Source organism: Punica granatum, chromosome 7, assembly GCF_007655135.1.
Source record: "Punica granatum isolate Tunisia-2019 chromosome 7, ASM765513v2, whole genome shotgun sequence".
In the NCBI taxonomy this organism is placed as follows: domain Eukaryota; kingdom Viridiplantae; phylum Streptophyta; class Magnoliopsida; order Myrtales; family Lythraceae; genus Punica; species Punica granatum.
In genome coordinates this window covers 670378-804513 of record NC_045133.1, presented here as the reverse complement: position 1 = coordinate 804513, position 134136 = coordinate 670378, and the positions used below count along the sequence as shown (strand labels likewise).

Sequence of the window (134136 nt, the reverse complement as noted above, 5' to 3'; positions counted from 1 at the left end):
CAGCCATTCCTTCTTCAGCAATCCATTTTCTTCTCATCATACTTCTCTGCTCTTGAGCCTACAAAGCACTAAGAACTTCAGCAAGTTTGATGTCTGAAAGTTCCTTAGTGTTCTCCAATGAAGCAATAGTTGCCTCGAACCTTTCTGGTACAGAAACCAAAATTTTTTGCACTAGCCTATCATCCTTCATATCAGTTCCCAACACTTTAATCTTGTTAGCAATCTCCACAAGCTTATCAACAAAATCCTTCACGGTCTCTCTCTCTTTCATCTGAAGCCTTTCAAATTCTCTCAACAAATTTAACACTTTCATACCTCTAATCTTCTCATCTCCTTCATATTCTTCCTTCAAGTAATCCCAAATAGCTTTTGCTGACTCAAGCCTCATGATTCTGGTGAAAACGGTGGGTGATACAGCACCTCATGGCACGAAGCCGCCTTACACACCCAGGATTATAACCATGGGCTCTGATACCAGTTGGATAAATTTTCAAAAAAAATGGGCCTAAATTCGGACTCGAGCCCATATGCAACCCAAAAGCTTAAGCCAATGGGTTACTGGGCCTTTGTCTTTTATAAAGTTTTCACATATTTTCTTTTCAACCGATGTGGGACATTGTATCCTCTCACATCACCATTTTTTCTCCAACATCCCGCCCTCACGTGGTATCGTGTCGTCTTACACGAGACACGTGACCTTAATCAATCGACGAGACCGCACGACTTAATCACACCCGCCCTCACTTCGATGTTGGAGAAAAAATGGTGATGTGAGAGGATACAATGTCCCACATCGGTTGAAAAGAAAATATGTGAAAACTTTATAAAAGACAAAGGCCCAGTAACCCATTGGCTTAAGCTTTTGGGTTGCATATGGGCTCGAGTCCGAATTTAGGCCCATTTTTAGATTTAAAAATTTATCCAACTAAACCAAAGATTGGAGCATGGAAACAGGAATCTTTAGAATGGAGGCTGGTATAGCGTAAGCCCAGGCAGGGTAAAAGCAAAGCTCTTTCTGCTTGTAAAACACCGTGAGGCGAGAAACGGTCATGGACAGCTCCGGAAGTCCGTTGACGAGCTGATTCACAAGGGTGTAGGAGAGTGCTCCCATGTCGTAGTTTGCATGATAGAAATCTATGGTCATTCGGGGTCCAAAGGAACACGGTCATCATGACTGATGGTAGAAGTCGCGTACGCCAGTATGATGATTGTATCGGAGCTCGCCTTGGATTCGGGGCTGAAGCCTTTTGTTCTCGTCACGTATAGACAGATCGTCGCAACCATTGCCACATTCCCTTTTGCTTTCTTCCTCGAAAGGTAAATTTCCATTTCTCAAACCAAACCATTACTCAGATCACCAGCGAATTATTATTATTATTAGTATTATTATTAAATATTGTGAACCTTGAACATGCATGCTCTGTACGTAGTGTATGTAGTTTGTACTCAGTGGGCCTGTGAGCCTTTGTTCTTTGTGGCTGTGGGCCACTTTTTCAGGTCTCTGGACCTTCCTTGGGTGAGTGAGCCGATCTGTGTATTTGAGTGTTCTGTCATTTGTGTATATTCTCATTGCTATTGGGTTTGCAGAAAATAACCCGAGCAGTCCTGTTCCAAATTTTCCTGTGTTCTGTTACAGGGTAATATTCTTTCAGCTCCCCACCCATTTAATATCGTGTATTCTTTTTTTTCTTTTTTTGAAATACGGTGCTTAGCCCAATTTATTTTTTAAAAAAAAATTACACAATACAATAGTAGGCATGATGGCCCTTATAGGATCCTCAAATAGTAATCGGTCAAGTTTCGATGGGCAAATGCTAAGTCTATGAACTCCTAATGAGAGTGAAAGAGCATGATTTGCTAATCAGTTTGTACATCTATAGCAATATTGTGTACATTTCATTTCATCACATAATCTATAGCAATATTGTGTACATTTCATTTCTTCACATATCTCGAACATCGAATCGTGAGTATATTTGATGTTGTGTGCAGGATATTAGGGAATCAAGATTTTTATTTCATTGAGTTAAAAAATTCCACCCCAACAATTGCCACCGCATTGCTCAATACTCTCCCCGCTGCGACTTTTCTATTCGCTCTCCTTTTCAGGTACCAACCCTACGAAGCTAACAAGTTAAACAACCGGGAGGTTTATTTTTTTTATTTTTTTTTCTGGGAAATGAAATAGTGCTGCTCTTTATTATTATTAGTATTATTGCTCTGTTGTGCATGCATCTACTACTTCAGCAACTGTTGCTTGTTGTTGTAAGTTCAACCCCTCTCTTACATTCAAAGGACACCAAGGCCACTAATTATCATATAGGGGGGGAAAAAAAAAAAGAGTACTATTCCCACTTCGAATTTTCATAGTAATTAGAGGATAAACACGCTCTCTCAGTTCTAGTATTCTGAATTCTAAACATTTGATCAAATTGACATGCAATCGCCAAGGAGCTTCACGATGCAGAGAATTCTTATTTCAAACATTGATCAAATTAACAATAACCAGCGAGAGAATCGCATATATATGATTTGTGAACCGATCATGTGTGGCGGAGGGCTAGTGTTACAATGTCATTAATAATTGTAGACAAGAGACAGCTGGGGTTGAACACTATAGCGGGCCAGGCGACGGTGGTTGGGACAATAGTGTGCGTGGGGGGAGCTATGCTTCTTTCCTTCTACCGCAGCCCGGACGTCGAAGGCAACTCCCCCATCTACTGGAAATTCACAGAGAAGATGACCGGCACTAAGACAAAGGACGACTCAAGCAACATCTCAGGGCCTTTCTTCTGCCTGGCTAGCTCTGCAGCCTGATCTCTCTGGTTCGTCATCCAGGTAAACTGATTCAGCTTCTCTCCACAATAATTAGATGCAAAATTCATTCTTCGGCATGCATTGATATTGAAGAATTTTTAATTACTTGATTGATAGTCTTCTTCTGACATAATTATGTTCGGATTTCCTTATACAAATATATCTAACTCTCTAGGCCAGATTGAACACCAAGTTCGCTGCTCCATACGCAAACACAACGCTCATGTGCCTCATGACTAGTGTCGAGTGTGTGGTTGTCGGGGTATGCATAGAAAATGACATCTCAACCCAGTCCCTCAACTCCGGTATTAGGATCATCGCGATTCTTTACTCGGTAAGCTTCTGTGTACATATTGCATGTTAAATACTTTAAGTCAAGTGATCATCAACTCGATCGATGTTCATGTAGGGGGTTTAAAATTTACAGGGTATTGTATGTTCTGCACTGGCGTTGTGTATAATGACTCGGAGTATCAGAAGGAAGGGCGCTCTCTTTGTCTCAATGTTTGTCCCTCTGATGCTCATGATAACCGCTATCTTGAGCTGGGCCCACCTTTGTGAGAAAGTTAATCTCGGCAAGTACGTACTTATAATGATCTTCTTATTTGATCAATACTTTTTAACTAACTTTTTTTTTTGTCCCGTGTGCTGTACGGCTTAATTTTGTAAAATCTGGATTAAAAAAACTATATATTCCTGAACAAAGTGAGATAAAAATTAATAGCAAATAAGAAAAAAATGACTCTATCTAACGATAATAATAAACAAATTTGATATCATTAAGACGTATTTCCATGTTTTCTGTTAATTAAAATATTATCTAAGCAAATCGTGATCTAAGAGTTTCGGTAAATTTATGAGGGAAGGAGTGTAGATGAAGAGGGTGTTGTAAGATATTAAGAGAATGAAAAGTGGGCTATGTATTTTGAGATCCTTATAATAGGAAAAGTGTTGTGATATTTCTTGCTATAAAGGCATCATAAGATTTAATAAATTTAATTGATTTTAATGAGTTATCTAATCAACCTTTAATTTCTCATTTCTGTTATTATATTATTACTCATAATAATAAATTATTGTTATGAATTACTAAGACATTTATTATTTTGTCCCTATTTATTAGGTTTGAGTAAGTTCATATATTATATTATATTGATATAGATTAACCAAAATTCACATTCATTTAATAATGCATGGCTGCTACCGTTTGATGATCAATTCGTATATTTTAATTTATTCAGATGTTTGGGATCGATTCTGATAATTGAGGGGATATACGTGGTTCTATGGGGGAATCGCAAGGAGGCCAAGCAGAGAAGCAATGTAAACGAGGACGAGATCGAGCCAGACCTAGAGTTGCAAGCTGATGCACCGTCAGATGGCGGACATCATGTCCATGCTCAAGTCTAAAATAACTAAATCAATCAGGATACTCAAGGACATATATCGACTAGTCCTGCCATATATGTTAGGTGTACTCTAGGATATTCCGAGTCATGCCTAAAAGCTCGTTACGAGCAAGTGATCTGAAGGGATAAGACTCGATGAGTGGTCATATCCACTTCCTTCCTCGAATTACATGTACAGAAGAATCATGTTTGCCTATTCCTCCCTCATAAACGGGAAAAAATGGTCATCAACTAATTTAATGGGTTACATGTACAAGAATATGCTCATGCTTATGACACTGCCTCCACCTAGCTTAGAATCTATCAGTCTACGTGTTCAAGTCTCATTCTTCGCTGTGAACGGATCCGTGATAACCTCTTTACAAAGAGGTTAAAAGTCCGATCACGATCCAACATGCTAATTCTCACATACGAGGGGCTAACCCCAAAATACCTCCCACTCCTCGTCCAAATCTTATGCCCTCTCAGAAAGCTCTCGCAGTCTTCTATCCCATCTCCGCACTTCAGCCACGCGAAAGCTGCACCAGGAGAGTACACTATAAAGAAGCTCGAGTGAGAGAAAACTGAGTTTCTTAATAAATATTGGACTGCCTGAAAGTAACTACCGGGGAGAGGCTCGAAAACCCGATTCCAGAAGTTGCAAAACCCAGGGGTGAACTCGGGCAAGCTGAAAATCCCACTCCTGTTGACAGCCTCTCTCAGTAACATCCACCTTGATTCCATGCTGTGATGGCTAAAACCAAAGAAGGTTTCCTCTTTGAAAGGGTGGGCCACTCCACAGCTGTCAGAAACGGCTCTGAGAACCTTTGCTGCACGGAGCTGTGAATCCTTGGACACACCTATGGTGCTGAGCTCAATGTACTTGACAATCTTTCTTGCAATAATCTCGTCCTTCACAAGAGCCCATCTAAGGAGAAGACAATGCCGATTTGCAATCGTTAAAAAATAAGTTCTAATATTTTCCTTCCAGGTACACATGCCGAAAGCAAAAGAAATTAGTCAAACTTACCCAATCCGCATCCCAGCATGGCCCGTGGTCTTTGAGACAGTGAAGAGCATTAGGTCGTGATCTGCGGGGGTTGTAATCGGAGTATACTGTGGCCAGTAGTAAGCCAAATCGTGGACCAGTATACCTCCGCTTCGATTAACCACCGATTGCCTTACGAAGCCATCCGGGTTGTTCGGAGAGGTTACAAGCTCAATGTAGGGCCCCGATTTATCGAAAGCCTGAGCATCTCCCTCCCACTTGTACAGCCCAGACTTGAGACAGTCGGTGATTACAGGGTAGGACTGCAAGTATACGAAGCAATATCAATGTACAGATAATTGGAAGGGGTACCAAAACCAGCCAAGACATAGATTTATGGATAATTGGGGCCTGCTTGATCTAACCGAATGGTTCAAAATTATTAAATGCAAAGAGAAGCCTGGCAAGGGTATTATTTATCAACGTAATGCAAATAACGGCCAGTCCATGGGGTTAAAATGTACATTATTTTTCTATAACAAAAGTGGATTAAGCAGAGGATAAACTTACTGATATAAGCCCTAGGCCCCAACTCTAAAGACACAAATATTAGCATTATCTGATGATTTTACATCACACAAATAGCGCAGATCTCGTACATATATAGCACTTACAGAATAATAAGGAGCAGCGGAAACAACGCTCATAGGTTCGGAGGCATCAGAAGAGAGCGCATAGAGGGCAGCCTGAAAGAGCTGTGAAGAGCCTGTTCCGACCACAATGTGGTAATCCTTGGTGATTGCATTACCCACCACTCTGTGTAGCCGAACAACCTCCTCGGCAAGCTCAGGTTCCAAGAACCAGCAGAGATTCTTGGGATCTGAGAAATAACTGGTAAACTGCCACCCCGAGATCACTACCGTAGTTTTGTCTCCCATCCGTTGCCAATATTTTTCGTACATCGTGGGGTCACCGCTTATAGAATGGACAACCAAATCAAGATCACATGGATCATCTTTAAGAACAAGAAAGTACTAGTGGCTCTCTCAGCCAGACCCGGGGAGGGATCAGTTCCAGTCAAATTCAAGACAGCTAGATCATTAGGGGAAAAAGAAACAGTATATACGGTATAAATCCATGCAAGTATATTTCATGACAAAACCCATCTTTTCATAATACCCGAGTATATCAATGACAAAACCCATCACTTATAAAAAGAAAAATGAGAAAACCCATTTTTTTCTTAAAATCTATGTGAGGTTGAAAATTTCCAATGTTGTAAGATTGTGACCTGCCATTAATTCAAACATGACGAAAAGCTTTATTCTCTCTTTATTTCTCCTAGGCATGAAAGAGGATTACTAGGACCGCTGGCCTTTTAGAGTAGCTCTAGGCAACATCCCAGTAAAGAATTCTAATGACAGTGATTACTATCTCACATGGCGATATTAGCAGCCACAGCAATTACTGGTGATAAATGGGCCATAAAATTCCAACTCTAATCTCCTTTTTACTAGCAATTCCTGAGTTGAATCTTGTGAATTGCAGTTGGAAATTATTGTTTTGGTTTTGTTACTGGCTTGCTGCCAATATCATTTGTATTTCTGCAAACATCAAGCATAGACAATAGTTTTTGTATTTGTCACATTGCAAATCGATAAGCTATGGAAAAGATGGAGCTTTCTGCAACTCACTGATCGAGGTTGATAATAGCTTCCCCATTGTCTGTTGTCTCTCCATCTCCAGTAGACGGCGATACTGTTGCCAGCTGCAGCTTCGTGGAGAACATGTTAAGGATCTCCTCCACCTTCACCCTCTCTCGAATAACTGTGAGCATTAAGCTCACATTGATAGCAAGAGAAAGCACAAGCAAGTGTCTTACTGAAAATACAGGCCCGAGCTTGACCATCACTCTCGAAAACTGAGAACTGAAAAATGACATCGTTGAAGTGAAATGTTAAGAGTCATAGCAATTATTAAATTTTAAATAGCTGCAGAATGCAACTTTAGTAATCTCTTATAAGCGAAATATTAGTAGCTAGAAATATGAGGAAGCAAAGCTTTCAAAAACAAAATTTCTGGATGAGAAGGAAAATTGAAAGATGCTTCACTTGTATGTCTATATGTAAGGATCATATCTAACTCATATTATTGAGTTGAGTTTTGGTTTTAATTGGTTTGTAATGATTGTATTGTTGAATTATGAGAAAAAGTGTGAAAAAGTAATAAATAATTAAGAGAAAGTAATGATTAAGTAATGATTGTGTTGTTGAATTGTGAAAAAGTAATGAATAGTTGAGAGAATTTAATATTAAAAATTGAATTGAATGGTTAAAAAAATTTTAAAAATGAAAAAAAGTAATGATTGTGATGTTAAATTGAAGATAAGTGGAGTTGAGTTGAGTTAAAAAATTTTCAAAAAACAAACACACCAAGCTTTCCAGCAACAATGGCTTATCTTCGGATTTCTGTCCAAAATATACAGCACATAAAAAAACACTACACTTAACAAGAACCTTCAATGTCAATTCACGTGATCAGTGCCGTGAGTCAAACTGATTTCGTAATGCACACAAAATAACTTTAAATAGGTGAAAATAATTTAAAAAATCAAAATGAAAACTATAGGACCCAAGTTCCAATAGGAGTCCTCATCATGCCTATGATGCTCATTGACTCTCAGTCTCACTTGCAAGTTCCTCACGCTTCAGTTAGTAGCTAATTTTGCAAGTTTGAACATTAAAAATGTTGATATTGAAAACAAATCATACCCAGCCTGCGCTGCGACAGATTTTACAAACAAAAATAGCTCCATTTATAGCCCTAGAGACATAAACAAGGACGGGACTTAAACCTATCAAAGCCCATAACCTATTCATGAAAGAAGAAGACAGCCAACTTATGAGGGTCAGCTCCAGATACACAAGCAGCATATCAAAATCAATTTCACATATGGTCTTTGAAGAGAGATTAAAGACAGAGAGAGCAACCCCCAAAATAATAATAATAATAATAATAATGAGCACTTGAACCTGCGCAGATGAAGCATTTGGACATTCTGTAGTAAACACGTTGCTCAAGATTCAACTTAGCTTGGGACAGCTGGTAATCTTTACAACATGGAATTTCTCCCCAAAAAGGAAAAGAAAGAAAGAAACTGGGGACTTTTACTGAGTAGTTAACAGAAAAGCAACTCCTAATTCGACTAGTCAGGATGCAGGGATCCTACAAGGAGATGCTTTTTCAGTGAGATTGATTTCGCAAGTAGCCAAATGCAGATCCTAGACAGAAAGAAAACGCCAAGCCTATCAAAATCATGCCACGGTGTCCTCCTAGTTTCAAATTGAGTGAAATTAACTAAATAACATTTCCTCGATATTGCTTTGAAACTGGTTATGTAAGAACATTGTATTTCGGTATAATATGGTAGAGGTAGACCGTATCTACGAGATTAAGATCTGTTTTTCCCAGATTTCTTGCTCCTGATGCTCTGCAGCAATAATCACAGGAAAGCAAAACTAACAAAAGGAGCGAGTCGGAGGGATAAGGAGAAATCTTCGAGAATTAACAATGTAAATGCTCGGTTAGGAAACAGTTTTGTCCTTTTGCTCACTTGGGACAACTTCCAATCAGAACATCTGAGGTGAGCTTATAAACTACAAGCCTACTACAAACCTATCACATGAATATTCAATTAGAAAAGATCTCAAACAACTCATTCAACCCACAATAAATAACACCCAAAAAGTTAAAAATGGAAATAAAAACATTCTCAGCCCATAAAACAAGACAAGAGGACCCAAGGAGCTATCAATCTTCCATAAAAATCCAGACTTTCAGTAAAAACTGAAGTAAGCAAAATGAGTAAGACCCTGAGTAGCCTAATAATGCTCTTGTCCCAAGGAAAAAGACTAGCTCCAACCTCGTCAAAATGCAACCTTTCAAAAGCTAGACGAACAAGCAATAATAAGGGGGTGGAGAATGGCCAAAAACTCAAGATTCGGTCGCCCTTTGCGGGTCACATTCCAAGATTAACAGCTCCGGAACCAAACCGGAGCTTCTCAGTACTGATGAAACAAGACGACAGCCCAGTTGCGAGACTGACCTGAAGAAGGAGAAGGGCCCAGTTGCTGTTTGGTTTGGCCGTGAGTGAGGGAAGTAAGAGAAAGTCGAGAACTTTACAAGTGAATACAGCTGACCAAGCTGCCCCACCAACACCCTTTTAATGGAGACTACGGAGTAATCATTAAAAAAACAAGACGGGACCCAGAAGTTGGAGAGAATCGATCTAGACCGACAGCCGATTCCAGCAGTGCTCTTCTCTTTCTCTTCAGCTAAAGCATCGAATCTTTCATCCGTGCAGGGAAAAGTTTTCTCTTTTTCTTCCGTGGGAATGGGATGGGAGGGATGGTTTTTGGGGGCAATAATGTGGGGGGTGGTGAGCGATCTTTTTCTTCTTTATGGCAGGGAAGGGGAGGGGAGGGGAGGGGAGGGGGGGGCTGAGGGTGGAAAGGCTGAAAGGCTTACAAAAGCTATAATAGCTGCTCGTGCAGTGCTCTGCGGGTTGCCACAAAAGTGCCCATATTACGAGATGTTCTTCGCATACAAATAAATAAATAAAGCTGGTCGTTTGATATAGGGGAAGGGAGAAGAACGTGATGTTGGATGGATATGACAATTTTCTTTTATTGTTATTTTTTTTTTTAAAAGGTTATATATGATTCATTTCATTCCTATTCAGCCCAGAAAAGAAAAAAAAGTTATATGTCCATCCCTGTAAATTCACAGTCTACCCTCCACCACCTACTAACTGAGATTAATTATTATTAGAGAGTAAGCTTATCAAGGTGCTGCATTTTATTCAAAAAGAAAAAACAAATCAACCTGCTAATGCTCATATTTACTGACTGAAATTAAAAGTTTGGACTTTTTTTTGTCTGCCAGAAGTGCTGCTGCAAATCCTGCAAGTGGGTCTCCTACAAGTTCAAAAATCCCAATCCAATCCAGTCCCTGTGTTTTTCTCTTCCTTTCTAAGTTAACCTATTTTAAATGCGTGTGCGTGTACGCGCGCGTATATATATATATATATATAATAAATTATATCGACTCTACTCAGGGCAAATGATGAATCGGATCATCACATCTTATTTTTTTGGTTATTTCTAGTATGCACCACCCAATATTTGAAGAGCTCCTTAGAATCCGACTAATTTAAATTTAAGCAGAGTCGATCATTATGAATAAAGCTTTTTTAATTATAAATTTTCTTCATTTAGAAACTCAAATTTAAAAACTCTATCAAAAGAAAATAAAAAATATGAAATCGTATCATTCTCGGTCTTTGCGGATCAGAAGAATCTTGCTTTTGAGAAGTCATGAAGACCTTTGGGATGGGCAGTGATAAGAACAATTCAGTTGGCCTGAGATTTTTTTGGTACTGCAATTTCGATAGGGCTGAAACTGCCTTTATGGATAAACTCGTACTAAAGCTAGAGTATGCCAATTGCCAAGCTTCCATATTCCCACTAACGACAATTACATTTCAAGATTGGCTATTCGTCAAACTACCATAATCTTTTTCTTTTACCACTCAAACTACCATAATCCGAAACTTCATAAATCTAGGTTATTAGAATCAGATAATTCCGGCCTCCCCAAACTATGATCACTGTTCTTAATTTCCAAATTAGAAGCTAATAAGAAATTTCCAGTCATGGGTGATGATTGGATCGTCACCTCACCACTGATGCATGCTGGGTGTTGACTATTTATTGAAGCTTGGAGTGGAAAAGGAGAAAAAGGGAAAGAGGGGAGAACTTTGATTGCTGACCGTCGAATGTAAAATAGATTTATATTATATATATATATATATATATAAGAGTTAAAAAAGAGAAGTTGACTTGTGTAAGAGAAAAGGAACACCAACCCATTCATTGAACTTTCAACTCAAACATTCATCAAAAAAAAAAAAACTTTCAACTCAAACTCAAACTGCATTTAATTAATTAATTGAGATAAACCTTGAGATTTCATTCTCCTCCTTTAATTTGTTTAATGATTAACTAATGGAGAAACTATTCGTTTATGGCCGTGAGTTGCATGGCTATCATTTCTCTCATATGTTAGTCTATTGGTTTGTGCATTACGTGGTCTAGTGAGCACTTTGTGTTTTATATAAATAAATGTATGTCATATGCCACTATATAATTCGTAATAGAGTAATACAAAATTGCAGCAAGTCAACAATTCATTCGAATAACGATAATGTTATCTCGAAATGATATTTTCTTTGAATGATGTTTGCCGTGAAAGTGGAGAGCTCCATTTTTCTTAAATTAATGCATGATTTGTGATCGTTGGATATCACGAACCATTTAGGAGATGAACAATTAACCAAATCCACCCATCTCCTAATCTCATGAATTTTTGGATCATAACTCAAAAGGATATTAAGGTAATATCAACCTCATCATGAGTTTCGAATTGTGACCCATACAGGAGGGTATCGAGAAGGGACATGAAAGAACATTGAACATCAATGCATGGAAAACTCGATATATATATATATATATATGTATATGTATATGTATATAGAACCATGTAAGAAGCTTTTGATTAGAAGTTTTACTCCATCTAGACGATGCAATGCGAATTTTTATGTTGTTTCTCCGATGATATTCGCGTGATGAATACTACTCGAATATATTTGTGCAGCACTAGAAAGTCAATGGTCTCTTGAAATGAAAATTTAAACACTAAAAGGATGGACGGTATATAAGGAAGAATAAAGAAACTCAATCTAAATGTGCAATTAAATGTACGCGCAACTAAAAGTTCTTCTGTTATTGGTGAATGTGTGAAAAAGTCCTACTTGTGGCATGAAAGACTTTAATTTATTTTTATTGATTGTTGAATATATTAAAGGGGTAATTACACTGGTGGTCCAAAAAGTTTCACTAATGTATCAAGTTGATCAAAAAAGTTATTTTTGCTACTTGATGGTACAAAATGTTTCAAAAGTGTAACATGATAGTACAAATCGTTATCTCACCATTGACACCGTCAAGCGAAGCTGACGTGGCCGAATCGTAGCCAACACGTGGCTCTGATATGTTTTTAGGAGTTGGTGGAACGTTACATGATGGTTCAAACTCTTTTGAAGTTGTCACTTAATTGTCCAAAATGTTTTACAGATGTAACATAATAGTACAAAATAATTCTTTAATTAACTTAAAGGTCCACCTATGTCAATGGCGAGATAACGGTTTGTACTATCATGTTACAATTTTGAAACATTTTGTACCATCAAGTAGCAAAAAAAACTTTTAGGACCAACTTGATACATTAGTGAAACTTTTTGGACCACCAGTGTAATTACCCTTATATTAAATTGTAAAAGAACATGTGATTATTGGCATTAGTTACAAATATTATCTAGTTGAACATTTTCTCTTTATTTGTCTTTCAATACACTAATTAGGCCTCAGGTCTCCTTATAATATATATATATATATATATATATCTAGATAAAATGGTCCAGGTAATCTAACTGTTGTAGATTAACCAACGAGATGTTGAATTCGCTGGTAAACTGACAACAAACAGTAGGTTAAGTCCAGAATTCGATTCTCTCGGGGGTCGGCACTGAGGTTTAATTGGCGAGCCTTAGGCCGTACAATACACCGCCCGATGGACTAGTCAGTTTCTATGACGACGGATACCATCGATAGCAAAAAAAAAAAAACTGTTGTAGATTATAAAACGGATTTATCAGTCTCAAAAAGACTAATCTGCGCCCATACGGTCAGAATATGTGTTCTCCAGTGATTGGGCTTGGCCATCATTAATGGGCGTGTGATATGTACGTGTAGATGCATTTAAGTGATGGGGGGTCCAATAAGTAAGTGAGGAGCATGAGAGAAGGTGTTGTATCCATCAAATGGGAAGAATGAAATTAAAGATTGAAAGGGATGAAACATCTAATATTCTCGATGCAGGAGGATGTTGCATGGGACTGTCTTAATTTTTGTTTAAAGATATATATATATAATTAGAAGGGAAAAAAAATAAATTTGGCCCGTGAATTTATTAGGGTCCACAAAATCAGCCTCATCTGGACCTTCCATAGATTATGGGACCAGATCGTGATGTCCTCGAAGACTCAGTCATAGTGATCCCCTCCTCATGATCAAATCTACCACCACCCCCCACCCCCAATATGTATCCCAAGATTCGTCAAACAGAAGATATGAACATTGATTGTATCCATTATATATACATATTATATCGCGCGTCATCAAAAATGTTGTTGCGGATTGTTTTTGGCCCACGTAACCACGCCATCGTCACATCGGAGATTGATTCAATAGTCTTGTGGAAGCTGCACAAAAGAAGCCTAACTTTGCAAAGTGCCACATGGTCTTCACATGGCGAGAGAGAGAGGCGATCAATGGCGTTGAACGATCGATGGACCCACACTTACTTGCATCGCGGAATCACACATTAATTTCTCCAGGCACATCAGTTGAGCTTGACCCGTAACAAAGAACTATCAAGGGTTCGAGTCCCTCTCGTATAGCACAGGTCGGAGGTGAACCGTGAGACTGTCAACAATGACTCGACACTCGACATACATATACATACCTAATAAATAATACTCATTTCATTCATACCCTCTCTCCCTCTCTTCTTGTTCTCTTCCAATTATCTCATTCAAGTGCAATAAATATAGGGGGTCACTGTCTGGCCGAGCCGATATGTATGCAGCAGATGGTCCTGAGTCTAAGGGAAATGAATATGCGTGTGTTTGTATATATATATATATGTTTGTATGTATGTATGTTTAGTGCAATCATCCAATGAGGAGCATTCCCCGAGTTTGAAATTCTCTCACCTTCAGTTCCCCCACCACTTACCATCACCATATACACATCCCTTCAGTCGGTGTGACAGTTACCAGTTTTTGGGCATGCCGAATTTAACTGAGGCCTCGCACCATCGGTTTAGCTGCCAGGACTCAAAAGTATGTGCACGTGTCGTTCGCTGCCGATAAATATAAAAACAGGTCCTAGTCCATGGACCGGTCACGAGTCTACATACGAAGTCGCGTATGCTCCCCTTAGAATATTTCCTTTTAGGACTCAACCTAAGACGAAAAGCAAAATTTTGTGATGATACTTATTCTCAATGTCTCATGTGATTTTGCATCACCACCAACATTATTAATGGCCGAAAAACTAAAGATTCTGGTAGGAATATGAATGGGCCTGGATCATACGTGAATGAGGCAACAGATGGCATCATTAAGGGCCAAGCAGATGGCCTCTTCAACTCCAAGGCAGGCCCCCACATAGACGCCTTCGCTTGGGAAGGCCGCCTCGCCACGCTGCCAATCATCCCTAACCAACCAGGAATAGAAACCAATTCCTACTTTCAGGTTTGACTTGATTCTAATTCGGGTGTAGTTCCAAGAGACCTCCCAGTCGCAGTGAACAGTTAGTTTCCAGCTGCACGTTGCCTGCCCATACCGACAGGGCAGGAGGAAGAGGAACTCAAATCAAATATCATCGTGCAAAAAATGGAACACCCTAAACCATTCTAAGAGGGATAACTGATCATACCACTTCAGGCTTCAAAGAGCTCGAGATTGATAGAAAGAGCAAAATTCGAATGATCAGCCGAACAAGAATTTAATGTACAGACAACAAAACAAGCTGCAGAGAAGAGAAAAAAAAAAAAGAATATTAAATCCGGCCATCTTTGCTCTCAACTCCTCTCAGTTTCTATTTTCGGGGATACCGTTGCCTCATCAATCTCTCTCTTAGCACAAACTACATCATTTTTCTCCTCCAGCAGTCTTTTCTGCTGTAACTCACTCTTCAATCTACTCAGCTCCTGATCTTTCTCTTCTAGCTTTTCTTGCAATATCAACACCTACAATTCATATCGAATATAGCTTAAAACTCATCAATTCCATGAGGACGAGAAATCATGAATCAGCAACATTTTGTAGGTTTATGAAAAGAGATGAATACCATTTCATTTGATTTTTCAACATCACTTGTCAGCCCTTCCATGTGTTTGTATAATCCTGCAAGAAACGCGGAGGAAGTCATATGAGAGATGCACTAGAAGGTGCAAGGGGGAAAATTGAAAAAATAAAAATGGAAGTCACATACTCTCAATCCATAAGATACATCTTTTGGGTCATTAAGATCATAAGAAATAATTAATCCACCTTTGGAGGCTAATACTCATTCTCACCCGACAAAGAGATCTTAACAATAGAAATTTCAGTAAGAGCTAGGGTTCTAACAACAGAAGAAATGTACGCATGCAATCACAGCAACAGATGCAGCTCGTACCTTCAAATTGACTTCGGAGTTCAGCATTCTGAGATTTCTGTAAAGCAAGTTTCATAGCCAATTCATGTATCTGCAAAACCAAAACAAAGGAAAAAGAACGAGTGTGAAACAAGTGTAACCAAACCTAAGCACGTGCATGGGATTAATCAAGTCGTATATAAAAAAACATGAACCAATATCCCTCTCTTTCTAGATCTTCAAATTCCTGCAACCCCCTCTGTTGGGTTCTCATTGATTACAGGAACATAATTAGTCGTCAAGTAGAGCTTTGATTTAAAGGGGTACTTTCGGAAAAGTAAGAGAGAGCAATAGAAATTATGTTTACACCTGTCCACGCAGCAGGTAACAAATCACTAATGCAGCATTTAGAGGTGGTATTACAATCAAGAAGGGTTTGGTCAAAGCAATCCACTATTCGTCCCAGATATTGATGTCAAGATAACAGCAGATATGTCGACAAACCTTGCCCTCGGCAGCTTGGTTTCCAATCTCCTCATTTTCCTCTTGCAGCGTCCGACACTTTGCCATGAGCATCTTACCCATCTTGCTTTGCGGAGTGAAATTAACAGCGGCAATGTTATCCTGCAACTCTTTCACTTTTTTGTCCTTCTCCTCGACCAAGTTCTGCCATTGTACAAAAAAGTCATCATTAGACGACAGTAAATGCAAAATAAAGATCATCCACCATTTGCCATTTGAATCATATTAAGAAAGAACTAGCAGATATAGCAATTATATGCCCACAGGAAGATAGAGCAGATCCATATGTGAAAAGGCACTGGAAATATTTAGTCAGAAAAAGAAGATGAATGGACTCTAAAACACCGGACAGTATGGAAAAGGGGGGGGAGGGGGAAAATGATCAAGCTTCCAGCATATGCATATATTTGGTTCCCAGTTTTCTACTAAAAGGCGTCTCCTTTGTAATTTCCTTTTCCCTTTCCATAAAGTTTATCTATAACCACGCTAATAATCATCAAGCTACTTTGCTACTATCATTGGCCATTAAAAGAACGGAAAAAAAAGAAGAAGAAGAAGATGAAACTGGAAAAGGGGTGCTTTAGTTAGACGATTGATTCTTAGTCACAAGAGTCAGGAGAGCAAACAAGCAAACTTGATCCAAGATAAACAGAAATTTGAGGAATATGATAAATGGGTACCGGTAAGTAAAATACATTATTAACCATAAGTTAACAAGAAACTAACCTTTAACCGTGTGAACTCTTCATGAATTGCTGGATCCAGTAATAACCTCCTCGCCTGCCAGATAAAACAAAGAGAACTTGTATTAGTCCCAACAGTGCTGGAGAAAATTTCAGTAGAAGAGAAAATATAGTTACAACTGGAAATAGTTTTCCAACTTATGCTGAACAAATACTTTATCCAATACTTTATCCATTCAGTTAAACAAGTCCTTTCATCATTTGCAAAAAATTTCACAGTGGATGTCAGCCAGTTTAGTCCAAGACCAGCTTGAGCTGTTTGCAGACGAACTATCCAGTGAGTAGATGTGCCAAGATTCATATGCTAACAGAAGGCTATGCACTGTTTCACAGGCCTTTACAGCTCCTTCAACGAAAATTAACATGCATCTCTCTTGACAATTTGCTAATGTTTGCTTCAGGAAGGTCTTGGCTTCTTCTTCCTACTGAAGAGGGAAGCATATGAAATTTGGGCCCAAGTCGCATAATCTAGAAACATAAGAAGTTCTATACCTGCATTGATGGTGGCTTGAGTTGGGCTTTCAAGTCTCTCACTGCAGACTGAAATTCAAAGATAATATTGTGTTAGACAATTAATATGGCCAAAAGAAAATATGACGGGAGATAGATTATAAATCTGACCCCAACCATTCTACATAATATTCATCTGAAAATCAATGACAAAGAATCTTCACCTTCAGCTCAGCTATCTCCTGCTCCCGTTTGGCAAATGTGACAATAAAGGCTGCTTCTTTTTTCTTTGCCTTTTCCAACTGTTGAGAGAAATATACATACATTAATGAAAGTGATTATAGAACAGAAACTTCATAGATAAGTAGAGGGGGCAAAAGAAACAATGTCAAAGAACAACCTGTTCTCTGAGTGATTCCTCTGAAGATTTCAGTGTCTGCAGATAGTTGATTACCAATTTGGGTTCTGCAAGAGGGGAAAAATCTCCATGATGCTGTAAACCTCAGAACTAATTTGATGGAAATACATTATAAACCCAACATGAAACATCTGAAAGAATCAGATGCTAACCAGGAGATGCACCGGAAGGTATAAAGGACTCGTTCTGAAAGGAAGAATGCCATTTCTGAATCTCAGACTTTGCAGCTTCAAGTTCAGTCTGATAACAAAAGGACTCAAACTTCAACTAATATTCACATGCAACAAAAATCTGGGAAAGATTGTGCATCAGAAGTAGCCACATTAGTCACTTTACAGGGGTTACCCTACACTATTTTAATCTTTCTTACAATAGAAAGGCAATTTCAGAAGTTTAACAATTTCAAGAGATAGTTGTGAAGTACAAAACAGGAATAAAGAGAAAACACATAAAGCATTTGAAGGCAAGGACCGTAAGGTAAAAGTGCTAGGACATGGACTAAATCAAAAGTGAAGAAATAAGATAAACATGACAACCAGCAGATACGTACTTGGCAAGTTGTGAGGGTGTCCTTACAGTTTTGGAGACTGCGGAAGACAATCATGACATAAGACTCCAAAAAACAAAGGTCAATGATATTGGAAAACACAACAAATATAGACTAGATGAAAACTAAAGTGAGTTCTAATCCTCAAGTACCTCTCACGAAGTGCCAAAATCATCCCCGTTGCTGCACCGGGGGCAGTTTCTTCAACTTTTAAGTTAGCCTGCATAGGTAAACAATCATCAAACTCAAAGCATCACTACATATGAGAGGGAGCAAAAGAGTATCACAAGACAAATATTTAAGGCAGAAAAAGGTACTTATGAGAAAATAAAACATTCTCTAAAGAGAGAAGATACTGAATCTAAGATTGGCATCGTTAAGACCAGCATTAGCATAGCAACATTAAAAGTCGAACAACATATTTAGCCAATCTACCAGCTCAAATCATTTACTTAATAAACCAAAGCAAATTTACCAGATCATATTCTCTTAAAAAAAAACACAAGTCAAACTGGCCTGCTACTGTTAGCATGAGATCCTTGCTTACCACACCCTAGTAAACAGAAGGCTGGCTCAAGCTATTGCTAATAAAGCTTTTGCATTTAGAATACCTCATTACCATCTTTGGAAACAATGAAATTTCTCAGCTTTACATGTTCCAATCTTCGCACATATGACGGTAGCAGATACTAGTCACCAAACTCATAAACATTCGGAACTTCGGCCTTGCAGAAAAACTTGAATTTACACCATTGCAGCATATTATGCACACAATGCGTTACCTTTGCTTCAGTTTCTTAAAAAACTATAGACATATGAAACAAAGGGAAAAGGAAGAAAAGAACGAACCTTCTTTGAGCCGAAGAAGTCATCCTCATCGTCCTCCATATCCCCAAAGCTTCTCTTATTTCCTGCAACATTTCCACACAAAAATTGAAGCCAACTCGAGCACAGGACAGAAAGAACCGAACTTCAATGACCCAACCGTACTCCTCAAATTACAGAAGGAAACCTGAGCGCCGAGCACTGTTGGCCCCCGAGAAGTCCCCCCCAAAATCGTCGTCCTGGAGCAGAAACGCACCATCAGGAATCAGCGCGTACCCCCCAAAAAAAAAAAAGAAAGTCACGAATTTGAAGGAGAGTAGAGAAGCGCACATCGTCGAGCTGATTGTGAGAAGCCATCGGAATCGGATTACAACCCTAGCAAGAGGATTGCTTGTATTCGAAGGGGTTTTCGGTGGTGAAGACGGAGATGGAAGCTTCACTGGGTTGGGTTTGGGTTGGGGCAGACAGCTCCGAGAGGCGAGGCAGCGAAACTGTGCAAATCTGTGAGCAAGAGCGACAGAGAGAAAGAGAGAGAGAGAGAGAGAGAGAGAGCTGAAACGAAACGAGGGAGGAGTTATCCGGTGCTTCCCGTTTCACGGCTGTCGGAGTGTATCCGAACCGGCCCAAATAAAAGAGTCACTTCGCGAGGCCTAGGTCCATCAATTATATTCACTTCATAAGGCCCAGGCCCATCAACAATAATACTCGGAATTGAATTCTCACCCCGGCTTAAATAGAAGACTCAAGTATGAGAACAAGTAATTTTATTTTATTTATCTTTCGATAACTTGAATACCATTCAGTCAAAAATTTTAATGTATAATATTATATGTTCAAATATATTTTGTTGTAACTTTGTGGCAATTTTATATTCAAATAATCTTATATTCGTAAGTTTCATGTCATCAATGCATGCAGAGAAGAAATATTCTTGTTGTTACACTGCGTTTTATTATGCATAGATTTGCTTAGTGTATATACACCAGCTGTCGATTAATGTATATACACAAAATTTCTAGAGCCATAAGAGTGCTAATGCTATCAATCATTAGTTTTTTTTTTCATGCAGTATTAATTATTAGTTTTTTTAATGAACAATTTGAAGGTTCATTCGTCGTTCTTTACGTTTTCTTTCTTAATAGGTAAAGATGACTAGCATTACTCTGAAAATGAAAGTACAGTTATGTCCTGATAGCCCTCAAGCATGTAAAACGAACTAAAATTTGACTTGAGAGTGAATTGGCCTAAGTCAAGAGTGTGACGAGAAATCCAAATACATTACAATATGAGAAACGACCTAAAAGAGAGATAATATCCGAAATTATGCTACTAATTAATTTCCCAAGGGAAATCAAAAGGTCTATGGATTGCTTCAACAAGAAAGAGAGCATCAGTTCTAAAACTAATAGAGTGATTCCTCCTCCATTTTCTGTAATTTTCAGTATTGAAATTCGAATTGATTTCTCAATTAACTTTACAGTCTCGAGTGATAAGACGGATGTGTTGACGCGATTGACGTCACTATTAGTTGGTTACTGATGGAAAGTATCTTTCTAAAAGTTATAAAGATAATTTAATATAATAATTACAGAAAAGAAAAGCTAAAAACATGCTTATATATATAGATAGATAATAAGAATGTTTAAATATAATAGATCAAAGATTTCGATAGAGAGAGTATATAATTGACTTCTTTGATTTATTTTCTATTTTTCGTTTCCTCTTTTCATATATAGTACAACTAATGAAAAAAAAAAGAGCGCCACTAGAGAATAACTTCGCCCCTGCCTCCATATTTCATCATTTCCTCAAGATAACCAATAAGAGATTGTTGAAAATATTAATCCCATATGAAAAAATGAACATATATTTACTGGTTTATATAAGATTTGATACCATCACTTATCAGCTTAAGTTTTTAAGTTGAAATGAATCTAAATCCATATAAGCCCAATAAAAATTCAATATTGTATTAGAGCCTATGTTACGTGTATGAATGCCCACGTGCTTATACACACCAACAACACGCCAAGCTCATTATGTCCGAGAGCAGTCAGAAGAGCGCCATGTGCTACTCTCCCCACCCGAGCATAGAGCACGAAAGAGGGCGGGTATTTAAGGGCACGTGACAACTTGTAAACATAAATAAACCACACCTCGTACGTAAGGACGGGTGTTGATGATATTAATCTCATATGGAAAAGATGAACGAATATCTATTGGGTTTATACGGATTTATACTTATATCACTTAACATCTCAAATTTTTATGAAAACAGAAAATAGTAGAAAAGAAATGAATTATGAATTATTGGTACTCCTTTGCAAACTCAACTTGCTCATTTCTTAGTAATAATCGCTAACTGCCTTAATTTCCTTTCTATATATTTATTCATTTATTTATTTATTAAAACAAAAATATATGAAAAAAATGCTTTATTTTATGAATTAATTAATTCTTTGAATTCTTATTTGCTTAATGAGACAAAGTAACCAAATTTATTTATTTCAATCCTTTTTATTAATTAAATTGATGACTATAATATAAAATAAGTGATTATTGAATAAAGCAGAAAGAAAAACATTTGCAAGAATGAGGAAAGATTTTACACTACTCTTCCTTCCCTTATCAAAATCTTACAACTTTATAAATAAATCTATAGATAGATAGATAGAAATATTTGACAAAAAATATAATGCCCCGCTTAGATGGCATGCCTTTGAATTAACCGCAAAGATGAATTAATCGAACTGTATAAAAACTTGTCCGAACACTGCACGTTGGGCGAAAAAAAAAGGCACTTTTATCTTGTCTTTCCTCCCCCCAACTTCTTTTTTGGGACGACGTTGTTGTTAATTAGATTTAACAAAGAAAAGAAGAAAAGACGGTAAACTCTTGGGTTTAATTAGTCAAAGAATCTTTCTTTTGACAAAATGATAACAAAGAAGATCACTAATTAACAGATGAAAACACACTAATTAGGGTTTGAATTATCGGAACCCGAAATCATGATACACCATTCTTTCATTTGCTCTTTTTACACGAAGAAGATAACCCCTTTCTTCTCTTCCTTTTGCTTTTCTTATCGGAAATCATGGGAAAATGTCTTTTACTCTACACAACCATGTATTGCATGAACAAAAAAAGGAGGCACTTTATCAATCAACCATTTCTCTTCGGGCATGCTATCGACATGCTTTTCTGAAGCTACCATTCTACTGTCTTGGATCCCACAAAGCACACGCTTGGAGAAAACTTTCAATTATTAACATCGTCTAACCGGACAAGCATAGGCTCTCTCATGCTTTTTGCGCTAACTGACCAACAAATTATCCAATCAGTTTTCGACTAATTATCTCTATCCTAAGTGAAGCTAATTATATATGCATAAATCTAGGGACAGTTCTTGTTTGGAAAACATAAAATCAAAACTAGAAGGCGAAGAGAAAAGGATAATGTGAATTCCAAATATTACACTTTTCACCAAATATATATGAGTCGCGCATTACTCGATCGCACAAAGGAAATATATCCGCACATTTTAATGCTAGATGGATTAAAACGAGCTGCTAATTAATTAGGATTAATATGTCGATCGAACTAGGTGATCGGTGGAGTGATATTCAAATATGTCTCGAGTTTTGTATGCCATTTGGGAAACCAAATGGGACCCAATCTGCAGTGTGAGAAGCCATATCCATATTATATATATTTGCCATTAATTTCTTGAAGGGTCAACTTCAATGTTCCTCCTTTTGATATCCTTTTTTATTACCTTTTTCGGCCTCCGTCAAACATGTCCAACAATGGCTGCTTGTTATTTTGAAGCTTCCCGACTCATAATTGTCATGGCCACTTGCACTCGGACTATTAAGAGAGAAGAAGATGAAAGAAAAAAAGAAGACAAAGAGAGGGTCTACAATGGCGCATGCACCAAAAGTTCTCTCTCACAGCCATAATTTTTCTTGCCACCATCACCAACACCCCCATCCTTAAAGGGATTGAAAGCTTTTCTCAGTGTCATGTAATTGTCAGTTTGGCTTTCTATAGACTCACGTGTGACCGAGCGAATCAATAGCTAGGTTTTATGTACATATGGCACCTAATAATAACTAGGAATGGACTAAAAAAACTAAGAAAAGTACATGTAGTCGCTCCCCTTGAATTTTTTATGCTCAAAGAAAATTTACATATTACTGTTCAATTTTTTGATAAAATTTCTTATGTTCCCTTCTTGACCTGGACAAATTACCATCCTATGTACTCCCTCAAAAAGCTCACTCCTCTGAGTCCAAATCCCGAACCTGGATAATAATTACTGTTTCTTTGGGATATTTCTGACTCTGGTAAACTATGATGTTAAGTACTTTTATCTCCTACGCTAATCCAAATTCTGAGTAAATTCAAACAACAATACATTGCATGGTGTGTACAAGGTCTCATGAAAGTTATATATTTCAAAAAAACTTTGAACAAGATTCAAATGACTTAGAGATGCCCGTAATTCTAGCCTTCAAGATCAGTATATTATCGATTAATTTTAGAGCTCTCAGCGGGTTCCTGCAAATTAATCAATAATATACTGATCTTGAAGGCTAAAATTACGGGTATCTCTAAGTCATTTGAATCTTGTTCAAAGTTTTTTTGAAATAATACTAATAATTATTATTATTACTACTATTACTACTTAAACTAATTCGTTTTTTGGATCTCGACAACGAGATGTCTGGCCAGATGTCAATTCCTTCTTACTTAGACTTCAAGTTCTCTATTTATATGGTTTAGTTGGAGGCCGCTTGGAGCATAGGTTGGAGTGTGATTTCAATCCTGTATATCAAGGTAAGAAATGAATATATCATGCCAATTTGCTAAACTTCTTTGTTTAATTTCTATATTTATGATTTTCGAATATAAACATGCATGGACAGAACTATAGGTAATTATGGAAAGAAGAGACGGCATATGGTGGAGTCAATATTTTAATCTTTTACAAATTAATTTTTTCCAGTGGGATTTTTGACAAATTAATTAATTAATCCACCGAAAAAACCACTTTTATGTTATTCTTTTTTACTCGTATTTTCCTGTTCCTGACATAGACTTTATCCATATATATGGAGGCCCCCAGTCCCAATATGAACGGTCTCAGCAGGCAACAGGGGGTTATCCGATCCAACGACATCATCATGGAAATGAAAGAAAACCGTAACCCTTCATATACTATTTACTGTTCGTTATATCGACTCATCCCTAACAAGGCTCCATGCAAATAATAACTCATGATACGTTCCGCCATATACGTATATATATATATATATACTTAACGCTTATAATTACCAACCAGAGATAATTACTAGTCGTTGCTTTGGGTTTTTTTATTAGAGTTAAGACTTTCATTAAACCAAAAAAAAAGGAAAAGAAAAATCTGACATTCAATATTGTTGATATATATATGGGTGTGCGTGGGTACCTGTTTGTGTGCAAAGGTGGGCTTGTGGGTGTCCCAACAAGATTTAGTTTAGTCCCATTTTCAAACACTCCTGGAATAGACTACTCTTCTCTCATGAAGGAAACACTTAGGTACTTAGCAGGACTTGCAGGTCCCAGTGGTTATGGCTCAAATTCAACCGCAGAGCAAGTCACCCGACATCTCCATACTTCCGATTCTCATCTCACCGCTATCGTAACCGGTAAACTTGCCAGAAACTTCTCCCACCAAATGAAGAAAGAATCTATTTGTACCTTAACGGCCATGAACATTATATTGCCTTTACTGCATAATGCTCGACAGGTATGTACGTAACCGGGATTCACCAAAGGGCAACCTACATAGCTAGCTAGCTAGCTAGTAGTGCATGCACCTTCTTTCTTGAAACTTCGAAGTCCGGGAATGGATTTCCAGAAACAAAAAAATGCAAGCTAGCACTGGCTAGTATAAACATATGTGTGATCGATATTCCTGTTGTCTGACTAGTTTTTATCATCCGGGATTTGATCGAGTAGGGGCGACGTCCGGCATTGGAGCTGAAACCGCGAGGGTGCTGGCAAAGAGAGGGGTCAGGGTTGTGATCCCAGCAAGGAACCTGAAGAAAGCAGCTGAGGTGAGGGAGAGGATTCTGCAGCAAAGCCCAAATGCTCAGGTCCTTGTGCTGGAGATTGACCTCAGCTCCTTTACTTCCATTAGGAGATTCTGCTCTGACTTCCTCTCACTTCAACTCCCCCTCAATATCCTCATGTAAGTATCTATGTAAGCATAATATTTATGTATATAAATATGTATTTTAGTTTTGTTGACACTGATCTGATGTGAGTTGAGCGTCTGTATATTTTGATCAGAAATAACGCGGGAGTGTATTCTCCAAAGATGGAGCTCTCTGAACAAAAGGTTGAGATGACATTTGCCACTAATTACTTAGGTAATATTGTTGCCTTTTCGTCTCGATGCAAATGATCGATGTTTTCGAAATGTTCATGATTTTCGCATCGCATCGAATTGCCTTACTCGTATTACGTACCAAAATAATGATGATGGAACTTATTAGAATGGTACTTGATTTATTATGGACCAATCTCGGTCCTTTGTTTACTCCATCTTTGACTAGAGAATTGTACCGGATTTCTCTAAATGAGGACCGCGAAAGGCTAGGCTTATTGCCAATTAATTAATGGACAGGTCCATTAATTCTATTGAGTGAAGTGATAGCTGGGCCAATATATGGAATGCATAGCGGATTTTGGAACAAATCGTCTAAATTTGTAATCGAAAAGAAAGAATATAAAATTTAAAGAGAGAGAGAGAGAGAGAGAAATAATGAAGTGGGTTAAATAAATATAGTTATCGTTGTTTATTAGCAGGTCATTATCTACTGACTGAGCTGCTATTGGACAAGATGGTGGAAACAACAGCAGAATCAGGAATCCAAGGGAGGATAGTGAATGTTTCTTCAGTGATTCACAGTTGGGTCAAGAAGGAATCCTTCTCCTTCAGTCAGATGCTCCATCCCAAAACGTAATCTGTATAATACTCATTCGCACAATACAATCCGAAGCTGGAATTTCTCTGGCAAACATAATCACGAAATTCTAGCTGATCTTTGTTTAATTGCTTCTATGATTTGCCTGCAAATGCAGCTACAACGCGACTCAAGCATATGCCCAGTCGAAGTTGGCTAACATATTGCATGCCAAGGAACTGGCAAGGCAGCTTCAGGCAAGAAACGCTAGGATTGCTGTGAATGCAGTCCACCCAGGAATTGTCAAGACTGGCATCATGAGAGCTCACAAAGGCTTCATTACAGGCATGGCATAATCCCCTCTCCTTTGATCATCCTAATTAATTAAAATATCTCCGAGGGAACGATAATTTCTGATCAACGGACAATTCCTACCATTTTCCCGAACAGATTCAGTATATTTTCTTGCATCCAAGTTGCTCAAGTCGATTCCTCAGGTACCTTGTACACTCCTTATTAATTGCAGGATATAATCCTGTTCGAGTGTATAATCCAAGTGCTTCATCATCCATGTGATTCGTCACTGCACATAATATATACTCCGGATTCTTGTTTAATGTTGAATGACTCGTAGTGCATGTCTGCATATGTTGTGTGGACAGGGAGCGTCGACGACATGCTATGTGGCACTCAGCAAGCAGACGGAGGGAGCGAATGGGAAGTACTTTGTCGACTGCAACGAGAGTAGTTGCTCCTCTCTTGCAGGTGACCAGCTCGAAGCCGAGCATCTATGGAAACTCACCCATGCCTACATCCACAAACGGCTATGACGATTGGACCTAAATCAGGCTCGCTCTCAACGAATATCGATTTCTTTTCTGTTCTCATGGAATTAGAGAAATTGGTTTTGTATATAGATTTATATGCATTTTGATCATATAATATATATGTGATTTTTTTTTCGATTACAAAGGAAACCAAAAACCTAGTACAATAAAAGAGAAATCATAAATAGTTAATAAAGATTGACAAATTATCCGCAAGACATTGCCTTTTTAACATTTGCGTGATATGATATATATATATATATATATATCAAAAATGAGACTTGCTAATAAAAAAAAAGCAAAGATTCACCCATAAATAAAAATAATAATAATTTAAAAGAAAAGATGGGGGCAATTCGAGTATAATTTGAGAAAAGATGGGATCCGATGTCGATCCGACGTCTCTCTTCTTCTTTTTTCCTTTTAAAAAGTTTTCGAAAAAATTATCATATCATATTAATGGGTAAAAGTTGAAAGAAAGAAAGTTTAACGGCCATTATATAACTAGAATCTCAAACAATATAATTTTTTTATTACACTTATTATTGCTCCAAACAAAAATTGACCTAATTGAATATACTCACTTATTTCACTTAATTAGCATCACTTAAAAGTTTAGCACTTATTAATAGTTGAAATAAACACACTTAATTAATTTCGTAACCGGAATCTTATAACTTTCGGTCCGACATATAACCGCAAGGAAGAAGGCGGACACTCCATCCACCGACATCGGTGGAATGTTTGAACTGTCCTCCAACAAGGACCTGTGTGCAACTTCACACACGCCAAAAAGACCGACTCCGCTAGGTATGGCAAGTTCCATAAGGGATGGGGATGCTGGAGGAGAGGGTTTGCCTCCCCGGCCCCTCACGATGCGAGGGCGGGTTTCACGAGTCATTCTTACGAGTCACACCTTTTCGGACATTCAGGAGACCGTGCATAATAAGAAAAAGTGATGAAACATTTCGACTGAGCATGCTCCACTGATCATTACTTTGTTGATTGTTGTAAACATTTTGAGGTTATTATTGATCAATGACTTAAAAGCAATTAATTATCAACAGAATTAAATAATTAATTAAATGACTTAAAAAACAAGTTTGTTTTTCAAAGATTTAAATAAATTATAAAACTTTGTGATAACAATTCGGTGCATTGCAATAGATAACACGCTAAAAGAAAAGAAAAACAATTAACTGATTATTTATGCATTCTTCTTAAATATTATTGCAAGACAATAATTTAAATTAAGGTCATTTGAAAAGTTTAAAATCCTTTACAAGTAATTGCCAATCTTTTATACCGAGGATCCAAATTTATCAGTGCAGTATCTCATGCGATTTGCACTCCAGAACCAATATACTTATAATTGTCATATAGTTGCACTATTGTAGAAACTACTTCATTAACATTTCTCGCAGCCACGTGTATCTCTAAAAGTTCGTGGCTATTCCTATTCAAAAAGGAGGAAAATTTTCATAATATCACAATAGTAGTTCTTCCAAATTAACAATTGGAAATATACATACACGTAAAATTTCATCGTCTAAAAAATAACATAACTCACGCCAGCTTGCAACAGTATATCCATGAACGCAACCATATCAGCTGGTATATGCCCAATTCTCGAGCATTCTTCCAGTGAGACCGTGAAGACATTTGAAGTCCAATACTTCATTTTGTTGTGGTTTTTGAATTTCATTTGCTCCCAAAATTGTTTTAATCCTCTCTTCCTGAGAAGCATTGCACGACCATCTTCCATGAAAATATCGTCGATTTCAAATCCACCGGTATACCCGTTTTCTCAGTGGATGTACTTCAACAATCCCAACGAGAATTTGACGATGTCCTTTATATAGTGTCTAACCATCCAAATGTTATGTTGACATTCAGTCCAGCAAAAAAAAGAAAAAAAGTTGACATTCTGAGGCAATGAGCAAGCTGTCTTGCCGCTCAAGGGTTTCATTAGTTTCCTCGCATAATCTTTGTGTCAAAAAGATACGACCATGCCAAGGACGGGTCAGTGATATGGAGGGTTTGTACAAGATATCCTGTAATTGGTCAGCATTGTTTTCACCATAACTTATGATCTTCACCTTCGTCCGCCCGCTGCATTTAGTTTTCTCTGCATGCAATTGAAAGAAACACGCATGTATTCACCAGAAATATATATGTGGGTGTGTGTGTACAGTACAGTTGTTCCCCCTAGCAGCTGAAGAGAGGGAGGAGAGGCTTTTCCCCTTTCGTTTCCGCATAGGAGCTGAAGGGAGGGAGGAGACGAGGAGGGAAGACTAAATCCAGCTCGGGGGATCCCGATCTCGCCGTTTCGCAGCTGAGCTCCGGTGATCTGCCTGCAACTCGCCGGCCTTCACTTCAATTGGTGAGGGTTTCTGTAGTCGCATTTGGTCCCAATTCCTTTCCCTCTGCTTCCTGGGAGTGAATGCGACTGATTTGATTTGAGCAGTGAAAGTGACGCGTTACTTAATGATGATTAATCTGTAGGGGATTGGGGTTTTGCCCTTTTGAGTTGGACTTCTGTGGAGGAATCAGATCTGACGTTAACGATTTCACGAGCTGTAAGCTGCATTTTGCTTTGTTAGCTGGAAATTTTTAGATTAAGATCTGCCATTTTCTTCGTAGCCATAAGTCTCTCTCTCATTTGCTTTGCTCTGTTTTTCTTCGATCAGGTTTTTTTCAGTTCACAGCCTCCCATGCGCGAAGAAGAAGAATGAGATCGTTTTCCTGGTAGATAGTGGAAGTATTTTCGAGATAATTTCCCTGGAAGAAGCAGTGATAGTGGTAGTGAATATGGGGACTGGTTAAGGTTGGATTAGAGTATGCATGCCTGGTCGGGCTGCAAGTCGCACCAGGTCCAAGATGAAACCGACAATTGCTCCTCCTGGTCCTTCAACACAATGTGCTACTGCAGGTCTCTCTCCTGATCATCCGAAGTAAAAGAAACAAAAGAAAGGTGCTAGTAATACAATAATGCAAGAATAATATTGTTGAAAATTATGTTTTGAATTCAAATCAATCGTTCATTTTTATTAACAAGAAATAAAAAATTTGTTAAAACTATGAGCAATCCCCGTAAAAATGATAATAGGTATACGATAACAAATCTTTGCACCGCACGAGATAAAATAAAATACTAGTATTGTGTAAACGACAACCTTGTTAAACTCATACAATCAATGCCACTCGTTCCCTTGTTTGGAGGGATCACAACAATTAATTGGCCACCGTTACCGTCATTTTTAACAATCGTTAATATTAACAAAGGATTTATGAACGTTCTATAACTGACGATGCTATATGCATTATAAGGTGGACGCACAAGAATTGCATTTTAGGGTCATATTCTAGAATGGCGCTATCACACGCTAGATGTTTTACAATTTAGCATCATCTACCTTAAAATTGAAAAATATTCTTAAATTACATTTTTTTCTCATGTGTTATATAAGACTCTATCGACGCTATAATGCAAATGTTAGTGAATGTTAGAGGAGTGACAACGAGCAATAACTCATCCCAAAAAAAATAAGGGCAAGAAAATTAGCATAAATTAAATCTAGATGTTCAGATCATCCAAATGGGCGATGAAGCATGCCTAGAGGTTGTTATTCTCACTCATTTCTTAAAGGGTCGTGACAAGTTTATCAAGTTTGAAGGTTGCTACAACCATGGTGTTGTTCAACTCCTCTCCTTCCAATTTGCATACAATGATATCTTAGGTGTGCTAGAAATGAGGCTCATTAAGAGAGAAAGATGGGCCAATCGGAGCATATTGTTTGGGCTGGCCCATCCTCGTCGCACACAAGGCCTGGGCTCAAGTCCATAACAAGCAGCTTCAGGCTTCAGGCCCAAGATCTAGAAGTATTGGGCTTACTGGAGGATCTGAGCCCAATTGTACATCGGTCAAACGACACACCTATTGTCCATCATGGGTTTTAATACGTTTCCGCGAGGGAAGCGTGTAGTCCCATCCCATCGACAACCATCGGACGGGATCGTAGCAAAGGAGCCGGAATTGGGCCGCCGCAAATGGATTAGCGCTACAAAGAAAATCCAAACGACGGAATCGCCATTAAGGCGAATTAGATAAAACTCCCAACCAAACAAGTCGAATACCGATATCGAAAGGCATGCCTAATGATCATATCATCATCATCATTAATTTTAATATTAAAATTTCACTAGACTTACAAGTGATGGGATCTATATCCAATCTAAAAGTTTAGTTAAACGATGGAACCAAGCCTATATTAATCCATAAATTTTATCTCTTTTGTTCGGTGTGGGAATTTGGTCCTTTTATGCCTCTCAACGATTAAAAACACCAAATTACGAGCTAAAATCACAGCATAACCAAATATCAATGTAAATTGATGAGATTAATACGAAGACGTATGGTTTTGAACATAAAACGTGATGCTAATTCGTGTCCAATGTGAAATACAGGACTTAAAACACAGTCCATTACGTTATATTAATAAGACGATATGGTTCTTCCTTTCTCCATAATTTATGTTCTCTCAGAGATCGCAAGCTAACATGCATGAGGGACGTGGAAATTAGTTCAAGAAGACGCAACAAACTTGGAGCAATCATTACAGGATTCGGACATGCATCGCCAACGTAAACTTATTCATTAATCAATATGGACTTATTTTCGAGCAGCCGTTTGTATCGCAAGAAACGATTATCCTTGTTCTTCGATTAATTAAGGACCGTAGGCTCTTCAGACGATGAATTATATATACAATACCATCAGAAATGTATAGATGAGATCTACGGACGATATTAAATTAATTGATTCTCGCTGACTTGATGAATCTTATTGAAAATTGAATTAATCCATAGCATATCTAAATCAAATAATTTGACGACTATAATTAGAGATGCCAAAATGCACATGCACATGAATTTAATTTAACTTGGAAATGTTGACTATTTATTGCTTCTTATGCTTGGGAATTGAGGTCTTCCCCTCGCTGACTTTCACATACGGATATATATATGGGGAGATAAGAACCCAGAAGGCAGAATAAGCCTTGTTCAAAATCCAATAATGGTAAAGATTATTATTAAAACAAAAAAAAAACCTTTTCTCCTTTTTATTGTTTTCATTTCGCGAGATTCTTTTTCTTTTTTTTGAAAAACCTTTTTTTTTGTTCACCTTAATACCAGAAAGTCCAACGGACTCGACTAATCTAATTCAAGACGAATTGGTCCACTAAGAGATAAAACTCTCCCGATCATGAATTTTCTACATTTACAAGACTCTAATATGTGACTTTACTTAAGAGAAATAAATATTGAACCGCTTGAATCAATTTATATTAGTAAAAAAAAAATACTTTTAATCCTCAACCGGTCATCCTAACTTTTTTTTTCATTCAATCTTGTTCTTACGTTACACATTTTATTCGCTCTAGTCCTACCATTAATTTTCCCTCAAAAAATTACTTTTACAACCTTCTTAATTTTTTTTTGTATTTTTATATTTTCTTATAATTATTTTTAGTAAAAAATAATTTTGCATGGAAAAGTAATTTTTGGAATAAATAGCCTTTAATTTACTGTCAAAAGTTGAATTGTTATTAGCCTCTGAAGTAGATGATATAAAGATACGATAATTTTGAAAGTGAAAACTGAACAAGAATATTTATGCACATATATATTTTATGCATGCATACAGACACACACACACACACATCACTTCATCAAATTGACCAAGAGCACCATTTATTCAATAAAGTAAATAAATTCATCGCTTTGGGAAGGGGTCCTTCAATAATATAATTGTTCTCTCCATCCAAGAAGCACTACATATATATGCAATAAATAAACTACGTAAAGTTTCAGCTTTTAGGGAGAAAATACAACAGAGAGTAAGTAATATACAATTTTTTATATACACTCATCTTTTAATTTCTCCGTTGCATTTATAGTTAATTTATTTTCTTTCTTTTGTATTAACATTAATTATATGTGTTTTTCTTCTAAGTTAATTATTTTTGTTGGGCACTTTCTTTGGTGCCGAAAGTAGAAAAGCTAATTAGGCCATTAACCTTGAAAGACGGGAAGAAAACTTTAAGTTCATAAATAAACAAACAGTAAAGAATACAATGCCATAAAAAAATTAAAGAATAAATATAATTTATAAGCCCACAGAAAAATTAAACTAATGAGAAGATATTATAATAAAAAATGAAAGGTTTGAAAACCATCGAGTAAGGAAAGAATAGCATTCACAAAGTGCGTCCTACTAATGCGCAAGCCGCATATTAAGGGATTCTTATGGTGCGTTTAGTTTCAGAGTTAAAGTAATTTTGATTTTGATTTTGATTTTGATTTTGATTGTGAAAAATGACAAATGAGATGAGATTATAAATTTGACTTGGGAAGCGTGTGTTTTTGTTGTGTAGTGTGTTGAGTTAAAGTTAAAGTTAAAATTTTTGACTTGAAAAATATGTGTTTTTATTGTACAGTATGTTAAGTTAAAGATAAAGTTAAAATTAAAGTTTTTTTATTGTAAATCTAAACAAGGCTTTATTAACATCAGATGTGTCTTGAGTTGCATTCCAAAATAAATAATCGTTTGTCCGGTAAATAACATTGGTAACCCTACTCATAAAACCATGAATAGATCGAAATATAGTATGAACATAGAGTTAATTATTTATCATTGTAATAAAATTTGTCCAAAATATAATCAAATTTGGGTTATTATGGTTTGCCATCTGGTTTGGAGCGGAGACTGTCCATGCGGTGGAGCCCATTCATTTATACATAATAGACCGCGTTTGGAAAAGTATTGTTGGTCAAAAATTTATTCTCAAATAGTAATAAATTTACTGATTTATAATAATTCTTTTGCAAAGGGGATTGACTATCCTGTCACAATTATTTCTCCAGAAAGCATAAAAATTCAGAGCCTCATTTGCCCTTCCCCACTCATGAAATGAAAACTCATATTACTTATATTGTATTTCAAAAGCATATATATTAATTATAAGCTGCTGAAAGCTACTCATCTCTATCAAAAAATGAACTTTCTTTTTCACTAATTAAGTATAAAAAATATATATGCAAGAACAGAAATCAATTTAACAATACTTCTTTGACTGATGAAATGCATAATAAATATATTAGATTTTGGCTAGATAAATTAAATAAAGAGAGAAATCTTAATGACAAAGTACCCGAAAAAGTTAAGCTTATATATTGAGTAGTTAATTATTTGCTCGTGCATTTTGTACAGGCTAATTAGAGAAATTTGCTTTGTTATGTGACAAAGGATAAAAATGGCACTGTCTGCATTTGCTGCAGGACTTCTTCTTGAAAAAAAATTAAAATAAAGACTAATTCTGTCTTAATTAAAAATATAATAGGTTACAAGAATTATAAGAGTGATTCGTAACTAATTTATATTTTCGAAGAATGCTTGAACTCTTTCAACAGAATTTAATAAATTCTTAAAATTTTTACATTTGGTTGCATTAACCTAAATTTAATTAGAATTAAGTTTCACAATACGTTAGAGTACATATATAATAATTTTACTGGAGAAATTAGCCTTATAGCATTGGTATTTACACAATGGTCAGTTAAAAACTTCACTAAAATGTGCTATTGTTCTCTTGAGTATCTCTTCAGAAAAGAGAGCAAATAATAACTTTCAAGATATTAATATACAAATATTGGCAAAATCTATTTAAAATACTTAGAAGAGATGTATTTGTAATGTCGCTCATCTTAAACTTTCGGTGAGTTCAAAATCATTCGTGCAAAGACATTCAGTTGTTCATGAAACAACAAAAAGAGCATAAATAAATAGTATGTGCTTTACCTTCACATAGGATCATCTCAAGCTATACTACTGAAATCAACAACAAAAAGAGCATTCTAACTTTTAATTTATGAAACATCTATGAAATCAGAAATTTTTGAAAAAAAAAAGTAGGAAATCAAAGAAACGATAATTGTGTTGATTCACGAGGCATCAACTTCAATTCATATAGTGATTTCTGTGTATTATCTATAGATATATAGAGATTTTATTGTCAACTAATCGAATTAGGAAAATTTGTTATTACCACTTTTTTTTTGGTGGTTTTTTTTCTGGGGTGTTGTGTTTAAGAAGGAGGCATGAAAATTTAGTATAAGAAAATACAAATCTAAATAAAAGGGACATGATGAAAAAAGAGATTGTAGCATAGTGGAGCACGTCATTACCGGTCAACTAAGAAGTCGCTGATTCGATGAGAATAATAGGATTTCCATTTCATTGTCTTAAATCCATATCTTTCTTTTTTCGAAAAGGGTGTTTGGGATAATTTTTCATTTTAGGCACAACAAGCAAAAGTAACCAAATTAACCGTAAGGAATTAGTAAAAGGGGATAGAATCAATGTTTGTGAATAGAATGCGATGGTTGTGAATTCGAGTCCCGTCTTAGACGCCTAATTATTGGTGAGGTCAGAAACAGGGGTAATACTTGCACAAGAAATTTATCTAAATATATGAACTTATTGGATCAATGTTCTAAATCCTGGTCGTCATCAGCTCGTTGTTATAAAAGAAAGGATATCCAAACTCAAATTAACTTCTCCTAATACATAATTAACAGGGTTTTTCAAACTTCTCACGAATGTTCCACGTTTCTTTGTTGATTATAATATAATACTCTAGCTAGGGTTTATAGATTGTAGAATGGGATATATACCATCTGATGACTGCAACTCAAGGCTTAAATGTCTACGTCAGTACATAGAGATGAGAAGGACGTGGTTCTGATATAATGCATGGTAGTGATGTCGATGTCGCGGTCATATAATATAATACACAATAGGGGTACTTCTCTGCTTTTGATGCTTTTGCACTTTTGTCTCTTCATTCATTCACTCGTCTATTTTATTCGAGTTGGGATCACGAGTACATATTCGTTAATCCGAAACCGAGATGTGAAACCGGTAACAATATAAGTAACTACATATCATAAAGTAATCTTAGCTACGAGATTCGAAGAAATTTAGTGCGTAATGTATATCTTCTCCAACACACTCACATATATAAAAACTCACAAAAGCTGCAGCTCTTCTATAGCTTAGCTTAGCTCTCTCTATCTCTCTCTCTCTCTCCATGTGCATCCTCCCCATCTCGTGCCCTAAGATTCCCAAGTAGACATACTTGTATGCTAATACAAGTATAATAATAACACCTCACAAGCTTAGTCACGAGGTACCCCAACATATATATATATATATACACACACATACAATACTATATATTATATATATGTAGTACATAGGTATAGAAATTGTATTATATTATATAAAAGATATTCTTGTTGCCCTATAGCTAGCTATAGGGACCTTATTTATGAAGTAAACTCTAGCTAGCTATCCTTGTTAAAAAAACATAGCATTTCTTTAGTCCCCTTGATAATCAATCATAACATTTGCAGTTTGGCACTGCTTGATTCACACAACGAATTATGTCATCCGAACTAGGCCCTAAGTACCATATTCCACATGACAAGTAATAGTTCTAAGGTACTAATTTAATTTCAAGCAATTTTTTTGTTAGACTATAATGAAGAATATATATGCGCGCGCAAAAAGAAGTTAAAAGAAAATTTGTGATTATTCTAAGCATATATGGCTTTGTTGTCACAAGACATCACGTGACACTTTTTTTTTCTTCCTCCTTTTTTTAATATAATAAAATGGAAAAAAAAAGATGATGGATTTTGTGGTGTGAGATGAGCAGGCCCATCACGTCACATGGTGCCCCTGAATTTTCTTCATTTTTATTTCCAGAAATTGTTGGTTCTGTCCCAGACCAAAAAAAAAAAAAAAAAACTCTCTTTCTGTGTTTGATTCAAAATGTATATACTAAACCCAGTTGAGAATTCAATTCTTATTTTTGGTCTGACAAATAGATTTGTTTTCTTATATAGTTTCCTATTAAATACATCCTAAGCAGATCCCAACATTAGAAAAATAAATTCCTTGTATTCATCAAAAAAAATAAATATATTCCTTGTGTATGCAAACTTAACTATATATGCTTCTGTGCATTTGTGTCATAGATCTCATCATGTCTGTATTTTTCTAGCATTTAGTAAATGTCATTTACTTAAGATTCCAGATCTAAAATCTGCCCTGCATTCATAACATGTCCATTTATTTCACATATAGAATTCCTCGGAAGGCTTGGAACAAAGCCGTTGCATATCATATCGTGCTATTACAGCCAGCTATCTATATAACTATAATCGGTATATAACCTTCGTTTCCGTTAGTTTTTTTGCAGTCACCTCATGGAGGGCTCGAGTGATGCTATGCATGACGTCTTATCAATCGAGTGTGTGTTAATCTACCAAGTAGTCCCCCTAGTGAAGTGGGCTTTCCCATTCTTGCACATGGACAGTAACCTGTCCCTGTCAAGCCACCCTGATAATGAGTCCATCAAGATTAGGGACGACAGATAGGAGGCTGCAAATCACGACATTGTATCGAACGCGGTTCATCAAAATTAGGGACAGAGTATCAAGGAATAAGATAAAAGAGATCTCATCAAATGTATTCGAATTAATACGACATCATCGAACGGAGCAGAGAAAAATATTGAGCCAATGCTGCTTTAAAGCCATTGTTTCTTCCTTCCTATATTTGGAAGGAGACCCTCGACTTCTGTAGCAGAATTGCAGGGCTGTGAAAGGAACTTCCCGATGCCATGCCCTGACTCCGAATCCAACTCACATCTCCCAGCTCTTCCCGAATCACGGGTCCGACCGCACTGGATGTGCTCCGGCAGGCGAAGCTGGGGGAAAGCTTTAAATATAAAAAGGCAAAGGTGAAAGCCTTTTGCGCTGAAATGCTGCTCGCACACACAAGCACTGATTCCTTGCCCAACTTTGCTGCTCTCTTCTCCCTCTCTCTCTGTCTTTGTCTCTGTCTCTCTCCCGTTTCATTTGAATTAAAAAACCGTTATCTCCTTCCTCTTCCTTCCTACCTCCCTCAACTCGCCGGGAAATTTATATTTTGAGTTCGATTCTCATTAGTAAGACTTCTCGTGTCTAGAAATTTTTAATCTTTTTCGGAGGGCTATTTGCACAAACATCATGGCCTAGCTGTTAATTTCTTGGATCCGGAGAATCTGGGCAGTGTCCTGAATTTGTTTAAGTCTTTAATCTCTAACTTTCCATGTTTATTAAAAGCTCAGTAGCTCGCAAGACATGATTTTCCTTCTTCCTAGGCTGCTCCACCTCGTCTTCCTCAAAACTTCCTCCTTTGTTCTTCTTCCCCTCATTGGAGTTCGCAGCAGCATCAGCATAATAATAAGCTGTAATGCCTAAAACTTCATGGAGCATCATCCTCCTCCTCCTCGTTATCGTTCCATCCTCGATAACGTACCCGGCCTCGGCCCTGAGTCCACAGGGAGAAGCGCTCCTCTCGTGGAAGCGGAGCTTGAATGGATCGCTCGAGGCCCTGAATGATTGGGACCCCACGAGCGTGTCTCCTTGCGGTTGGTTTGGGATCAGTTGCAGTCCTGATGGCCAGGTTGAGGGATTGGTCCTTCAGGAAATCGACTTGCTAGGGACTGTCCCAACCAATCTGAGCTCACTGTCCTCCTCATTGAAGAGGCTCGTCCTCACTGGAACGAACCTCACAGGGTCGATCCCAAGGGAGATTGGAGTGCTTGCGGAGCTGAACTACTTGGACCTGAGCGACAATGCTCTGAGCGGGCTCATCCCAGCGGAGCTCTGTGCGCTGCCCAAACTCGAGCAGCTGTACCTCAATTCAAACCACCTGGAGGGTCCGATCCCAGCCCAAATCGGGAACCTAACAAGCCTCGTATCGCTGATCCTCTATGACAATCAGCTCAGTGGTGAGATCCCAAGCACGATAGGGAAGCTGGGGAATCTCCGGGTGTTAAGAGCAGGCGGGAACAAGAACCTCGAGGGCTCCCTTCCATTAGAAATCGGCAACTGCTTGGATCTTGTCATGCTGGGCTTGGCGGAGACCAGCATATCGGGTTTCCTCCCGGCAAGCTTGGGGCAGCTGAAGAAGCTTGAAACACTCGCGATTTACACTGCTCTACTTTCGGGGCAGATCCCGCTCGAGCTCGGGGACTGCACGAGTCTCCAGAACATCTACCTGTATGAGAATTCCCTCACGGGGTCGATCCCGAGCAGGCTCGGGAACCTTGGGAATCTCCAGAGCCTGTTGCTATGGCAGAACAACCTAGTCGGGACAATCCCGCTGGAGCTCAGTCTCTGTAAGCAGTTAGTATTGATTGACATCTCCATGAATTCACTCACAGGGAGCGTACCGCAGAGTTTCGGAAATCTTACATTACTGCAAGAGCTTCAGCTCAGCGTCAACCAAATCTCGGGTCAAATCCCGATTCAGCTCGGGAACTGCCGCGAGATGACCCACATCGAGCTGGACAACAATCAGATCACAGGCTCGATCCCTTCCGAATTGGGAAACCTTCCAAACCTGACACTCCTCTTCCTGTGGCAGAACAAGCTACAGGGGATGATACCACAGAGCCTGTCACAGTGCCCGAACCTCGAGGCCGTTGATTTGTCGCAAAACGGCCTCACGGGCCCCATCCCAAAGGGGATATTCCAGCTTAAGAAACTCAACAAGCTGCTGCTGCTCTCCAACAACATCTCGGGACCAATCCCGCCTGAGATCGGGCAATGCGAGTCCCTCATTCGTTTCCGCGCAAGTAATAACAAGCTCACTGGGGAAGTCCCCCGCGAGGTCGGGAACCTGACGAACCTGAATTTTCTCGATCTCTGGTCCAACCGGCTCACTGGGGTCATACCGGAGGAGATCTCCAAGTGCCGGAACCTGACTTTCCTGGACCTGCACTCCAATTCTTTCTCCGGTAACTTGCCTGCGAGCTTAAACCAGCTTACTTATCTGCAGTTCGTCGACTTCTCCGATAATCAGCTAGAAGGGTCACTGAGCCCCAGCCTCGGATCGCTGACCTCGCTTACGAAACTCGTCCTGGCGAAGAATCGGTTCTCCGGCCCAATCCCGAGCCAGCTCGGTTCATGCACTAAGCTGCAGCTCCTCGACCTCAGCAGCAACCAGCTATCAGGGAACATCCCGGCGAGCATGGGGAACATTCCAGCGCTGGAGATCGCACTCAACATGAGCAGCAACAGGCTCTCCGGCCACATCCCGGGGTCCCTCGCCGGCCTTGACCGGCTGGGGATTCTCGACGTTTCCTTCAACCAGCTGTCGGGAGATCTGAAAGTCATCGCCGACATGCAGAATCTCGTGGTCCTCAACATCTCGCACAACAACTTCTCCGGCCGCGTGCCGGATACGCCCTTCTTCGCGAAGCTCCCGCTGAGCGTCCTCGCCGGGAACCCCTCCCTCTGCTTCTCCGGCAGCGCCTGCGCGTCCGATCGTCGAGGAGCCGGAGCTGGGCGTCCCTCGGCGGCCCGCGTTGCGATGATCGTCCTCCTCTGCGCCGCCTGCCTGCTTCTCCTGGCGGCGCTCTACATCATCCTCGGCCCGAAACGGCGGGGGGGCCCACTGTTGGGCTTCGGCGGTGGGCCCGACGGTGGCGAATTCTGCGAAAGCGACATGGGCCCACCGTGGGAGGTCACGCTGTACCAAAAGCTCGACCTTTCTATTGCTGACGTGGCTAAGTCCCTGACGTCGTCAAACGTCATCGGCCGCGGCCAGACCGGCGTGGTCTACCGGGTGACCATCCCCTCGGGGCTGACCGTGGCGGTGAAGAAATTCCGCTCATCGGAGAAGGCCTCGGCGGCCGCTTTCTCATCAGAGATTGCGACCCTAGCTCGGATCCGCCACCGCAACATCGTCCGCCTCTTGGGCTGGGGGGCCAATAGGAAATCGAAGATCTTGTTCTACGACTACCTCCCGAATGGCACATTGGGTGGGCTGCTGCACGAGGGCTGCGGCAGCGGAGGGACATTTGGATGGGAGACGCGGTTCAAGATAGCTCTAGGGGTGGCCGAAGGGCTAGCCTACCTGCACCACGACTGCGTACCGGCAATCCTCCACAGGGACGTGAAGGCCCATAACATATTGCTTGGGGAGCAGTACGAGCCCTGCTTGGCGGATTTCGGCCTAGCTAGACTGGTAGAGGAGGATCGGAGCTCGTTCTCCGCCAACCCGCAATTGGCCGGGTCGTGCGGCTATATGGCGCCCGGTAAATTTTCTACATTACACTCATTTTCCCTTCGTTTTGGACTAATTAGTAGTAGGCATCTATAGAAATGTCCATCGAACGTCTAGTCATTAATATTATGACTTATTGGATCGTACAGAAATCTCATAAACTAAGGTAATTACAATCGGGTACTTTACGGATCTAACAGCATTTCCTTATACCGGGTTTGGCGGTCTTAAATGGCCATGGTAGTTGGCTGGTCCACAACTTTTTTTGGACTGTTATGGCCAAGACAGGCCCACCGGAAAGCTGCTCCATACTTGCAAGGTCTAGTCAGGAAACTGTATCTCGAACCGATTCGGGTCGAAGTCATTTCTGAACGAATATACATAGTATGTCCTTTTCAAATAGACCACAATAAATTGGCTGCAGTCTTTGCTACTATTCTTGCCTGAGAGGGGCTGATCCTTCGAGTCCTTGTCATCTGCTCTTTTCTTAGCTGTATATGGTAAGTGAGAATGGCAGGAATTAAATTTAAGGCCGAGCTGATACAATTATCCCTGTGCTTAAGACCCACTTACTGATTAACTGTAAGCTTATTAGTAACATATTTCTTACAGTACGTGATAAGGTAGGATCCCTATAACTCTATGTGTCGTATGGTTGCTGTAACTCATCCTATTCGAATTGATAGATTTAGCAAGATTACGGAGGTTGTTGCTCTACTTTGTCTTGCATGTGATCATTGTTATTCTCACTTTTGGGCGTGGAAGCATTGCATTGCATGATAATTGGAACTATGAGTTGTTTTTGGGTGCATGAAATGTGATCATAGATGACGACATGACGTCTTTGCAAGATGTGACATCTTATTCGTGAATCCGTTCCCGCAGAATATGCATGTATGTTGAAGATCACCGAGAAGAGTGACGTTTACAGTTTCGGGGTAGTGCTGCTTGAGATCATAACCGGAAAGAGGCCAGTTGATCCCTCGTTCCCGGATGGCCAGCATGTGATCCAATGGGTCCGGGAATACCTGAAGAGCAAGAAGGACCCGGTTGAGATATTGGATCCGAAGCTCCAAGGGCATCCCGACACACAGATACAAGAGATGCTGCAAGCCCTGGGGATCGCTCTCTTGTGTTCCAGCAACCGGGCAGAAGATCGACCGACGATGAAAGATGTTGTGGCTTTACTGAAAGAGATCCAGCATGAGCCCACCGACGGGCTCGAGGGCCACAAGCCGACCAGCCACAACCCGAAAAAGACTGAAGTCCCCTCGTACTTGTCCTCGAAATCGGTGACCCCATCTCAATTGCTGCTCCTACGAGGGTCCTCACAATCATCACTAGCTTACTCATCTTCCTCAGCTGGTTATCCCCCAGCAAGCCAATGACGCTGATCTTAGTATATTTGGAATTCTTTTTAGGGGTAGAGTGGCATTCATCCAATGTAAATTAGCCCATTTTATGACAAGGGAAGATGAGTATATAAATGTAGAAGTATTACTTTTCAAACCAAACCAAATCATCGAGTTCGTTGAAATGACAAATTAATTACAACCAGTTCCTTCAGCAAGTTCCATCGATAAACAAAAAACAAGTACATACTTGATGATGGGATGGTGAAGCCGGTGTAATGGGGGCATCAAAAAATATTAGGTATATTGCTTTGGTTGTGGAGTCATTTTCCATCAACTACAAAGATAGGAAGCCCTAGCTAGGATTTGATTTCATGGAAATTTCTTCTTTTATATTTTGAGTTCTTCTTGGTCTAGGAAAGTTCTTAATTGCATATGGAAATTGATAGAAAGTATAAACCAAAAAATTGGAAAAGAAAATCCTTGATCACGAGAGTTTTATCTCTTATTGAGCCGAACCGGTTCGAATTAAATTAGTCGAAACTCATTGGATTTTCGGAAAAGACAGAAGAATCCAACCCATTTTTTTCTTTAACAATGGATTTTTTTCCCCCTATTGTTGGATATGAAAGAGAGAAGGCTCCCTTCATTTCATGCATCCTAGTTAGGGCCACCACCATGTGGAATGTGGATGGAGATATTCGTGCGTGCTAACAAGGAATATGGTTCAAGTCTATACCCGATAACGCAAATTTAAACTGGACTCCTACAAATATGCAAACAAATAACATAAAGTTGTCATTAACTATAAATATTAATATCGATGTAGCATATACATATCCATTTCCAAGGAATTGGAACCTCGAATAGCAGAAATTACATTTCAATCTATGCTTGAGCATTACACAACCTAGGAGGACAAACCATAATATAAAGAATGAAAAAGTGTTGAAGTGCGACATGCCTTTCGGGAGGCTACAAGCATCTTTTTATGATACTATTATTATGATAATCTAATCTAATGCCACCAAAAACGACAATGGGCCCATTGCGAAGGACAAAAGTGAATAAGAAGACAAATTGGCCCAAAGAGAAAATCCCTTTGCCTGGGCCCCCTTGCCATCCCTCACGTGATGCACGTGCTAGTAGGAAATACGAGACGACACACTGCGGGCCCCCCACAGCCAAGTGAGAATGAGAACCAGATCTCAATTCTGTGTCTTTAAGCCCCCAAAGCATCAGCACAGATCGTGTAATTTGTATTCGTTCCTAAACTTGCCATCCATAGATAAATTCGGTTCATTCTGCATCGACTAATCTTATTAAACGGATAAACTTTCGCAGACGGAGCATTCATAAACTTAACAAGTCGAAATCTTATTTCTGCATAGTAAGATAAGGTCACCTAACTCGAGGTAACATATAGTTAGCAGAACTCGTAGTAATACACGCATACATGAGCCGTAAATGTAGAACTGTTGGAGGGGGGGAGGAGAGTTGGAACATGGAAGAACTCAGCTGTACAGATCATCGTCGTCTGCACCAGGATTCGCAGAAGCGAACGGGTCGGAAGCTGGCCCCGTATTTGCCCCGGCCACATTGTCAGGTTGATCGGGGAACCGGAACTCTGACCCGAACCCGCGCGACTGCTGCAGAGTCTGAGCAAACAGCTGGTACTTTCTAATGTCTGCATCGCTCACACTTCTTCTGGCGAACTTCATCGATTCCTCAAAGTGGGCAGCCTTGATCTCCGAGACATCATCCACTTCATCCTCTTCCATTGCCTCTGGGTTCTCCTTCTTCCTCCTGTCCTTTTCGATATCCTGCAACTCCGGCATGTGAATAGATGGTGAATAGAAAATGCAGCTAATATTCCAGACTATTTTTGTTAGGTGATCAGCAGATAGTCACGAGAATAATTGCAAAAGAACCTCTTTATGGTCTTGAAAAATCTATAGCAACCTCATTCAAATTCAAGCATCAAAAGCCAACCCAACATCAATGGAAAAGATACATCTAGCAGTACGTATGAAATTTCGCCTTACCTTCTCAATATTTTCTCGGATTGCATATTTGCAGGCACGCTGACAAATTTCAGTTATATCTGCTCCACTGAACCCGTGAGTGTAACGGGCAAGAGCTCCAAGATCAACATCTCTCGAGACAGGAGACTTCCTCAGACAAGCTTTGAAGATCTGAAGGCGGGAAGCTTCATCAGGTAATGGAATGTAAATAAGCTGGTCAAGCCGCCCAGGACGAAGCAGCGCTGGGTCAATGATGTCGGGCCTGTTTGTGGCCCCTATGATAAAGACCGTCTTCTTAGCTGACATCCCATCCATCTCTGTGAGAAGTTGGTTCAAGACTCGATCTGCAGCACCCCCAGCATCTCCCACAGAACTCCCACGCTAAATTCAGACCACCCATAAAGAAAAATCAAATACATTTATTGGAAGTGAAATATAATTTATGAATGAAAAGAATTGCCTTCATCTACCAGCTTAAGCTTTTAGATCACCCGTGAAGTTCGATGATGATTAAGGTTATTATATTAGATAAATAAATATGTGCTGGTTTAGCAAGTTATTGATTATGAAAAAAATCTCGAATCATAGACACCTCAAACCTGAGTCGCAATGGAGTCAAGTTCATCAAAGAAAAGGACGCATGGAGCTGATTGTCTCGCCTTGTCAAAAATCTCTCTCACATTTGCCTCACTTTCTCCGAACCACATCGTCAGAAGCTCAGGTCCTTTAACACTAATGAAGTTTGCTTGGCATTCATTAGCAATGGCTTTTGCAAGAAGGGTTTTTCCGCAACCTGGTGGCCCATAAAAGAGAACACCCTTGGAAGGTGACATGCCAAATTTCTCAAACTTCTCGGGATGCTCAACCGGGTATTGAACAGTCTGGCAAGAAAGAAGTTGATCAGCATATGCAAACAAACTAAAGATATATCACAACTTTTGAAGTAATAACAACAATTCATCACAGAACACAAACCTCTTGAAGCTCTCTTTTAACGTTGTCCAGGCCACCAATATCATCCCAGGAGACATTCGGAACTTCCACAACCTACAAACACAAGACAAACAAATATGTATTTAGTCCTTTGTATTGATACAATGGCCTTGCATTTCTTCATTTTTAATTGCCGCAGGGTCAATAGAATCACTCACGGTTTCACGCAGAGCTGATGGATTGGAAGCTCCCAAAGCAGTTTGGAAGTGCTCATTTGTTACGGCCATGGAATTTAAGATCTCCGCATCAATGGTGTCGTCCTCAAGGTCAATCACATCCATCTTCTCTCTTATACACTGAAGGGCAGCTTCTGTGCAAAGGGCGGCAAGGTCGGATCCAACATAACCATGAGTATCTCGAGCTACTTTCTCTAGATCGACCTGAAATGGAGATAAGAAGTGTCTCAGTTAAACCAGAAGTTTCAAACGCAACAGAAACTGTTGAAAGGGGAAGTTGTACTGGTCTCACATCTTCTGCAAGCTTCATATTTTTTGTATGGATTCTGAGAATTTCCAACCTTCCAACTTCATCAGGTACACCAATATCAATTTCTCGATCAAACCTCCCAAATCTCCTTAGAGCAGGGTCGATGCTATTGGGTCTATTAGTAGCTCCAATGACAATCACATGGGCCCTCGCCTTAAGCCCATCCATCAAAGTCAGAAGTTGTGACACAATACGCCTTTCGACTTCACCGTGAGTCTTCTCTCTCTTTGGTGCAATAGAGTCCAGCTCATCAATGAAGATAATAGCCGGAGCATTCTTCTCAGCTTCCTCGAAAGCCTTTCTCAGGTTGCTTTCGCTCTCACCAGCTAATTTCGACATGATTTCAGGCCCATTAATCAAGAAGAAAAATGCGCCGGTTTCATTAGCCACAGCCCTCGCTATCAATGTCTTCCCAGAACCAGGTGGCCCATAAAGGAGTATCCCCTTTGGTGGCTTCACACCAATGGATTTGAAGAGCTGAGGATGCCTAAGTGGAAGTTCTACTAGCTCACGTATTTGAGCCATTTGCTTCCTAACACCACCAACATCATCATACCCTACTTCATTCAATCTTTCCTCTTCCTCACGTTTGATGGGTTCTCCTTCACAGAAAATCTCTGTATCAGGTGCAACAACACAATATTCACCTGGGTCCGTCTCTATCACTTTAAACTCAACACTTCGCATTCCTCCTCTTACTAGAAAGAGGTCACCTTTCCTCACAGGACGGTAAGACTCCAGGAAATAGGCTGCAGAGTAAGAAATAGAAAAAAGTGAAAACCATAGAACAAATACAAGTCATAAAATACTTTTTCACAGATCTAGAATTGTCAAAACTTTCTATTACTAGGTGACATCTATTAAAAGCTTAGGTTGTAAAACGTTGCATAGACTGTAAGATCAAGAAAAGAGTCAAGAAACTGATAAGACTTAGAGGGCATACGCTTCAAGTATACGTCAAAGAGGTTTCCGGTGACCCCCTCGATTGTATCATCAACAGGAAGGATGTGGACCCGTTTCCCATACTTCACATCAGGACACTGGTGAACAGAAACTACATCGCCAAGACGAACCCTCAGGTTTGTTCGAACTACTTTGTTCATTCTGATCTTTGGTTCATCGCATAGTTCATCGGCAAGCACGATGCAAACTGTGTCCTTACGCTTCTTGCCCTGAAGGGATAGAAAGAAAATTATAAAAGCTTATAGGATATCAGATGCTTGAAGCTGCAACAGGAGGAGAAGAGAACCACCTTAACTAGAACAGTATCTCCTCGGAAAAACTGGAGCTTCTCCATGGTAGCCGGGTGCATAGTAACCACTGAGTTATCATCACTGATAGCTTCATCAACTACTAGGCGGTTAGGTGACTTCTTCCGCTCCAAAATTGCAGTAGAGTAATCCTTCTTATCTTTCCTGTAACACAGGTCGGTCAATTGGCAGAAAGTAACGAATGACTAGCACACCTAATTACTGAATACAGAATTCCAATGATACTTACCAACAGACATCATATACTAACCAAGTAAACCCCCTTATCTTTTTATATTTGCGGTGGGCAGTATGTTTGGCTATATTTCAACAAGAGATGTCCTCTCCTCTCCTAGAGGGTACGGCCCAAAATCATAAATTCTAAAATAGATGCTTCATAAGGAATTGCGCAAACTTTGTTCAAAACTCACGCCTAAGTAATACGAAGTATCTCTTCACCTCTACACGGCAAAGGAAACATCAACTATCAATCAGCTCGACTCTAACACACACAAAGCTTGAGGACTCTCGGGCAAGAATTATTTCCTGCTCAACTCAAGTTTCAATGGCGATTATGACAAAAACATGGATCGATTTAAGCATAGAAACAACTGCACACTAGTCGCATGATCTGCGCATACAATCAATCACTTCTTGAACATTCACCGTCTTCAACTGCATCTTATGGTCCCCAAACATGAGTAAGATTAAACTTATACAATTATGAAAAAAAAAAAAAAACAGATTCCCGAAAGCTACAAGAACTCAGGCAACTCATCTTCAATAACTGACACCCAATAAGCGGATAAAGACTGAAAATTTACAAAGGAAACTCGGGAATCAGTGAAAAAGGATGAGCTTTGCATACTGTTCAGAAGAAGAAGAAGGTGGGGTCCGATCGGCCATGGCTTCTGCGTCAGAAAACGCTGGCTCTGTCCCTCTGTTCTTCCCGGACACCGAAGAAGCTTCAGCTTCAGCTTCAGACGAGAGGAGGATGAAAGGGCGAAGCTGGGAATGAGTGTGATATCTCTTAGCTTTGGATTCGGGCTTTGGATTCGGGCCTCCCCGGATGGAGAGGATCACGGGCTATCGGAGCAGCACCGTTGCCGTACACAGAGTTCCCGCCAATGGAACTTCCCCACGTTAACTCTGCGCCAATAGCACTCAACTTCGTGGCTTTGCTCCTCAATCGGTGGCACTCTTGAAATTTTTCCACGAGCCGAGGTTGGTCACAAATTTATCAGTGACACTATTATTCATGAATCTTTTATAAAGAATATTAAATTGATATAGATAGATATCATCTCTATCATCATCATCATTATTGTTAAACCCGTGCATTACACGTGATAGTATAACAATTTGAAAATAAATTATAATTAATAATTAAAAAGAAAAATTCTTTTGAGAATCAAAAGTAAAATAAAAATAATAAAATAAACAAACAACTTTCTTTACGTTTGCATAAAGACCTTTCGAGGTGTGAAAGTCAAATCATCAATCTTGAGAAAGAATACTAAAAAAAAAGCAAAAATTAGAGAAAAATATAAAAAACGAAAATTACGATAAAATTGAGAGGAAAGAAATCAAAACATAGATTTAATTAACTCACTTGCATGTATGGATAGACATACGTTTCGAGAGCTCGCGTTTAATTGTGAACGTATTATTTGAGAATTGAATAGACCTATGCATATTTGTATGATGATTTCTATTTATAACTATCATATACAATGTAGATAAAATATAAGTTAATTTACTTTCCTTTTTTAGTTAACAAATCTATTTTTAATATATATATATATATATATATATATATAATTCATGTATATTTATATAATATTATCTAATCTTTTTTTAAAATAAATATCTATGAAAACATATATTTTTTTTCTTCCTATATACACTGGAGGTTGTCCACGTAATCATATATTAAGTATATCTATATTGTATTATCTATAAATATATGTACTAATATATACTTATTTTCATGTTAATGATGTGATGAAATATTAATTTTTATTTTAAAAAATTCAAGATTATTAACTAATATCTATATATATTATAAAATCTTCTCATTTATTCCAAATACATTATGTTACGTAAATTCTAAAAATTAAAGAAATAAAAAAAAATCCGATTTTACGATGAGGAATTTTATAATGAGATATCTTTAAAAAGTATATTTTATGAAAAATAATTTTTAAAATAAAAATAAATAAATAAAGACATAGAAAATTTCTTTTAGAAAATATATATGTAACTTATCAAATTCTACTTAGAAACTGACAGTTTTGAGACATCTATTAATATATTTATATTAGTGAAATGAAGTGGTTTGAAGCTTCAACCTATGTATGAATATATTCTTATTTTGATATTAATATTTATGTTATGAGATATTAATTTTTATTTTAAAAATTTCAAGATTATTAAATAATATGTATACATATCATAAAATTCTCTCCTTTATTCTAAATAAATTATGTTATATAAATTATAAAAAAAATCGAATTTTATGATAAGATATATTTATGAAATATTTTTTATTAAAAATAATTTCGAAAATAAAATAAAATAAATAAATACTTATAAAATTCCTTTCATAAAATATATGTTAATATATATCTATATATAATTATTTTGATGTTAATTGATGTGACAAAATATTAATTTTAATTTTAAAAAATACAAGATTATTAAAGAATATCTATACATATAATAAAATATTCTCATTTATTTCAAATACATTATGTTATATGAATTACAAAAATTAAAGAAATTAAGAAATCCGATTTTATGATGAGATATCTTTAATAATTATTTTTAGTAAAAGTAGTTTCGAAAATAAAAAAATCGATAATTTCTTTCAGAAAATTTATATTGTTTTCAATTGGAAATCAATATAATATCAAAAAGATCTTATGATATTTTCGCTCTTTTTAAAATGAAATATTATAACTGAAAATATTTTCGAAAGATTTTATTGCTAATTTCATAATGAAAGATAATTTTAAATTTTAAAAATTCACAAAAACTGAGAAAAAAAATGGTTTACGTGTGTAGCAATTAATGGGATCGGGTAAACGGAAAATTGGGTCGTTGATGAAACGGAAAACAAGAGAACAGAATTCCATTGTTTTCTTGTTTTCTGTTGACGGAGAATCTTCAGCTGCATGACGGGCCGAGTTCGGGCCTGATCCGGCCCAGGAAAAGCAGAGGAAAGTCGAACCGACGCATGAGATCTCCCGGCAGCATCCCGGCGAACTCCCGGCGAAATCATCGGCAAATTAAGAACTCTCCGTATCCATTACTACGGTCAGTTTCTGATTGCGGAAACAGAGAAATGGGTATCAACATTGGAGGGCAGATAGAGAGAGTGAGCGGGAAAGAGCTGAGTTACAGGGAGTTTGTGGAGAGGTACATGAAGAAGAATGAGCCAGTGGTGATTACGGGTCTAATGGATGATTGGAGAGCTTGCAGGGATTGGGTCTCGGAAGGAGGGAAGCCCAATCTCCATTTCTTCTCTACCCACTTCGGGAAATCCAGAGTTCAGGTATCAGTTCAGCTCAAGCTCTGTGCTTCGGGTGGATTTGCTGCCTTTTGCCTTATAGGGTGGTTCTTGGTTTGCTTAGTTATGGCCATTAGTGCTTTGGTGTGTAAGAAGTTCATTACTTTTGCTTGAATAAGCCAAAACTTAGCTTGGATAATCTAAAGTGTTGCTTGTTAAATTTGTATGATGAAGGAAGACATGGAATTGGAAACACATTGTACTGGTACGAGTGTGTTAATTTAAATCATGAAACTTTTTCGATGTGGTGTCGAGTTAAAATATTGTTGTTGGTCGAATGCTGAGATGGCACACGTACTTGTAGAATGTTTGCTGATTCGAAAAACTTGTTTGGGAGTAGGTGGCTGATTGCGGTACTAGGGAATTCACGGATCAGAAAAGGGTGGAAATGTCTGTCTCTCAGTTTGTTGACCAATGGCTACATTGTCACGGGGAAGACCATGCTGATGTTTCAACAAGTGAGAGGAACTCAATACTGTATTTGAAGGATTGGCATTTCGTAAAGGTCAGTAATGGATTTGGTTATATCTATGTGTGGGCACACGCGCGCATTTAGATATAAGGGTAATAGGTGGGCTAGCCTTGTTTCTTCATTTCAAGAATTCTCTGGATTATCTAGTTTGTTTCTCCTTTTATGGCTTTCAGCTGAGTTTATCGCATTCAATTGTGGATCACGAGAGAGTTCTATGAGCTGCTCAGAGAAATTAGTGCTAATAAGTAATAAAAGAAATAAGATAAAAACATCAGTACCCTGATATCTGTTTTCTCATAGTTTATCTGATTTTCCAATTCTGTGATGCTCATTTCATCTGAATCTGAATGCACAAATGGTTAGGAGATTTAGTTATAATTCAAATAGAGGCCACTTAGTATCTCATCTATGCTATGAGCATATGTAAAATTACGTTGATGATGGCACTGCTGTGAAGCATATTAACCCATCTTAGTTTGTTCCATCTGCCTTTCCCTTTTTGGAATAACATTTGTCCATGTACATGGATTGTCTAGTTATTCAACCATAGCTGGATTTTACTTACAGGGAAAACAAATAAAATAAAACGATAGCTGGATTTTGGTTAACTTCTCCTGCAATGAGTGACCTTTAGCATAATGTAGTCAAACCATGTTGAGTCCCCGTGATGTGAGATCTAAAGACATGCTCATTTGCTTTCACGGAAGGACAAAGAGAAGCTTCCTACTCTCAAACTCACGAGGGCATAAAGGGCTGCTTTTGGATATATGTCATCGCAGTTTTTTAAGATTGCTTCTTATGTCATTTTCTTTAATCTAAAAGTTATAATGTAGTAATCTTCCATCTTTACTCGTCAGTCTCACCTCTTTAATCTGTTGGTCAGGAATACCCAGTATATACAGCATACACAACACCACTTTTTTTCCATGATGATTGGCTGAACCTCTATCTTGACTATCATCACATGCATAAAGATCCTGACACCTACCAAGAGACTAATGAAATATGTTGCTCTGACTATCGTTTTGTCTACATGGGAGCAAAAGGTTTGAGCTTTGGATATTGCCTTCCGTATCCTCGGTTATAAAATGAGCTATTATCCATTTATTTTTCTTTTTCCTTTCATTCTCCGACTCTTAAACCACTGGATATATGTATTGCGGCAGGATCTTGGACTCCTCTTCACGCTGATGTCTTCAGGTCATATAGCTGGTCAGCAAATGTGTGTGGGAAAAAACAGTGGCTTTTCTTGCCCCCTTCTCAACATCATCTTGTGTTTGACAGGTCAAATATGAAGCCTTATGCTATGTAGTGATTAAGTTGAGATGTGCAATTTTCGTTTCTTTTAAATTTACCATTGAAAGGTAAGTGCTCCTAATTTGCAAATTTGAGGCGGGAATTGCTTCGGCAACAATCTTGTGGCCTGATGAAGAGAGAGGATGATGTTTTTATGCTTGATGAATAAAAGTATATTGAACTTTCTCTTGTACCTCTTTGTTTTCGTTTCTATTATGGAAGTTATGCTGTAATATAGATGATTCTGATCTCTTATTCTCTTTGTTGGGAATGGAAGAGTCTCCTGGACTATGTTTGGCATAGTCTTAGTGAGCTAGGTTACTCCTCTGTACACGCATGAGAATTGTTGCCAGTGGCTTTTCTTCTCTTGGCTTCCGCTGACTTTTTCCACTTTGCTTTCTTCTACTTCTTTCAGAAATATGAAGAATTCTGTCTATGATATCTTCAATGATGTGAGTGATAAAACCTTTCCTGGTTTTAAGATGGTAAGAATCAAACAGATTGTCGAGCTACGCACTTCTTGCCCCAAGCTTATACATGTGCCCATTTGCTTATCATGTTGCAGGCTGTTTGGCTAGAGTGCACGCAGGAAAGGAATGAAATTATCTTTGTGCCAAGTGGATGGTATCATCAAGTTCATAATCTGGTGCGCTTATCATTTTTCTAATTGATCATTATTGGTTGTTTCAAGCATTCACATTGATGTGTATTCTAATGTCCGTAATCTTCTTCAGGAAGACACTATATCTATAAATCACAACTGGTTCAACTCATACAACTTATCGTGGATTGTAAGTATTCGGCCTATGATTCTTGTGGTTTAAGTTGCCTGAAAATGGGTAGGTTAATGTTGTAATTATTAAAAATAATAACGTGCTTTCATCCAGTGGGATTTGCTTCAGAGAGACTACAACGAGGCTAAGGATTACATAGAGGACATCAGGGACATATGCGATGACTTTGAAGGTCTCTGCCAAAGAAATCTTGCTGCTAATACAGGTTGGACATTTGTCATAATTTATACATATCTAAAGTGGTATTTATTCCGAATCACGTGTTCATTTATTCTTTTTAACAGGCATGAACTTCAATGACTTCTTTACCTTCATTACACGCTTCACGTTTGCAAACTTGGTCCTATTGGACTATCTATGCAAAGACAATGAGGATGTCACCGGCATGCCATCATCTCCAATAGTTTCACACTTGATTTCAAACCTTGCTTCCTTACGGAAGGTTGCTCTAAGCATGGAATCCACTGAAGGCTTATCAGATAATCCTGGCATTGTACATTTAGCAGAAATGTCGAACGATCCTAAGTTCCTGGAGCTGTGCTCAGCTTTGGGCAAAACATACAAGATCATACATGGATCAGATCCTCAGAGTTATGGAGCGTGGAGAGACAATTTGGGTAACTCGGACCTTATAAAGATTTTGTCGAAGGTTTGCACTCCAAGAGATCTTGTGAATGGCATGGACTGCGCTGTTAAAGAGCTTAGAAGTTTCAGCTCGCTCTCGAGTTAACTTAATTAGTAAGATCAGTCTCTGTCAAAGGGAGAAATTCAGAAGATGCCCAATTCTAAAACCTTAGGGTGGTGCATAATCTTGTGAGTGTACAGTTATACAGACGGGATTTGCCATTTTGTAACATTATCTACTTTTTCATCTGGATTTCAGGATGCCATATGCGCACCGGTTAAAGTTAGGTTTATGCTATTGAGTGGGGCAGAAGATTCCTAGTTTAATCCCAACCTCGGCTATTTGTAAATTTTTGTACTAAAAGTGTGAAGAGCAGCTTTTGTCTAGAGAATGATTTTTGTGCGCAAGCACAACCCATAAAGCATAAAGCTTTCTTTGCCCATCTTTTCTTTAGTAATAATAAGTCCCATAAAGGGTTGTCTTTGCTTTTTATGCAGAAGAATCTTTTAGGCAACACTACATGAATTCTTCTGGACTCCACTATATTGAAACGCAGCTCCAGTGCCATGCTGTTGAGGTAAACTTATTAAAGTTTATTTATGTTTTTGTATTCTTTTCCTTGATATTGGACATTGTTCCTTTTTAACCGAATGGAGCCGACTCATCGATGAATAAGTAAGCTTAAGTAGAGTCAATTCTTCTTAAGAACCCAAAGCAGGATCTTATGGCTTCTTGGATAGAACTTACAGGTACAAACTTTTCTAGATGAAGAAGAGATATGTTTTTTTTTTAAATTTCTGGTGGCCAATTAGGTTATCCGAAGGTGGATTGGCTGTTTATGACCTTTGACTTGGGCCATATGGCCTCAAGACAAATGAGGCTCTGAGTTTGGAGACTTCCAACAATAGAAAAGGACAATATGGCATTATAAAAGAAATTACAGGGTAACTAATTTAATTTGGGTACTCCATATAAATCCAAGTTGGAAAACTCAAACGTTTTGGCTTTGGGAAGAATGCTTGCTCTGCTGCAATATTCAATTGGGTGTATTGTTTTACTCCAGTATCTTGATATCTTTGGCACCTCCAATTGAAACGAATACATTTAACCTTAGTTTTCAACATACCACCTTAACAAACGATTCCACGAAACTTCGGCCTATGTTTCAAATGCAAACGCGTGAACTTAGATCGGAGTTCAACATTATGAGGGTGAGGTATCATGCGGGAGTTTTTCATAACGAAAGAAAAACCAAAGAATCAGCTACTTAAAAAGCTGGAGCTTTTCTCCCTTTTGAGAACAGTGATGGAGGTCCCTTTCGAGGGATGCAATGAAATTTTATTGTAGAGGAGATTCACTGGCAATATCTGCCAGATTTAGATATAATATTGCATCCTCCATTGCTGCTCCCCACATGCAAATCCATACTTAGAGGTGGTAAACTGTTATAATAATTTCAAAAGATGAAGTTATTTAATATTGTCTATTGGGGATTCCAATAAACAAATGAGCTTGTACTCGCTATCTCAGTTGCTAAAACCAGAGCTTTGATCACTGGGTCACCACATAAATACATATAATATAACAATATATACGTGTATATGTGTATATATATATCTATGTATATCACCCGAGGCTTTTGAAAGGGGAAAAAGAAAAAGATTAGTAAGAACAACAGAAAGAAAAGATAGAAACAAGCCAATATTATTAACAGCTCAGGGTTCCAATATACATAGTCTCCCCTATGTGGGAGAATTAATCATAAACCTGTTAGAGAATGATGAGATGAACTTCACATTATAGAGGCAAAAATGACCCAAACCATGTCTATCCTAGAAAGAAATACTGGTAAAAATTTGAGAAGTAAATTAAAAAAAAGGGCTGACTCTGTACCCTGTGTCATGATAATTTTCTTCAAGGGCACCTGACATTTCTTCCAGGACCTCCATAGTAGAAATAATTTCCCCAAACCTTGTTCTGTCCCTGCTTAATGTCATAACAATTCGGGTGATCAGCTAAGACATGAATGTTCTTGAGAGGAAGAAGATTATTGTCCCAGTCCACAACTTGCAGGTTCCTAAAATAGGAGGCTTTCCCAAATCCTTCTCCGGCGAAGTGGCTGCTGCCCATCTGAGTGGACGTGTGGAACCCGGATGGCCTTGTGTTCACAATCTCTCCCCCGAACTGGACCATGTCGGCATGGTTTCTCAAGTGACTGAACAGGAACGAGGGCCAGTACCCAATGAGCAGGCCCCGTCCAAACTCTAGCCACCAGTTCCCGTGCTTCGGGTCCTACACGAATGAATGATGTGATATAAAGTTGCAGCTTTAGGGAACTGTTATTGGTATAATTTAAAACATTGAATTTGACATCACTAGTGTGACTTTATCATACGATATGTGTTGTGGTACACTTTTAATGGCAAGCATAAGGAAGTTTCATTTGATGGGTGTATTGTCTTCTTGCTGCTTTTTTATGGAAAAGATAGACTAGGGAAAAGGAGATTGTTCTGCTTTTTCATTTAATTCATTACAATTATCACTTGCAGTTTAAGGGGAAGAAGAAGGAAAGTATGTATATTTCGAAATTTATAAAGAAATAAATACAGAGAGAGAAAATGGGACAGAATCTTGAATAAATTATTAGGATACAGTGGGAAATCAGCTGGAACGTAGATGTCAACAGGAGAGATTGGTGCCCTTAGGTCAACAGTTTCTCTTAAAAAAATGCAGTCTCTCTTCAGCACATATGACTCTAAACTAATGAATTCCTATCTCCACCAGTTCTTCACTAGTAACTGTATAACTGTTCCATGTGTAAATTATATTCTGGATGTGTTTCAGATACTTGATTCTATTAAATTTCTTCTGATAGATCGCCTGGTTATTATTTTCTTAGAGAAGATTTTATTGTTTGATGAGGTTTTACCTTCCACACCATAACACCAATATCGAACTGCTTTCCATTGTAGGATGATCTTGGGGAGATTGCTGCACCGATGGCTATCTTGTTATTGGTTTGGACAAAGCCGGAGCAAAGCAAGTTGTAGCATCCCGTGGCTTGATATGCGTCAGTCTGCAAATTTTCGCTCCGGTTGTTAGTACTCTTTTTCGACCCTTTAACCATTTATTTTCTTCCACAGCACAGGAAGAAATCGAACAATCACATGAATAACCAGAAGGGCATGAAAGAATGATTGGTAGTTGCTGGTTGGTACTTACTGTCCAGTAAGTGAAGAATCTCGGGTAGTTGTCGCCATACAGTCCTGGACTTACCTGAACACACAGAAAGACACAGTCCGTTTCAAGAGGAAGAACATTTTGTACATTTTTCTGAATGGAAGCCGCGAAATAAAGAAGACTTACCTGCCAACCCGCTTCGATGGTATTAAGGTCATTGCCAAATGAACCCGAGATGAGCCAAACTTGTGACAAGCTGAACTCGTATTGATCGGTGACGCGAGGAGCCCACACATTAATGCTGGCCTTGGCTCCGTAGTATTGCTCTCCGTTCACGAACACGACTGCATGCTGATACAAACTCGAAAGTAATCAGTGTATTGTGTTATGTTATGGATCATCCATGGTATTAATGAGATACTGATTTATTTTTACTATCAACTAACCTCATGACCATTGCTTGTTGAATCTCTTCTAACATTCCTTCTGCCAAGCTTTCTTCCGAACCTCTTAATGGAACTTGCTCTGAGGATGTCCTGTTCCGTGGTTCTTCTGATGGGTATGGTCCCTTCTGGGCATGACTCACCACTGTCTCTCCAAAGCTGAAACGTCTCTGTCTCTGTCCCATCCTGTGCCGACACATTTCGTCTAGGCCTCAGCCCTGGTGGTTCCTGTCAAAAACTTAAAATGAGTAAGCATTAAATCTGTTTGGTCAAGAACTGATTCGTCTTCATTTATGACATGGGAGGGAACTCTCTCTATCATCAGTTTGTCGCTCTCAGTGGAAGCAGCTGCATACAGAGGCTTTCTTGAAAATAAAAAGGGGAAATGAAATTTATTGAAGAACTCTCATCATAAATTTTACCAATGGTTTCTGTCCTCTTAGCTCGGGATGGTCAAAAGCGGGTTGAAGATGAGCTAACACACAGTCTATCAGATCACCATCAGGACTCTGCAAACAACACGGCACGGGGGAAAAGCATATGACATCACGAAGAAACAGACAAACCGTGGAAGAAAGAAGAAAGCAGAGAAAGCCTCACTCACTGTTAATAATGATATATAAAAAAAAAAAAAGATGTTTAAGATTATTGCCTGAATGGTCTTGACAGCAGGTTTGTTGATCTTCTTCAGGTGAGCATTGACCCTCTTCAGCCTCCGGAGCTGCTCAGCTGGCCGGAACGTCTGGTTGACGGGCAGGTGGCCGTCGGGAGCCGCTGCGGTGGGGCTGACGACCGAACATAGGAAGATGAAAGCAGCGAAAACGGGGATGAGGAAAGGGCCAAAAGTGTGATTCTTGGAGTGGGATTTAGTAGAGGACATATTTTTTGAGGAAAATGATAATGATGGTGTTGGATGTGTTTGGAAGCATTGAGGGGGTTGTCCTGTTGTTGCAGGAGAGGAAGAGGTTGGTGGGTGTTTTGGTGGGTAGCTGCTGGTGGTGTTCTTTAATGGAAGGAGTGAATCTGGCTTCTTCTTCATGTCCATACAAAAGAGAAGGGAAGGGATAGCAGCACAAGGGATAGACAGGACAGAGAGAAGAAGAGGAAGGAAGGAACCAAAACAACCCACACAAGTCTTTCTGGATTCTGGTTATTGCATTGCAACAGACAGAGGTCTTTTGTTTTTGCTTCGCCCACTTTCACTTCATCTGATTCTGCTCTGCCTCGTCATTACAAACATATAAACAACTCTCTCTCTCTCTCTCTCTCTCTCTATGTTAAGTGAGACTGAGATTTGTTTTTTGGGTTCTCTGTCTGACACACGAGAAACTTCAGGCACGAGCAGATTTAAATATATATGGAGACGGAGAGGAGAGGAGAGGAGAGGAGTGGAGAGGAGAGGAGAGAAGAGAGAGAGAGAGAGAGAGAGAGAGGTGGTTGAATGAATGGGTTGGGAGAAAGCAAAGCTCCTCTCCTCTACCATTAAAAAATTCAATCCACTCTGGTGCATGCAGTTGTGCGTATATCTCTGCAAATGACGAGGGCCTCTTAATCAAGGCATGCTTTTGCCTGATAATGCAAAAGTTTCAAGTTAAATATATATTTTGAATTATCCGTGTTCATTTATTAACCACTGAGATTTTCATTTCATTATACTAGACGCATGAACTTTTCTTGTAATAGAAAAAAAAAAAAAACAATGACCTCTTATGCATGAAAACATGCTGTTGATGATAATTACTCATAAGGTACCCGTAATATATTCACAGCTGCACCAAGTTTCGACTGCAGGAAACCGACTTCATTGGTTTTTCTTTTTCTCTTTTTTTTTAATATTTCACCGGAATTTCCATAATTTAGTTGAGACAGAGTAACGCGTTTGGAATTTCATGCTATTTGGTGTTTCTTCTAATTTAAGAAAAACATTCAGATCTTTTCACGTAACACTTATTTTATCAGAACTGCAGAGGAATATTCCACTAAAAAGAACTGTAATCTTGAAACAAAATTCTATCAAATATATAGACTCAACCTCAAGAAATAAAATTGCACGGTAGGCTGTGGTCAAAGAAGAAGAGAAGCTTTATTTGTTATATATATTCACTACTAACAAAGAGGGAGGACTTGTCTTCACATTGGTTTCAAGTTTCATACTGACATCAGCTTCTTGAAGTATTGGAAATAAATAAATAATACTATGATGAGTGTGTCCTGTTACTCCCAATATCAATTCAGGAGCGCTAGTTGAAATTTATGTCTCTCTTATATATATAATTCAGGAACATGAAGTAAAACTGAGATATTATAAACACTTTTTCTCTACCGGGCTAAGGTTTTAACGAGAGAGCAATCGCCGTCGATCGAGTAGAGACTTCTACTTCCCTTCTGGTCGGTCCATGGCGGCATATCGACTCAAGAGAAATTGATACTTCTTTCCTTCAGTGCATGCTTAATTTGGGTGGAAATTGGGCTGCATGTGCTAGTTCTAGTGCCAGTGCCTCCCTTTGGTTACTTGCACAATATTGTTAAATAAATAATGGGTCAATAACCAAAAAAAAAAAATGCAAACTTTTCACATTTTAATAATTATAGCAATAGTTTTTTTATTAGCCTAAAAATGCATATATTTTCGATTTGATAACAATTCTAATACGACATCAAATTTTCTGTTAATTTGGACGGAATTGAGATTACTAAGGTCGCCGACGACCCCAATCGGGGATGATGGCCGGAATTGAGGTCTCCATCCCCCGAAATTGGGAGAACCTCAAATTGGGAATTCTCCTGATTCCGACGAGTGGAGCCACGACCTCGGTCATCACTCCCCGATTGGGATAGCTGGCTATCCGCTCGATTGGGTTCATCGGCGCCCTCTGTGACCTCGACGTCGTCCAAATTAATGAAAAATTTGACACCGTGCTAGAATTATTATCAAATTGAAAGTTTGTATATTTTTTGGTTAAGGAAAAAAAAGTTGATGTTAAAATTGTTAAAATTTTAAAAAGTTTGTGGTCTTTTTTCTTTTTATTAACCCGTAAATAATCAATTGGAGAAGACAGAAAAACAAAGTCCCTGCATATCTACAGTACTCTACTCTACGAAATTAACCTATGAAAGATACAGGCTACTTGTATGTGAAGTTTTCATGTCCCGTTTCTGTATCTTCTAATAATTTTCTCGTGCCTTGGCATGTTTATCCACGGAGGGAGGAAAAAAAATAGAAAAAGAAAAGAATAAGATTCATGATAATGGTCAAATTGTTTTCATGATTTTTCAATTCCGAGAATGATGAGGATTGGTCCTCAAGTCTATGGTATTGGAACAAAGCTAGCCCACAAACCGAAAAAAAAAAGGGTAATATATATATATGCATATGTTTATATAATTTGTTCTGTAAATTCCAAGTCCACAAAACCCCAGAAAGTTATGTTGAAGTCCCATATCATCGATTTACATACAAGTTATAACAAGAGATATCTACACGTCTCGTAAATAGCCGGCCGGATTTCAATACTAATAGCAATAATGGAACACGAACCTGCACAAAAGGGATCCTTACCTCAATAATTGCACATATATAGGGAGAATTAGCAAACTGGCTAGTACCATAAGCTTTAATAACTATAAAATTAATTATCTTTTGGAGATAAGTTAAAATTCTTTTTGCATGAGCACTGCATGTAGGTATGGGTTCTTTTTGACCTTGATTGGTGTATTCCTTTTTTAATAAGGTTTTAATCTATTCTATTTCTATAGGGTAATGGGAGCTTGATTATGCTGCCCACTACCAAGGGCTCTGATCTCTCACAAGTTACAGGTGACAATTATTCTGTAAATATAAATATAAAAATAAATAAATAAATAAATGAATGAATGAATTGGGAATATTGTCACGTCTTTCCAAGAAAACCCACCAACACATTTCACCGAAATCAGTGCGAGTGCTCTCTGCATATCAAAATAAGCTGGATTTCGACAATGATATATTTACTGTGAAGCAAAGGAATAATGTCTCCCATGGGTCCAGAAAAGTGAGTCTCTCTCTGAGGCAAAAGTAAACAACTTTTCATAAAGTGGATAGATTCCCATTCTCCCTCCCACCAACATATATTAAGACGAAATGGACAAAATGATCCCTGAAATATGCACCTCGGGACAAGTTTATCCCGGAAATTTAATCAGTGGACAAATTCGTCCGGACGTTGCAAACTTTTGGTATGCAGGTCCCTGACGGAACCTTAGACGCCGTGATGAACTCCGTTTGCCCCCCTGCAAAGCGAAGAATTTCGTCTTCAGATCTGGATTGTTCTGCAACTCTAGCAAGATCTGGTCAGCTGCCGTTCTCTGGAAGATCAACACAAGCAGCAGATAAAGCATTCAACTGACTCGACAATGCAGGGGAGGGGGGTTGGGGGTTGACAGCAACTCACGGCAAATTCGACCGTGAAAGAGTAATCCGTCAGGGACCTCACCTGTTTTCGAACGGAAGGACCAAATCGTCCAAACTTTTGCAACGTCCGGACCAATTCGTCCAAACTTTTGCAACGTCCGGACGAATTTGTCCACTGATTAAATTTCCGGGATGAACTTGTCCCGAGGTGCATATTTCAGGGACCATTTTGTCCATATATTAATGTATACATTGCACATGTTGATCACGTAGATAGACTGCACGCATAATTCGTATACATCCCTATGTAATACAATAATTTTCCTGGTTCGCCTTATTAGGGTTTGATATATAATCGGGCTTCGTATGCATTTTGGTGATCTCAATTTACTAGAACTTGAGTGCTCAAATTATCAAAAATAGAACATAAAAGATTCCTTGAACGTTCATGCAGTTAGTGTATAATATGCACATATGTACATGCCTACAAAATCATTTGAATTTTCAGCCTGCAATATGAAAATTTTACGACACTCGTTTCATTATAACGCTATACCTATGGCCGGAGAATAAATATTTTAGAAGGTTGTTGCCTATATACATGCACTGAGATTGAGAATTATATGTTAATCTCTTTCAGTGGGTAGAGGAGAGTATAGATATATAACGTCATGTATAAATACTAAGATCGCAAAATGAGATAAGAATGACTGATAAACAAGTATGAGTTCCTCCTAATTTGTGGAAGTCTTGTGGTCTCGACTCTCAAGTATTATAATTTGGTAGTCCCCGATCTAAAAAATTGATACATATGGGCCTCCATTGTTTGGCAGCAAAGTGGTCGTTTATAAGAATTCTTCATATATATATACCAAATTGATCCAAAGCATAAATCATAGTGGACATATAGCATGCGAGACTTGCACGATACGTACCTCTAGGCAAAACTAAAGTATTTCATAAGTTATATAGTAGACAAATTATATACATACGCGCGCGCGCGCATATATATACACACACACTTGTCCTTAATTAATTATATATAGGCAATTATTGTTGGGCGTGCTTTGAGTTTTTTCCCCCCTTCTTTTTTCATCAACGATGACTTAATTACTCATGATTAAGGAAAGTGGCCTCTGATCTCTATGTTGTATTTTTCGACTCCTTCGACTAAATATATATATATACATACGTATATGTATTGTGTATATTTTGTAAAGGAGCAAAAACCTGAATAGTTAGCTTAAAGTGCTGTGTGTGCATTTCTCAAAAGCACACGTAGAAAGCCAAGACGAGCTAAAGAAGCTGCAGTGCCCAAACCCTCACTTTTTCTCTGTTCATTCAAAACCTAAGTTAGGGTTCTCCCCTTCTTTGGTTCCCTTTAAGGTTTCTTGCCCCTTTACGCGTTCCTTTCAAATTTTGCCTTTTATTTATACTTATGTATGTGTGTATATATAGATCATATGCATTATCTGCCAAATATAAAGGATATCGAGGGATTCGACATTTTCCGTATCTATACATGCATCTATTCAAGTCGACCAAGTTATTTGCGCAAACCTTCCCAGTTATAAGATATATGTGCTTCGAACGCTATTGCTCTCACTGTTAGGATTTTTTATTTTTTATTTTTGCCACAGAGTGATGTATATTAAGGCCAGGCGCATGCAGAGCATGTTCATTTACAAATTAAGCACAACCGCGCCACCTAAACATTCATATTAATCAATTCATGAGATCAATTATCAAATTCAGGGTCCTATCTCATATATATGGCACATGTCCGTGTGATCCTAACCCACGAAACATCCAAACAGGAGCCTATCTAGATGTATGAGATATAACTATGTACAAAAGAGAATAACAGAGAGAGAGAAAAAAAAGATAGCAGTGCAGTAACATACCCTTTCGTTTGATAATTAATAGATTTTAGATTCAATTCTCGTGGTGAAACTATTCGTGCCAATTTATTAATAATTATAATTATTATTTTATTGTATTAGACTATGAGCTTTCTTTATAATAATAATAAAAAAGAACGGAGAAAAATTGAAAGAGTGTTAATAATTATTATGAGATAAAATGCTTGGAAAATAACATGTCAAATCTTATCACTTAAAAAGCACGAAAATTAGAGGTTAAACATATAAATCTTTAATCATGGGGCAGTGAATAATCAATTATATATATATATATATATTGTAATGCAGACTACAGAGAAAGAATGATTCCTTCGTGCAGAAAAAGAGGCAACGCACAAGTCTCTGAATTCGACGTCAAACCACCAGAAAAGTTAATAAGGAAAGACAGAATCATTAACATAGTGATAGCCACAATCAGTTGATTGGTTTGAAGGAGTCTTTATTCAAATGCCATCTTCTTTTTTTTGGCTAAAATATTCAAATGCCATCTATAGTTAGGAAGAGTGCTATAATTTACTTCCGCAGCTGATCGATCAATTGTAATCATATTATTGTACTGTGTGTTCAAAATTCGTGATTATCGGAATCGATGTAGTTAGGAGTTATATATTTCTACCATCTTTGAAAACGCAGCATCTTGGACAATGTATTTTCGGAAAGTCGATGTATGCCAACGAACGATAAACATGAAGATCACCCGTGGTGCCTATCGCTACAACAGTGGCTGGTGGAGCTAAGCCAATGGAGAAGGTGCATGTTAATGCAGCTGCTAATAAGGTTTCGCATGGAAACATCAAAACAAATGGGTTTTATGTGATATATAATTATCGTAGGAACAGTATTTGAAAACAATTATTTTCTTTTTTCCATAACGATCGACTACGAGGAATATGAGTAAAGTTTCAGTGTCTTCGTTTATCAACTATATATATTTGTGTGTGTATGTGTGTGTGTATATATATATATATATATATACTTCAGAAAAGTAATAAAGAATAAAAGTATAGTAATAAACAAATGAGAGTGTAGCGTAGTGGCGCACGTCCTCGCTTGTCAATCTAGAGATCGCAAGTTCACTATCTAATGAGACTACCAGTACTTCTTTATTATTTTGCCCTCCTTTGTAACCGAAAATCACATCTATCTCCTCAAATTAATCATACATAGATATGGTATGACGCAGTGCTGCACTTCTCGCCTGATAACCGAAAATCAGTGATCAAGAGGTTTTAGGTTCGATACCCAGTGGGACTACTCGCACTCCTTTATTAGATATTTAGGATTTATATTTTAATGTATTAGGTCAACATAGTCCAAGCTAACTTTAATATGAGTCAATTGCACATGTATTCATATCATTTCGACCTTTTTCATGATTATTACTTTGAAAAGATCTTCAATTTTGTAGTGTTAATGTTTGTCAAAAAGAGGAAAGACCAAATTGCAAAATCATCAATTTGATCCGTCCACTTATGTTTATACATATATGGTCACATAAATTCCAGCGTCAGTATTATTAATTAATCCTTTCCCCGTCTTATCCTAATAATTCATGCCACTGTTAAATATACAAACAAGAAGTTTCTTTCGATAATATCCAACAAGAATTTAATATACGAAAAGTTTCTTATAGAAAAAGATTCCGCGTTAATAATGATCGGGGACGTGTTGTGACAAATTACTTGACAATATGATGACGAAGTGTAAACGTCTTGACATGTCGGGGTAAATCGGATCGAATTGTCTGAGTTGAAAATCGAGCAAAAGAGATCCATCAATGGTGACAATAATCGACAAACATAAGACTTTATTTTCCCGAAAGTTAAAAGGATAATTTTCACTGTGAAATAGTTCTGTTCTGAACTGCTCGTCGATCATCATTGTCAATAAACTTTTGAAAATTAATCAATCAGCACTTGGAGATAGAATTCGAGGGACCCACTTCAATTATCAAGCGCCATCACTTGATGACAAAGTCACGAACTAGCTTATTGTACATATAGATCATTTGAGCCATGGCCTCGTCGCTGATTCTGTTACTTTTAGTCTCAGAATTTGGAAAAGGTCATCAGCTACGAGATCATGGCTCAATTATTGTTCGAAATATACGATGAGCAATTAGTTTCTGACTTGTTACCAAGTGATGCCTCAGTGAAAATGTTTTTGGTCTAACTATTCAAAGGATGATAGTTTGTTGATAGTTTTTAGTCTAACAAGTAATGGCTTGGCCCGTTTAAGGATCATGGATCCCACATCGGATTAATAAAGAAAAATCGACGAGTTTATAAGAGGGTTGGATTCCGCATCCTATAAGATACATATCAGTCCAACCTCTTGTAGGTCCATTGGATATATAATATGGCATCAGAACAAATTAAACTTCCGTTTCACAACTTTATTTAAGGGGAATATGCGTGTTTAATAGGATTGCTCCGGTGGACGAACGTCACAACTTTGTCAGCGAAAATCCAAAAGTTCAAGTCGCTCTTTTCATTGGGCAACATGCAAAATGTGTGTGGGTGGAGTTACCTGCATGGATTTCAAATGTGAGCCCCGGCCATTAACCGACAACTCCTCGTCCTCCATCATTCCGGGCCTCAAATTTTTTGTTAAGTGGGGCAGAGCGAACGGGCTTTGGGTTTCGGCGAAGATGGCCCATTACCATTATCTAAATGGGCCTAACATGCTTGAAGGCCCACAGACGCGTGGCGTTCATTCGTTATCCTCACGCTCCGGTTGAAAAAGGACCGCCTCATCGGGAAACAAACGGAAACTTCAGCTCACTGATTCCTTCCGACTGTCGCCGGAATCGGCGCATGGCGCTCCGTGCATGTCCCGCCCTTCGTCATCCCATTATTCCCATTGCATTCCCAACTGTTTCCAGGAAGCCCCTCTTTACAAAGCGTAGTTTCTCAGTTCACAGTTCCATTTCCGGACCGACTGAAGCTCGAAAGGTGGGTACTTTTCGCCATTGTTGCTGCCTCAAGCTGCTGTTCTCTGCAGTGAGCCTGTCATTTAGGAAATTTCTACCTTTTTCCCTCAATTGATTGAATGATTGAAGAACATGATTAGTTCTTATTCACGATGGTCTCATCATCTCGTTGACTTGTTGCATTGGACTTGTTGGTGTCACTGTCTGATTCATTTGTAGTTGCAGAGACTGCAATTAGTTCTTTTGGGTACCATTCTTCTTGGAGTGTGATGTGAGGTTGCATTCATCCCTGTATGAAAGGTTTTGATGTTTCAGTCGAAATTCATCAACGCCGTATTGCTCTCGAACCCGACATTTGATTAGCAAAGAAAGGGAAGGCAAACCCTTTAACTTGTGAGGAAAATTAAGAATTGGGCTGATAATTTAACTCATCTTTGTCCGTCGGACCCGTTGTTTGTTTTATTTGGTGTTATCTCAGCTCCTCTAACTGGCATGATGAGTTTAATTGAGTCAGTTCAGATGGGCATCAATTCGTGCTGATGCCATTTTAGCTTTCTCGGGTCAGATTGCGCTTTGAGGTTTCCTAAAAGCAATGTCGTTCTTCAAATTAGTACCATTTAGTGCATTAATTACACCCCATCTGAAACGTTGCTTCCCATGGTTTACGGCCCCTGCTGTCTTTAATTTTGAAACCAGCAGCTAGTTCTGGAGGTGAAAAAGCAGCTCGAAAGGGATCATCCTAGTCTTCCCATTGGCAAAAATGGAAGAGATGATGAAGAAATGATCTATTGGTTCCTGAAGGATAGAAGGTTTGATGTTGAAGAAGCTGTTTCGAAATTGACTAAGGCTATTGTATCCTTGATCTTGGGCGACTTTCCCTTTTATCTATGATTTAATATTTGAAGTGGCAGCTGTTCAAGCATCGAGTGGAGGCTTTGTTCGAAAATATGATTAATGGAATTTCTGGAAGTTTACTGCTATGATGTACATTACGGGACATAGTTTCTGGTGTCGTGTTCTGAAGTAGGACTCAACTTTTCGATTCGTTCATAGTAAACGCCAGTTTAGTTATTTCCACGCCAAGATTTTCCATCTACAGTTATCAGAAATGGCGTTATGAATTCAAAGTATCTGAACTGTCGGAAGAGTCAGTTAAAGGCGTTGCTGATACTGGGAAAGCCTATGTGCTCGACTCTCTCGATGTTAATGGCAGGCCAGTCCTTGTTGTGGTAGCATCCAAGCATTTTCCTTCTGTAAGTTGGAAGTGGGTTCGTTTGGTTTCGGAATTTGATTTTAACTCTACCCACTACACAACAAAAACACACGTTTTACAAGTCAAATTTATAATACTATCTAATTTGTCATTTTTCACAATCAAAATCAAAATCAAAGTTACTTTTAACTCTGAAACCAAACACACTCTAAAATACCCAGTTGGTTAAGTCGTTTTATGGCAATTTCTTATTCTGAGTTGATAGCTCTTGAAGAAAGTGAGATGCATCTTCTCCAGGTTCATGATCCCATTGAGAATGAGAAGCTCTGCACCTTTCTGATCGAGAAGGCACTGGACAAGCTTCCACCTGGTAAAGAAGAAATCCTTGGAATATTCGATCTCCGTGGCTTTGGTCCAGAGAATGCAGATCTCAAGTTCTTAACTTTCATAGTAATAATTGTATTCAATTCATTATTAGCCGATGCCGTTCTCAATTGATGAGCTTAATTCGGACTAATTAATTTAAATGTGGTTTTGGCAGTTTGATGCATTCTATTACTACTATCCGAGAAGATTGGGCCAAGTTCTGTTCGTGGATGCCCCATTCTTGTTCAAGCCGATCTGGCAACTCGCCAAGCCCTTATTGAAATCATATGCTTCTCTGGTTAGTCTTGCTTTGGTATTCCATTTCAATTCACATGTGATTGCTGCTAATGAGATTATTCATGTTTGGATTTTTGAAGGTGAAATTTTGCTCGGTGGAGACCGTCAAGAGCGAATACTTCACAGAAGAAACATTGCCAGCTGGTTTCAGAGACTGAGCCATTTTCGGCCTTCCAAACAACTGCGCGACTCAGACTCTACAATCCCACCTTTGACGTTGTCGAGAAATCCTGTACAAGATCGAGAAATAGGTAGTTTTGTGGCTTGACAGCTGAATTTAGGAACATCTGATGGGGCACTCTTGAAGAGAGTCCTTGAGGGAGGAGGAAGGAGTGGTTCAATACATAGCGAATCACTTCTTTGCCGGCTATGCCCTCCATCTCCTTTCCATTTTTTTATAGCGTGCCTCCGTGCAATTGGCGCTCTCTTATATGGTCCGTCTTGGATGCCTATATTTAAACTTGCAGCGGTCATAACTCGTGCTTCCGTCAATGTAAAATCCGATCAAACGATCATTGCTTTGGATTGAAGATTTTGTGACAAAGTTACTATCATGGACTGAAACAATTGAAATGCTGGATTGATGCGACTTCCATGGGGGTTTCGAGAAGGCTGATACACGACATGAAATACGAAATACTGCGATTCTAGGTCAGATTTTATCGACGTAATACGAAATAGTGCGATTCTAGGTCAGATTTTATCAACGTAACGACGACAGTAATAATGACAGAACTCCGTTCCACAGGGAAGAATTTCTTGGAAATTTTGATTGACAAGGCTATTCCCCGGGCCCGCCACGACAACGACTGCGATGATGAAGACAGGCCCGAGGCCAGAATCGTCCATGGAGTTCTTACGTATGCTGTAGGTATTTGTACGCCCCTGTGCAGCTTCGGTCGGACATCCTCGTACTCTTGTCTCCCTGCAATTAGCCGAGAAAGAGAGAGAGAGGGAGAAGCACAGAACCAGAGAGAGAGATGGAGAAGGAGAAGCGGAGGATTGCGATAGCACTGGTCAAGCTCAACCTGCTGTGTCTCCTCGCCGCCGCTGGCGCCATCGAGTCTCCGCGGTACACCATCGTTCACGCCGAGTCCGATTTCGAGGTCAGGCTCTATGGAAACTCCACGTGGATGGCAGCACCCGTCAGAGACCTCTCCTTCGAGAAGGCCACCTTGAACGGCTTCCACAGGTTGATCCTTTCTTCCGATCCCCGTCAATTGTTTTCGTAAAGATTTGATCTTCGAAGACAAAGTTCGGTTCTTGGAAGCTCTGATCAGTTTCGTGCGTTGCTGTTGACTTCGCAGGTTGTTCCAATTCATCGAAGGGGCCAACCTGAATTACTCTCGGATTCCGATGACCCTTCCTGTCGTAACAAGCATAGTTCCGGGAGCAGGGCCCCTTCACTCATCGGCCTACGCCGTCCTGTTCTACCTGCCCGCAAAGTTCCAAGCCACCCCGCCGACTCCCCTCCCCGAGCTTCACTTGAAGCCCTTCAACTGGACTAGCCATTGCGTAGCCGCCAGGAAGTTCCCGGGGTTCGCCAAGGATGAGAATATAGTGCACGAGGCGGAGCAGCTCGCCTTCAGCCTGAGCAGGTCCACGTGGGCTAATGCTACTTCAGCGAAGAGCGGCTATGCTTACTCCATTGCTCAATATAGTGCTCCCTTCCAGCTCATTGGCCGCGTTAATGAAGTTTGGGTCGATGTCGATGCTTCGAACTGCACTTCCAGTGGAATAGCTGCGTACTGAACTGCTAGTAGTGATTGATATCGCTCCCATCCGATCTATTAGAACTTCTGATTCCGTATCTGTATGTACGTACTAGAATATAATGTTCACTAGACATAATATATGCAACATCTGTATAATGTCCGGGTTAGTATGTGTTGTGTTTCCACTCTAAAACTCGAGCACATGAATATGGTTACATGTTTTCCTATGGCATATCCTTTCTCCATACCTCGCTTCTGTGTAATCCACAGCTCGTCTAACAGAACGCTGTCTTATCTTTATTGAACAAATCACAACCTAAAAGAATAAAGAATTGTGGCAGTTGAAAAAAGGAAATAACCTGAGGATACAGTAAGATGCAGAGATCAGTTCTGTTGACGTTTTATGTATGAGGGCAATGACACCCCGGCAGCAATCCGCTTCTTCCCTAACATCGGAAACTTAATTTGTCTCCGATGAACGACAAGCCCAAGGCATATAAGTAAAACAAGCAGAAACAAGGTTGAGGAAAAGAAATTTGTAATATTAAGAGATAATGCAGTTCCTAGAGTTTCACTGGAATTTTGCCAAATGAATTCCCCTTCCACTAGAGCAGCTCCCAATGTCCAAGAAACATCTCGGGGGCCGAAAGTTATGTTGTTGTTGAGAAGGCTGAGGGCGTTGTGAATGAGTGATGCAATATAAGGCACCTGAAAACAGAACCTTTCGCCATAGTTTCTGTTCTCGGAAGCAGAGCTCGAATTCTTCCATAATCTCGAACACAGCTGTTGCCCTTTCTCCAAGACATCTGTGAAGTTAGCTTCCTGCTTTAGTTTCAACTTACTATGAACAGCAAAGAATCCTGATAATGCGTGGAAGCTTGTGTTTGGTGGAGCAACAGAAAGAGTGTTAAGGGCATTGGTTCCTGCAGCGATATAGAATTAAAGAGGAGGAAACTGTTATACTCATCTTCCTTGATGATGAAAGACAAGGAAACAGCATGGAAATTAGAGACCAAATTCACTTTGAATTCGCAGCTCGCAGGAATGTATCATCATTGATACAAGCATTGAGGCACTGCATTTATGGGTACACAAGAAAGTGCTCAGTCAAACTAATCGTTTTGGTTTTTTTTCAGCAGCAGCAGAATGACATGGAAAAGGACTTCCAATATGCAAGGGCCACAGAATTACAAAATAGAAATTCAAGTTGTTTGAAGTATTGTAGGCTCACCAGTGCTAGAAGAGAAGTCGGCTTTCCCAACTAAGCTGTCCTTTATAAAATTATTAAATAACCCGCTTGAGTTTGCCGCAGCAGTCCTAGCAAGTATTACGCATTCTTCCCAATTTGGCTCTCCAACCACATGTAAAGACGTGACTTCCGTTTTCTGCGTTGAACTGCTAGAAGTTTTCTTATCCGTGGCATTAATCCCGAAACAATCATAGCATGTAAAGTTTTGCTCAGAGTTTGAATCCAGACAGGGATGCCTCACCCGATAGGCATCAGTTCTACTTTCCTCAAGTGTTTGTCTTTGTAGAAGCGTAGCAATTGATCTCTCAAATGCTGCATTCAGACCAAACGATGGCAATGAATAGGCCAACACCTCATGTTCTATTGACCCTAATTTTGAACTTACCAAGTACTTTTCATTGATTGCATGATTTTCTTCCACCGCAATCTGCAGGGAAGAACCTCCCAAATCAAGGAGTCCCAAAGTTGACAAGTTTGAAGGACTCCCGAGTCTACCCATTTGGTAGTTTAGAGCTACCCAACCATAATATGCTTCCTCTCTTCCACTCAACACCCTTATCCAACTTCTATTGTGCAGGAATTCATGCTCCTCTAGAACAGCCTCTACATCGTCCAAAACTTTCATAGCATGCTCATTTCCCAACCTCCGCAGCCCCGCAGTCGCGAGAACAAATATTGGAGTTTCCTTATGTTTTTCAATTGGGACCCACTGTTCCGCCCAGTTAATCAGTGGTTCAAGTGACGACCGAACCCCCGAAGCATTTCCGACAAACTTATCCAACCCAGGTTCAGTCTGCAAACAATGATACTCACAAGAGCCCTTCCTAAGGTGGTTCTTCATCGAACTTTCGGGATAAGAGTGCACCAAGACAGGCAATTCCCATTTGGTCACACCTCTAGAGAGCAACTCGTAGACATAGACTCGCGTCCTTGTGCTTCCACAGTCCACAACAACAGTAAAATAAGATTCACTTACAAAAATGTGAGCTTTCCCTAGTTGGATTGCAAAATAGAGACCAACTGCTAATATCAGCAACGTGACTGTCACTAATGCGCAAATCTTCAATTTTCCTCTGCATGAATGAGATCCTGAGCTCAAGAGCTTAAGCTTGGAAGGCGACTTCGGTTCCATAGCAAGACTTCTGATTCAGCAATCAATAGGACGTCCCTCTCACGCACAACTCGAAGTGGATCCAAGTAAGAGCTTGCTGAGCTATTGTATCAGAGATTAATCTCATTGACAGGAAAAAGTTTACCTGGACATTTTGAAAAGCTTGCAGCTTCAACTTACCTCTCTGCTCCCAGAAGAAGATCCCGGCAAGCAAATTCTTCTTCTTTTTTTTTTTCTTTTTTTTGTCCCCTTTTCCTGGATGGGCAAAGAGAGCAAGAATCACCTTCTGCTAAGTGAAAGATCCGCGATTGAGGAGACGGCGAGTAAGGAAGGCTAGCGGGGCGCGCCCGGCGGCACCGCCCCTTCTTTCCGGCGAGGCTGAACTGACTGGCGGGGGCAAGGCCCGCGATTCAGTTGTTAAGTTTAATTTGTCCCATATTCCGGTTTATTCTGTTTTCTAGCCCCGAACTTATCCTGTTTTCCAAAACTATACTCGTTTGCCTTCTCCGCGAAGTTCATTGTTCTTTGACTTGCGATATCAACTCCCATTGAAATGAAACGATGAGAATCAAGTTATGAAAATTATGCGGCCTCAAAGAGATATTTGTATTAGTTGATGCTGATAATAAGAATATAATTATATATATCTATTATTTTCCTGACATTAAATTAATAGTTAACATATTTTTTAAATAATCTTTTGATATTTATATTTACAATAACTAAATTCCTGTAGCTTTATTTATCTGAAAAATTCAAATTATTCCTTATATATCCTTCTTAAATGGCTTGAAATGAAGTCATTTTATACTTTTAAAACAAGCTAGATATTTTGATAGAGTTAGAAAGCTAAATATTAAAATGTCTTTCCATTTTTTGATAAGCTCAACTTGAACATAATCCCCACAAAAAATAAGAGTAAAATCTTCTATTAGTCTATCCGAATAAATTTTATCCTCTTGGGGCATGAATTAACAATTTCTTCATCTCTTGTTATGTTCAAGAGTCTTGTACGCTTTAACACAATTTCAAATCGGATGATTCACCTTACGTGCATGTTGCTGAAAAGGGCTAAAGGGACCTCAAGGCATTGCCAACAAAGTTTTCATCCGTGATCCTTCTATGCCCTAGGAGTTCATATTAAAACAATTACCGGTATAATTGTACTCGTTTTTTACGTTTTTTTATTGCTGTGCATCCATATACTATCGATTCTTTATTTAAAAACTTCCTATGGATAATGGCTTTGAGTAACGTAGTGATGAAACTTCCATTACTTTCTTCCTTCTTCTTTCTTCTTCAAAAGCTCCCATTACTTCTAAGAAAAGCACCACAATAGATCTTCGTAAGTCGAGGGAACACTCATGTTGAACCTGACTATTACCCTAGCCAAGGGTGCTAATGTTAACGAGCGAAAAGATACTGCTCTCTTTCGCAATAAATCTCATAGTCAAGGCCTAAAGTACATTTTCCCACCCGGATTAGGGGGAAGAGAATAGCACACGGATTAGGATAAAATAATAAAAATTTTACCCTTTTTTAGCATTTTTTGAAAAATAGTAATATACGAGGGGCCATTCGTGTATTTTCGAACTCTCTCTCTCTCTTCCTCTCTCTCTCTCCTCTCTTCCCTTCTCGTTTCAGTCTCTTCTCTCCGATCTGATAAGCTGTCTCACTTCTCAGACTCCGTTCCGCCGCTCTCCCCCTCTCGACGGCGTTACCGATATCTCTTCTCCTTCAATTGCTTCTGCGATCTCACGATCCGATCGCTCGTTCATTCGCCTCTTATCTTCTCCTGCACACTCCCGTTTGATCCTCTCGCCATCTAGGGTTTTTGGGTAACCGCATCGAGTGTCGTCCGGCTCCAGGCAAGTGATTCCCCATGAAGTGCAGTGTCTCTTTGATGTCATCTCACCGTCTGTTCAATTCCCCGAGCTCGACATGACTATCCCGCCATTCTCAATGTCTTGCATTTCTTTGTTTTACATACCGTTCGGGATAGCTTCAGGGGGCTCATGTAGCCTGATTCATGCCAAGAGGACCGTTAAATTTGTTGCCTTGAGGAATTGGCAAACGGCTAATAGGATAATTTCTGTTGTAGGCTAATACTGTAGTAGTTGAGCTGAGATATCAGCTTGGATTTTCTGATCTGTTATCAAGTTGTAAATTTGTGTATCGGAAAGTTCTGAGCTCGGTATGATGGAGTAAGCACCGTTCGTTGCAAGAAACATAGATATGGGCTGCGCTGCCCAGTAACTTCTCTGTAGTTGTTCATACTTTATGAGCTGGAGAATTCATAGATGATGTTTCATAGATATCCAGAGGGTATCGGTTGGTAAACCAAGGAGCATTTCCTGTCAGGAGCTGGAAAAGTAGTAAAGGAAATGAATTTTACTTATTGAAGATGATGTTTTGAATTTGCATTCTAGAGAGGTTACTGTCATTATGTCTGTTGTACATAGGTACATTTTCATGACTTGCATCAAGCTTCATGGATGACAGCATCAGTATGTCTTGTGATTTGAATGAAAAAAAGGGAATAAAAATGCTTACATGGGATTGAAATTTAAACCCAAGGCTTATCATTTTACATGTAGGCTGTTGCACAGTTTGGTCAATATAATGTAGCTTATTTCTATGAAGTAGAGTAGCTTCTGGAAATTCTATAGGAGGTTTGATAATTTATGATGATGCTTTCAATTTTCCATATCTATATCTCATGCATATTAATGAGTCACCTGACTTCTTTCCAGCTTGTGTTCAATTTGCTTGAATGACCTCGGGGGGACAATCTTGTCATGGCATCCAGTATGTCGTCCGGAGATCGGAGGTACTGTATTATTATCCTTGAGACAGAGGATTGGAATTTCTTTTTGTCCGTAATCATTCTGTAGATGAATTTGAAGATAAGCTATTATCCAATAATTTTTTACCTATCCTTTGGTTAATAGTAACAACTTTGGGATGCATATGGTCTCATTATCTTTTATCTTCTGCCAATATTTGATGTTGCATTTGTATTTTGAAGGCATTTCAGTTTCTGATTGGTTCTGATGGCTCCTAATGTTGATTGCAATCTGGGATTCAAAATATTCATTATAAAATTTCTTACTGCCACAACCTAAAAGAAGACCATGAAAAGCAGACCATGATAGGTTACCTTGAATATCTGATGTGATTAGGTGGGCATCAGCCAGAAGAGGTGGCATGACTGTACTGGGGAAAGTTGCTGTTCCGAAACCTATAAACTTACCGAGCCAGAGGTATTTGCTTTCTTGCTGATTTTGTAATTTTGTACCTATTTGTTTCATTCACTTACTGTTATAATATTGGTGTTAAAGGCAAGAAAACCACGGTCTGGACCCAAATGTTGAAATTGTTCCCAAGTGAGTATACAATTTTTTTGAGTTTTCAATCTGATTCTCTCAGTTTTATGCGGGTCGAATTTAGAATTATCCTTCTCTCTTTAACTTTGACAGGGGTACACTCGGTTGGGGGAGTCGGCCATCATCATCTACATCAAATGCGTGGGGTTCTTCATCACTATCCCCAAATGCCGATAGCGGTTCCAATTCACTGGGCCGCCTCAGTGCCCGACCTTCATCTGGTGAAGCTGGCACTCGTCCTTCCACAGCTGGCAGTGACAATGTTCATGACTCTACTCATCATGCGTGGAGTTCAAATTCTAGACCATCATCAGCTTCTGGAGCATTAACATCCAGTCAGGCATCACTTGGATCACTGCGTCCACGTAGTGCAGAACCAAGACCTGGTAGCTCACAGTTGTCCCGATTTGCGGAACCTCCATCTGATATCTCTGTTGTTGGGAGCGGGGAAAGATTGGTATTATCCTGGTTTCATTAAGTTTCGTCATTATGAACTATATGAGTCATAGAAGTTGATTGAAAGAAGCTCTTTAGCTTACTGTCTTTTGAATTCTGTTGTTTTTTCTCAGTCATTGCTTTATAACATTCAGTGCTCAGTAAGTGCGAATATTTATCTCTACATTTGCTTCTGTAGTCAACCCCCTTGAGGGACTTGTTCAGGTTGATTACCCTTTTTTTCCCTCTCTTTTTTAAACTTGCAACAATTTCCTTGGGTTTTAATGTGGACAAAAGAATTGGATATCGATGTTTCTGCTTTTTTAAGTAATAAATGTGACTTTTTTTTCCATGTCGTAGAAACTTTTTGCTGCGCAGGGAAGATAAGTTATTGATTTCTATTTATAGCATATAGTTCATCTGAAGCAGACTGCCTTGGGCACATTATAGCTACATTTTCCCTTTTCTTTGAGTCTTACAAGTTACACCTGCATGTGAAGGGCCTAACTTGCAATTTTTTTCCCCTTTTATGTGTAGGTTGTGACGTCATCAAAGAATGATGGATTTTCTTTGAGTACTGGCGATTTTCCAAGTCTTGGTTCAGTGAAAAGCAGCCCAGGGAAAAATACAGGCTCACAAGGTTCCTTAGCTAGATCCCATTCATAATTAAGATTTTCCCTTTTTGCTCAGAAAAGTTTCTTGTATGATAACTAGGGTCTCGTCATGCAATTTACCCTTCCCATAGTGCAATTTAGTTCTCATGGTACTCATATGCTTATTAATTAATTATAATTATTCCGGTCTCTTTGTACGAATTTTCTTTCCCTTAGTTCATTTAGTAGATTTTCTGAAGCTAGCAATGTGCTACCGTATTTTTCAAGGTTTGAACGGTTGAGCGTGTACAAATGTTAGCTTAATGCCCTGTTCCCTAGCATAAGTCGTCTAGGTTCTGGCGTATTAGGAATATTTGTCAGGTCTGAAGTACGCCCTGTTAATTTGACTGATGCTCTTCATGATTTCGGTGCTCTATCAATTGTACGATCCTGCTTATCTTTGAAACTGTTTTTGCAGATCCTGCTTTGCATGATTCAGGTTCTGCTGGTGGATTGGCCCTTGCTAAAGACGGTTCTGAGAATTATTCTGTTGGTATGCATGTTTGCCTTGTAATCTAGTGCTGCATTGCTGTCCCTTTTATGGTAATGGCCATTTTGCTAGAAATCTGATTGTTGCAGCTTTTGTTGCAACTTCCCACTTTTACAGGTGATGCTTCCTTGAGTGCAGACGGAAAGAGTAGAACAGACGACTCGTGGAGAAAAGATAATCCATCATATGGTGAGGATGGTCACAGGGTTGGCATCGAGAAAAGGAATGGGGATAACCCACCTTTTCAGAATTCGGGTATCCTCCCTCAACATTTCAACGCCTGGCGTGGCCCACCTGCAAATAATCCACCAGGTGGCGTCTGGTATAGAGGCCCTCCAGGTGGACCTCCCCCATATGGTGGGCCTGTTCCACCAGGTGGCTTCCCCATGGAGCCCTTTCATTATTACCGTCCTCAAATTCCACCTTCTGCTCTCCCAAATCCACAACAAGTTCCTCCACCAGGAACTGGCCCAAGGGGACCCCATCCTAAAAGTGGAGATATGTATAGACCTCAGATGCCTGATGCTTACATTCGCCCTGGCATGCCAGTTAGGCCTGGTTTCTACCCTGGGCCTGTACCCTATGACGGTTATATCGGTCCTCCTCCTATGCGATATTTTGGTCCAAATGAACGGGATATTTCAATGATGGGCATGGCAGGTGGTCCTCCATCTATATATGGGCAATTTCCAGGCCATAATGCTCCTGATGCTGGCAATTCTCACATTAGACCTCCTGGGCATGGTTCTAATAATATAGTCCGCAGTTCAGAAGAAGTGGAATCTGGTCATCATCGTGATCCCCGGGAACCATACAGGGTTCTCTTGAAGCAGCATGATAATTGGAATGAGAAGAGTGAACAACAAAAACAGGAGGAAACTCAGCAAAGCAGTGGACCATCCATGGAGAAGGTGGACCAGTCTAGAGCATCATCATGGGAAAATGAGTGCAGAGTGGATAGCTGGAAAGATGAGGAGAAGGATTTGGAAGTTAGAGCGGTTGGTGAGGGCGCTGCTTCTCAGAATTTTGGAAAAAAAGCTGGTGGATCTGTTCTTTCCGGCAAAGTAAAGTTGCCAAAAGATCTGGAAAGTGCCAGGGTAGATAGAGACAATGCAAGGGCTGAACAGAAGAATTTCGTCACCGATAGTCCAAAATCTGGCACTCCAGAGGGTTCCAGTCTGATTCAAAAAATTGAGGGCTTGAATGCCAAAGCCCGGGTTTCTGATCCGCGACATGACGTTATGGTCGTTTCTGAAAGGCCAGTGCGAGGGAACAAATGGCACATACGTGAGGCGAAGTCAAGTCATTCTGCTGCTGAACCTGGGCATCATCCCCCATGTTCTGCAAATGTTCAGGACAAATCAGGTCTTTGTACTGAAGAGAAGATGCTTGAAGAGACTGCTGATAGTGGTACAAACACCTCCAGGTTTGTGACTTGCAGGATCCACTTATTGGTTCAATTTTGATAATTTACTAATATATAGAACTTCACAGGAGGTATCCTCATAGCGTGCGAGGTAAAGTTCATCATCAACGGGGCAGAGGAAGATTCAACCCAGAAGACATCGATGGTTTTCGTAAGAAACCTGTTGCCTTGGATCCTTTACTGCCCATTCCTTCAGAAGCTTCTGATGTTCACAGGCGGACAGATCCAGCTTCTCAATCTACACGAAAATATGAGGGAGGATATGTACCTGTCATCACTGGACCTGGTGATAGTCAAGCAGAGGTAGGACATCTATATATTTCTTCTGATTTCACTAAAGAAATAGCCGTTTGAAAGTTAATGCATGATGTTTGGCCTTACCTTCAGCGTGCACATGCAAAGATGAAAGAGCAACGTGTGAAACAAAGGCAAAATGAAGAGGACGAACTCGCCAGGGAGCAGAAAGCCAAGGCACAGATGAAACTGGAGGAATTGAATAGACGTACGCATGTGGTGGAAGGTTCAAATTCAAAGACTGAAAGTGGCATCCTGAATAACGAGAACAAGGCAATACCTACTAGGTCTGCCCTGTCAAGTTCTTCACCTGTGAGCGGGGGTGATTTAGTCAGGCAAACTACTGAGGCTCTGAATGATGCAGTCGGAAGATCTAGTGGTCCGTCGAAGGAATTTCCGCATGAGCCACAAAAGGGTGTTCACAAGGAGCCTGCCATTGTTCTAAAATCCGTACCACTACAGCAGGATGCTAAATTTAATGCCGATAACTATGATGTTGCTCCACAGACTCTTAAGCAGCATCGTACTGGGTACAAGCAGAAGCAGAACATGATGTCTGAAAAGAACAACACTCAGAAGATTGTCACTGAGGCACCAAAATCTCAAGTTGTTGTGGCAGATGATGTCACTATGGCTGTCGATGGCGGGGCTGACTTCTCAGCATATCAAAGAAGACGAAGTAACAGAGGTAATCGCAACAAGCCTAAAGGGGATGAATCATCTACTGCAAATCCTTTACCACTGCTGGCACCTAAAGAAAGTGGTGGGGTCAGCACTGCTGCAGTTGAAGGTGCTAAGTTGAAGGCTTCTGGATCTGAAACTGATCACAGTGCAGTTGGGACATTGGCGGAGTCTAATGATGAAAATCAGCTGTCAGAGCAGTGTCCAGGTTCGGCAAATGAAGAAGCCCATGTTAGAGGGAATAACCAGTGGAAGTCTCAGCCTTCTCGCAGGGCTCCGAGAAATCAAAATGTAAACAGAGTGGCCGATAAGTTCCATGGTGGTGATGCTGCTGTGTGGGCACCTGTCCGAACACAACATAAAACTGAGGTTGCTGATGGAACCAGTGAGAGAACTGCAGGGGAGGGTCAATCTTCTTTGGTGAAGAGTGATCAGCCCTTACAGAATAATAATCCAAGAAGCAAGAGAGCAGAGTTAGAGAGGTATATCCCCAAGCCAGTTGCCAAGGAAATGGCTCAACAAGGAAGTGTACATCAGCAGATGGCTGTTTTGGAGAGTCAAAAGAAATCAGCAGATGAGGCTGTTCAGCAGGGAGATACTGGATCCGGCTCTGTTGCAGTGAAGGAATCAAGTAGCAGGCAGAATAGGTCCGCAAAAGGACATGGGTCGTGGCACCAGCGGGGTACGACTGATACAGTAACTACTCAAGGTTTGCCCATTGAACAATCCCAATCTCAATCATTGCACGTGGCTGGAAATGTTCAGAAATGGCCGGAGCATCAGCAAGGGCCAAAGCCTGAAGAAAAGCCCACCAAGGAGCAACCAAAGCATCACGATGAAGGGCTTTCTTGTGATGGCGCAAATGTTCCTAGCGAATCTGCCAGCTTCACATCTCAATTCACAGCTCCTGCTGTCAGAGATCAGGGAATAATAGGGAGAGGAAAGCGTCACCCTTTCTCGAGGGGGCAGAAGGGTAGGCTTGATTCTGACCAGAACAAGAGCGTTGGCGAATCAGAAAAATGTCACAATCCGTCTGTGGCTCCCGAAGGTAGCCAAACGGACCCTGCTGCTGAAGGTAGCCACACAGATCCTGCAGGTCCTGCTCCTAGAGAAAGCCATGGCATTGTGGAACGGTCAACATTGCATTGGCAGCCAAAATCCCGGGCAGTTCCTAGTCAAAATTACCGGGCAAACAAGGCAGCTGGTACTGGTCGGAACACTGCTGAATCTAGTGGAGTTCCCGTGGAAGAGTTCTCTGAGGAGCATGATGAGGCCCGAGATCCATCTGTTTATGTGGAGGACAAGATGCATGAAAAAGCAGGGCTGCCTGAGGGAAGTAAGAGAGAGAGCAGACCACGGTTCTTAGCTGGTCGTCCTCAGTCACCGAGTCAAGGTCCCCTTAAGACGACGGAATCAGCTGATGAACCACACGAGGCTGTGTTCTCTTCCGGGCCACGTAAGAATGGGAACCAAAACTCTAGCCGGTTTGTGAGGAGAGATGAGTACCACGGGGAATGGAACTCAAGCAGGCAAGACACCAGACAGCACAACGCTCCGGCCCATCGGGAAAGGCAGCGGTACAACTCGAGCTACAAGTACCAGCCAGTTGGGATATATGGCAATGAAAATAAACCGAGCCACTTTGAAGGGCTGAGGGATGTTTCTCAGAGTAAAGGCCCAAGGTACAAGGAGAGGGCGGGTCAGAGTGGCTCTAGGCGCGGGGGAGGTACCTTTTACGAGCGGCAGGGTGGCAATGCTCATGTAGATTGAGTAGATTCTGGCTTTGATTGTTGAAGAGAGCTTGTAAGTGAATAGCTGCTTGCAGATCTCCCGCGGCAATTGTGGATCGATGACTACTTGAGCCTTCAGGTATCTCTGACGAGTGGAATAGCTTCTGAGACCCATCATCACTTATTACACATGCTTTAACTAATGTTGTTTTGATGTTTGGTTTAGGTTGCGAGCGAGTGAAGAATGTATTGGGGAAAACATGGCAGGGGCAATTTGGCGGGATGTGATTGATGATGTTTTGCTGCTTCTGTTGTTAGTTAGGAAAAGAAAGAAAATTGTGGTCTTGTTGCTGAACAATGTCATGTTTCTCCTTGGAACACACACATGTTTCCTTAAAATCCTGCATTTGGCGTTGGCCTTGTGCATGAATGAATATATCAGTCAATGCTAATGGAAAGCGTAGTATTTGAAAAGGTCTCAATCTCCCGCTCAGACTCATGCTTAACTTTGATGTTTATAAACAGTCAGCCTCTCGGAATTCCCGATTCCCCATTGTTCAATGGAACGTTGTCCGTTCCAGCAGTAAACTGAATAGTACTGGTTAAACATGACGCTAGAGGATGCCATATTCAATTCTCTCTGAGTCCAGGATGGGACTACTATGAGTCGATCGAATATCATTTAGAAGGACCAGAGTCCAATTACTGTGATCATCATATGGACATACCCAAAATGACAGGACCAAAGGAAGGCCAATCTAGTGAGCTCACTGGCCCAAAATGACAGGACCAAAGAGAGGCCATCGAGCAAATGAGAAGGGTCGATGTCATCCAAATTGCCCCAAAATGATACAAGAGAGAGGCCCATCGACTTTGAGAAGGGCCAGTTCGACTGTGGGAAGGGTCTAGTGGTGGGTCTAGGAAAAGACCCATGTAACCCAAATTGCCCCAGAATGGATATGAGAGGCTCGTTATGGGAAGGGTCCAGAGGGTATACTAAGAAAGTATTTTATGATGCAACAACGGGCTCTGGAGGCCATGGGCTTGTGATAGGCCCACTAGACCTAAGAGAGAGCCCACCAATTTTTCTCAATACCACCCACCATTGAGATTACAGGAAGGGCCCTTGAGATCCAAATTGGCCTAAATTGGTACATGAGAGGGCCCCTCGTCCAATGAGAAGAGCCCAATACAGCTAGGGAAGGGCCCACTAAGCCTTTAACAAGGGTATATTGGGTCTACAAGAATGCCAATCTAACTAAAATTGCTTTAAACTGGATACAAAAAGCTCGTGGACCTATGACAATGGCCTAGTGGGTCTGTGAAAAGGCCCTTATGATCAAATAACGACCTGAGAGAGGCCCACTACTAAAGGAGCAACTCTTTTTTTTCATTTTTCTTTTTTTGTGTGCCCCATCTAGTATTTCAATCAAATGTCATTCAAAGGAGACCAAACTCTAGTTACTAGGGGATCATCATTTGCATGTATATTAATTATACATGCATGCAGCTCATCATTCAATGTCCCAAAAGTGCAGGCCCAAAGAGAAGACATCGGGCCTACGAGAAAGGTTCACACTATCTAAATTGCCCTATAATGGTACATGAGAGAGGCATGTTGGCCTATGAGATTGGCCATGTTACTATGGGAAGGCCTAGTAGGCCTTTGACCAGTGGTATAGTTGGTCTTTTAGAAGGTCCATTTGGCCAAAATTGCCCCAAAATGGATGTGACAGGCTCGTGGGCCAAAAGAGTAGGCCCAAAGATAAGTCATATGGCCTACGAGAAAGGCCAATGTGATCCAATAAAATGATACATGAGAGAAGCTCGTCAGCTTACACGGGGAGGGCCTAGAAGGCCTTTAACAAGTGTACAAGGGGCCTATAAGAAGGTCCACATGACCAAAATTGCCCCAAAATGGATACGAAATGCCCAATGGTCTCTGAGATTGGGCCTTGTGACCCAAGAATGGGCTTTAGGAAAGGGCCATGAGCCTATGGGAAAGGCCCACTAACTCTAAAAGGTAGGCTCATTACTTAAGAGAAGGGTCCACTTTTGACAGCCATCCTATTTTTTTCGATGCGCCTTATCTAGCATCTCAATCATTTAAAATGGATTGGAATCAGTTACTATGGGGTCATCATATTTATATACATGTGCATGTGCAATTTTAAACTCAGTTGCCGAAGGAGCAGCCCAAAGAGGGGCCACTAAGCTCAAGAGAAAGGCTCATTTGATCCAAATTGTCCTAAAATGGTGCATGAGGGAGACTAGTTGGCTTATGAGAAGGGCCTAGTGTGACCATGGGAAAGGCCTTTAACAAGGGTACAATAGGTCTATGAGGAGGCACATGTGGCCGAAGTTGCCTTAAAATGGATGTGAGAGGCCTGTGGACCTATGAGAACAGTCCAATGTGTCTATGAGAAGAGCCCTTGTGACACCATAACGAGCTTGAAAGAGGCTCATGGGCCTGTAAGAGAGGGCCACTATTAGGAATTGTTAATTTTTTTGTTACGGAACACCTAGTATTCCAATCAATTGACATTCAAAAGAGACCTGAGTCTTGTTACTATAGGATCATCATGCGTATATACATACATGTATGTAATTTAGAGCCTAATGGCCCAAATGGACATGCTTGAAGAGAGGCCGTCGGACCTCCAAGAAAGGCCAATTTGATCTAAATTGCCATTAAATGACTTATAAAAGGGACCTATGGACTTATTTAAGGGTCTAGTCGATTATGGGAATGACCCAATAGGCTTTTGATAATGGTACAATGCGTTTATGAAAAGGGCGATTATGATAAAAAAACGAGCATTGGAAGAGGTGTATTGGGCCCATATGAGAAGCCTCATCCTAAGAGCCACCAAATTTTTTCAGCATACGCCACCTATTATTTCAATCAAATGTATATGCATACACCTATGCATACACCTATGTAGTTCAAAGATGAGTGGCTCAAACAAGCAAGCCCAAAGAGAGGCCATTGGGCCTATGAGAAAGGCTAATGTAATCCAAATTGCCCTAAAATGGTACATGAGAGAGGTCTATCGTCTTGTGAGAATGGCCCAGTGCCACTATAGGAAGGGCCTAGTGTGGTCCAGTACCACGATAAGAAGGGCTTAGTAGGCCTTTGAGACGAGTACATGATAAAGCCCATGTAACCAAAATTGATATGAGATGCTCGTTGACCTATGATAAGAGCCCGATGGATTTATGAGAAGAGCCCTTGCGACTTGATAATAGACTCTGAGAGAGGCCCATGGTTGAGAGCCACATTTATTTTTGATGTGCACCATTTGATATCTCGATCAAAATGACATTTAAAAAGGAATAGAGTCTAGTTACCGTAAGATCACCATATGTATATAAATATACGTATGCAATTCATAGATCGGTGGCCTAAAAGGGCAAGCCCAAAGAGAGGCTAACGACCTACGGGAAGGGCCAATATGATCCAAATTGCCCTAAAATGGTACATGAGAGAGGCCCGTCGGCCCATGATAAGGGCCCAGTGCGATTATGGGAAGGATCAAGTAGGCCTTTAATAAGGGTACAATGGGCCTATGAGAAGACTAATGTGACCAAAATTGCCTCAAGATAGATATGGAAGGCGTGTGACCTATGAAAAGGGCTTCTATGATTTAATAACGAACTCTCTCGGAGGCCATGAACCAGTGAGCATTGGGCCTAATAGTGCTCATTTCCATGAGTCTTCAATATTTTGGTTTGCACTTTAATTATTAGGTTCCAATTGATATAAGATCGAATCGACTGATTTATTAATGGTAAAACTATGTTAACGTGACTATTTTTACTTCTCATGGACAAATGAAATGACTCTCTCTCTCTCTTTTTTTTTTTTTTTTTTTTCCTTTGGTAAATAAAATCCTTGTACCGTGTTCTAAGTTCTTGCGTTTCTATATATGCGTGTGTATATGGAAAGGAGGCAAATTTATTATCCTGTTCCTGTCCACTGTAGAAGACGATACGAATAAAGACCCAGGGAATTCACCGTTGGAGAGCAGCAGCAGCAGCGTCCCCTTCTTTTATCTCCAATAGATTTGTCTATCCATTCCTATTAACCTCCCTCCCTCCCTCCCTCCCTCCCCTGTATGTATTGCTGAACAAATTGGAGCTCACGACGACAAGATACAAGCTGCGGTTTTCATGTTCTTATCTTCCCAATCAATCTGCGGAACTTCCCCTCCGGAGCTTGTAATTCCCAGTATTCATGGGTTCATGCCTTCAGGTGCGTACCCCCTTCGTTCTATTGGATTGTCCGGCTTATCTTCTGGCGTTCTCAGCCACTTGGTAGCTCGATTTCGTGGTGTTAATGGGAAAAGTTGAAGTTTTTGCGGGGAATTCCGTCTGCGTGCCATTGCGGTGGTGATTTCAGAGGCGGGGTTTGTCTTGGGTAGCTGAGAAATTGGCTTTGATGATGAAAATGCAAAGCGAATCAAAAGTTCTGCTGCTAATTAGGATTTTTTTCTTAAGGATAGAATTTGCTGGGATAAGTTACTTTTGTTTTCCGATTAATTGCTTAAAGTAGTTTATTTAGTTTCGATCTGCTTGGTAGTTGATGATGCTTAATTCACTCCTTCTTCCTCTCCCTAAGTCTCTGATTCTGGAAACACCAAAAAGCGGTTCGATTTCGAGTAGTTTGATATTATCTTTGATGTTTAGCTGAGTCGGGTATTTTCGCAATTCTTCTTATTGGAGTAGGTTCGCTCGAGTTAATGGTCTCACTACAATTGAGAAGCTGAAGATGGCATTGGTAACTAATCAGTTCCAGGTGGTACAGAGCTTGACTTCTGATTTGTCCAAATATATCTTTGTTGTAAATTATGAAATTATCTTATAAATGCTTGGTGCATGCAGAAATATGTTAATTTTTAAGATGATTGTTTGAGGATGGATCGGTGTTATCATTGCTTTTCTTTGGCTATTAAACTGGGCAGTGCTGACTTCTATTTTAAGGAGTGAAGTTGAAGCCTAGGCGGAGACACAGGAATTGAATTTTCTCTGCATATGATATCTACCTTCTCTATGGGACTAGACTTTATCATCCCTGTCAAAAGTCTGATTTATGCAATGCTTTTGGAACATTATATCTATGCTTCCTTTGTATGAAAGTTATGCTATTGAATAATCCATGGAAGTCTAGGTAGATCTTATTGGCCTTGTCATCTTGCATTTCTTGATAACTGTGAGGTCTCTGTGTGCTTTTAAGGAGGTCCTATATTGGCTGAGAATATTAAGGTAATGAATCCCATGCTAGATCTCTGGAGGTGATCAGTGTTACTTCTATCATTGCACTACAGGGTTCTTATGCGGGATTTCCTTCAAAGCCCACATCGTTGAAATTGAACAAAGAATTGAGGTTGAAGCAATGTGTAGTCACATTACGTGCGCTCGGGAACTTGGATAGGTGCTTAGGATTGAAGCGCCACCTTTGTCTCAGGTGAAATATGGATTTTTTTTTTATAATTTGTTTTTTCGGGAATGAGTTGCATATTTACATATTGTAGGTGCATATCTCTTAACTGTGGCCAACACTAAAGAAAATCTTTTAAGAAAATAGGTGGCAATTATTTACTTTTGATGCTTCATGTCCATGTTGTTGGAGTTATATCGAATTATATTATATCATGAAGAATGGCTTACAAATGGTAATGAGGAGCTTACATTGATGAATGATTTTATTGGGAAAATAACCTGCGAGTATCATGGCAAGGTTAGGAACAAAAGGTTTAGTGCAGATGCAACCAAGTTGGGTTTTGATGCAGTAGTCAGTAAGTGGAGTCAATATTAGATGGACTGCTTTCTTACTTGATTCACGTCCTGACTCCTAGTAAAGTCTATTGAGCTGTATCACTTTTTGGATGATGATGATGTGCTGTATCATGTTGATTCTCCCATGATATGCCCGTGTTCTTCACGTTGAAATTATGAATTGATGCCTGTTTGCATGGAGAATTCGAAAAATTTGTGTCAAAATCCTTATAATTATAGGCCTTGTTTGTTGTCATTTTGCTTTGATGGGCTTCACCTACTATAGAAGCAGACTTTCTTTGGATCATAGGCTATGTCCTCAAGGTCCTCCATTTTAGGAGGCTTGTCCCACTCTTTTAGAAGGCTAGTACCTCTCTTTGATCCTTCTTTCTAAATCTTTCTTGTTGCAGTTGCAGGGAGTCCTTTGCAGGGCCCTACATTTAACATCATCTAGTGATGATTATCATGGCATTTAGAATTGTGCTTGTGTTTTGTCAGTTTAAGATTTGAAATACATTGTCTGTTATAACCACTCTTACACCTATCTGAGATTAGAAATCATGGTAACTGGTCTCTGCAGAGTAGGATCCCCACACCTTTTCTTCCCAAAAGTTAAATCCTTGAGGGTCTCATCTTTTAAAGGTAGTGTCCACAATGATGGATCTGGAGGAGGCAGATCCGAGAAAGTATCCCAGAACTCTGTCAGACTTTCTTACGTACCTAAAGAAAGCAAAGAGACCGTAGCTGAATCCTCCAAGGCACATGATGTTCCAATTCCCCATGCTCCTGGAACCAATGGAAATGCTGCAGGTTCCGCTGCTATTCATAAGTTATTCAGGAAATGGCTCACAATGTTGACGTCGCATTCATCAGATCAGTTGGCGGATGAAATTTTTGGAGGAGGACCCCCTCCAAGAGAAATATCAGGGACGGAAAATGAGACCCAGTTGGAGGGGAAAGTGGCATTCTGAAAACCTTATGGTGCCACTATTGGGCTCTTGATGCAACAATAAAATTTCCCCCGCTGATATTGTGAGTATCACATTTTCATTTGAATGAAAAATCTCAGTTTTCGTTGCATGTCGAGCTGAAGCTGCTGGTACATTTACACAAATCTTGATTGCTGCTTTTTATTTGCAGCATTCCTTTATTCCTTGCTGTTAATGTCACCTATGGGAGGGAAGTTTCAAAGGAGCTGATGCCATTATGGGTGCTTGGCCCCCTGCTCATTGCCCTATACATCAAGATGCTTCGTGGTTTGTGCTCCCTTTATGTTTTCACCTTCAAGCAGACCGTTAATGTAATCAAGAACCTGCCTGTGTACTACATGATTGCCTACGAGTTTGTTGCTCGTGGAAAGCTCAAAGAAGTCATTGCCACTCGGGTTTGGCAACCTGTGGTGGACATTAAGAACTTGGACTACAAGGAGCTCTGGAGAAGTAAGCTCAGAGAGTTTCAGGAGTGGCTGCTGGAGAAGTACCTGGATTTTGTCGAGTCTATATGGCCGTACTATTGCAGAACTATTAGGTTCCTAAAGAGGGCTAATCTCATTTAGTTGATTCGGCAGAAGGTTTTTGGTGGACGAAGGACTCAATTAGAGATTGTTCTGAAAGGAAGGCGAGATTTTTGTGATAGAGAACGACCGGAAGCCTCCATTTTCGACTGGTGTTCTTCATGGGCGGCTCGGGGATCACATCAAGCGGGAAATGCTTGTTCATTGCACATTCCAGTAGGCGAGGCAATGATGGTCCCCAATTGTTAGTTGTCCTCTCTATTTTCTTTTTGAATCCTATCTTCGATATTCTGTTATTCATGATGTTCGTAACATGGGACAGAACGGAGGAGGTCATATCAGATATTTCAACTGATGAATCATTTTTCGTCATGTGCCTTTTCGAGTTAATATATTTATCTGTTCATTTCCTTGCATCTCTCTCTTTCCATAGATTCGGGGGAATTGGTGACATAATATTGCAATTCGGTTTGTTCTCTGCTTAATGATATTTCGGTTGTTTATTTGGCACTGAAAGATATGCTTGGTATGGCCTGCTTTCTCAGCAGTTGGTGACGATGCTGCAGCATATCATTAAGCTTTTGATCGGGATTCTTTGCAATTTGATGCATTCCAGTATAGTACTAGTATCTCTGTCAACATATTGTTGTCCATTACATAAGGTTCCAATGCCCTTCAAGATATGAAATTACAGCAGCTGAAGATGACATTCGAGAACATGTTGGCAATGTTTATTGACAATTCCTATTATAGTTTTGGTGCCCCTTAGGTCACATGTCCGGGGAGAAGAAACTGCTCTCTCATGCCGTCATATCAAAGTTCCAACACGACATGATCCCATGTCCACTCCCTGTAGAGAGGCGTACGTACTGTTCGGGTTCATGAATTCCCACGACCAATGAGATTGTCTATCATCATCATATTACGTTTTTATTGCATTACCAGATGATCTGTGATTCCATTGAATAACTAACAGGTCTTACTGATCTTTTATCCCCGATGCCATATGGCAATTTTCGATTCTTATGAGGGGTGGTCTCGAAACCTGTTTTCAGTTTAAACTGGACCAACCAATTAACATAACTTTACCTATGAAGTTTAGGCCCGTTGAGTTGGGTGTCCAAACCTTTTCTCATTTTGGTTTAAGTTATGCGAGAATAATATTGCTACGTACGACACTGACATTGACAAAAGAAGGAAGAGAAATAAGAAAATGACAAAACCTTTGTATCATCGGTTACTTCTTTGCCTACGTAAATCTTTGTTTATATCGGGTTGAAACAAAATGTAGGCTGCAAGATCCGTAGGTATTTCACGGGGAAGAGATCGTGTAAACCCGAGAGAAGAAATCGCAGCAAACGAAAGAGAAAGGCATGCCTTCCTTTTCGTTTTGGTCGTTGCTTTGTGCAAAAATATGGCCGCCATGCCCAATTTTTATGAGTCGCATGCGGATGGAAGTCTTTTGCACATCAATCAGATCACTGATATTCTTATCAAAGCATGAGTTTTACCCTTAAATCTTCGAGTACGATGAAAAGCATGACATAACAACGAAGAAGGTACAACGAAAGGGCCGACCAGGACCGGGACGACAGTATACTATCTATTTTAGAAAAACCTATTTGAAATCACAAGCTGCCGACTGTTTGAAATACATTGCTTCTATTCAAGAACTGGAAAACTGCACTGGACTGCAGAATGACGGCCGAGCTGACCGAGTCTCGGCCCGTAAAAACCGAAAAAGGGGAAAACAAACATAGAGCGTTCTTGCAAAGTGGCTGAGGAGAAACTAAAACATATACATATACATATACATATACAGGGAAGCAAAAGGAAAAGAAGGCCATGGTTTGGCCTTGGCTAGGGTTACATTACCATTGCCCTTGCCATTGCATTACTGCTTCTGAGCTGCAGAGCTCTTAATTTATAACGGTGGGTGGCGGTGATGGAAACAAAGGGCAACGGGCAGGGAGCATTGTCTAGAAGACAAGAACGGTGGTGGGGGCAACGCTGCCCGAGCTGCCCCTTAACATTAAGGGAAAAAAGAAAATGGCAAGTTGCTTCGACCGAAACCAGCTACTTATGGAAGTGATATTATATATTTATATGTGTATATCTATATTGAAATGGCAAGTTGATGATGCCCTATTTCCTTGCCCTTGAACTTATCTTCTCATACTAGCCTTTACTTTTCCTTCTTATAGATATATTATAATATCTCATAATAGCTCACGTCAGGAAAAAAGAAAGATTCTGAAAAATAAATTTTTTTTTTTTTAAAAAAAAAAACTTATTTCTCACCTTGCGAGTTAGCTACTTCACACCTTTCTCGGCCTTTGGATTAAGATCAAGAGTGTTGGCTACCTTGAAACTTTGAGGTTTAAAAGATCTGTTCGTTCTCCTTATGATTAGCATCAACAATCTCTCGTCCATGACCATAGTTATATATAGTAACGTATAACCATGTATCATAACGGTTCGTAAATTGTTAATTAATTATGTCGGTATCATCGAGTTCCCCTCTTCTGTACTGTATAGATGGCCATCATGATCTTTTGCACCAAAAAACATGCCTCTTTATCTCGAGATGAAGAAAAGCAAGTTACAAGTTCTGTTTTGGTAGAACATGTAATGTATATATTATAAACTTGAAGTTCCTCAGTACCCGGCGAACTATATTGAAATTTTCAATATACATGTGATTCATTCATACGTATACTGTACATTTATGTTTATACACATTACATGTCCATACCTTTGGTGCAGTTCGGATACGGGCTTGGTAATGGACCCCACCCACAGTTGAATACGAACGCCTCCTTCAAACAGGTGGGTCCTTGAGTCCATAACCAGCAGGCTGTTGGACCCAGTGGGCCTAACAGATGGGCCTAAAGCGCATGCTCATCAGGCCCATTAGGCGCATCATCATCATCTCCGTTAGGCCTGTTTCTTTGATTAAAACTTAGTTCGTCTCCGTCCTACGTATAATGCTGGTTTGCGGTTCTTACTTTCTCCCGAGGAACGCAGCTTTCGGCTTCAGATTCTCGTGCTTGTTTGTATTCGATAACACGAATGTAATACGAAACATTCAAGAAAAGGGCTGCACGTACAAAAAATTTCCTACACCAGAAAAAGAATCATTACAATGCCCTTGGTCCTCTGTCCTTGTCCGATCTTTTTACATGTGCTAGTTACACTCTTGCCTCCCTTCGTTAGGCAAAAGATTTCGCTTCATCGAGCAAACGAGCGTACTCTGCCTGGGCCTCTTCTAGTTCGGTCATAAGACAGGATAACTGTAAAAGCACCGAACAGAAGTCAGCACTCCCGTTAGGAGCTTTCCAGATTACAGTTTCAGAAGACGAGCCCGTGATGAGTTGCAGATCAGAAAGACTTACCTTCTCATTTAGTTCTTTCTCGCTCTTCTCGTACTCCAAGCATCTGCACATAAAGTGGTGCAAAAAAAATCAAATGACCGTATGAGACAATTAAACCATGTGATTGACACAAGAAGAAAACATCAGGAAACTTTAAAACACCCTGGACACTTACTGAGCTCGGAGCTTGTTGCGTTCCTGTACCAAGTTCGTCGCCTCTTCCTCTCCAACTTCATCCCCTGGGACTTCGATAGGCTATAGGAGACATATTCCATAAAGTTCAGTGTACCAAGTTCCAGAAATTAATATTTCCATAAAATGAGACACCAAATTCAGCAAAAAAAAAGAAGGTACAGGCTATGCGTAGCACGGGTATGTACAAACCTAATAAAATACAATTATTATTGACATTTGACAATACATTGTTCAATTTCATGAGAATACTTTGCAATTTTCAATAAAACTTTTAATGTCTTTTGCAATCGAGAACACTTTTTATTTTTTAAAAATGATAATTACGTGAAGATTAAAAAATCAGGAGTATTTAGAGATGTAGGATTATTGAAATGGAACCCCGACATTTTGCGCTTCTGTTTTTGTATATTTTAATTCATTGATTTTGGTGGGAAGTGTCCCAAACGAACCTGAATGTCGTGAGTCGCCCAATCATCCACCATCATGCTGCCCCCCTCATCGGCATGGCTTCTTGTCGTTTCTGCTACCTCAGTCATCTTTTGCTTTAGGGACCCTATCAAATGTCAGGTATTGCTCATTAGAGAACTATGGAACTCCATGTTGAGCCGCAAAGAATCATTCTTTAAATTTTACCTAGTTTAGATCTACTTCTTGATGGTCCATAAGACGTTTGATTCAAGATGAAAGGTTGTCCTTTAATGTGATTTGCCATAGAATCAGATGTAGCAGCTGATACTCGTGGCTTTTTTTTGGGCAAATACCCGATCAATCCACAGTGATAGTCCCTAGAAGTTCAACACAATTGGACTTGAATATCAGAATTAAAAACACAACCAAGCAGATTGTCACGCTAAGCTTGTGCAGAATTAATGAGCAGCTCACCAATATTCCCATGTCATTTCTTTCAAGCGGACTTCGAGCTTTTGGAAAAGAGAAGTTCTCTCAAAATCTTGCTTGTTATGAATTGGCTCGATGAAGTTTGCTTCCAGAACACCTTCAATGAGGGATTAGTTAGGACATGGCAGCCACTTCACCCACACATGAACGAACTCACCATACCATGAATAGAAAAAAAACGTTATTCTTACCAACAACTCCTCTTCCCCTGCTATCCGCGTAGCTTACAACTGGCCAAAACGGCTGAAAAGAAAAGCCATCCAACTTCAGAAGTAGGTCGAAATATTTCTATTGAGATATTTAATTGATCTATTTTCTGGTTTTCGTAAAGTATGTATGCGCCTACACTTATCTAGAATAAAAATTAAAAAATAATAGTCTAGAAAATTTATTAGAACAACATTAAGGATCCAAATGAAAATAGGAGAAGCGAGAAAAAACTGACATCTCAGATATCATCATGAGTTCAAACAACCCTAGAAAAAAATTACTTTAACAATTATAAATTATTACCAGTATAAGACGATTCTTATGATACACGTTGAAGCCATGGATATTAAGTAGCGGAGCTTCTTTTAAAAATCCTATTGTAGTCACAACTTGACCCTGCATGGTTGAAATACAGATGGCAATAAAAAAACATTACTAGAAAATGTGTGAGAAACACCAAAGAGATGGAGCTCAATCAATGTAACGGAACATGTCAAATAAAGGTGAAACTGGTGAAGCAAAGGAATAAACAAAATCGTGAAACTACCTCAATAAATCCTCCAATTTGAGGTCTGTACAAGATATACTCGATAAATTTGAGTTCATCAGCAATGTTATGATGCTCTACGATCTGACCACGCAGAATTATACTGAAATTTTCGGGCATTCGCAGATACAAAATGGACAAGTACGCCTGTTTACATCATATAGCCAGCTTTCAGCATCAGATTTCTTAGTAAATAAACTTTGAGAGACAAACTCAGACAAACTTACGCGAAGAGAATACTGCAGTCTGTTGGCAATATGCTGCTCGTTTGTAGACTTCCAAGCAGGAAGTGTGTCAACTTTCCTTTTATCTCCGTTGATTCGAATATCCTTAACTCCACGTAAAGAATTCAAGTCAGATTACTAAGAACCTACAAAACCAATTTGTTGCTAAAGGAAACACTGACTTGAATTACAACCTCAGGATCAGAATCAAAGTCGAGCTCCACATTGCCACTGTCATTGCACCACAAGTTGTAAATGATGACTTTTGTACCATGAGATCCAATGTCCTCAAACTGCCCTCCAATTTAAGAAAAAGCAAGTAAAAAAACCGGCTGATTCTCCAGAAAATAAACAAATCATATCCAAAAGATGCTTTGTCTCGAGCACAATAATCATTAGGCATCCTAATATAGAGAACTAATCAACACAAGGAGACTGCACTCATACCTGTATCATATCATCTACCTATAACGGAGAAGTGCATATAAGAAGCAGCTCACCTGCTGCAGAAGATCTGCTTCGCTCGAGTAAGGAGACCACTGCATCAACATGGAAAGGTTTGACTTAAAATGCTCTTTATCATGGCAATGAAACACTTCCATAGTCCCTGTGGACGCGTTGAGTTTATAATCAACCTGAAAAGATGAGTTAATTCATGGTCAAACTAGAGGCAGGTCACTAGGATATAGTACCTATCACAGAGAATTGAATTCCTTTTAAACATCAAAATTGGAAAAGAGAAATGCAAACTCAAAATCATAATAACTAAATATATAGGATTGTTTAAACTCACCATCGGAACCACAATCCTGTCATATCCCATTCTCATCAAAAAAGTGTATGACAGGAGACCAATGCTTTGAGTCATGACCCTGAGGGAAAGATAAATGATGAAAGTAAGAAATTGCATTTCTAGAGATCTATCAGATTCATCTTCATCAATGCAAGAATTAAGGTGATTAAAATGAGGCCAAGTATATATATAGGTTCACTGCAAGAATGCAGCCGACTAATACCTATGAGATGCCATGAACAAATACTGCTAAGGAAGCTGTGGAATTCAACAAATGCTGTGAACAAGATATTATGAAGGGAGCCTAACCCGTCTTTTAAATGGCAACTGAAGACAATCACGTCTGCCCCAAGTCTCATGGTGCTAGTTTTGAATCCATTCCCATCTGAAATATATGAATTAGAAGTCAACATTTAAGACAAGGAGGGAGACAAGAAGCAGTGTTGTAGGAGCTGTACATCGTCCAATCGCTGTCTTTTCTTTCTTATCTGAAAACCCAAAGCTCATGCACCGCCTCATTCCTTCAGGCTCCATTCCACCACCGTCATCTAGTTCAAAAAAAGAGATTGACATGTATCAGTCTCAAGGCTTGATTCCTTTCATCAGATTAAGATGATGGAAAAAGACTCGACACCACATCAAAATAATTCTCTTGTTCAAAAGTACAGACTTGCACAGACCTTGTATTAGTAGGGCCGCGCTTCCGTCCCTTGGATTTATTGTTTTATCTACATTGACAAAAGTGGCCCCATTTTGAACCTATTCGGTAGCAAAAAAACAAAACACAAACCATAAAAATGTGATAGTGGCAATTATACATCATGAGTCAACATAAAGCGCAGAATGAAATAAGAATGACCATCAATGAGGAGAAAAAATTAACAGAAACCTATGGAGGAGCAAAAGCATGAGAAATAATATTGAAAATGCTTATTTTATTACACATCTCAGGTCACATGGGTAACATGTCATTATGTTAGTGGAAAACGTTGGCCACATTAAGCAAATAGTTCACAGTATCTTAATTATATAATGAAGCAATGTTGACCAGATTTTGATTAAGTAATTTCTAATGGCCAACAGTAACTACATCAAAAGATCCATCAAGAGAAACAAGCAGTTCCTTTTGCTGAAAATCGTCGCATATCTGATCTAGATATCTTCATTTAACTTCACAAAAAATGAAAAGGATATGTCTAATGGAAAAAAAAAAGAAATTCTATGCTGGTCAAATGTTTTGGTATAGGAAAATCACCTCATCCACTGCATTGTCGAGCAACTCTGCCAAAGCTATAAGTACAAAGGAAAAAAGAAAGTAAATTTAAACTGTTGAAATTGCGGACTGATTTACTATGAACAAATCGAATTTCATCAATCAAAGGGAATTATTGGTTACACCTACCACCAAATGCCCATTTATGTGAGGTAGCATTTGAATGAAGGAACATGGGATGGACATGTAGATAATTGTTGCCATCTGTATGTAACCAGAGAAGCAGGAGAATAGTTAGAAAAACTAATACATCCAATACAAGCTAATAGCGCTAATATATACAGTCAAAGCAATGCCGCCGAAATCAGGAGAAAAAGTAACCCAAAGCTTAGTACTCTGAATTGAGATATTAGCCTTAGTTCCATCATTGTAGTTCCCAGCTTTCCAAAATTGGCGGCAGATTGGTGCTGGACACAGATGTGAAGTCGAAGAAAGGCCAGTATCGTCCGAAGGAGACTGCCCTTGATCTAGCATACTCATGCCACTTCTGCCCGAGCTAGGAGCATTCGAACTCCTTTCTTCTTCGCATTCCTGTACTCGACTGAGGGATGTGGACTTCTGAAGCTGTTGTGTGTTATGGTTCTGTACATGGCGCATCACGCTACCTCCAAACCCAGGAGGTTCCAATTTAACAGGCTTCATCTCCACCTCCTCAAGTCCACTGTCTGCAAAGGAGTCAGAAAAGTCAGAAAGACTCATCTTCGGCACTGCGGAAGACAATATAAAGGAATTAGAAAATGGCCAAAATAGCCATGCAGATCAAAGAACTATTCTAGGCAACATTATCTATCAGTCAGATACCCCAATCCCCCCCCACCCCACCCCCCCCCCCCCCCCCCCCCCCCCACAAAGAAGGAGATCATAATCAAAAGAAAAACAGGCCGGAACAGGGGACTAGATTCTTCAGTTTCTTCGACAAAAACACACATGCAAGTGTCAGAAGTGCCGCGGGTTACCAGCAGCTCAGCTCAAGAGGTCTACAACTTTCGGGCCACAAGTAGCTTCGAAAACTAATGGCAATTAATGGTTCAAGTCATCAACTTAGCGAAAGCTGCAATTCAGTCAAATCTGACGAATGACCCGTTGCATCTAATTCACCCCTCATAGGCCGTAATCCCTTAATACAATACAGTTAAAGGGCATATAAGGCACGGACTCTCGTGTTGCAGAGCTCACATGGTAAAGAAACGAATGGTTTTCCAGCTGTAAAAGCATTCAAAGAACGATAACAGCACGCTATGAATGGGGACTGAATTCAGCTCGGACGTACCTCCGATAAACCGAAATTGCAGGAACTCGACAACACCAACTGTTGCCTCAACCGAACTGGGAAGTGCTCCAAATTAAGAAAACTGTCTGACTACGGCTACGGAGGACTTGGCATAGAGAAGAGAACTGTTGGAACTTTGAAGCAGAGGAGAACCGAGTGGGCTATGGGTGAATTGTGAGCCCAATATAGAATAAAACCCAGTCCTTAGAGCATCGTCGTCGTCTTCTTCTTCCACCGACTTCCCTTTTAGGTCTCCTTTACATATTGCCCTAACCCTAGATGCTTGCTTAGAGGACCAAATGATGGGGTTCCAGCCCTAGCAGTTTTTGGTTCTAGGGCTTGATTACAAATTGGATCAATTCAATTTTTTTTTTTCAAATCTTGTTAATATAAATATTGCTAAATAAATAATCCATCTATAAAAAATGGCAAATAGATAGACCGATTTCATGGATGTGCAATACTTGCCAAAAACAAGAAAAGAGAAAACCAACTGTGATAGTTGTAGTAAACTCTTTAGTTCGAGTTGTATAAATTAAGAAAATTAATATGAGAAAAATTTACCTCTTGATAAGTCGACCTGACTCGACGTGAATTGATCGAAATCCGTTGAGATGCCAATTATCACGAGAAAATGCAGATTGTAGATCATACTAATGAGAGTCAAGTCAACTTGGTCAGTTCACAAGCAACACGTACTATCTGAGATACTTGTTTGCATAATGGGTCAGCTCCGGATATACTAATGATTTTATCAAAGAGACTTGTTTGCATTATGGGTCAGTTCCGAATATCCTAATGATCCAATACAAGTCATTGCACGTTATGTGCAAAAGCAAGGGAGGACAACGGCCCTTTTTGTGAAACAATCGTATGTGGTCCCATTTTATTCGATGATTTCTAGTATCACCATGCATTGCATAAAGTACACAGCCTTAAAGTCGTCTCTCGCGTATATGAACATATTAATCAATGGATTTGAATACCAAACTTAGCACGAGTCTTCGAAGTATATATCATCCGTTTCAAGCACAATCATCAACAGCAAAAATTGGACCAGCGGAACCACAGATTGCCCTGTAAAGAAAAGACAAGAACTTTATGGGCTACACTACACCAGTCACCGCTGTACATCTACACAGATTTCAAATGTTCCTCCAAATCCCAGAGCCGTCCATCGATTCAAAAACCATACATTATGCCAGCATCGGCTCTAACCAAGGGTACAGCTTAAAGATGTTAACATGAGGGTAAAGAGGGATAGCCTACATCACCAATTCTAACATTGACCACCAGGTGGGACTAACAAAAATACAAACAAAAGGCTGCTTCAGCCTTAACCTATCTGGGACAAGCATTTTAGCAGCTTTCCGAGGAAATTTACATGGAGATCTTTACGCATAGTACATGAACAAGCTGCTCCCAGCAGCACAAGCAATCACATTAGCAGTCGGATGCCACACCAAACGTAGCAACTTGTTGCTTAAGTCACATGAGATTTCATTACTGCCTGAAGATGAGTTCTCGTGCACTGGTAAACAGAGGGACAAAAGAAGTCAGAACCACGTAGAGCTTGTTCCTATGAAAGAGGCGAATGAGCTAACAAGATAAAACCTTGACGATAAAACCCACGAGCCAAGTTGCTTATGGAAGACCTTCTTGCCCTAGGAGCAGCTGTGAGAAGTGACTTCCTGCTTTCATGTCAATAGAGTAGGATGCACTCGCTGAAATGATCAAATACAAATCTTCCTACTAAAATGGACGTTGGAGGAGAAAAGTGAAATATGTAACCAACCGGTTTGGGTTCTTGCTAGCTTCGATCGTGACCCCCTCTTCGCTCCCGCATCCATGGGAAAAGATGCGCAGAAGATTGCTATTTCAATCAAGATAATATGGAGTTAAATCTAATATAACTGCAGAGTATCAAGAGGAGTCAAAATACGAGCAATGTTGAAAACCTGTTTTCGAGTACATATAGAACTGCTAAGAATAGGGACCAAACCTATATGAACCAGTTGCAAAATGAGATCCATCTCCACTGAGACAGCAATCAAATTTATCGAATATGGCGTCATTGTTGTACAAATCTGGCAGCTGCATGATTAATTAACCAAATACCGTATGTTAGACCCCGAAGCTACAATGCAATCTCAGAAGACCAATTTTAGACTCCACTTGCTTTACATAACAGTTTATACTTCACAGATTAAGTACGTGAGTCGTAATCCAGGCTTATTTGAGCATTCCAAAGATTCATACTTTTATTATATAATGGTTTTTGGTCCAACAACAATAGCTTGCAAGGCTAATCAACATGCCATTCACTATAAGTTGGTAAAGCACTGCCTATACCTAAATATACTAGGCTGATTCTCTGATTGTTTTAACCATTATCTTGCATGGATTAAAATGACTGCCTAAATGCTTGTCCTATTTTATCAGCAGAAGAAATAAATTCATTGGTTTAGAACCCGCACTACCAATTCACAGTGTCATAAAAAGAAATACGTCGAAGTCTATGTTCAAAATTAGCACTCTAAGACATATCATAGAACATTCATTTCCACTCTTACCTTTGCTCTCAGATGTTCATGAATTTTGAAAATTTTGACAGGCTTAGATTCCATGCGCAGATCCCACAGCTACATTAAACAGAACACAACACAATTGCAAATCAAAAGTTTGTAATAAGCTACATATATGTCACTGGTTGACGCTCATTTCTGCCCTTAAATGGGTTATGATATAGCCACCATTTTGGTCCATGATTCTAAAACAGTAATACGAAATGCAATATCGAGCTTATTGAGCCTAAAGGATGGGCTACCAAAAAACACACTCCAAAAATAGAATATCTGCATTGATAGTAAATGGATAAGATCTGAGTTACCACGGACCTTTAGATTTAGGTAATCACGACTTAAGATGTGCAGACCATCAGCTGCAAATCTTATATCAGAAATGGACGCAATGATCTCGGAGAAGAATGACTTAAACCCTTGGGAGTCTCCATCCTGTAAACTGTACAGATAAGCTATTGATGACAAGTATCAGAGTAAACTATCAGAAGCCATAAAGTGTTTCTATGACAAAACAAACAATTGGGCAATACTCACATCCTCGCATTATGATCACATAATGCGGATTGCCGCATATCTGCAAGATATATAAAACCCCTGGAACTGCTGTAAGCAAGCAGGTTACAGTGAGCTGGATGAAATTCAGCTGAAGTTATGACTTCTGCATAAAAATGAGACTAGAAGTCAGAGAACAGTAATCACCACAAGATGCAACAATAGGATGTAAAACCAAGCACTGAACCTTTCCAATTTTCATTTTTAGTTTTCAGTCATCCAAATGTGTTTAACTTTAATCTGTATAACGTGCTTAGCAATTGCAAGGGACTGGACAATAGAAGGAAAAAGATAAAATGCAAAATACAATTGATAAGAGCTTTCAAGTTCGTAGCTTGGCTTTAACTAGACCAGTCTGTGCAGAAGAATGCAAAGGAGGAGAAGGGGGGAAGGAACTAAAGATTTCACTCACATAGTACTTTTGATCTAAAAAATCAATCTAAATTATTTCACAACCTTCACTGTATGAGAAATTACAGGTCATAATCGACATCTTAGCTTCACTAACACTATGAGGAATCTCTTAAACATGCAAGCGAATCTCAAGAGATAATCTTTGTGTCACTAAGATAAGCAGAGGCACCAGGAAAGGTATAACTATATCACGATAGCATGAAAGTGCAAACAACAAGTGAAACAGATTATTACCAGTCAAATCCTCCATGTTTGCTGGTTTGATGTCAACCATGTTGAAACACTGGTTACTTACTTCCAGGTTCCACAAGTTAATCCTTAGATCGTCCGCAGATATAAAAGTCTCGCCATCACTGGAAAATTAATTCATAGCCATCACAAATACAGCAAATAATAAATAATTTTCAATTTTCAGTATCAGATAAGCTATGCTTTTCAATTATTCAAGTACAGCAAGGAAAAAGAAGAAATATTAAGTCTTTCCTGTGTAGGCTAGACAGAATGGTTAGTATCAAAACAGAATATCCTCTCCTTAAATACAGCATTGAGCAGGATGAGCAGATGAAAAAAGATATCATGCAGTTAGGTATATAATGCTAATTGACAAAAGACTATCTTCACCTGTTAGTTGAGATTGAGTTTATGTTAAAATCATGAGCATGAGCATAAATCTTCCGGCAGCTTGATTGAGCATCATCCCAAACATTAGCAATCTATTTGAACACACACCACAAGAATAATTATCTTAGCACGAGGAAAATGAAGGAGCTGAGAGATATATAAAAATAAGCCAAACCATAGCCATTTGCAAACACTGCCTACCCCTGGGCAATACTCTTGAGAGGATAGTGATTGCTTGGCCACTTTGTTCGTCCATTCCAGATGATAACCATTGGCATCAGAAGTTTTGTCCGTCTCGCTTACGAAACTTCTTTCTGCCAACAGTGCATTCTCTGAAGAAATATGTGGATCAGCGTCCATTTCTTTTACTTTCTTCAGTTTACGTTCCTTTACCTAGTTTCAAATATCGCCAAAAAAAGGAGTTAAAATCCTATGTATCTAGACAATATGGGCCCTAACTGACTTCTTATAAACTCGAAAAAGTATAAAAACTAGAACTTCCTCAGTTGCAACAAAGAACTTCTCTTTCATGAACAAAATACAATTGAAGCTGATCTATCGAGCTATCTATAATTTCTGACTAACTGAAGATGGTGATGAACCTGTCCTTTTAAAGCAAAATAAAATACCAAAATGCCAGTTCCATAAGTACAACGAACCATACAAAGTATAAGCTATAAAGATACTTCTAATTTCTCATTTTCTTCGATCAGTATATCCTTACCTTCCAGAGCTTAATTGTCTTGTCGTTCGTTGAAAGTATAAATAGAGCTCCATTGGATGCAGCACACCATCTAACATTGTTGACCTTCTCTTCGATTTCCAAACTCTTCAAGTAATCAAACTACAAGAAAAATACTAGCATAAGCACGTCTGAGTATAGACTCATACATTTAAAGTGATTGAAAACACAAAAGGGGCATAGCCTATGTACTATACCAAAAGTATAAGAAGTACAAGGCTACAAGCTAAGTCTAACCTCAGGCTCATGGCTCTGAAACTCTGTCATATATTGATATTCAGGATGCCATGAGAACGGAGGATCCGACTGCTCCAACTGACTTTCAGAGGAGTGCTCATTCGTAGCCTACAAAATTTCCAGGTAACAAGGATCAGAAAACTCATACATAGTAGCTATTCGAACAAGCAGTGTGCTTACATTTTTTGTATCATTTCTCTTGAATATAACAACACGGCCACCCCGATCTCCCACCGCAAAATGATCGCCGCTCTTATCAAATTCAATGGCGGATATGACATCAACTGAAAAAGACCAGAAAACTTGCATCAAAACCCAACCCATGCAATAGCTGTCTTCAAGCTTACATACAATTGAGATATATATCAGACCATGAAACCCGACACAGCTGTAAAACAAGAGCTAAACCAATGAACCAAATCTCCCGTCCGCTTGCTCAGCAGTTTGGGGATCACAAATAGAAATGCTAAAGCCCAAATATGTCCGATCACTGCATGAAACGAAACAACATGTATATGCCTCTCCATCTCCTCCAACAATGATCGAAATTCTGATAGCTAACTACCGAGCACACTCGGCCGAGCTACTGTCCCGGTAAAACCGATTATCTCAACTCCAAGCTCCTAACCAGCTGGTCATGGCTTCTCGTTATCAAGCGAAGCTCTCAAAGGTATATATGCACACAGTAACAGTTCGAGCATTGACGATCACAGATAAATGAAACAGTAACTAATTACAGGAAGCAGGATGGGGGAGAGAGAGGACCGTCTTGAAGCTCTTCTCCGGGGGCTCGCTCTCCGAAAACCTGGGAGAATCTCCAGTCCAGAGGAGCGCGGGAACCTGAGCTGAGACTCATGGCCACGGCCACTACAGCGACGACAACCCAAGTCTCAGGGCACAGCCATTGGAGGAGCTCGAAGGAACTAATCCGTCAGCTTCCGCACCGCAGATACGAGAGAAGCGAGAGGGCCGATCGAAGGAAATGGCGACGGAGAGTCGAAGACAGACAGACAGACAGAACAGAACAGAGGAAGAAGACTTTCCCGTTCACTCTGTTTGTGTGTGTGCGTGTGCTGTCTTCTCTTTTGCTTTGTTATTATCCACTGGAATTATTATTATTATTATTTTTATGCAATAACCATTAAAAATAAATAAATAGATAAATAAAAGATCTACGCGGGCCGGACAGGAACATTCTTGGGCCACTCGTTCGGGCTTCGTAATGGGCCTTACGGCCCATATCATGCATATATCGGTTAATGGGCCTTACGGCCACTCGTATGTGTAAGTGATGTTGCAGCGTCGTCCTGCATGACCTAGGAAGGGTCTCGTTTTATTCTCCCGGATCAAGTCGATCGGACTGCCTTCAAGTTATGGAGGGAGGCCCCATTCAAGTGTCTTATGTTCAAGTCGAGTGATTCCACCCGCGTGCCCGGTCGACTATCAGTTTCCGGACCCCTCTATCTTGGAAGACGATAGTGTATCTGAAAGGACTATTACACAGTAAATGCACCTACGCTAGGACTTGAGACAAATAAGCCACGGTTTGGACGATCGCGTGCGGCACCCGAACGGGAAACGAGCCATACGCGAGGCCGAAAGTCCACAGTCCACACCTCTTCATGTGGGCCCGTAATGGGCCCATTTGGATAGATCCATTTATCGTCTTCCTTCGTTCCTCCTCCTCGAACTCCTCAGAAAGCGGCATCGGAAGGTTCGATTCGATCACCGGGCGGAAGATCGGGAAAGGAAATGGGGTTGGTGTCAAGCAAGAAAAGCAGAGAAGAGCTGGAGGCGACCTTGAGCAAGGCCAAGGAGATTGCTTCCTCCACTCCCGTCGTTGTCTTCAGGTGACGTCCTCTGAATTGATTCCTGGATTCCTTCCCTCAGTTGCTGCTGTTTTTATGCATCCGGGATGTCTGAATCCATCTGATTTGCTTCGAATTTACTTTAAAAATTATTACTTGAGATGAAATCATGAGTTCGGGTTGCAGAAATCAGCTTCTAGATTTTTTTATGATAAACTAGCTGGGAGTTGCTCATGATGAGCCAATTCTTGTCCGAAGATCCTCGATCAATGGAATAAAGAGTATTTCTTCGGCTTGTTATGTCGGATCAGATTGAAATAGACATCAGACTGAAGCTGGTAGATTACACATACCTTCGCGTTGACTGCGATCGATTTTGTACGATAAATTACTAATACAGAACAAGAACATGGACATATCTTTTCCTTGACCAATAATGCGGCGGACCTCTGGTTCGAGCCGAGCGGCAGCTCGATAAGTTGGAGGTTTGTATTTTAGATGAATTGGATATCTGGTACTGGTAGGGGGAAGTGGGTTATCGGTTGCTTTCCTATAGATGCTGCAGTGCATGTGTTTAGGAGTTTAGGCTATCCCGATGATTCGATTGCAGCATAATTTTTGAACAGTGTCTCTATTCGCCTTCTGTTATATTGGCCTATTGTCAACTTACTGACTGAAAATTATGTGCAGCAAGACTCACTGTGGTTATTGCAAGACAGTCAAGCAGCTGTTCAAACAGCTTGGAGCAAGTTATAAGGTTGTCGAACTCGACAGACAAAGTACGTACATATATGACTACTTGTTCGTATCTGGATCTCGCTAATATTGTGTGTGTGTTCTTCCTCGAATAATAGACCTAGTCAAAAAGTTCATATATTTTTCCAGAAACTCATCATTGTACTCTTCATGTTTTTTTTTTTTTGTTTGGGAAGGTGATGGATCTGACATCCAATCGGCTTTAGCTGAGTGGACGGGGCAGAGAACTGTTCCGAATGTGTTTATCGGAGGAAAACATATCGGCGGCTGTGATAGTGAGGCTGCTCTCAGCTTTCTTTTTTCATAATCAGCCCGTTTTCTTTAGTATCTGAAAACTGATAAGGTTCCCATCTTTTGTCTCTTGGAATCGCAGCGGTTACGGAGATGCATCAAGCGGGGAAATTGTTGCCCCTTCTAAAGGATGCCGGTGCAGTTGTGAGCAGCTCAACATAGCATTTTTAAAGTAGACTTGAGATACACAGAATGAAGAAAGAGACTCTTGAATGTGTGTTTGCCTCCAGTTGTTCATAAATCTGCAGGGGATATCCGTTTTAGTGTTTGTATTACTGAAGTTGAGATGCTTACAGAGAATATCTACAGGTCTGTCTTGAGTACGTTGCGTTCCAACACGAGATAGTTTTGAAACCTTGAAAGTCAAGTTCATTTGTCGATTCGAGCATAAAATATAGAATATAAGATCAGTCCGGTAGAAAAGTTTTATTACTATGGGTACCTTTCCCCCAGTGCAGTTTTGAGCCAGAGCGAGGGCAACAATGTTGAGTTACGACTATATGCTGCACATACTTATATTCTACACGAAGGAAGATACAGAAGAGGCCATGTGGGCCTACCTCAAAAGACTTTCTGCCAATTCTTACCATGTTTTACATGTCGGCCCAAGAATGCAGCTTTCAGACCTGCGCTCGTGAACCACAATCAGCTTAAAACTGCAGATGCTACTTCTTGTTTAATCTTCTGCATGACATTCAGGACTAAATAATGAGCAATTCTAAGGGAACTTAACACTCTGTATTGAGCTGCTAAAGGTGTATCGATCAGTCATGAACTTACATTTGAAACTTTGATCCAAGAATCGAGGGTCCCGAGAGCTTTGCCTGATCTTTGGGTTTCACGGGCAAGGGTGACTCCCTCCTCAAGGGTTCTAACTCGGCCAATCACCAACAGAGCTGCTGCAGCATTCAGAATCTGCAGATTTGTTTCATAATGAACCTATTTAGCAAACCGCAAAGAAAATGCCTGGCAATTCTAAGTTTATTATTTTCAAAGAAAAAGAAAAATTTAATTATGTATCAAGAACCGGATGTTTTATGCGACTGTTGATAGTTACCCACTAAACTGGTGAATTAGCGAGCACCTAAAAAGAAGCTGATAGGACGTCAACACGAGAAGATAAATTTAATGTGGGCACATGCAGAACGCAAAGCACATGTATTGTCCAGTTTCAAGTTTGATCTATCCTTAGGATTTTTACTTACAAATGCATCAGCCATAGGTCCTTTCTCCCCCGATAAGATTCGCCTCAGCATCTCTGCATTATAATCAGGTCCTCCACCTCTTAAGTCATCCAAAGTGCACCGAGGAATGCCAAAGTCCACTGCAACATAGAAAAACCATGGTCACGAGCATATGCCAATCATAAAGTGATCAAAATAACTTAATAATTTGTATATATCATATCTGTTCAGTGTTGAAGTCTTACATGGATCAAATGCAAACTCCCTGATCTTCTCCGGGGTGACATCAAGAATATATCCTGATCCTGCGTTCAGGTCAAATATATGAAACAGGGAAGGTTAGATATTGAGGATTTAAAAAAACAGAAAAGGAAAAAAATGACATTGATGCGATATCAAATAAGTCATTACATAAGGTGAAGTTCTTACCCAGGGGACTGATTTCATCTAGACCCTCTGAGTGAACAACCAATGCTCTTTTCATCCCAAATCTTTGCAGTGCTTTTGCCATTTTAACAATCTACAATCATCAAAAACGTTAACAGATTGATGTTTCTAATGAGCCATTAGAACTCAAACAGAAGAATCGTTGATTTTATTCTGTGGATAACAAACTTCATTTACAAAGAACCGAACTTAAAGCATCAATGAAGATATAATGGTGCTCCTAATAGACAATTGAAAGGCCGGATTACTATGTAACTGTCTGGGAAAGGCTTCTGAGCAAAAATATTTGAATCTCTGTGTCGACTTGCAACTTCAGAATAGAAACACTCACCAATTCATCTTTGTAAACACCAACAACAGCAAAAGGAACTCGTGCAGGATTCAGCATGGGCCCCAGCACATTGAACACTGTCTTTACTTTCAGCTTCTTCCTCACAGGACTGACGATCTTCATCGCTGGATGATATATTGGACCCATCATAAAACCAATTCCCGCTTCATTCACACATCTCGTGATTCCCTAAATGTACATGCAATTGAAAAGTATCATATTTTAAATATGTCGCGCCTTTCTTATCTAGATTCGGCTAGTAACTTGTATAACCTAAAGAATAAACCAACCTCAGGTTCCAAGTCAATAACTACCCCAAGAGCCTCCAATACGTCAGCGCTTCCACACGCTGAAGAACTTGAACGGTTTCCTTGCTGCAAAACAAGTACTCTGTCAACCACTTGTGTCCTACATTTAGTCCAAGGTACAGAGAACATTAAATGAAAAAATAATTGCACTGATGAATAAAATCTGTGACCTTTGCAACTTTGGCCCCACAAGCGGCGGCGAGTATTGAAGCTCCCGTGGATATATTGACTGTGTTTGCACCATCCCCACCTGTCCCAACGATGTCCACTACATCAGTTAACCCTTCTACCTTCCTAGCATGCTTGGTCATTGCCTTCGCCAAACCCACAACCTGATGCCATGTAATAATCATACACGTAAAGAAGAAAACTCCAGCAAAAATAAAAATAAAAAAAAATTGAAAGTAATCCCACAAAATGATTAGCTGTTTTTTTTCTCTTGGTCCCCCTGCCCCCTCCACTCCTACGATAATTTTCTGAGATAACTGTATTATCGACGCATCAATAAAATACTTCCGGATTGCAATCTCCGCGGTCCATCACAACTTCTAAGGCAAAATCTGGAGCCTATGCTAACTGCATTGAACATTTTAGAAAATTTGAGATCTTCAGCTCCCAGATACAGATGTGACCCTTAGAGACATTTAAGCGACATAAACATGGCCCCAATAAGGGGCATCATTTTGCGCGAACCAAGGGACCTACCGTAATCAACGGCTTTATGTGGTACCTAAAGAATTTTGTGATTCATCTAGTCTAAAAACATCATTTTCGACCTGAAATAGGCAAGATCTTCCCCAAAGAAACAAGTGAAACCTAATCAGCCACCGTCATATATTACCAAACTTGACCGGAATCCCCGCTCTGCTTATTTTCCAATGGAAAAGAGTTCAGCTTTGTGCTCAGAACAATGTAAGAAGATAGCCGCAACGATTTAGCAATCAAGCTCGTGGTACAGAGAGAGCAAAAATGGCACACTCACCTCCTCAAAGGTCTCTCCTTTGGCTCTCAACAACACAAGAAAAGCACTAATCAGCGCCTCGCTGGCGTCGTCCAGCAGAAAATCCAGAGTCGCCTCGGCCTCAGACTCCGATAAATCCACTCCGTGAATTAGAGACTCAATCAACTGCCCATGCAATCAAGAAGAACAGCCAACAACCCGAGCAAGAAATCAGCCCGATTGAAATCTTTCTCGATCATAAACTCATTGAATCTACTGAAAGTAAAACCTGGGTCAGTTCACACCTCATTGAAAGATGAAACCTTTGATGCTGAATTGGTCTCGAGCACCGTCCCGGCGGAAGCACTGACAGTGAAAGCGGCACCTGGGTTTGTCCGTATCTGACTGGCAATGGCTGGTTTAGCTGACAGAGGCCTCGCCACGCCCGTGAACTGTGGGAGTGGGAGAGATCGTCGACGGGTCACTGAAGTCAACGTAGTGGTGGGAGATTGCTGAAGACCGATGATAGACTTCGCCATGGCAATGTGAAGGAGGAGTAGGAGGAGGAGGAATTAAGAGCGGGTTGACGGGGAGACAATGGGATGGTGATGATGGTGCTTATTTAAAATGACGGGGGAGAATCCGCCATTAATACATTCCCTTCCTTCTCCTTTTGACGGCGCGTCCAGAACAAGAGAGAGAGAGAGAGAGAGAGCCATAAATGGAGGCACTCCAATTCCGTGCCTGCCATTTTTATGGGCTCTGAGGTTTATCTTCTCCTTGAACATTGAAATTCCGTCATGCCCTCAAACTTTTGGTTCCTTTTCAATTTGGTCCCTGCAGCACTGCGTCGTTTTGGAGCGGGACGCAACTGACGCGATTCTGCAACCGGGGAGCTCTCGACCCCATTGACGAAAGCATCGAAACAGAGTTAGATATCTGCTTTCTTCTATGTTCTTCCTGCTCTCTCCACCTTCGGGAATCACTATTCTGCTATTCCGGGCTTATTCCTCTGACCCGGTTTCGAAATCTGCGATCTTGTCAACCTCGAAGCCTCGGCGTCAGCTCAAGGTTTGATTTTTCTGGTTCTTTGTGATTTGGGGTCGAGTTGGTTTCGATTTTGATTTCTTCTCTCAAATGATAAATGGAGGAGAGGGGACTCCTCGGGGGAGAGACGCCGACGCCTCCTTTGGCAGAGTCGCCTCTCCCGATCTCTCCGATGCCGCCAGCTCGAAATCTGATGGCGACGAGGCATCGCCTCCGTCGAGGTACTCGTCCTGCGGGGAGTCTGAGTTCGAGCGGTATTGCAGCGCGAACTCGGCAATGGGTACTCCGAGCTTGTGTAGCTCAGTGCACTACACTGACTGCTTAGACTCTGAGTTCGGGTCGTTTAGGAGTTCGGGTTTTGGGGATGATAGCAGTTTGGACAATTTCAGCTTGGGAGGGAGATTTGATAGGAGTTCTGAAAGGAGTTTGAAGGTTAGATTTTCTCAAGGGAGTACCAATTCCGATCAGGTGAGCTCGAATAATGGAACTGAGATTTCTCTTGCCCATGGTGAATCGGACAAGGCTGAGTCGGGAATTCCAAGGGAAGGAACTTTATCTGGGGCAGGGAATGCTTCTTTTTCTGAATTGAGTGGTGGTGGTGTTCAATTTAGTCAGTTGAACTCTCAAGATCACTTGCAAATGGTGGGGAAGGAGGATGAGGAAGGGGGAGGAGGACAGTTGTTATTAAGATACGGGCATTCTGAGGATGAGGGTTCAATGGACAACTATGGCTCAGACGATGACAGTGGCAAGAATTTGCCTTATCTGAGGAATATACAGCATGATCAGGGGGTAAAAGTTGAGGGAAATCCCTTTCTTATGAACTCATCTGTTGCCTTCGGCGCAGATGACTGGGATGATTTTGTTCAAGAAACGGGGGAAGTCATGGCGGATCATCTGGTTTTAAATGCGTTGCACGAACCTAGAGAAGCAAACCCCGAAACTCAAAGATGCATTGCGAGTTTGCCTTCTGAAGGTTGGACTGACTTCTCAAACGCTGGAAAAATCTGGGAAGGGAAAGATTTGAAGGACTTGCCTTTGGGCGGAGTACAAGTTCTGGATCCTGTCGAAGGGTCGAGAAGTAGACAAGTTCGTTCTACAGGTGGAAATGGTTCTAGGGAATCAGCTGAAACGTCTGGTAAAGAATCACAAGATGTTGGAATTTGGAGAAGAGAGGAGGACAAATCTTCAACTTGGAATTCCAATGACCAATATCGAGATGCTGCTCGAGACAGTTCTCATAATATTGATCGGGTAAGATTTGCCGATGAATCAGAAGAGTATCTAAATAGTTGTTCCATAACAAATATCTTCGAGACAGATCAGGAATCAACAGTTGAGAAAGCCCATTTAGATGTGCAAGAAGGTCCCAGGGTCGAGGAAATTAGCAGTGAAGTAGATCATTGTATGAATCCAGAGAAACTCTTCAGTGTTGACCGTAGTCAACATCCGGAAGAAACACATTTTGAAGATATTGATACAAAAATGGACCCGCTCTCAGACACAAATTCGAATCAACCCTCTCACCATCCAATAATTCCAATGAAGATAAGGACGGATTTCTCTGATGATGAGATGCAAAAATCATCCAAATTGATGGCCACAGAAACCGAACAGACAAAACATTCTACGGATTTCCATCTACCTGTCAATATTTACGAGGAACATACTTCCCCAACTAAGGTCTCTTTCTAGTTTCTAAATTCTTCTTTGTTTCTGTGGCTCTTAATATCAATATAACCATACCTTTGCTTATGCATATATTCGCATTTAATTTATGCTAAGTGTGTATCTTTGTCTCTTTTTACTCTTGTCACAGGTGGAGAATGTTGAGCTTAGCGAATTTCTCGATGATGTTCTCCATGATATGGAAGAAATTCTACTTGATTCCACCGAGTCTCCTGGGGCTAGGTTTTCTCATGGAAAGAGAACTTCGCGCTCAGAGTCCACTTTCTCCCCCAGAGATGGCGGGTTGACTGCTTCTACCTCCAACGCCAATGATGTGGACACATTCATTCAACATAAAAGGAGAATCGATGGGATCGAAGTGATTGGAGCGAAGCAAAAGAAAGGAGATGTATCCCTGAGTGAGAGGCTCGTTGGAGTGAAGGAATACACCGTGTATGTAATAAAGGTGTGGAGTGGGAATGATCGCTGGGAGGTAGAGCGAAGGTATCGTGACTTCCTAACTCTCTATCACCGTCTAAAATCGTACTTCACAGAACAGGGACGGAGTCTTCCATCTGAATGGTCTTCTGTAGACAGAGAATCAAGAAAGATCTTTGGGAGTGCATCTCCTGACGTTATTTCTGAAAGAAGTTCCCTTATTCAAGACTGCCTCTGGTCAGTTATCCACTCCCGGTTCTTCTCCCACCCTCCAAATGCTCTGTTGTGGTTCTTGTCCCCTCAGGATTCTGATTCTGCCCTGAGCTCTCCCAATAATAGACTAGCCGACCAGTCTACTACTGTTTCTGAAGGGACAGATACAGAAAACATGTCAAATTTAGGAAAGACCATTCCACTAATCGTTGAGATTCGGCCTTACAAATCTCTGAAACAGTTGCTGGAAGGACAGCATTATTGTTGTGCGGGTTGCCGTAAGCATTTTGATGAAGGGAGGACTCTGGTACGAGAATTTGTGCAGACACTGGGCTGGGGCAAGCCTCGCCTGTGCGAGTACATGGGACAGTTATTCTGTTCTTCATGCCATACGAATGACACCGCAGTCTTGCCTGCAAGAGTCTTGCATTACTGGGATTTCACTGAGTATCCCGTTTGCCAATTGGCCAAGTCGTACCTCGATTCTATTCACGATAAGGTAAACTAAGAGCTTCTCTGGACCATATGTAGAAACTACATGTTACTTGGTCCTATAAATTGTACGGTGATATTCAAGTTGGGGTCTGTAAGCTGACAATGCACTGTTCTTATATCACTGGACTTGCCTTTACATTTTGTGCCAGATCTTTACACATGCTCTTGTCTTCGTGCAGCCCGTGCTCTGTGTTAGTGCAGTCAACCCATTTCTGTTTGCAAAGGTGCCAGGCCTCCTTCATGTTATGGGTATTCGGAGAAAGATCGGGTCTATGCTCCCATGTATTCGATGCCCTTTCCATAGGTCCATCAATCGGGGACTCGGGAGTCGAAGATATCTCCTCGAAAGCAATGATTTTTTCGCCCTCAGGGACCTCATCGATCTTTCAAAAGGCGCATTTGCAGGTCAACCTTGATATACATCATCCGTATAATCTCTTTTAAGGCGATGTATATCTATTTAAAATTTTACCTCGACTTCAAACTATGCATCATTTCAGGTGATTTTCATATTTTGATGTCTGTGAATTGCTCTTACAGCATTACCGACAATACTGGGGACCGTCTCGAAGAAGATACTGGAACATATTACAGAGCAATGTCTTATATGTTGCGATGTGGGAATTCCCTGTAGCGCTAGACAAGCTTGTAGGGACCCTTCTTCCCTTATATTTCCTTTCCAGGTAGGACTTCGTGGATAAGTGCTCTTGGAATTTCAATTGCTCAGTGTTATACTTTTCATTTTGCTTAGAAAATGAAGAGCAGTGAGGATACATTAATACCCCCAATATCAATTCCTATCGTAGTTCATCTTCTTAAAAACTCGTTATGTTGACTATTAAGCATCATTAAACAGGAAGATGAAGTCGAAAGGTGTACATTCTGTAAACAAGCTTTCCATAAACAATGCTTCAAAAAGCTCGGGAAGTGCCCCTGTCAGGTTCAACTTGGGGCAGCTAATGAGGCTCGGGACTCCTTTAAGATGGACTCGTCCAGTGGGGCTTTAGCCTTCTCGGGAGGGAGATCAGGTTCCTTTTTCTCTGGCGGGTTACTTTCAACACTATTCCCGAAGGTGAACTCCGAGAGGACAAAAGACCATAGAGAAGATGACACCATTATTCTGATGGGTTCTTTGCCGAGCACCTCATTTTGATTGGCTGTAGATACAGTGCTTATTTTGCTGCTCCGTGTATGAACAGAATAAAATGGAGTGCACACATACTGCTCGAGCTTGATCGTTATTAGAGAGAGAATTTTTGGCTGTGTATCCGCGATTGTTTTGTAACACACGCACGATGTTGTCATATTGAACTGTAATGTACTATTACCAATGTAATCAAATATCAAAAGGGTTCTCATATCCTCTTTTCTCTGTCGCAGCAATTGGTCTGTAAAGTGTTCTCGTATGTATTGGAAGACTTGCCAGGAAAGTAACAGATTCAAACATGTTAGTAGATTCTTTAAAAAGACTCAAACATCATCTTTTACCTCATGGTGTGACCTAAGTAATGCAGGTGCAATATTGTAAGTTTCGATTATGCAGCAAAAGTTCATCAATGGCTAAAGAGATTCTGACTGACACATCAAGAAAGCCAATTAGATAGTTTGATGATGGTGAGCCACTGGTCTTACAAAAAAGCATCATAAGAATTTTACCCTTTTTTTTTTTCCTTTTTTTAGGAATGTTTTCAACATTTTTCTTTTGTTGTTCTTTCCCTGTGTCCCGTGAATCAGCACCTGTAAAGTGAGGAGGTGTCTTATTCTTTGCCTCCTCCAATTCGTTCTTTCCTCGCAAGCAATGCTCCTCTCAACTCACTTTCCATTGATATCGGTGATTCACTTTCTTTTCTTTTCAGTGTTCAAGATCAAGCGAGATTTAGAAATGCATCAGCTTTCCCGTCATAACAATTCGAATTTCGGTTAGGGTCTTATGGTCTCGCAAAGAAGTTGAACCAAAACTCCTTATGCTAACTTTCCTAAACTTTTCAGCATTTGACGGAGTTGATATAACAAACACTTGCCAAAAAAAAGTAAACACCGAAATAACAACGAAGTTAAAAATTGCAGGAGTAATGTCTCTAATTGAACAATCCGCTGTGCTTTTTTACAACTATGCCCCATTTTCGACAAATCCATCTCTGTACCTTCTTCCAAAACCTCGATGTGCTTGATAATTTACTACCTGTCTATCTCTGTGTATTGTTTCTAGTTTTATGTTCTCTCTACATTTGATGTCTCTGAGAATTTTCCGACATCAAAACCAAAGTCGTCATGTCATCTTCACGAGCCCTGGAGCTGAATTGATTTACCTCACGCACTGATAGGACTGAGGAAACCACCTCGATAGTAAGAAGTGCTTCAGCTTTACAACCAGCGCAAAGATCCCGTAGCAAGGAAAATGCATCAATGCCACTGAGATATACCTTCATATTAGAGAAAAAAAAAAAACACGAAGATTTAGGCTTGCTCAAGCAATAGGTATTTTTGTACGGGAGGAAGGTCACGAGCAAATACCATAGAGGAGCAAATGGAGATGACAAATCGAGAAATGGATACGGCCACCTATTTATCAAAAACAAAAGAAGAAATCTGTTGTGAAGAGAGATATGAACTGACTATTTTTTATAATTGCAACATCAGTAATGGATGTTTACCAAATGGAGACACAGGCGTGGAGGATCCACTGGAAGATCACATAAATGACCGTCCACATGAAGAAATACCCGATCCGAAACAGAGGAAAGCGCTGAAGACAACATTGGAGAAAAGAGAACACATTTGAGTTCGGTCGATGAACAAGTGGGCAAACAATTCAAAATGAACTAAAAATTTGAAGTCGTAAGCGTACCAAGCAATTCAACGCTGTATCACCGATCAGCAATACCACGTTAACCGTATGCATATTAATGTCCAACTGCAATTTTTTTTTTTTTTGGAGAAGTCAGTAAGGATAGCCAGTGAGTTAAGTTTTGAATACGGGAAGCATTTTTTTGTGATTGATGATACTCACGACACTGAGATTGTAGTTATTTATCGCCAGAAACGGGACAATTATGAACCAGAAAACGCAGTCTGTGAGCACGACAGCGCCCGCATTCATCTGTTCAGTACATAAAACTAATATCAACGGCCTAGTTGTGATTTCGAATCACGGAATTGGCAGCCATGGGGATTTCGAGTTATGAAATTTCTACCTGGAATGTGATCTGAAACAGATATCCCCAAATGTCTGCCGGTTTACGGCCTTCTCGGGGAATCGGTTTCTTGTTAGAGCTGAGGGGTCCGTTAGCAATATAGGTTCCGTGCTCGGAATCTATCTCCATGTTCTCCACCTTATCCCCAACTAGTCTACGGTGATACTCATAGCATCCATACGACGACAGCAACGATCCAAGCTGCATATTGAAGTGCAAAGCAGGATAAGTTTGAATATCAAACAGAACAGAAGCCTGGCAACGAATTGCAATTGAGAGAGTGAAGCGAAAAGATACCCCAAAATATATGGTGATGAAGGTGAAAGTCCACCTGCCCCGCAGTTGAGAAAACAAAGAAATTGAACCAACAAACATCAGTACTTAGTAAATCCAAAGGAGACAACTTAATTTGCGGGAAATGAAAAACAGAAAGGATGAGAACGTACTGCGTGTAATAGTAAAATATGCTTGCCCCATCGACGAACGATGTAATGATCAACATTACCAAGAGCACGAAGAATGCAACGACTCTAAACGCGAGGAGCCAGCCCGGATGAACCCCTTTGAGGCACGGGCTCCACATCTCGTCATCATACAGAAATCCGGCTGGTTCTTCTTCTTGGCTACTCGGTCCTTCTCTGGTTCTATGACTGTTTGATCCCCGACGGCCTTCATGCTTCCATATTAAGAAGAGCGAGAATGCAGCAGATGCAAGGATCCAGAGAGCACAGAGGAGGACCCTCCAGTTGAACCAGTAACTCGCTGCAGTCGTGTCCCCGTTCACCACCGGCTTATACGAATCCTCCGTTGGTCCCGTCAGGAAACTCATTTCTCTGTTTCTGATTCTCTTTGAGTCTTCTGCTCCTCGGAACAGAGCAAAAGAATGGTTGTCGTGAACGATTGGCAGAACAACAGACTGACTCAGCGAATGGAGCTTTTCAAGCAAGAAAGATTTTTGTAAACAAAACGAAAGAAATGATTCTCAGAAAATGGGAGAAAAGAATAAAGGAGGGAAGAATAAATCCGCCCAAAGGGTAAGGTCCAAAATAAATGCAATCTCTCTCACAATCAAACTCTTAACTCGAAATCTCAAATATCAATGAAAACTAAAAGAATGTCATCAAAGTTTCCATTTTTATGGCTTCTTATTGTCATATTTGAGAGATGATGATAACAATAAGAAGCTATCAGATTGCCATTGACAACACATCTGATTGAGGTGAGATTCCAAACTTGTATTAGCTTCCAGAGAACTCTCTTGAGTCTGGAAAACAGCACATTTCATGAGGAGAGAGGAGGAAATTTCAAATCTGTTTTGTGGTTTCTTCGATGAAAGCAGCAGCTGCTAAATTCTAAGCAAAGGAAAGTCTTGATGCTTCCAAGGGAAAGCAAAGACGCATACTTTTTATGGGCTGTGGTGTGTGACAAGAGAACAGAGATGCCTTGCTTGTTTCCTTAGCCCAGAAAACTACTAAACAAAGGGAGAGAGTACACAGAGAGAGACAGAGAGAGAGGGAGAGAGAGGGACGGGGGACAAAAGGGCTATGTGCTTTTAGATTAAGCTTCTATCTTAATTAATTTAAAATTAAGTAAATTCCATGTCAAAATAAATAAATCATTATTTAATTCTCCCAATAACAGATCCTGTGACAAAGACCAAAGCCCTGACCAGTCACAATCTCATTTGTCCATGCAGATATATATACAATAAAAAAAAAAAAAGGAGGAAATTTTTTTATCAAGCATGCAATGTTTTTGTCCCTTTTCCTTGGATTTGTAGCCTGTCCTTCCTTTGAGCCCTCCAAGATTTTTTATACTCACAAATGAATTGGAATCGGGAAGGGACCATAACCCCAACAATTTATCCTTTGGGAAGGGTCCCCAACCCCAGAATTGGACAACATCATATGCTGTTGCTGATCTTCCGTTGGTTCTCGAGGAAATATTCTCCTTTTACCATGCAAAAGCACCTCGATGTCATCGTGGTTTTATAGTATGTCTTATCTACCGATAAAACGAATGTTTGACCGATAAATCTTCCACCGAACAAATAGTTGTATTTGCAGATAATCTTTTTCATGAGAGTTACTTTACTGATGAAAGTTTCGACATGGGATGGAATATACGAATTAAAGTGATTGAAGGGTGAGTCGGGCGAGGGCGGAATCGATAAACTAATCAATTAGAGCAATGATTAACCAATCAATCTACCCGCAGATTGGTTCAGTTGCAGTACAGTAACCCTCCAAGTTTGGAGGGTTGCAGGCTCAACGGAGGACGTGACAGGTTCTTTAATGGACAATGGGGACATTAGCAATCATCACATTGCTTTTCAGTATTTATTATAGTTTTGGGCCACATTTTTAAGCTACTATTGTACCATTCACAAGTGTGGGGGGCCCTACCCTTCACCTAGAACCCTATAGAAATTAATCCTGTAGTGCCACATGCATTAGCTAGATATGAGGCTCGAGTTTCCTATATTTAGGATATAAACCGGGACGGGGAAGCAGTGCTTGACGATTTTTTTCTTACTTTCTTGTACGTTTCATTGTGAACAGTGATAATTCACTCTTTATTATCAGTAACGATGAAAGAAGATCACATTCCAAACTTTGACAAAGAGGCTACCCCCATATATACGTCCATTAGTTGAGATGTCCATCTCTTGCTATTTTGACGTACGATTACATACAACCAAGAGGTTTCCCCCCATATATAGGAAATTTCCTTCCAAGGACGATAGAAATGGGAATCTAAAGTAATTGTATTCTATGGTTGGTTCAAGTGGTTCGGTGCTTATTCTTCTTAAATAAGGTATCGGGTTCGAGTCCTTGTGAATGCAAAAAGTTCACGATATGAAAGTTTTATCCCTTAAAGGGTCAACTAGGTTAGACTGAATTAATCGGAGTCTAATTAGGTTTCTGAATACCACCATTCATACCGAAAACGAATTGTATTTTTCTTAGATTTTACTGTCAATTGACATGACAGATTCCAGGATGAATAGACTAATTAAAGATAATAATTATTATTTAGAGGAAAAAAGACAAGATATATAAATTAGAGGTGGACAAAGCTTGGACACCAAGCAATTGTATACGCGTTGATCATTTGGCCCAGGAAAATTTGGGACAGCACAGGAGGGAGATAGAGATACATATGAGAAAGCTACAAACTCCATACTTTGCTTGAAGCATGAAGCAACCGTGTCATATACATGTGCACTTTTCTATTTATTCTTTTAATTTCTTATGTAATTATACAAACATTATATATATATATATATATATATTAATCTTCTAGCTAATGATACATGATACATGATACATCCAAGTGACCCCAGTGCTCGAGAGATATTATTTGAGATCCAAATGCTCATACTAGTTACCACTAATGCAATAATAAAGAAGCTTAGCCAATAATTTCATCACTCCATCAGTAGCTCGTGTTTTATGTATATCGAATCGATTCACAGCATATACAGATGAAAATAACATATATATAACTCAAGCGTAATTAAGGAGAGATTCATGGACAATATTTAAGAGAGAGACTGGATTAATTCTTTGGCATTCCAATTGAGATCAAGTTGCAGGTGGATCTTACCTTTGCTCGGGGGGCAACACGATGAACTACGACGCCGAATCGGAGAAACGAGCTGAGCTAGAAGGGAGTTTGTTCATGCTAAAAGCTTCGATGACTTAATTATCAGCTGCCTTTCCCATGGCTAAACAACTTTCAGACTGGGAGTTCTCTCTTTCTCTGACATAATAAGTGTGAGTTTGTTTGAACAGTTAAGAAGTAGTCCTGCGTAATCCGTTAGGTTCACAGGGCCGAGGCACATTTCCGTGAAAGGCTCTTCTTCGATCCAGAGAGAGTACGATTTTCATGACCCACCAACAGTTAGTTATACATTTTACTGCAACGCATGACCAATGTACGTGGCACACCGTACCCGCAGGGCCAAACTCGCTCGAGGAAGTAACAGTAATTGAATTCACCGTATTATACGAATCGGCTTTTTAATTTCATGCTGCCGACTAGGGCTAGTCATCATTAAATTTGGCCCCTCCGAAGTCCGTATGTACAGGTGGGACTACGTCGTAGGTGTCATCGACGTGCCACGATGGATACACCGGAACTACGATCATGAGGATGATTCTCGTGTCGAACTGGAGAGGTATTGGGCTTTCAAGAACTCACCGGGCCTTTCCGAAAAGCCGAATAAGACGAGGACCAGAAATCGGATTTAGGCTGACCTTTTTGTATCTCTTGGGCCCAAGCTTATTATTTATTCACTGTATCGACCCAAGAGGCTCATTGGGCCTCCACCTCGACTTATTATTGCGAGGGATTCAAGGCCTTCTTCGGTAAGATTACAAAATTGTCCTATAATCTAACCATCGCTTGGGCATCATCTCGGCCCTTGTCATGAGAGTCCATTAAGGGTGGCTTTGCCAACCTCTGTCACATTCAATTTTGGTTTTCACCGATCGAATAATAATTCTTTATATTAAATTATTTTAGAATTTACTCTTCCGAAATTCGAGGAAACTCAGCGCCCAAACAGTCGAAAATAAGGAAATAACTTTTTGTTTCCGTATCATACATAAAAATAGGTGTTAATAGCAAAATCCAAATATAGAAAATTCGCCAATTTTTTAGAGGTTTAATATCCAAGAAAAGCATAAATTTTGACATTCTTTTTAATTGTGGCACAAACTTTATTTTTTGGAAAAAAAAAGGTTTGAACTTTAATTTTCTTGTCATGTTTGGCATCTATGCCATTTTCCATTCATTTTGTTGGCTCAGCTGAAAACGATGTCTACCTGCTAAATGGTATCATGTCACTTCAGCAAAAAATTTACAAAATTAAAGGAATAATAGAAAGAAAAACATTAATCGGAGAAAGACTGGGCCACCACCCCCCAATTGGAGTTGTTGGTGGCCCTAAAGGCACCTATGAGCCTAATCAGGAGAGTGGTTGACGAAATCAAGGACCTACCCGCTGAAATCAGAAAAAATCGTCAAATTAGGAATTCTCCTAATTCCAATAAGTGGGGCCTCGATCCAACCACCATTTCGGTGGATAGGGACTCGATCCCGACTACCACTCTCCAATTAATGCCCTCCAAAGTCATCGATGACCCCAATCGAGGTTATGGTGATTAGTTAAGACCCTCACCCTTTCTCCTATCAAAGAATTTCTCTATCCTTTTTCCTTTGAAATTTTTATTAGTTTTGCTAACATTATGTGACACCGTTTTTCGTACGCATCAGCAAAATGGATGAAAAACGACACGGATACCTAACTTGACAAGAAAAATCAAAGTTGAGGTCCTTTTTACCAAAAAATAAAGTTAATGCCAAATTTTTTTAAAAATAATCTAAGTTTACACTTTTTTTGGGTCACTAACATTTTTAAAATGAATATTTTATTTTGGGTGAAAATTATATATATATATATTTATATGTATGGATGTATGTATATTTTCCACTTTGAGTGGTTTGTCTTTCCTTTCGCGGCCTATTAGATCGAAAAAGGCGCCTCCTCCTCTCACTTTCCATGCCCGCGCCACCACAACTGACTTGTCTTGCTCTTTCCCGCCCCACCTCGTTCTCTCGACAGAGTCGCCGTTGCTCGCCTCCTCTCTCCGACCACCTGGCCGCCCTTTTTAGAGCTCCTGAAAATGCAGAGCGCGGCGTTCAGTCCTCTCTCTCCTTCCGTCACCTTCCGCAAGTCGCGACGGAGCCATAAGCTCATCCCAAGCTCTGGTTCCAGCTCTGGTTCCAGGTCTGATCCCATACGCCTCTCGGTCTCCTCCCGAACTGATCGCATTCCTCCCGACGCCGTTTCTGGACTCTCCGCTTCTGCCTTGCCGCGGAGGTCGTGGTTCTCGAGCCCGGTATCTTCCTCCTTCTCTCCTGTCTCTGGACCAAGACCGTGGAGTGGTGTGCATAACTTTGGCACCGATCGCGAATCGGATCGGTTCGAGGTTCGTGCAGCGCCCGTGCTTGAAGTCTCCGGAGAAGGAGAGCAGTCCGGCAGCTTGTCGAGAACGTTGGAGCTCGGATTACTGTTTGGACTCTGGTATATCTTCAATATCTACTTCAACATTTACAACAAGCAGGTAGGACTTCATGATTTGCAAATGGAGAATTTCACGTTCATTTCCTCTGTACTTTCGTTCTATGCTTAGCACGTCATGCACTACTTAAAGATTGTTCTAATAGAAGTATTGTTTTCGGATATATGTGCAAGCCATTGTTGTGGAAGTTTCTGAAGCTAAGTTCCTGCATGTAGCGGAGTCATGAAATATACGTCGTTGGGATATTATGGTTGTTCATGATGATGATCTGATGACCAAATCTATAGTGTTGCTGATGCTGGATTCAATGATCTTTACGCAATGAAATGATGATCTCTAAAAAGAGAAGTTCAAAAATGCTGTTGTTTGTTGCCATAATAAGATGAAATCGGGGAGCTTGACATTTGACCACATTCTGTATCTACAGGTTCTGAAGGTGTTCCATTACCCAACAAATGCTACATTGGTGCAATTGGCTGTAGGATCTGTGCTTGTGCTTTTCATGTGGACTTTCAATCTCCATAAAAGGCCTAAAGTCAGCGGTGCCCAGGTAATAGCCATCCCCCAGGAAAATATCCATCGTCCATGCCATAGTTATAAGAGTTCTTCATACCAATTTATTCATTTCTGATTCATAACAGCTCTTGGCAATTCTGCCTCTTGCGGTGGTGCATATACTGGGAAATTTTTTCACCAATATGAGTCTCGGAAAAGTGTCTGTCTCGTTCACTCATACGATCAAAGCCATGGAGCCGTTCTTCTCAGTTATCCTATCTGCTATGTTTCTCGGAGAGGTACAGAGTAGTCAAGACTTTCTCCTTTACAACTGCTATATTAAGGATAGTCAACTGACGCATTATACATCGACGAATACCATTTCTCTCTGCTTTTGGAGCCACCTATAATAATAATAATTGCTGCCGCGTTATGAATATGAGTTAAAACAAAAAGAAATAAAAGAAACTCAGTAGTTGCTGATAGTTTCTTAATAATAAGTCCAGTCTTCATGTTTAGCATGTGTTGCAACATTGATAGTTTAACTCATTTTCTCTGCTGCAACTTTAGATGCCAACTCCCTGGGTTGTGGGTTCTCTAGTACCAATTGTTGGTGGAGTCGCTCTAGCATCAATGACAGAGACTTCTTTTAACTGGTAAGAAATTTGAAAAGTAACTCTGATTGTTCTGAATGAGCAGTGAGTGCACTCAGTCCTAGCTCCAACGTGTAATGGACTATTAAGTAGTTCTACTTCCTTCTCTTATATTAAGGGCCGGGTTCTGGAGTGCAATGGCTTCCAATCTGACAAACCAGTCACGTAATGTTCTTAGCAAAAAAGTCATGGCCAATAAAGAGGTAACTTCATTGAGTGGATTTGCATCTCAGTCACCTCCCTGTTACTTACTCTGAGTTATGCCTACTATCTTGAATTGCCAAGTAAGCTGTGCTTTGCTGTTGGCAGGATTCCATGGACAACATAACACTCTTCTCAATTATAACAGTCATGTCTTTCTTCCTATTATTCCCTGTGACATACTTCACAGAAGGCTTCAAGTACGCCCCTTCATTCCTGCAATCTGCTGTAAGTGTTTATTTGAGAGATAAAAGTTATTTGGGTCAGAAAATTTCACAGCAGGTCCTCATATCATATCTCAATATGATATTCTTGCACAACAGGCAGAGTCTGGCATAAATGTTAAACAGCTGCTCACAAGGTCGCTTCTTGCAGCTCTGTGCTTCCATGCTTATCAGCAGGTGAGTCCTCTGCTATATTCTGTAGTTTGTGTATTTCTGTACGGTTCAGCTTAGAGCAACAATCCCTTTTGGCTTTCCAAGCATTTCTTATATCATCCATCGTCTGAAGAACTGCTTCATATTACTTTTTATCAAACCAAATCTACATGCTTAAGTATTTCCTCTAAGGACAGCTCTGACTTGTTTCTCGAACCATGCAGGTTTCCTATATGATACTGCAGAGGGTTTCCCCTGTTACCCACTCCGTTGGCAATTGTGTAAAGCGAGTGGTGGTTATTGTCAGCTCAGTTATATTCTTCAAAACAGCCGTCTTGTTTATTAATTCACTGGGTAATTCAATCTTCTTGAGCATTCAACTTCGGATTCATAGTCTTTTTTGTTTTTGGCCTTCGAGGGCACTCAAACCTCTCCTTGTGCTAACATTACTTTTGTGTTAAATATGATAAAGGAACGGGTATAGCACTTGCTGGAGTTTTCCTATACTCGAGGGTAAAACGGATTAAACCAAAGCAGAAGGCAGCTTGAAGACCCTATCGTCAGAATTTTTTGCTGGTAGGTCGAGTGGTTAGTCTTTTTACCAGTAGAATCTTAGTCATGTGATAATTGGAAATACGCCCATTGAAGATGGTTTAGGGAATTGGTTCTCCGTGTGTTTGTTTGTGGGGTCTATTTCATTTCTGAGATGATTCCATTCATCCCAGACATCTTGTCTAATGAGCAGACTGAGAGCAGAATTTGCTTCAATGTTTCTCCGCTGCCTCTAATATGAACGGAAACATGTGAATGCTATATTGTTTGGCTCAACTTTTTTAGACGCTTGTATCCCGGTGTTGTAACCACTTCTCATGCCAAGAACTGGAACCCTGACGAGTAGTCTTAAGATCGATAGGAAGTTGCAGGGGAAGCAAGAGGATACTGAGATCGGTTCCTAAGCGAGTTACATCCTCTCAGCATTATGCAACTCTGATTATGTTATTCCATGCCATACAGGTTCCTACTCATCTTTCATATTGATGCCGCTTCCAGTCGGCATTCTCATGTGATAAATTTACACAGTGGTGTTTTCTTATTCGAATACAGTGAACCGAAACAAACACAGAACTCTGCACGGGATTATGCAAAATAAACGAGACTGGATTTATTCATTCAGATTGGCCGGTCTCATCTTTTCATAAGAAACAAAGTTAAATAGTCCTTCCTGTCTTTCATCTTGTAGCCAGTCTAAATATCTCGTGATCTCATAGAAAAATATAAGTAAAAAAGAAAAAAGAAAAAAAAAAATATGTGTAAAATGAGAAGATAGTATTAGCCGAGGAAGGAAACTCCACTCATTATAATTATTATCACTGCTTTTTAACCTGATAGATCATCTCCAGCAAGTCGACCTCCTTCTTCGTCCCTTCTTCCTCCTCCTCCTCCTCCTCCTGCTCTTCTTCCGTGACCACGTTCACCATATCATCCACCATCTTCTCCACCTCCATCTCATCATTCTCGCTCGTGGTGTCCATCCCGAGGAATGAGTCGAACTGGAACAGCTTGTCCTCGTCGAATGCCATATCAGGGATGGGCATCTCATCGAACTCGTAATTCGGGACAAGCCTATCATGGACACTCGACTCCTCTTTCTGCGATGTCTTTGCGCTACTGGCTCCGCCTGCGCTCGTGGTGGGCTTCCTTGGGTCGGCCAGGTTCAAGCTCTTGATGTAATCCTGCAGGAGGGTCCCCCTCGGGTGCTTCGTCCGGCACTTCCTCTTCGAGTACTGCCTCCTCTTCGTGGCGTTCCAGTGGTTCTTGATTGAGTTCTCGGTCCGGCCAGGGAGCCTCTTCGCGATCTCAGCCCACTTGTTTCCTATCTCCGTGTGGGCTTGGATCAGGATCATGTCCTCCTCCTCGGTCCATATATCTTTCTGCATGTCCATACGTTAATTGGTATTTAACGTCATGACTACTAAAATGATAAACCACGCGGTATTTTAACAAGTTTTACGCCTTTTAGACCTTGATGTCTGGCCTAAGATGATTGTGCCATCTCTCCCTGCACTGCTTGCCTATACGACCGGGCAACATCTGCGCGATGTGGGACCATTTTCTCACCCCAAACTGTTCCACGAGCCGAACTAAAAGCCTGCAACCATACATATCAGGTATTAAAAGTCAATCATGGCGTGCAGAACATATTTAACTCACGAATTCTCAAGTTTTAGGGACTTCGTTTCTCCTTTTATTTACCGGTCCTCTTCAATGGTCCATTGCCCCTTGACCACATGGGACTTCGTACGACTCTTGCATGCCCTCCGAGCCGTTGATGAGGCCAGGGCCCGGGCCTTGCTCGTGCCGTATTGGTTCTGGTAACTGTACCCGTTCTCAGCACTGATGCACGATATCTCGTCCGGGGCCACGAAACTCATTGGCTTCACGTCCAACTGACAGTTGAAGTACTGGCCGGCCATACAGGAACCCGTTCGCTCAGTGAAATTACCAAGGTACCCACCACCCTGGAAATTGTCCATCACCTGGCCATGCCCACCGCCATACGTATCCACATACGGCTTGTTCTCATAAAAGTCGAGGTCGATCGTGGTTCCATTAAACCCGTAGTTCTCAGGAGGGATTTCAGGCAATAATGGGTTCTGCATAGCTCGGAAGGGAGGAACTGGAGATGAGATATTAGCCACTTGGAGCTGATCGAGGCCGTGAAACTCATGCATCGTGCCAGACCGAGTCTCAACAATCTTCGACTGTGATTTCTGATAATGGTCGAAATGATCGGAGAGAAGTAAGGACTGGGAGCTCGTGAGGTTTTCGACGAGCTTCGAGCTGTGCTCCATGGGGTGGCATCAAAGGAGAGAGGATCAAAAGCTTCACATTTCTTTTCCTTAAAAGGTGTTATATTTCCTCGGACTATAAATGTTTCCCTTAGTTAATGTCTTCTTAATTAAGAGCCAGGAACTCTCTCTTTTTTTTTTCCCTTAATTTTTTCCTCTGATGGGGTAATTAAACTCTAATATTGTTTTATTAATGGAGTATTAATGTGAAGTTAATTAAGTTCTTCCGTTACTTTAATCAATTAAGTCAAAGTCAAGTTCCTGCGGGGAAATCTGAGACATCTCCAACATCTTTGGGCAGTCAAAGACATATTATGTGTACTTATAGACATAATCTCCATGGATAAAGTGGATCAGACCGCTTACGTGTAAGCTTCCGATTGGCCAACCAAGTGGTGCATCCGTCGAAAGTTCTTGCTTGAACGTGTTCTTATTAGTTATAAGTCCCATGCTTATAGGTAAGGTTAAGGACATCTCATAACTAGCAGAGCACCGACATTCAATAATGTAAGAAAACTTAATAGGAGCCATTAACGCAGTGAAAGTAAATCGTGTCTTAGATGCGGAGACAGTTTTAACTTTGTATAACTCAAAACCTCGAACATTTTTAATTGATGTATAAATAACGCACATAAAGCCCTCTTCCTGTCCATTATTACCCTACGACCGGACTCTTGAGACAGCGGAATAATCCAAGTACCGGTGTCAATAACTCGTCCGGCATTGGCTAGCCGTGGTCTAACCAGGGCAACGCATAGCCGAGTCTGTCTCTAATTTTATCGGATATCTCCAAATCATAGGAGAGCCATCAACCTCCTGACAGTGATAGACGTATGCCAAGTGTTGAGAATTATAATTCCACATTGAAAATATGAAAGAATAATCATTAATTTATGTGAGACTTGACTACCATCACTTATTTGAACTTTTAAATAGAAATGGGTATGGACCTGTATAAACGCAATAAAAATTCAATAAAGCCTTAATTACGCGTATGCGCTTCCACACCACGCCAAACTCAGTATGTTGAGTGCAACCAAAGTGTGCCTTGTGTTAGTCGTCCCTCGCCCGAGCATGGAAGAAGAGTTCGGCTCAAGATCAATTGTTGACAACCCGTAGGCAGAAATAGACCACACGTTGCACGTAAGGTGTGTGTTGGGGAATTATAATCTCACATTGAAAAGATAAACAAAAAAATATTGGTTTATATGGCACTTTGGTACCACTACTTATCAGTTTGAATTTTTAAGTGGGAATGAGTCCGGTCCCGTATAAGCCTAATGGAAATTCAATACCAAGAAAGAGGCCCATGAGTTACATTGGACTGGGCCCAGTTCAACCAAGCCCAACAACATGTACATAAACTCGAGCAAGGCCCGAAAGTTTCGAGGATTTCTCAAATTCGACCCCGGTGCTAGCCAGTGAAAACCATTATTGCACAAAAGCCTCACGTGGTGTGAAAGTATCGATAATCATACTAGAGTGCAAAGCATATGCATGCATAAATTTAAGAGCACTTGCTAAATATGCTGAGCTATTATTGATCGAGTTAACATACAATAGATTAACAGAGCTGCCACTGAAATACGAACGAATATGGACCTCTTCGAATCAAGTGCGATTTCGTAGACGTGTAATCGGATGAAAAACATCGCGTGATGGGACTTCAGTGCATAATCTCAATTTGGTCCCATTCTGTTGTGTGGTTCCCTTAATGGGGCAACGATATTATCAAAACATTTTGCCCATCCACCCATGTATATATCCACGTACTATATGCAAGTTAAAAGAGAGAGAGAGAGAAATATATTTTGAAAACAAAGAAGAAGGAAAAGGAGTGAGCAATTATATTTATTTTTCGATGATTTGGAAGCAGAAGTTGGGTCCTACTGGAGGTACGAAAATTCACTAGCAGTCTCAAGTGGAAGTGAATTCGACCCCACTAAGGCGATAGAACCCGAATCTCATCGACCGACCAAAGACTCGGGCCTAGCACTTATCCACTGTCATCGCATAAGGATCGTTTTATGCGGGTTCAGACAGCGTCTTCTTTTATTCGGGTTAATAAATATCGGTTGTTCTGATAGCTGATGCAACTGAATGTAGAATCTTATCATCAAGCAGCTCAACGTGCAGTAGTTACGACTTACAAGATATAACCTTTCGATTTTCATTTGCATTGACAATATTGTCCTCTGCCAAATCCTACAAGGAAGACACGTTGGGAAACAGCACGACTAACAGCAACAGTAGACATTGCTCTGACGGGTTAGAACAAGAATCAGAACCTAAGACATGGACTCAGTTTACGTAAACTCAGTACGCGGCCTCTCGAGCACCATCCCTTTATACACGCTTCTTAGCTTTACAACGGACCTTGCGGGCTTCTTCCTACAGTGGAAGGCCCAGGGCTGCAGGAGCGCTTTTCTTCGATCTCCTTCCCGTTGAGCCTAGGACTTGAGCTCGGTCTGAACTCGCTTGATCGGGGACTGCATGCCATTCGCGGGCTGTAAGCAGGCTTTATGCCTTCGAAGGATGTGGGTGTTGAACTCGTCACTTTTGGGCTGTGAGGGTGTCGGATCTCACCTCGGCTTCTTGTAATGACCTCGTCAAGAATTTCACCACTATCCATGTTTGCTGCTCTTCCCTGAAGATCTTGCTCCTGCCCATTTGCAACATTCGAATGTAAAATAACCATGGCTAGATTGAAGGACAACTGCCAGTCAATTTAAAAAGTTAAAGCTTCCACATGAAGATGTCACAATACTTATGTCTGTGGAAGCTGATTACGCGTGGAGGCGAACTTACCTCAAACGACATATTGTAGGTTACTGCAGGGGCCTCCTCGTATTCTGCAGCATCGAGGTCCTGAAGGTGGGCCCATTTGAAGAACCTGGAGAGAACATACTGCCTCACAGGAACGAGCAACATGATCAAGAGTGGGAAGAGGACACCAGCTATAGGGATCCACGTAATGCCAAAGCACAGGAGCAAGTAGGCCGTTTGGAATAAGGTGAATGCGGCAATTGTCTTGAAGGGTACCGTCTCGAGAAATGTTGCATGATACTTCTCCAGAACCCTGAAAAGTTTGCAAGATCATATTAATTGACTCTTTCATATGTTTTGGCTCCCAAAATGAACATCCTGTTTCCATCCCTGATATGACAATAACTACGAGAATCGGTGGGGGAGGATGAGCATGATGAGGGGCTTACTTGTATCTGCGACTGGGAGCAGTGAAAAGCAACAGAATCCTCTCCCAGAGTTGATTCCCGGGCAAGCTCTCAATTGCCATGAAAGCAAAATAGCCCCAAAGCACCGATGTTGGGATCTTCTTCAGCAAAGGCATTGCAGCAACACAACAGCCCACCATTAATGCCTGCAGAAGGTTGCTCAGTCTCTGTTCCTTAACCTCGACAGGCAAAAGATCGTCGATGTCTTTGTCCACGTCGAAGATAGTTTCATCCACGGGAGCATCGATGTAGCCTGTTCTTGAGGCCAGTTGGATCGTGGACTCTTTCAGCTCTCTCAGGCCCTATTTAGGACCCGATCTCGTAAGGTTATAAAGCGGGAAAGTAATACATCAGTAGAAATAAAATATGGAGAATTTTACCAGAGCAGGTGGCATCTGGTAGGCAAGCGGAGTCTGCATCTCATTGTAGGCTTCCTGCATGTTCCGGTATAACTGCCCGAGGTTAAAGTTCTTCTTCATGCTTCTCCTAGCAGTCGATGCTAACTTGTTCCACAGAAGCTATTTCAAGCAAAAACAATATCAATCAGAAAGCCTCTAGGATTTAGCAGATAATGTAAAATGATAAACATGACAATCTGCAATTTTTCAGGGAAAGAACTTGATCACCTGATGTTTTAAGGTAGCTAAGCTCTTTGTGTGCATTGGAGATTGTGGGATCACACCATTCGAAGGTGGAATGCCTAGAAGACCGCACAGAATGGTCTGCTCCAGAATAATTTTAAAAGAAGGTGAGATGAAATTTCCCGATATCTTGTGCAAGTACAAAGAATTGGCTTCTTATGATCAAGAGGATTGAGACAAAAAGACCCACCAAGAAACCCAAAAGAAGGAGATCGTAATGATAAGAGGATGGTTTTTTCAGATTAAATTCCTTCTGTTGAGCAAGCTGAGACGCGACACTGTGGTCGAAGTAATACAGCACGGCTATCATAGTGGCGGGAATAAAAGCTCCGACAATGTACAGTGGTGGCACATTCACCATTTCCTGCACCAGCATAGAGAATGGAAAATTAGAAATTCTTCACTTCTGCATTGAGAGCCAAAGATGAATTCAGTTAGGACTAGGAGGGAAAATGAACCTTGACGACAGTCCAGTTTGAGTATGCACCAGGAGACCATGGATTTGGACTGAAAAGCCGCCTGGGAATCCCTCTTGGGACATGTCTCACCGGTATGTATGATATGGCAGTCCACACCAGCACCATAAGCGGAACCCCATAGTCTGCAATAAAACCTCGAAGCCAACCTAAAGTTCAAAATCAACTTAGACAGTCAGACAGACCAATACAGGCAAAGTTCTATATCGCGAGAATGTTAAACATTCTTTTCATGCATTATTTATCATATAAATCTCAAAATCTATACCCGTTCCATAGCGCCACGATCTTGCTTTACGGCTCCTTAGTGCCGTAAGGAGAAGACCAAAAGACAGCACCAATGCAAACACTCCATTCCCGAATCGCCATGAAGGCAGTAGAGCTGCCTGGTTTAGGTTCTCTCTCTCAGGAATGCCAAACTCCTCCACGACTCCCTACAATTCAGCACCCTAGATTATAGGAAATACTTATCGGGCAAGATTGTTAAAAACTTTCAATTTAAGTACGATGAATTGGAAACCAAGCCAAGTTCAAGAGGCTAAGTTAAGACTCGAGTCTCATGAGTCACAAGCATTGTTATAAAGGAAAATAAGTTACCACTTGTTCTATAACTGTATATTTCGAGATATCAAGAGATGATTAAGTATAATACTCACTCGAATGGCTTGCTGCATAAAGAGCATAGCAATAAGAAGGCCAAATAATTCACCGGCAAGGCGTGTAAACCTATTGATTATAGAGCATGCGCCGAGAATGGCCAGTAAAAACAGCAAAAGAGCGGTCCACACACAAACCCTATAAAAAAGAAAAATCCAAATAATAAAATCCATTCATTAGCGAATTATCAAGTCAACTTATTATTCAATAGTATCGGTAATTACCATCCTGTCCAGGCAAGGAACAGATGCTGGCCCAAATCCTTTCGGTCCTTCGCAAAATTGAACATGAAAGTATACATCAGGACTGTTGGCTCAGCAACTCCGAGGATGAGAAGTGGCTGCCCTCCTAGTATGGAGTGTATCACGCCGCAGAGTGCAGTTGATGCGAGAGTATGCACTGCAGTCAATGTTCCATCTGCAGGTTGTTATCAGAAATAACTTGTCAGCAAAAATTGCCAATAAAGGAGTAAAAAGGGGCCGACAGGAACAAAAGCAGCTCCATACTGGTGTTTCTTTCCAGCTGTTCCCCGAATGATATGACCGGAATTGCCGAGGCGAAGAATATATATGTTGTTGGCGCCAAGATTCTAAATGACAAAACAGGCATCCATGCTATAATAAGGATATCATATAAGGGTTAACCAAACAATACACAGTCAAACTGCTAACTGTGATTCAAACGATAGGTTAAAGAATTACAAACCTGATACCAGCACGAATTCCACCAGTCCAGTCTTGCTTGTAGCACAAGACCCGTCCTTTGAGATCATTCTTTATTCCGCGAAAGGGAACAAAGGTCTCTTCCATGAGTACTCCCAAGAGTGAACTAACCAAAGAAGCCTTTTTTTTTTTTTTTGGGGGGGGGGGGAAGAAATCAAGCAGAAGGGTGTAACCAGTAGGGACTCGAGAGGCCAACACGATACAATTAAAACTGCATAAGCAAGAGAAACTACGGGCAGAGAGACACACACTTTCTGATCATCCTAGAATTGCGAAAGAAGGCTTTGAAAGAATGTTGATTCATTTTATGAGTCATGGTATGTATAAAAGAATGAAACTAACCAATCTTTACATTGCAAGTATAGCCTATATGAGGAATTGATGTTTAGTACTCTCTTGTCTTGCTTCTAAGTCCAAGAACAAAAGAATCGATCAGCAGCGAGTTCAATCTACTTCGACACCATCTTTTAGCGAGCTATGAGGAAAATCTAACGAGCAAAATGCATACTTTTGAAACAACTAAACAGGAAATGCCTTTCTTTTTTATGGTGGTTAGATTCAATTCAACTAGCGGTTAACTTTCAGCCAGCTCCGGTCCATCATGCTCTCTAGTCAAAGGAGAAGCTCGAAGTTCATCAGTTGAGGCGACAAAAAATGTGAAATGCGGCAAAGCAAGCTCGAGACCACTCACATGGTACGGGCTAGTATTTTACATGATACAGTATCGAAAGCTAGAGAGGGCGAAGAAGATGAGAGATCAGGCAGAGCTCAAAAAAAGAAAAAAAGACAAGATTAACGGACACCCATTATGGGAACTCTGTCGGCTGTGGCTGGGAAGAGATTAACGAGAGTCCATGGTTGAGACCCAGGAAGGAAACTCAAATCTTTGGCACACCCAGAGAGGAGGCGAGCATGAATCGAGCAAAAAGGAGAGGAGTTGCCAGAGAACTTGGGAAGGTTGAGTTACATGTTGTGTAAAAGGACAAGCTTTTTGGGCAGGGAATGGAACCAGAGGAGATTCAGAACACAGCTGACTGCCTGCAGAGCAGGAAGAAGAAGGGGGCAATGCGAGAGAGAGAGAGAGAGGAGATCAGAGGAAGAAGAGACTTTCTAGCTGAGTGAGAGGAGGAACAAACTTTCTGGGCTCTCTTGGGTTTGGGGGTTGAAGGGGGATAGTGTGGGATGACTGGGCATAAATATTACACCATTTTTCAGGTTGCCCCTGTTTCTGATGGGAGTGCTCTGCAAACAAACAAATCCCCTCAAAGCACAGCACAGCATAGGAGGCATGAGTGAGATAGTGATGATGACAGAGAAAGACAGAGACAGAGACAGAGAGATGTTTGCGAACATTTAATTTGTGTTTGATTTTAGAGTGGAGTTTTAATTTTAATTGATTTATAATGATTGTATCGTTGAATTATAAGATAAAAGAGTGAAAAATAATGAATAGTTGAAAAAAAAAATAATTGTGTTATTGAATTGTAAAAAAAAAAAGTAATGAATAGTTGAGAGAATTTAATATTAAAAATTGTATTAAATAAGTAAAAAATTTAAAAAAAATGAAAAAAATAATAATTATATTGTTGAATTGAAGAGAAGTGAAATTAAGTAGAATACTATTAAATTTTTTT

At 40.1% G+C, this 134136-nt stretch overlaps 22 protein-coding genes and 1 long non-coding RNA gene across 37 annotated transcripts; 12 read left to right on the top strand and 11 right to left on the bottom strand.

Moving 5' to 3' along the window:
* Positions 1-2615: 2615 nt before the first annotated feature.
* On the top strand, positions 2616-4256 carry LOC116215100 (WAT1-related protein At1g09380-like). Of its 2 annotated transcripts, none has more exons than XM_031550679.1 (4): positions 2616-2838; positions 2998-3151; positions 3245-3396; positions 4059-4256. In XM_031550679.1, the coding sequence occupies exons 2-4, from the start codon at positions 3041-3043 to the stop codon at positions 4225-4227; spliced, it is 432 nt and encodes a 143-aa protein (XP_031406539.1). In that variant the 5' UTR covers positions 2616-2838; positions 2998-3040; the 3' UTR covers positions 4228-4256. The 2 variants fall into 2 exon arrangements, with proteins under 2 accessions (XP_031406539.1, XP_031406538.1); XM_031550678.1 differs by having other exon boundaries at positions 2993-3151.
* An 83-nt stretch (positions 4257-4339) lies between these two features.
* Positions 4340-9646, bottom strand: LOC116215099 (tryptophan aminotransferase-related protein 2). 5 transcript variants are annotated; one of them, XM_031550677.1, is made up of 7 exons: positions 9299-9645; positions 7076-7121; positions 6888-6961; positions 5868-6168; positions 5236-5516; positions 4832-5133; positions 4340-4744 (listed from the first exon to the last, which is right to left on the bottom strand). In XM_031550677.1, the coding sequence occupies exons 2-7, from the start codon at positions 7100-7102 to the stop codon at positions 4530-4532; spliced, it is 1200 nt and encodes a 399-aa protein (XP_031406537.1). In that variant the 5' UTR covers positions 7103-7121; positions 9299-9645; the 3' UTR covers positions 4340-4529. The 5 variants fall into 5 exon arrangements, with proteins under 5 accessions (XP_031406537.1, XP_031406536.1, XP_031406534.1 ...); XM_031550676.1 differs by lacking the exon at positions 9299-9645 and adding an exon at positions 8226-9103; XM_031550674.1 differs by having other exon boundaries at positions 6888-7121; positions 9299-9646.
* A 5158-nt stretch (positions 9647-14804) lies between these two features.
* Positions 14805-19572, bottom strand: LOC116215702 (FKBP12-interacting protein of 37 kDa). 2 transcript variants are annotated; one of them, XM_031551524.1, is made up of 14 exons: positions 19351-19572; positions 19186-19259; positions 19045-19106; positions 18348-18415; positions 18199-18235; positions 17801-17888; positions 17631-17695; positions 17455-17532; positions 17273-17320; positions 16764-16817; positions 16020-16181; positions 15558-15627; positions 15228-15283; positions 14805-15126 (listed from the first exon to the last, which is right to left on the bottom strand). In XM_031551524.1, coding segments are annotated over exons 1-14 (1032 nt in total). In that variant the 5' UTR covers positions 19353-19572; the 3' UTR covers positions 14805-14958. The 2 variants fall into 2 exon arrangements, with proteins under 2 accessions (XP_031407384.1, XP_031407383.1); XM_031551523.1 differs by having other exon boundaries at positions 19208-19259; positions 19351-19570.
* Positions 19573-24457: 4885 nt separating this feature from the next.
* LOC116214815 (short-chain dehydrogenase TIC 32, chloroplastic-like) lies at positions 24458-27032 on the top strand. Its single transcript, XM_031550290.1, has 7 exons — positions 24458-24710; positions 25024-25255; positions 25357-25436; positions 25876-26029; positions 26152-26318; positions 26424-26470; positions 26636-27032. The coding sequence occupies exons 1-7, from the start codon at positions 24473-24475 to the stop codon at positions 26801-26803; spliced, it is 1086 nt and encodes a 361-aa protein (XP_031406150.1). The 5' UTR covers positions 24458-24472; the 3' UTR covers positions 26804-27032.
* A 1615-nt stretch (positions 27033-28647) lies between these two features.
* LOC116215534 lies at positions 28648-29771 on the top strand. The gene is made up of 3 exons (XR_004158493.1): positions 28648-29183; positions 29306-29379; positions 29491-29771. It is a non-coding gene; the product is annotated as an uncharacterized LOC116215534 (long non-coding RNA).
* Positions 29772-37415: 7644 nt separating this feature from the next.
* Positions 37416-42545, top strand: LOC116214340 (LRR receptor-like serine/threonine-protein kinase). Its single transcript, XM_031549761.1, has 2 exons — positions 37416-41019; positions 41874-42545. Exons 1-2 carry the CDS (start codon positions 38166-38168, stop codon positions 42374-42376), a joined length of 3357 nt encoding a protein of 1118 aa, XP_031405621.1. The 5' UTR covers positions 37416-38165; the 3' UTR covers positions 42377-42545.
* Positions 42546-43689: 1144 nt separating this feature from the next.
* LOC116215394 (cell division cycle protein 48 homolog) lies at positions 43690-48318 on the bottom strand. Its single transcript, XM_031551094.1, has 9 exons — positions 47962-48318; positions 47096-47258; positions 46787-47015; positions 45826-46592; positions 45516-45737; positions 45340-45411; positions 44964-45245; positions 44386-44745; positions 43690-44163 (listed from the first exon to the last, which is right to left on the bottom strand). The coding sequence occupies exons 1-9, from the start codon at positions 47997-47999 to the stop codon at positions 43855-43857; spliced, it is 2442 nt and encodes an 813-aa protein (XP_031406954.1). The 5' UTR covers positions 48000-48318; the 3' UTR covers positions 43690-43854.
* Positions 48319-50247: 1929 nt separating this feature from the next.
* LOC116215395 (2-oxoglutarate and iron-dependent oxygenase JMJD4) lies at positions 50248-54343 on the top strand. Of its 2 annotated transcripts, none has more exons than XM_031551096.1 (9): positions 50248-50649; positions 51005-51169; positions 52020-52182; positions 52303-52420; positions 52848-52884; positions 52998-53078; positions 53167-53223; positions 53320-53431; positions 53511-54343. In XM_031551096.1, the coding sequence occupies exons 1-9, from the start codon at positions 50332-50334 to the stop codon at positions 53954-53956; spliced, it is 1497 nt and encodes a 498-aa protein (XP_031406956.1). In that variant the 5' UTR covers positions 50248-50331; the 3' UTR covers positions 53957-54343. The 2 variants fall into 2 exon arrangements, with proteins under 2 accessions (XP_031406956.1, XP_031406955.1); XM_031551095.1 differs by having other exon boundaries at positions 50249-50649; positions 52848-52917.
* Positions 54344-55533: 1190 nt separating this feature from the next.
* Positions 55534-58958, bottom strand: LOC116215396. The gene is made up of 7 exons (XM_031551097.1): positions 58127-58958; positions 57897-57983; positions 57478-57702; positions 57218-57382; positions 57074-57127; positions 56781-56927; positions 55534-56143 (listed from the first exon to the last, which is right to left on the bottom strand). Exons 1-7 carry the CDS (start codon positions 58517-58519, stop codon positions 55766-55768), a joined length of 1449 nt encoding a protein of 482 aa, XP_031406957.1. The 5' UTR covers positions 58520-58958; the 3' UTR covers positions 55534-55765.
* A 7569-nt stretch (positions 58959-66527) lies between these two features.
* Positions 66528-69170, top strand: LOC116213797 (CRAL-TRIO domain-containing protein C3H8.02). Of its 2 annotated transcripts, none has more exons than XM_031548871.1 (6): positions 66528-66740; positions 67415-67570; positions 67825-67971; positions 68229-68381; positions 68473-68595; positions 68675-69170. In XM_031548871.1, exons 1-6 carry the CDS (start codon positions 66603-66605, stop codon positions 68750-68752), a joined length of 795 nt encoding a protein of 264 aa, XP_031404731.1. In that variant the 5' UTR covers positions 66528-66602; the 3' UTR covers positions 68753-69170. The 2 variants fall into 2 exon arrangements, with proteins under 2 accessions (XP_031404731.1, XP_031404732.1); XM_031548872.1 differs by having other exon boundaries at positions 66529-66740; positions 67418-67570.
* Positions 69171-69483: 313 nt separating this feature from the next.
* Positions 69484-70541, top strand: LOC116213798 (heme-binding protein 2-like). Its single transcript, XM_031548873.1, has 2 exons — positions 69484-69786; positions 69902-70541. Exons 1-2 carry the CDS (start codon positions 69575-69577, stop codon positions 70344-70346), a joined length of 657 nt encoding a protein of 218 aa, XP_031404733.1. The 5' UTR covers positions 69484-69574; the 3' UTR covers positions 70347-70541.
* A 42-nt stretch (positions 70542-70583) lies between these two features.
* On the bottom strand, positions 70584-73155 carry LOC116213796 (probable apyrase 7). The gene is made up of 3 exons (XM_031548870.1): positions 72850-73155; positions 71541-72771; positions 70584-71232 (listed from the first exon to the last, which is right to left on the bottom strand). The coding sequence occupies exons 2-3, from the start codon at positions 72688-72690 to the stop codon at positions 70694-70696; spliced, it is 1689 nt and encodes a 562-aa protein (XP_031404730.1). The 5' UTR covers positions 72691-72771; positions 72850-73155; the 3' UTR covers positions 70584-70693.
* Positions 73156-74244: 1089 nt separating this feature from the next.
* Positions 74245-82246, top strand: LOC116212823 (protein MODIFIER OF SNC1 1). 2 transcript variants are annotated; one of them, XM_031547533.1, is made up of 11 exons: positions 74246-74537; positions 75423-75499; positions 75852-75932; positions 76011-76055; positions 76149-76512; positions 77028-77130; positions 77562-77636; positions 77751-79059; positions 79128-79362; positions 79447-81903; positions 81991-82246. In XM_031547533.1, the coding sequence occupies exons 2-10, from the start codon at positions 75468-75470 to the stop codon at positions 81802-81804; spliced, it is 4602 nt and encodes a 1533-aa protein (XP_031403393.1). In that variant the 5' UTR covers positions 74246-74537; positions 75423-75467; the 3' UTR covers positions 81805-81903; positions 81991-82246. The 2 variants fall into 2 exon arrangements, with proteins under 2 accessions (XP_031403394.1, XP_031403393.1); XM_031547534.1 differs by lacking the exon at positions 76011-76055 and having other exon boundaries at positions 74245-74537.
* Positions 82247-85694: 3448 nt separating this feature from the next.
* On the top strand, positions 85695-89471 carry LOC116212937. Its single transcript, XM_031547699.1, is given in 6 exon segments — positions 85695-86019; positions 86493-86565; positions 87092-87231; positions 88123-88483; positions 88486-88574; positions 88683-89471. Coding segments are annotated over 5 exon segments (1035 nt in total). The 5' UTR covers positions 85695-86019; positions 86493-86535; the 3' UTR covers positions 89098-89471.
* Positions 89472-92142: 2671 nt separating this feature from the next.
* LOC116212931 (protein MICRORCHIDIA 6) lies at positions 92143-98155 on the bottom strand. Of its 2 annotated transcripts, none has more exons than XM_031547688.1 (20): positions 97839-98155; positions 96904-97275; positions 96698-96772; positions 96551-96585; positions 95976-96054; positions 95754-95843; positions 95605-95680; positions 95296-95374; positions 95003-95137; positions 94697-94795; positions 94506-94607; positions 94279-94425; positions 94035-94127; positions 93713-93764; positions 93507-93618; positions 93258-93409; positions 93074-93177; positions 92605-92684; positions 92451-92493; positions 92143-92348 (listed from the first exon to the last, which is right to left on the bottom strand). In XM_031547688.1, exons 2-20 carry the CDS (start codon positions 97265-97267, stop codon positions 92268-92270), a joined length of 1998 nt encoding a protein of 665 aa, XP_031403548.1. In that variant the 5' UTR covers positions 97268-97275; positions 97839-98155; the 3' UTR covers positions 92143-92267. The 2 variants fall into 2 exon arrangements, with proteins under 2 accessions (XP_031403548.1, XP_031403549.1); XM_031547689.1 differs by having other exon boundaries at positions 96904-97233.
* A 677-nt stretch (positions 98156-98832) lies between these two features.
* On the bottom strand, positions 98833-104064 carry LOC116212932 (serine/threonine protein phosphatase 2A 55 kDa regulatory subunit B beta isoform-like). The gene is made up of 14 exons (XM_031547690.1): positions 103752-104064; positions 103167-103270; positions 102987-103094; positions 102732-102851; positions 102209-102400; positions 102008-102099; positions 101621-101739; positions 100955-101078; positions 100736-100859; positions 100412-100480; positions 99841-99932; positions 99634-99711; positions 99453-99529; positions 98833-99369 (listed from the first exon to the last, which is right to left on the bottom strand). The coding sequence occupies exons 1-14, from the start codon at positions 103840-103842 to the stop codon at positions 99233-99235; spliced, it is 1527 nt and encodes a 508-aa protein (XP_031403550.1). The 5' UTR covers positions 103843-104064; the 3' UTR covers positions 98833-99232.
* Positions 104065-104456: 392 nt separating this feature from the next.
* On the top strand, positions 104457-106264 carry LOC116212936 (glutaredoxin-like). The gene is made up of 4 exons (XM_031547698.1): positions 104457-104836; positions 105485-105573; positions 105727-105825; positions 105924-106264. The coding sequence occupies exons 1-4, from the start codon at positions 104739-104741 to the stop codon at positions 106001-106003; spliced, it is 366 nt and encodes a 121-aa protein (XP_031403558.1). The 5' UTR covers positions 104457-104738; the 3' UTR covers positions 106004-106264.
* On the bottom strand, positions 106244-109765 carry LOC116212933 (anthranilate phosphoribosyltransferase, chloroplastic). 3 transcript variants are annotated; one of them, XM_031547692.1, is made up of 10 exons: positions 109357-109765; positions 109094-109237; positions 108282-108443; positions 108094-108177; positions 107804-107992; positions 107455-107545; positions 107271-107330; positions 107047-107165; positions 106622-106756; positions 106244-106542 (listed from the first exon to the last, which is right to left on the bottom strand). In XM_031547692.1, exons 1-10 carry the CDS (start codon positions 109588-109590, stop codon positions 106537-106539), a joined length of 1224 nt encoding a protein of 407 aa, XP_031403552.1. In that variant the 5' UTR covers positions 109591-109765; the 3' UTR covers positions 106244-106536. The 3 variants fall into 3 exon arrangements, with proteins under 3 accessions (XP_031403552.1, XP_031403551.1, XP_031403553.1); XM_031547691.1 differs by having other exon boundaries at positions 106244-106525; XM_031547693.1 differs by having other exon boundaries at positions 106244-106467.
* A 161-nt stretch (positions 109766-109926) lies between these two features.
* Positions 109927-114277, top strand: LOC116212930. The gene is made up of 5 exons (XM_031547687.1): positions 109927-111781; positions 111918-112916; positions 113092-113317; positions 113453-113595; positions 113769-114277. The coding sequence occupies exons 1-5, from the start codon at positions 110189-110191 to the stop codon at positions 114063-114065; spliced, it is 3258 nt and encodes a 1085-aa protein (XP_031403547.1). The 5' UTR covers positions 109927-110188; the 3' UTR covers positions 114066-114277.
* A 597-nt stretch (positions 114278-114874) lies between these two features.
* LOC116212935 lies at positions 114875-119828 on the bottom strand. 3 transcript variants are annotated; one of them, XM_031547697.1, is made up of 9 exons: positions 119716-119828; positions 116553-116964; positions 116404-116437; positions 116107-116307; positions 115923-116012; positions 115761-115826; positions 115567-115658; positions 115427-115474; positions 114875-115335 (listed from the first exon to the last, which is right to left on the bottom strand). In XM_031547697.1, exons 2-9 carry the CDS (start codon positions 116933-116935, stop codon positions 115218-115220), a joined length of 1032 nt encoding a protein of 343 aa, XP_031403557.1. In that variant the 5' UTR covers positions 116936-116964; positions 119716-119828; the 3' UTR covers positions 114875-115217. The 3 variants fall into 3 exon arrangements, with proteins under 3 accessions (XP_031403557.1, XP_031403555.1, XP_031403554.1); XM_031547695.1 differs by lacking the exon at positions 119716-119828 and adding an exon at positions 117509-117646; XM_031547694.1 differs by lacking the exon at positions 119716-119828 and having other exon boundaries at positions 116553-117502.
* A 1783-nt stretch (positions 119829-121611) lies between these two features.
* On the top strand, positions 121612-124770 carry LOC116213821 (triose phosphate/phosphate translocator, non-green plastid, chloroplastic-like). Its single transcript, XM_031548901.1, has 9 exons — positions 121612-122240; positions 122626-122748; positions 122840-122992; positions 123264-123349; positions 123465-123549; positions 123656-123775; positions 123871-123948; positions 124149-124278; positions 124397-124770. The coding sequence occupies exons 1-9, from the start codon at positions 121800-121802 to the stop codon at positions 124471-124473; spliced, it is 1293 nt and encodes a 430-aa protein (XP_031404761.1). The 5' UTR covers positions 121612-121799; the 3' UTR covers positions 124474-124770.
* Positions 124771-125038: 268 nt separating this feature from the next.
* Positions 125039-126959, bottom strand: LOC116213552 (transcription factor MYB98-like). Its single transcript, XM_031548553.1, has 3 exons — positions 126178-126959; positions 125947-126073; positions 125039-125855 (listed from the first exon to the last, which is right to left on the bottom strand). Exons 1-3 carry the CDS (start codon positions 126774-126776, stop codon positions 125292-125294), a joined length of 1290 nt encoding a protein of 429 aa, XP_031404413.1. The 5' UTR covers positions 126777-126959; the 3' UTR covers positions 125039-125291.
* A 1953-nt stretch (positions 126960-128912) lies between these two features.
* Positions 128913-133683, bottom strand: LOC116213820 (probable boron transporter 2). The gene is made up of 12 exons (XM_031548900.1): positions 132486-133683; positions 132287-132369; positions 132005-132197; positions 131780-131918; positions 131392-131557; positions 131106-131272; positions 130838-131011; positions 130633-130728; positions 130387-130524; positions 129989-130308; positions 129582-129852; positions 128913-129435 (listed from the first exon to the last, which is right to left on the bottom strand). Exons 1-12 carry the CDS (start codon positions 132587-132589, stop codon positions 129139-129141), a joined length of 2148 nt encoding a protein of 715 aa, XP_031404760.1. The 5' UTR covers positions 132590-133683; the 3' UTR covers positions 128913-129138.
* Between the last annotated feature and the right edge of the window lie 453 nt (positions 133684-134136).

Excerpts from the sequence above, each read along its gene's own strand:
- LOC116215100 (XM_031550679.1), top strand. The coding sequence starts at position 3,041 with ATGTGCCTCATGACTAGTGTCGAGTGTGTGGTTGTCGGGGTATGCATA. Across the intron at positions 3,152-3,244 it reads TCATCGCGATTCTTTACTCG|GGTATTGTATGTTCTGCACT; the intron begins GTAAGCTTCTGT and ends TAAAATTTACAG. Across the intron at positions 3,397-4,058 it reads GAGAAAGTTAATCTCGGCAA|ATGTTTGGGATCGATTCTGA; the intron begins GTACGTACTTAT and ends TAATTTATTCAG.
- LOC116215099 (XM_031550673.1), bottom strand. Across the intron at positions 5,134-5,235 it reads CATGCTGGGATGCGGATTGG|ATGGGCTCTTGTGAAGGACG; the intron begins GTAAGTTTGACT and ends TCTTCTCCTTAG. Across the intron at positions 4,745-4,831 it reads GGTTTTCGAGCCTCTCCCCG|CTTTCGCGTGGCTGAAGTGC; the intron begins GTAGTTACTTTC and ends CTCCTGGTGCAG.
- LOC116215702 (XM_031551523.1), bottom strand. The coding sequence starts at position 19,377 with ATGGCTTCTCACAATCAGCTCGACGAT. Across the intron at positions 17,696-17,800 it reads ACCTTCCGGTGCATCTCCTG|AACCCAAATTGGTAATCAAC; the intron begins GTTAGCATCTGA and ends CCCCTCTTGCAG. Across the intron at positions 17,533-17,630 it reads AGGAATCACTCAGAGAACAG|TTGGAAAAGGCAAAGAAAAA; the intron begins GTTGTTCTTTGA and ends TTCTCTCAACAG.
- LOC116214815 (XM_031550290.1), top strand. The coding sequence starts at position 24,473 with ATGGGTGTGCGTGGGTACCTGTTTGTGTGCAAAGGTGGGCTTGTGGGT. Across the intron at positions 25,256-25,356 it reads CTCCCCCTCAATATCCTCAT|AAATAACGCGGGAGTGTATT; the intron begins GTAAGTATCTAT and ends TATTTTGATCAG. Across the intron at positions 25,437-25,875 it reads ATTTGCCACTAATTACTTAG|GTCATTATCTACTGACTGAG; the intron begins GTAATATTGTTG and ends GTTTATTAGCAG.
- LOC116214340 (XM_031549761.1), top strand. The coding sequence starts at position 38,166 with ATGCCTAAAACTTCATGGAGCATCATCCTCCTCCTCCTCGTTATCGTT. Across the intron at positions 41,020-41,873 it reads GTGCGGCTATATGGCGCCCG|AATATGCATGTATGTTGAAG; the intron begins GTAAATTTTCTA and ends CCGTTCCCGCAG.
- LOC116215394 (XM_031551094.1), bottom strand. The coding sequence starts at position 47,999 with ATGGCCGATCGGACCCCACCTTCTTCTTCTTCTGAACA. Across the intron at positions 47,016-47,095 it reads GAGATACTGTTCTAGTTAAG|GGCAAGAAGCGTAAGGACAC; the intron begins GTGGTTCTCTTC and ends CTATCCCTTCAG. Across the intron at positions 46,593-46,786 it reads CTTTGACGTATACTTGAAGC|CCTATTTCCTGGAGTCTTAC; the intron begins GTATGCCCTCTA and ends CTTACTCTGCAG.
- LOC116215395 (XM_031551095.1), top strand. The coding sequence starts at position 50,332 with ATGAGATCTCCCGGCAGCATCCCGGCGAACTCCCGGCGAAATCATCGG. Across the intron at positions 52,918-52,997 it reads CCTTTCCTGGTTTTAAGATG|GCTGTTTGGCTAGAGTGCAC; the intron begins GTAAGAATCAAA and ends ATCATGTTGCAG. Across the intron at positions 53,432-53,510 it reads AAATCTTGCTGCTAATACAG|GCATGAACTTCAATGACTTC; the intron begins GTTGGACATTTG and ends TCTTTTTAACAG.
- LOC116215396 (XM_031551097.1), bottom strand. The coding sequence starts at position 58,519 with ATGGACATGAAGAAGAAGCCAGATTCACTCCTTCCATTAAAGAACACC. Across the intron at positions 57,383-57,477 it reads CAACAAGCAATGGTCATGAG|CATGCAGTCGTGTTCGTGAA; the intron begins GTTAGTTGATAG and ends AGTTTGTATCAG. Across the intron at positions 56,144-56,780 it reads TTGGTGTTATGGTGTGGAAG|GACCCGAAGCACGGGAACTG; the intron begins GTAAAACCTCAT and ends TCATTCGTGTAG.
- LOC116213797 (XM_031548871.1), top strand. The coding sequence starts at position 66,603 with ATGGCGCTCCGTGCATGTCCCGCCCTTCGTCATCCCATTATTCCCATT. Across the intron at positions 67,571-67,824 it reads CGAAATTGACTAAGGCTATT|AAATGGCGTTATGAATTCAA; the intron begins GTATCCTTGATC and ends TACAGTTATCAG. Across the intron at positions 68,382-68,472 it reads TCAAGTTCTTAACTTTCATA|TTTGATGCATTCTATTACTA; the intron begins GTAATAATTGTA and ends TGGTTTTGGCAG.
- LOC116213798 (XM_031548873.1), top strand. The coding sequence starts at position 69,575 with ATGGAGAAGGAGAAGCGGAGGATTGCGATAGCACTGGTCAAGCTCAAC. Across the intron at positions 69,787-69,901 it reads ACCTTGAACGGCTTCCACAG|GTTGTTCCAATTCATCGAAG; the intron begins GTTGATCCTTTC and ends TTGACTTCGCAG.
- LOC116213796 (XM_031548870.1), bottom strand. The coding sequence starts at position 72,690 with ATGGAACCGAAGTCGCCTTCCAAGCTTAAGCTCTTGAGCTCAGGATCT. Across the intron at positions 71,233-71,540 it reads CGACTTCTCTTCTAGCACTG|GAACCAATGCCCTTAACACT; the intron begins GTGAGCCTACAA and ends ATATCGCTGCAG.
- LOC116212823 (XM_031547533.1), top strand. The coding sequence starts at position 75,468 with ATGGCATCCAGTATGTCGTCCGGAGATCGGAG. Across the intron at positions 77,131-77,561 it reads GAAAAATACAGGCTCACAAG|ATCCTGCTTTGCATGATTCA; the intron begins GTTCCTTAGCTA and ends CTGTTTTTGCAG. Across the intron at positions 79,060-79,127 it reads AGTGGTACAAACACCTCCAG|GAGGTATCCTCATAGCGTGC; the intron begins GTTTGTGACTTG and ends AGAACTTCACAG.
- LOC116212931 (XM_031547688.1), bottom strand. The coding sequence starts at position 97,267 with ATGAGTCTTTCTGACTTTTCTGACTCCTTTGCAGACAGTGGACTTGAG. Across the intron at positions 96,586-96,697 it reads ACATAAATGGGCATTTGGTG|CTTTGGCAGAGTTGCTCGAC; the intron begins GTAGGTGTAACC and ends TTGTACTTATAG. Across the intron at positions 96,055-96,550 it reads TCGACAATGCAGTGGATGAG|GTTCAAAATGGGGCCACTTT; the intron begins GTGATTTTCCTA and ends GCTACCGAATAG.
- LOC116212932 (XM_031547690.1), bottom strand. The coding sequence starts at position 103,842 with ATGAGTCTCAGCTCAGGTTCCCGCGCTCCTCTGGACTGGAGATTCTCC. Across the intron at positions 103,095-103,166 it reads AGAGAAATGATACAAAAAAT|GCTACGAATGAGCACTCCTC; the intron begins GTAAGCACACTG and ends GAAATTTTGTAG. Across the intron at positions 99,370-99,452 it reads TCGTGGGTTTTATCGTCAAG|TGCACGAGAACTCATCTTCA; the intron begins GTTTTATCTTGT and ends TCTGTTTACCAG.
- LOC116212936 (XM_031547698.1), top strand. The coding sequence starts at position 104,739 with ATGGGGTTGGTGTCAAGCAAGAAAAGCAGAGAAGAGCTGGAGGCGACC. Across the intron at positions 104,837-105,484 it reads ACTCCCGTCGTTGTCTTCAG|CAAGACTCACTGTGGTTATT; the intron begins GTGACGTCCTCT and ends AATTATGTGCAG. Across the intron at positions 105,826-105,923 it reads ACATATCGGCGGCTGTGATA|CGGTTACGGAGATGCATCAA; the intron begins GTGAGGCTGCTC and ends TTGGAATCGCAG.
- LOC116212933 (XM_031547691.1), bottom strand. The coding sequence starts at position 109,590 with ATGGCGAAGTCTATCATCGGTCTTCAGCAATCTCCCACCACTACGTTG. Across the intron at positions 109,238-109,356 it reads AGGTTTCATCTTTCAATGAG|TTGATTGAGTCTCTAATTCA; the intron begins GTGTGAACTGAC and ends TTGCATGGGCAG. Across the intron at positions 108,444-109,093 it reads AAGGAGAGACCTTTGAGGAG|GTTGTGGGTTTGGCGAAGGC; the intron begins GTGAGTGTGCCA and ends ACATGGCATCAG.
- LOC116212930 (XM_031547687.1), top strand. The coding sequence starts at position 110,189 with ATGATAAATGGAGGAGAGGGGACTCCTCGGGGGAGAGACGCCGACGCC. Across the intron at positions 111,782-111,917 it reads AACATACTTCCCCAACTAAG|GTGGAGAATGTTGAGCTTAG; the intron begins GTCTCTTTCTAG and ends CTCTTGTCACAG. Across the intron at positions 112,917-113,091 it reads TCGATTCTATTCACGATAAG|CCCGTGCTCTGTGTTAGTGC; the intron begins GTAAACTAAGAG and ends GTCTTCGTGCAG.
- LOC116212935 (XM_031547697.1), bottom strand. The coding sequence starts at position 116,935 with ATGAGTTTCCTGACGGGACCAACGGAGGATTCGTATAAGCCGGTGGTG. Across the intron at positions 116,438-116,552 it reads ATATTTTACTATTACACGCA|GTGGACTTTCACCTTCATCA; the intron begins GTACGTTCTCAT and ends ACTGCGGGGCAG. Across the intron at positions 115,336-115,426 it reads TCTCCATTTGCTCCTCTATG|GTATATCTCAGTGGCATTGA; the intron begins GTATTTGCTCGT and ends TCTAATATGAAG.
- LOC116213821 (XM_031548901.1), top strand. The coding sequence starts at position 121,800 with ATGCAGAGCGCGGCGTTCAGTCCTCTCTCTCCTTCCGTCACCTTCCGC. Across the intron at positions 122,993-123,263 it reads CTGCTATGTTTCTCGGAGAG|ATGCCAACTCCCTGGGTTGT; the intron begins GTACAGAGTAGT and ends CTGCAACTTTAG. Across the intron at positions 124,279-124,396 it reads CTTGTTTATTAATTCACTGG|GAACGGGTATAGCACTTGCT; the intron begins GTAATTCAATCT and ends AATATGATAAAG.
- LOC116213552 (XM_031548553.1), bottom strand. The coding sequence starts at position 126,776 with ATGGAGCACAGCTCGAAGCTCGTCGAAAACCTCACGAGCTCCCAGTCC. Across the intron at positions 126,074-126,177 it reads TGGACCATTGAAGAGGACCG|GCTTTTAGTTCGGCTCGTGG; the intron begins GTAAATAAAAGG and ends GTATGGTTGCAG. Across the intron at positions 125,856-125,946 it reads ATCTTAGGCCAGACATCAAG|AAAGATATATGGACCGAGGA; the intron begins GTCTAAAAGGCG and ends ATGGACATGCAG.
- LOC116213820 (XM_031548900.1), bottom strand. The coding sequence starts at position 132,589 with ATGGAAGAGACCTTTGTTCCCTTTCGCGGAATAAAGAATGATCTCAAA. Across the intron at positions 130,525-130,632 it reads TAGCTACCTTAAAACATCAG|CTTCTGTGGAACAAGTTAGC; the intron begins GTGATCAAGTTC and ends TGCTTGAAATAG. Across the intron at positions 130,309-130,386 it reads ACCAGATGCCACCTGCTCTG|GGCCTGAGAGAGCTGAAAGA; the intron begins GTAAAATTCTCC and ends GGTCCTAAATAG.